Below are 144,179 nucleotides of genomic sequence, written 5' to 3' on the forward strand. Positions count from 1 at the left end.
GCCTTTTGATCCAGTGATTCCACTGCTGGGAATATACCCTAAGAATATTGAAACATCAATTCAAATGAACTTACATACCCCTATATTAATAGCAGCATTATTTACAATAGTCAAGTGCTGGAAACAGCCTAAGTGCTCACCAGTGAACAAGTAGATCAAAAACCTGTGGTACATTTGCAAAATGGAATACCACACAGCAGAAAGAGAGAAGGGGCTCCTATCTTTTGCAACAGCATGGATGGAAATGGAGAATATTATGCTAAGTTTAATAAGCCAGTCAGCAAAAGACAAATTCCATATGATCTCACCTATAAAAGGAACCTAATGAACAAAATAAAGTAATGAGCAAAATAGAACCAGAGACATGGAAACAAGGAATGGACTGACGGTAACCACAGGGAGTGGGGTAAAGGTGGAAAGAAGGGGAAGGGACTAGACAAGGAACATATATGAGTGATTCGTGGACATGGACAATAGGGTGGGGATTGATTGTCGGAGTAGGGGGGTGTTGGATGGAGGAGGAAAAAAGGGGAAAAATTGGAACTGTAAAATAATAACAATAAAATATTTAATGAAAAACTTATGGAATCTGACTGAAGTATGGACTTTAATCAATGTGTTAATATTGGTTCATTAATTGTGGAAAAATATACCATATTAATGTGAGAGCTTAATAATATGAAAACTAGGTATGGGATATATGTAAACTGTCTATACCATTTTGCAATTTTTCTATAAAAACCTCAAATTTTTCTAAAATTAAAAAAAATATTAAAACAAAAAGTTATTGGAAAAATAAGTAATGCTCATTTACATATCTGTTGATTTTGGAGCTTTGTAGTCATGTATTTCTTTAATTTCTTTTCCAAATGTGATAACTTCATTATACAGCATGAAGAAAAAAATTGTTTATTCATTCACTCTTTTTAAAAAGCATATGTTGAATAATATTATTAATAATAAAGTTTTATTAAAAAGTTATTATTTCTCAAACAATATGCTCAAAATTTGGTTAATATGATTTAATTCAGTTTGTACACCAACATTTTGAACTATCTGTTATTATTGTCCTTATTTTACAGATGAGGAAACTGAGGCTTAAAGGAGCTAAGTATCTTGTCAAAGGTTGTTTGGCTAAGTTGTAGAGCCAGGGTGTGACTTTAAGTGGCCTGTCCGTGTTCTTTGTGCTGTATTAGATGATTTATCAAGGAGGGGTACATTCAGCTGTAGGTAACAGAAACCCAACTGTAATTGGTAGGATTTCTTTTTCTCCTGTAAAAAAAGACTAAGGCTTGTGTGGCTAAATTTCAAAATAATCAAGGACTCAGGCTCCCCTATTTCTCCACCTTTATGTTGGGTGTAAGTCTTGTTCTTTTATAATCCAGTCTCATGTATATTTTCTAGGATAAAAGAAGTTACTTATAAAGCAGAAGGGGTATCATGAACATGAGGAAAGCAAAACTACCCCCACATTTCCAGCAGTCTTCTGTTAATATATTACTGTGAGAACATCATCTAGAATGACTAGAGATTTACTTGTGTATGAATATATAGCATATAGTTGGTGAATGAATTGAAGAATGGATATTGGGTGGCAACTGGAATGTTTGCCACAGTCTTGAGCTCGGCTAGTCTGCTGGGATACAAAGGTATTCAGGGCAGAGTTTCTACTCTTAGATCACTTATGGTTAACCAGAGGAGGCAATCTTATAGGTCCTGCTGAATTACAGAGATAGCCACAGGTAGAAAGTAATGGCACTTAAACAGCCTGGAGAGAAGTAGAGAGGTCTTTCTGGAGGAAGGGGGCTCTGAACTTAGAATAAAAACATAAATAAAAAGTAAGCAAAAAGGAGGGAAAATTATTTCATGGGTTGAGTTGAAAACACATGGTGCATAATAGGGACCATAAGTGACTTGGTATTGAGGAAGCTCTGTGTTGCGTGCCTTGATGACATCTCTAGCCTACACTGGTAATTTTTGTCCTTTTTCCACTTCCCTCATTAGTCCTCCTCATCTGTGAGGTGTCAGTGTAAGTGCCTTCTCAGGGAGACTTCCCCCATGGTCCCACATAAAGAACTCCTCTCCACAACAATTAGTCTCTAATTTAGCTGTTGTTTTATCTCTTTCTCATTATTACTATATACCAAGTATATGGTAAGCAATCAACAAATACCCATGAATGGCAGGAATGATAGTTACTTAATTTATTTAATATTAAGGATATGAAAATCAAGTTATTTTCTTCCGGGTATAATTCCAGTCATGTCCCTCAGGTATTTAATCCTTCATTATCCTTAACATTATTATCATTCTTTTTGTTTTTTCTCTCTTGGGAATTTCTTTTACAGTTTCATTGATTAAGAACTAAGGGCATTGAAGTTGGGGTCATGTCTAATATATTATATCCCTAAATTTTTCAAAGGATTTAATAGAAAATTTACCCATAGATGAACAATATTGCTATTGAATGTGCATGTAGTATAAAACTAGGGATTTGTGAAAATATTTTAAATGTAACCCTTTCCATTGTAGAAGTTCATTTCTACCATCATTTAAAACTACTCTAATCTGACTTATTAGTAGGTCAGTTGATGTTTTTTGTAAGTTCACACAAAATATAGCTACTGTGGATTGTTATGACACAGTAGAACAGAATTCATGACATATCATTTTATGATTCAGATTTCTGCATGACTGCAGAGAAATGTTTATGTATACAGTTCTTCCTGCTGAGGACCCATCAACTGCCGAAATGCAATAATAAGAAAAATAAATTCATTTCTTAGAAATTCTGAAACAGTTGAATGTGATCTGTAGAAATTTTTCTCATTGCATACTCCTCATTTATACCGGTGTAGCAAGTTTCCCAGTAGTTTTATTCTTTATTTATGATGCATTTTCTGCCTTTGGCTCATGCCGTGTCACAGCAAGTAATCTTGTTTTGAAATGCAGTATGACAAGAAAGCAAGAGACCGGATCTCTGAAGTAGCCCTTTCTACAGAGGAGTCCAGGACTCCCATGGGGGTCCCAGAACTTCATGTAAAGTTGTCAAAGCTGAAACGTTGTCTGGGGAAAAAATGGTTAAAAAGAGACAGGGGATATAGTCCAGGAAGAACTGTGAATGGTGGAGAGGGGCAGAACAAGGCTATAAATTCTTTATTGGAAAAAAGAAAACATGCAGAGACCCAGAAAAAGGCCTAGACATAAATACGACTAACCATGACGAATGTGCAGCATTGTTTAATGGAGTCTTAGTATGAAATCAGACAGGTACAGAGGTAACCTCTTCAGAATAAAGTAGTTAGTCATTTCTATGGGTCAATGGTGTGTGTGTGTGTGTGTGTGTGTGTGTGTGTGTGTGTGTAGGAAGGGCTACAGATTGAGATTCTGTGAGTAGAAATAAATCCAGGCTAATGAGCTGATGCTGTGTTGAGAGGTTCTCCCTGATTCTCTCCAGCGTCTAGTGTCTAAGGTTCCTCTAGCAAGGACTGGACATGGTACTTCTGTCCAGGGCTGTTACACAGAACTGTTAAAAGGCATGAGGCCTGTCATACCTTCTGCTTCAAGCATCACCCTTTCCTGTCATGTGTTCTCACTGTCTCCATTTCCTCCTCCATGTCATTTAGTTTTAGGTTTGAAAAGAAACTATGAGTTACCATATTTGAATAAAGAGGGGACACTTATGGCTTTGAATGTGAAGGGTATCCCAGAGATCCAAAACTTTTTATGCAACACATATTGCGAACATCTTTTCCCTAAAACAACTCAGAAAGAATCATTCGTCTTCTCCCTACTTCTAATGCATAATGCTTCCTATAGAATTGCTTCACAAGCTTCAATATTCTTGAATTGTAGGCTCCAAAAATAGGAGATAAACTGTCATTCATGGTTGGAAGTCCGGTTCCTTAGACTTCTGTGGGGATATATTACCTAGTGTACATCAGAAGTTGACACAATGGTTGAAGCATGCTAGCTTTTACAGATGTTAACTACCAGTAGAATTTAGTCATGTCCATGGGATGGGGACACGTTGAAGATTAAACTCTTGATGATGGTATTTCAGGAGCATTCAAGGTGCAGGATAGTTTTAGGGATGCTCAGAATACAGGTATTACAGGTGTTACATCTAGGGAAGCAGGATCTGAAGAATATATACTTAAGCTGAAATCTGAAGAACAAAAAGAACTTAACCAGATTAAAGGAACAGTGGGAAATTTGAGATGAATAAAGAACATTTCAGGCAGAGGTGAGAGTGTATTTGCAGGTTGAGAGGTCTGTGGCATATTGGGCAGAACTTCAAGTTATCTGCATGGCTGGATTAGAGCATGCAATTGAGGGAGGACATGCAGATATGAGTAGAGAGACATAAGCAAGGTGGTATTGTGGAAACAACCTATGAAAGGATTTGGAAAGCCCTGTAAAGGGATTTAGAGTGCATTCTGAAAACAGTGGGGACCCGTTCATGGCTGTTAACCCACGAAAGTGGTGTAATCAGAGGGATGTTTGGAAAGACTTCCTCTGCCATTTAGAGAATAGTGTGGAAACCTACAAGGACAAAGGGCAGGAAAGGTGGTTAGGAAGATCTTAGAGAAATCCAGGCTAAAAGAATGGTGACCTGAATTGGATCAGTGTCTTGGTTATCCATTGTTGCATAACATCAACCCCCCCCCCCCCAAAACACACACAAATGAAACAAGATAACTTACTGGATAAAACAGCAGCCATTCTAATGTAGTTTCAGCAAGTAAGGCATTTGCATAGCACACAATAGGGTGAATTGTCTCTGCTGTTTGATGACGGCTCTCAGAGATGCTTACATGGCTCTACTGGGCCCTTTGTCTGGGGTCCTGCTTTTTCTGCTGGGGCAGGAATGTTCAAACTGTCTCCTTATTTGCCTTCCTTATACTTACATGAACAATAAAAAATAAATAAATATCTCCTTTAATCTCTGTCCCCATAATATTTATGCATCCTTTTATTATAGAACTCACAATGTTGACTGCATTTTATACAGTCAAATAAAATATTACCATGTGTAAATCAAATATTACCATGCAATTTCTCTTTCTTTCATTTTCAGTCAAGAACCTAAGAGCTATTCAATATAAACTTTGCCTCAATTGAATCTGATAATTACAAAATAGAGATGCAATATTTTTATGTAAATACTTCAATATCCAACAACTAAATTGGCATCAGTGTTTAGTTTAATTAGGATATCAGTCTAATAAATTACGGAGGTAAAATGTCTCAATCATTTCTCATCAAAAAGTAATGTTCTTTTGATAACTACTGATAAGAAAAGATTGTGAAACATCAACATGCAATTCTAGGATAGTCAAATTTTATGCTTAATTGTCAAAGCAACTGAATTAGCCCTTGTTAATATTTGCTTCTTCTTCGATTGATGATTTTGATTCCAATTTTAAATTTTTTTAATGAGCTGTATGGTCAATCTACCATAACTTAGGTCACTTCTGGAAAGAGGAGGGATATTAGAAGTAAATATATGTATAAAGTCAGATGAATGTTTTTATCATTAGATAGAAGAATATTTATTATGCCTTTTAACATCAAAAAGTTAATATTTTTAGTTAATTAATTAATGGGGAACTATTTGTAGTTCCCTCCCATGCATTTATCTCCATTTAATGACCTAGAATTCAAAGTCTGTTTAGGAAGTATCCAGCCATATCATATGAAAAATAGAGACATTTATTGAAGAAAATACAAGAAACATTGACATAGGACAATGACGCCTCAGACCCCTTCAATGTAGGCACCCTGGGACCTCACATAGTTCTTCCAGCATCTTTTCCACTGTTGAAAACACTCTGCAAAATCCTTTTTTGGAATCACCACCAGCTGTCCTGTTGTATTTTCCTGAGTCTCATTGATGGTCTGAAATCTCTTCCCTTTCAAAGGTGATTTTAGTTTTGGGAAAAGCCAGAAGTCACAGGGCACCAAATCTGGGCTGTGTGGGGTCTGACTCACCTGGGTGATTTAATGTTTCACCAAAAAACCCTGCACAAAACGTGATGCATGAGTGGCTGCATTGTTGTGAGGAAGATGCCAATCACCAGTTGCCCATAGCTGTGGCCATTTTCTTTGTATTGCACCTCTCAACTGATGAAGAATATTGAGGTAGTACTCCCTATTAATTGGCTTGGAGGAGTTTACTCATGATGGACAACACCTTCCCAGTCCAAAAACACAGTTAACCTGGTCCTGATCTTTCTGTGACTTTACCGCACCTTCTTCAGGTATAGAGAACCAGGCAATTTCTATTTGGGTAACTGGGTCTTTGTTTCCAGATCATAGCCATAGACCCATGATTCTTCTCCAGTTATGACCTTCTTGAGGAAACCTGGTTCATTGGTAGTGGTTTGAATCAAGTCATTAGCAACTGCAGCACAATGCTCCTTCTGCTCTGGTAGCAGAAGCCATGGAACGAATTTTGCCATGACATGTACTATGCCAAGATCCTGCATCAAAATCTTGGACACGATAGTTTTTGGAATCCCCCGATCAGCTTCTAGTTCCTGCACTGTCAGTCACTCATCTTTGTTGATTGCAGCCCGTGCATGTTCAACATTCTCAGGTGTTCTGCTTGTTGCAGGCCTTACAGAATGTGGATCACTTTGAACCACCCAAATAGTTTCTGTGGAGGAATGTTCAAGCTTAATGCAAAATTTAATGCAGATTTGTTGCTCTACCCACTCAATCATTTTGAATGCAATGACCACACAGTATATATGCTCACTCAATGGCATCTACCACCCCCTCTGACTGGCACAGTGAAGTTGTCATTGTTTACTCATGTGCATTCCAGTCCACTCTCTTTGGCTGCTAGATAACATGGATGTTGCACAAACCGTTCTCATTATATTAACAATGGTTGGATTTTTTCCAGATAGACCTTGTAGATAGTAATACAGCGCTGAAAACTTTAATGACATAAAATGTTGTAGCTTGACAAGTAACCATAAGATAAAGAAACTACAGGAATGAACCTAAAGAACTTAGGAATCTGAGCAAAAAAGAAAAGTAGATTCAAGCAGGAATTAAATGCAGATTAAGACATCTGGAGAGAGGTATTAAATGCAGACATTCAGGAGGCAGGTAAAATCATAAAGGCTGTGAGAAAGTAATGCTGAGGTAATAGCACAGCAGCTCTTTCATTATGTAGTGGCAGCATAATGACTAATTCACTTTTTGTCTCCAATTTTGAATCCCTCTACAGAAAAGTGATAGATTATGTTTCTCTTGAAAGAACTTTAGTATTCCAGAAGCTTCAGTGGAAATGCCATATAATTACTAGAATGAGAGAACTGTCTGGTATTATATTACAAGATATCCACCTTGCTTCTCCCATCCATTTCACACTAAAAAAGAAAGCATACCATGTTCTCTATCAAGGGAGCCACTAATGTGATGAATAATAAAAGCGTTCATATATAGAGTGGCCCAGAACCTCAACATCCTTCATTAACTTTGGAGTTCTCATGTCCTATGTATTATAAATGGCCTTATGCAAATATCACATTGCAGAGAAAGTACTGGCATCCAGTGTATGACCCACACTCGACTATAAAAGGGAGGACTGACTGTCTCATATTCATTTTATTGAATTTATTATTGAGGAAAATTTAAAACATATATAGAGGTACTCCCAGGTTCTTATTATACTGATTTTTAAGTCATGTTCAAACCCTCTGTATACATTCATACCCATTCAGTTCCCTCCGATTCTGGTTAGGTTGAAGCATACCTCATACATCTAGATAATATGTATATCTGAAAGATTAGTGTATAAACATATATGCATATGTAAACATATATGTGGTATATAAACAAAATATACATATATGTTTATATACGATATACAACCCTAAGGGCATTACAGCTATATCATTACCATTCCTAAAACATTATCAGAACTTTCTTAATAATATTATATTCATTTTTATATACTCAGTACCCAGCCTGGCCCTCACATAGTAGTGTTCAGGAAATGTCAGTATGAATGAATGAGTGAAACTGGACCATTTATTCAACTTACTAATTTGAGAACAAAATATCACTACTTCCAGGTTATTGCTGCTCCTCTTTGTCTCTCAAAACCCATCCCAAGGGTATTTTCTGTGTGAAAACTTACATAATATTCCTAAGTAAAGCCTATTACTCCTAACTTTATTCCAGTGCTGTAAATTTGCAATGTTTTGATCACCGACAATGTGCTGGGAACTGTGCTAAACACTCAGCAAAGATACATACATATGTTTTAGACTCAGTTTAATTCTAGAGTCTTTGCTTTTCATTATTTTTATTTATCTTTGTACTGAACTTACTAACAACGTACTGAATGCATAGTAGAAACTCAAAAAAGTCTTGAAGGAGGGAAGAATGAAAGAAGGGAGTAATGGAGAGAGAGAGATGGAGGAACAAAGGAGAAAGAAGGAGGGAGGAAGGAAAGAAAAGAGATAGAAGAAAAATGAAAGGGGGAGAAGGAAGGAAGGAGAAAGAAAGGAATGTGTTTGTTATTGACACTACAAGAGAAGGAAAAAAGACAATTAATTTTACAGCACTGTATAGTTTTAAAGTATATTTTCATTTATCTTGTTTTCCTTAATAACCTGTAATGTAAATATCATAGCCATCTTTAATATCTAGAGGCGCTGAAACTGGTTGAAACCTGTAGAACTGGCTTTGGGTCCTCAATCTTCTGACTCCACATCCTATTCTTTTCAGAAATTGAAAAGTCAGATTATCTCTCTATTGATATGACTGGGATACTAACAGAAAGAGCTACGTGGCTCTTGTCTAAAATGCAGTACTTTAGATCAGGGGCCTGCAATGCTTTTTTGAAGAGAAGCAAAATGGTTGAGTAATTGAAGCTTCAGAATGACTAAGACTGATGATATGTCAGGGGTGGTGAGAGGGTGCCACAGGCAGGGGAGACCCTACGTGTGAAGTGGAGGGGAGTGTGGATGGGGATACCACCAGGCAGCATTCAGCTGCATCTCTCTCCTCTGGATTCTGTACGCTGCCTAAAACCAGGGCCCTGGAATCAGTCATTCCTGATAAAAACACCCCCAGCAAAAAAATGACCTCTTACAAGGTGATCTCAATTGCAAGGTGGTTCCATGTGGTAATTTATTATGGCTAAGCTACGACCAATCTAAAGTAGCACCCCAGCTTTACCCTGTAAGTCTCTCTAAGAATACTCTTTGATTCTTTATAGCTTTTGTCACACTTGGTCCTTTAGTATTTAAATAGTTTCCATTAATTTTCACCACAATTAGATGATAAACTCCACATGACAGAATCCACATCTGTTTTGTTTATCACCATACATATCATTTATAATAGTCCTGAACATAATAATTAATTATTCAATAAATAAAAAATGAATAAATGGATGGATGAGTGAATGAATGAAGCAATGAATAAAACATGCCAGTTTTTTGTAACAACATAAATATCATTTTCAAAAAGTATGAAAATGTGACTATACAAACATGGTACGCTTACAATTGTCCATTTTTAGTTGAACGACTATTGCATGTTGAATTTTTGTACTATTTTATATTTTGTTTTTATAATTTAGGTACAAATCAATATTAAATATTAATTAAGGAGGAAGAACAGGAATATAAAAGCAGCCCAACAAGCCATTGCACATGAGCAATGTAGATATCTTTTCAGTCATAAAACTTCTGAAGAAATCTTGAAATCTATGTAATCCAATTCTCTTTTCTCCATCATTTTAGAGATTAGGCTAAAAGTTTTACACAAGATCACAGTTAATTAATAGTGAAAGTGGGACCATATCAAAGGCTCTTCCCTTTTAACCTAATAATTTTCCCTTAATTCATCCTAACTCATGTGGTCACAATCAACCCAACTTTAAAATTTCTTGGTTTACGGTGGCTGAAATCTGAAAATTTAACAATGTACTTCCAAATGTAAAATTCAACCTATCCTTCCATTTTCAAACAAGCATTCAATACAAGTTCCAAAGAGGCAAAGGAGGTAAAATGTTTCTTCTAAGTGTCATTTAAACCCACCATTTGAAGTCATGCACAATAAACCATTTATTCATGGGTACAATCCTCCTGGTGTCCAATTTCTCACATATGTGATTCCATTTCAAAAACACAACTTGACCTATTTCCATGGCAATGTAACATTACAATATTGCAAAGTTTTCATAAACAAAGGAAAAGCACCATGTTGGACCATTTGAGGATTCACACGTAAATTTAGGTTGCAGATCTAATTTCTGAAATATTTCTTTATTATGACAGAAATTGCAAATTAGCAAACATTTTTCTTTGGGAGGAAATGAAGGCCATACCAATTAGCGCTAATTTGAAATGAACTCAATATAGCTTGACAATTAGATAATGCGAACGTTATGTAAAAGCCAAATATATTTAAACACTGATTTCCCCCAATAACTCACTATGATTTTCACTTTGTAAAACACCCTAGGAATGATTGAATGGGACTTTGCTCCTATGCCTAATACTTAGGAAGTAAATATTGTGCACACGTAAGGCATAAAAAAGGAATATGTCATTTAATCTAAGAAGTTTAAGTTAATGATCAAAATAAATGTCTTAGACTTTTCTTCATAGGTCCATTCTTTCTTTGTTACTAAATTACGTCCCTTAGGAAAACATAAATTAATCCTTTACATTTACTAGTGGATTAGTACCCCAAGTTCGTGGGTACAGTCAACTTTCACTTGCCTAACCATCCCATAGAAGGTTTGAGTCTTTATTGTAACAAGGCTGATTAAAAGACATGAAGATGAGCTCACTGAAGCATTCTGTTTCAGTAGTCCTTGGGCTTAGCTGAATCTTTTGGAACTTGGGTAAGAGAAGAGCAAAACAAAACAAAAAAAAAAAAAGGGAGGAAGAACAAGAAGTTTTACATGATGTAGATTTCATATATTCCCCTGTTGGAAGTGACCTCAGAAATTCATTCTTCCTGAATCCCTTGACAAATTTGGGACAAATGTTTGTCTCTACTGAAATTCCTTTTGTGAAGACAATTTACCCCCTCATAAGCCTCTTCTAGTGTCTGTTAGCTTTCATTTTTAGGTATTTTTTCCCCTGTACTTTTCAAGTATCAGTTATCGTTCGGTCCTTTGGGACTTGTAGGGTAGGTGGAGGCGGTCTGGCTCCCTCACACAGATGCGCTGGTAACCGGAGGGAGCAGCTCCTCACAACCTTGGAGAAGTCTGATAAAGCAGTGTTCCTCCAGCCTTGAGCCTGGGTCTCACGGCCTTGAGCCCCGGGTGCAATACACTGCCCCGGAGCCTTGAGTAGGCTCACATACGCAGCTTATGATAGTTGCTTCACTTTCTGGCCTGCTGCCAGCTTTGTTTAGGGCTAGTATTTAAGGGATAGGAGCTTTGGACAAGGTGGGGAGTCGGGGTGCTGACTTGGACACGGGCTTGTGGCCTGTGTGACTCTCCTGAATAAAGGCATGTCAAGCATCCCCAAGGCCCCACGCATCTTCTTCCGTCTACCCAAGCCCCGCATGGACCTGCCCAGACTAGAGATGCTGCAACACAGGACTTCACAGAAGAAGCCCACCCCCTTTTTCTGAGACAGCCTGTCATACACATGAGGACTGTTATCACAAGTCTACATGTTTTTACATATGACTTCATAGGTGATTCTTTAAAGGAGTTGCCATTATAGGTAGGGGAGGAGAGGTGAAGGGATTTCACCTGGATTTGATGGTGTTTGTGTACCTGACTGCTATCAGGGCAGAGACAGTGAGAAAGAAGAGAACTGCCGCTGCCAGGCACAGGACCCAGGCACGTCATTGCTCATCTGTGCCCCTGGGTCCTGTCCTTCTGGGGTCTCTCCTGTTCCAGTCACAGGCAAAGTAAATGGGTCCAAATCCCTGAGAATAGAACAGCAAATGCTCCAAGAGCCTCAGAAATGGATTCAAAGGACTGGCAAAAAGGAGGAAGGAGAATGATGAAGGAAGTAAATGGAATTTAGGCAGAGCACCCATTGTATAACAGAACTTAATGAGCACAGATCACTACTGGTTAAATAATTGGAATCTGGATTAACATAAGTGCTTTAGAAAGTGGTATCTTTCGAGTTTCCAATACATGAATATTTCTAAAAGCAAACTTATTAACTTTGCTGCAAACTACAATTTTTGACTGTTACTATATCATTTGTATGTTTCTCAAATTTGTATGACACTCAGAAGAAACATTTTGCCATTGCAGGTGAAAGTGAGGAGACATTTTAAAAACATGAATATACTAGTGCCTTTGCTCTTGAGGAGCTCATACTCTGTTTTAAACAACCAATAGAAATAGGTAAATTGCAGTATTTTGGTGTAATAATACTACAGGGATATGAACGAAGCGCTGTGACAAGTGCAAAGTGTTTTTCCCAACAGCGCCAAAGAAGTTTCACTGAGGACCTAGAACCATAATACTGAACAGAGTATTGAGTAGTGGATTGCAGTTTACAAACTAAGAAAAAGGGGGTGGGAGGGAATGTTTTAGAAATGGGGGAAACTTATGCATAGACTACATTATGAAAGGATCTGCGTGTTCAAAACCCAAGAAAAATTCAGTAAGGCAGGAGAGGGAGAAGATAGAGATGATTTGAAAGGTACTAGTAGAGTCGGCTGGATTGTAAAGAGCTTTATTTGCCCAATCAAAAAGTTGGGGTCTTCATTCAATAACCAACAAGAAATAAGAGCTTTCAGATTTTTAAATTCGGAAGTGAGATGATTAGTGTTATTTTCTAAATTAAAAAAAAATGTTTTAATGTAACTATCTCTGGAATTAGTGTGGTAAATTTAAGTGGAAAAAATCAGGAGACTATTGCAACAGTTCTGGTGTGATGCAGATTTGAATTGAGAAGCAGTGGCAGCAAAGATGGAACAACAGTGTTTTTTTAAGTTATTTCTGAGACATAACTCTGGTATCCATCTAGATATGATGGTGATGAGAAAGAAAGTTGAATGAGCTTGTTTAGGCTTCTCACTAGGAGACTGTGTGGAGGGTTATAGCCTTATCATGGTTATAATTATTGGAAGCTAGAGTTTTTGAAGAAATTACATTTGAGGCATCTGTGTACATCCAGGTGTGTGGGAGGGTGTGCTTCCTTCTGGGTCCATGGGAGAGCTGCATCCCTGGGCAGATCCTTGGGTTGGTAAACCTGACCGCAGGCTGAAGCTGAGAGAGGCTAGACTGAGCCACGGGGCTTCTTCAGGATCTGCAGCTGGACGGAGATTGGTAGACCTCCCTTCAGAGGCACAGATGAGTGTGTCTCCCACCAGATTCCTGGGCAGAAAGGACTGCTCCTGGTCCAAAGCTGAGAGGGGCTGGAATGTCACCGAGCCACTTCAGGATCTGTAGTCACACCGATGTTGGTGGGCCTGCCTCTGGGGGCACTCATGAACAGTTTCTTGCAGATGTATGGGAGGACAGGACCGCTCTGGACCATGGCTTTGAGGGGCAGACTCAGATTATGGAGTTGCTTCAAAATCTGCAGCTGCACCAGTGTTGGTAAACTTGCCTCAGAGGCATGGATGGACGTGACTCCTTCCAGGTGCCTGGGCTGTTAGGACTGGCAGTTAAGAGGGGCTGCTACCAGGTTACACACCACGTCAGGGTCCACAGCCTGGACCGAGATCAGTGGGTGCAGGTGGCTGTGACTCCTCCCGGGTCCTTTGGTGAATGGTGTGCTGGCAGGAACTAGGTGAGACAGGGCTGCAGTTGAGACCAGAGGGGGACAGGGCCATTTCTGGGTCTATAGCCAGGATCACAGTTGGTCAGCCTACCTGGACGCAGACCTTCCTTCTTAAAATGGCCCTTCTTGGGTTCGACCAGGGGTTCACAGTCTCCTACTTGGATCCCTGAACATCCACAAAGGCGCTTTTGTCTGCGGACGGCTCCCAAGTTATTGTTGCTGAGTGGGGATGTGAACAAGGACCTCCTGTTCCGCCAAGGCGTCTTCAGATGACACCCCCCCTTCACACTTCCCTTTGATTAGCACTTCAAAGTTATTCACATCATTATTACAGTTTACATAAAATCAGGATTTTTTGGACCATTTACTAAATTATGGATGGTTTACTGCTAAAGGTCATATCAACTTTTGTAACTATGATTTGATCATAGTTTTTATTGCAATTTTATATTTGTTCTTTTGTGGGTTGCTTGTCTGAAGTAACAGACACAAAGATGGTAGTGACTATGTTGGGCTTGCTTTCTTGTGGTTTGATTAGAGGTTGTATGCAAATGCTGTTTGATAAAATAAATTGAATATAAAATATGCACATTTAAAAATTAGTCTATGATTAATTTCTTCTGACTACCTCTGTTAGAAAAAAAATACATCTCTGAAAATAAAGCCATCCCAAATTTTCTCCTAACATATCTATACTCCTTCAGAAACACATAATTCTTGAACTAGGCATTAAAAATTATAGAAGCTCTACTATTAATATATTATTTCTTACTATTTAGTTTGGATGTAGAAAGACAACTATAATTCAATAAAATCTGAGACAACATGGTGTTAAGTGCTAATGTTTCAAAATACAGGGTCCAGCAGAAGTAACACCTGCTTGAGTATGGTTGGTAGGGTAGTAATATGGGTGTAATAATTTATAGTTTTAATTTGAACATTTCACCTAAAATTTCATATGATGTGCTTAAGTGTGATATTGTTATGTTACAGAATTACATGCTTATGATTTTGTAATAAAAAATGGGCATTATTTGTACCGGACCCTATATTTACCACTGATTAACAATGGACAATTATTGTTTAATTTTGGATCTGGACAGTGGAATACTGCATGAATTTTACTCTTGAGGGATAAACTGTAATCATTTGAAAATATGTACAAAATATGTTCTCCATATACAGTGATATTTTGATCAAGAACAGACCATACGTACAATGTACAATGGTGGCCCTATAACATTATAGTGAAACTGAAAATTCCTATTGCCCAGTGTCATTGTAGCCATGGTAACATAGTAGCTCACATTACTCAATGTTTGTGGTGATGCTGGTGAAAACAAATCTACCGTACTACCAATCACATAAAACTATAACACATGCAATTATGAACAGTATCTAATAATTGATAATGATTATAAAAGACTGGTACTGGTTTACGTGTTTACTGTACTATACTTTCTATTGTTATTGTAGAATGTACTATTTCTACTTAATGAAAAAATTTGCTGTAAATAGTACTCCATGTTATGCTGGCAGCAGCCTCATACATCTTCTGTTTATGGCATCTCTTGATTGCATTGTTTTCTCTTGTGCTTGACTTAATCATATGTTGCTTTATAAATTTAGTGTAACCTAAGTGTACAGTGCTTACAAAGTCTACAGTGGTGCACAGTAATGTCCTGGGCCTTCACGTTCACTCTCTGCTCACTCACTGACTCACCAGAGCAACTTCCAGTCCTGCAATCTCCATTCATGGCAAGTGCCTTATAGAGGGATACCACTTTTTAAATCTTTATACTGTATTTTTACTGTACCTTTTTATGTTGAGATATACAAATACTTATCATTGTGTTATAATTACCTACAGTATTTACTTACAGTAATATGATGTACAGGTTTGTACCCTTGGAGCAATAGGCTATACCACCTAGCCTAGGAATCTAGTAGGCTGTATCATGTAGGTTTGTGTAAATGCACTCTTTGATATCTGCTCAATGATGGACTCACCTAACAACACATTCATAGAACATATTCCTTAATTAAGCAGCACAAGACTATATACATATGATACAGTGTCCTAGTGCACCTATTATATAGCTCCTAAAATACTGCTGTTGATTGACATTGGCTTCAAGAATGTTTATAACAACTTCAATTCTAACCCCTCCCAAATATTCTGCTTTAGGTAACTCATTTAATAGCATGAGTTGCTACACCCAGTAGAACGCTCTGGGGACCTAAGGGGAAAGCAAATGTAAGAAGAAAACCATCAAAGACATTTTTATTTTTAACCTAGAAGCAAAATAGTTACTAAAGGTAAGATTTTGCAAAATCTTACATGGGCATTCATTTTCCACTTGTATGATTTTGTAAAACTTAAAAAAGAAATCAGTTTTATAATATTGCTAGAATTGAACGTAAGGTCATGTAATAAAATTTAATGTACAGCTCAAATAAACATATTTCTTTATAATTGACTTTCAATCTTATTTGCATATCAGAGTCATCTGTGAAGCTTTATATACTTTATACAATTTTGTAAATTATAACTCAATAAAGCTGAACAAATGAATTACCTGTGAAGATTGTTAAAGCTTAGATGCTTCAGTTCTATGCATCTCTGTCACTTAACTTTGGGCAAGTCTCCAAATTTCTGGTGCCTCAGTTACCTCATCTGTTAAATGGGGAAAATAATTATCTTTCTCATAGGTGTGCTTTGAGGATTCAATGAGTTAGCATATGTAAAGCCATGAGAACAGTGCTTGCCACGTGGAAAACATGTCCTCATATAGTTCTTGACACTGTTATTCTGCATTTAGGTAACTGAGATCTTTGTTTCTAGAGATTCTGGTCTGACTCTTGATCCAGGTTTACTCCAAGAAGGAGCTCAATTTACCTAGTCTGGCGTTGTGACTGTGAGGCTAAATGGAAAGAAAAAGTTGTGCGTGTTGCTGCAGCCATTAGGACAGTAGCAGTCATGTGCATGAGGCACCTGTGAAAGGGGGTGAAAGGGAAGGCTTGCAGAGGCCACACATGGGAACTGGGGACCCTATTGGTTCCAGGATGAGATTTAGCTTTGCTGTTTTCCCAGAGATCCACAGTCTGCTAAGAAGTACTTATTTTTTAAAATGAAAATAGATGTGTTTATGCAAAGAAATCCCAGCCTATAAATTTTGTTTACATTTTTTGGAAGCATAGATCCAAAATTTCAAAATATGATAGCAAAATGTGCAACCAATCCTGGACATAGAAGAGAAAGTTTGGCAATAGCAGTACACAGTAAGTACCACCAGAGCTGAATGGCTCTTTAGATAGATGCACAAGACATTTTTCATGGAAACCTATGTTCCCATGACAACTGGGGGATTAGGTGATTTCTTTCCAGTACCTTGGCATCTTGACCTGAGCTTGGAGGGGTTGGGTATACCAAACAAATGGGGTTTGAGTTTCTTGCTAGCCCAGCAGTGGGAGAAGAATGGGTTTAAACAAAATATTTACAATTATAGTAAGTCCACCTGATATGGCTTGAGATGCATGCCTATTCCATAGTGTCACATTGCGGTGATTATCAGTTTGTTACCTCTCGGAGCCCAATCTACCCTTTTATCACTGGCCTTGCAACAAGCATGACGCTAAACTTGTCAGTAGAGGGCGCTGGAGGGACATTGCAGGAGTAAAGAGTTGGCCTTTCTGGTTCCTTTGCGCAGCCAGTTTTTTGGCTCCTGCATTTTCTGCATTATTGCCAGAGGCAGTCTGTTCCATTCGTGCACCCTGCATATGCAGTCGTCTGACAAACGTATAGCCTCAATGTCAGCCTGGTGAGCCATTTCATTGACCGATATTCCTAACGTGGACCCCAGGTGCAGCTGCCTCCTACTGCTCTGCCAGTAGGTGGGATCCCAGCGTAACACCTGAGAGGCTGCTTCTGCTTGTCCTTAGACTGTCAACCAGCTTCGGCCAGGACAATGCAACGAACGTCACCATCCAGAGGGCCTCAAGTATACCATCCACAATGGGTCCGGATCCCAGCTCTAGGAAGCTGACCTATCTCCCAAATTGTTCTTTCCTTGGGTTCTCTACCTCAGCCCTGTTACAGAAAAAAACTCAACCAAGTAAATGTGAAGATCTAATTGGCTATATTAAGCAATTTACGAGTCGGCCGCATCTCATCTAGCAGCTAGAAGGACGCCCAGAGGGGTTACACAAAATGTGAGGTTTTTACAGGAAGTTATTAGCGAAAGAAAAGAAAGGGTTATTTTTAGACCAGACATCTTCTGGGGGGAAAGAAAATGGCAAGGGTTTCTATCATGCAAATTGCCTGTTCTTCCTGTGGGAGGGGGAGAGGACCTCTTTGACAGATTACCTTCTGGTGCTTGACCTGAAAATTCCAGATTATTGATTTAGATTATGTTTCTGAGAGAGGTTGAAACAGCAGTTAGATCAGGTGTTAAATCTAAGTTTGGTATTGTTTCAGAAGGTAGGTAGTTAGATATTAACAAAGGAAGGAAGAAAATGGAATCAGACATTAAACTGGATTAACTAGACAAGGGCAGTTTCACAGTCACTCCAGACGTCTGAATGGACGAGAAAGACAGGCTTTCCAATTTCCCTGCAGAGCAACCAGTTCGTTCGGCTGGATCACCGGGGGGATGGAGGACAAAAAAGGGGAAAATTCCTCTGCATGTACAATAGAAAACAGATGAAGAAGCAAAACTATGAGGCATGCAAAACAGGAGCCAAAATAGCAACCATAAAGGGGAGGAGACTAGCTTGGGAAAATCTGGGAAAAGAATCTGATAGGATATGGGCAGGAAACCCCAGAAGATCCAAGAATGGGACTGGATCAAAAAAGCAACCAGCGTAGTCCCAGAAAGATCCTAGAAAGAGATTGGATAATTTGAAAGAAAGCCTCCTCTCTCGAAAGTCCGAGGAAACAATCAAAGCCCCACACTCGCCTGGGGACTCGCACATTCTCTCTCCAGAGCAGCAGCAGCCCGGGCCTGGGTGTGGCTGTCGTGCAGGCCAAACGAAGGCGATGGGCCAGAGGGAAACAAAGACTAAGCTAGCCTACCAGAGGTTCAGGTGCCGATGCACCGTATCCCTGGGCCCTGGCCCTCCTTTGGGGCTTGGTGAGGACAAGTCGGGGCTTGTGGCCCCAGAGGCTGGGCTGCTTCTGCAGCGAGATGGAGCTAAGCCTCCTGGTCATGGATGAGGCAGTGCAGCAGGCTTTCCTGTGTGCTCTTTCATGTCCAAAAAAAATCTTACTACTGCACCTCACATCCTCCTATGTGTGAAGTCCTGGAAATTCTTGTGACTTTGCAAGGACCCACTTCCAACCGGTCAGGCAGGCCGGCCGTGGTCCTGGTCCACACCTGAAAGCAGTAGCAGGAGCTTTTTAGCACAGGTGATGTCATTTTGTACTTGTGGTTTCCTCTTTAACAGCCCAAGTTATTCTTAGAACAGGGGTCAGCAACTTCGGACTGCTGTTGGCTTTTGTACATAAAGATTTATCAGAACACAGCCATACTCACTTATTTATATTTGTCTGTGGCTGCTTTGACACTGTGATGGCATAACTGAATAGCTGCAAAAGAGACCTACTTGTCCATAGTGCCTAACATATTTACTATCTGGCCTTTTAACAGAAAAAGTTTGCCAATTTCTGCCTTACAGTTCTCGTTCCCTTTTCACAGTTACTCCATTGTTACATTTAATAATTCTTTATATTAAAATGTCCTTGTTCACATTATTATGTGATTTCTGTCTCCTAATTGGACCTTTCTGATACATCCACTACATATCTGTAACCATCTAAGGGTTACAATCCATAGAATTGGCACCGTTTTAATTTGGGAAAGAAGCAGCTACTGCTCTACCCACAACCAACAAAATCCCTAAGGCAAGGAAATACTATGGGTCTGGCTACTCCCTGCAAAGTGGGAAAGAAAAAAAATAGAACAATCATAAATTAATTATATCAGTAAATTACCTTCCTTCATCCATACCTTATTCATTTGTTACACTTGAAAGCAATCCAGATGCCTTGCTCATAGTAACAATTTACTAAATGATTTTGAAAAAATGAAGTGAGCGCAAGAATGATGCAAGAAAAACTGAAAACACACTCTGGGCAGCATTTTTGTTCCAACGCAAAGAAATGACAAATAATATAATGTAGATAAGCTATGGGTTCTTTTTTCTTCAAATACTTGCTCTATGAAAATTATGGAAAATATATAAAGAAAAGAGATGTGCCTGTGAATACATTATTTTAAGCTGTACATGCAAATGGAGTGGAAAACACAAGAAAAATAATTTTCTCCTGAAACATTCTGATAATTGAGACAAGCATTGCGGTTTTGGTTTGAATTAGCTGAGCTGAACCAGTTAGGCATTTGACTTTGCATGTGAGGCCACAGCCATGAGAGGTTCATACGGGGTTCATTTCAACAAACAGCTGTGGACCGGGGTCAATTCTTATTTTATTTAGCATTACCCATTCATTCAGATTCCATATTCAGCTAATTACTTGCAGGAACAGTACTTATTAAGAAGAATAACTCATTTACATGGAAGAAGCCTGTAGTTTGCCTTTTGCTTTTATCTCCCTTCCTTCCCTTTGCATTTATTCTTCTTTCATTTGGGGTAATATGAAGCACACAAACCAAATCAAGGCACTGCGTATTCTGATTCCTTGTTTCCCAAACATTCAAACCTTTTTGTGAGCAGAAATTAGCCTTTGCCAGGTAATTCGAACACAAACGTGCGTTTTATTTTACCCTCTCAGGTGAGTGTGTTGCCATGCTTAGCACATCTTCCTGTCTGCTTGCAGACAACTTTGTCAGGGTTAGCACTGCCTTCCCTGTAGCTGCCGGCAGGGCGTTCAGGGGGAACTTCAGATGCCGGTGATATTTTCTCTACTGTTTACAAAAGCAGAAAAGAATTTCACACTTTTTTGAGCACCGCAGGTGTTTCAGCACCTTCAAATGCCACTTATAAGCCATTCTAAACAAACCAACCTGCAGACCAGGAAACCAAAATACCTGTTAGCACTTTTTTTCTCTTCCCTGAAGGATGAAGAGTTTTCTTTAATGCACCAAATGAATTCAAGGAATGCATTTTCTTTCTGGGCCTTCCTCAAAGACAGAAATGTAGGTAGCACAACATTAAAAAGATACAAGTATTTTCTATTGTTATTAGCAGTCGGGACTTGAGGGATGGGGAGAATGGTAATTTGTTCCTAATAGCAACCTTATAGAAAAATATATCATGCTAATTATCCTGTCATTTTGTTTACTTTTTTAAAGATTTTATTTATATATTTTGGAGAGAAGGGAAGGGAGGGACAAAGAGAGGCAGGGAAACATTGATGTGAGAGGGAAACATTGATGTGAGAGAGAAACATTGATCAGTTGCCTCTCACTCATGCCCTGATTGGGGACTAAACCTGCAACCCAGGCATGTGGCCAGATAGGCATCGAACCGGCAGCCCTGTCACTTTGTTTAAACCAATGCCTAGGTTAGCGGTTCTCAAACTTGTTTGCACACTATAATCACTTGGGGAGCTTGTATTCAACCCAATTGGGACTTAAATGGTCTGAATGTAGCCTGGGCTTTGGAAGGTTGAAAAGTTCCTACAGTGATGGTCATGTGCAGACAAGTTTAGGAACCATTGTCTTAGGTTGACCTTTGGATCCAAGAAATAGTGTAGCCTGGTCCAGTGGAACTTTCTGAGATGAGGGTGATAGTCACTGAAGGGAACACTTACCTGAGAGCAGGAGGAACAGAGGGAAGAGGTTGGTATTTTCACAACCAGAAAGCTTATGAGAGGATCCTATGGAGGACCTGAGGTCCACACCTCTGAAAAGGGTGATTTTCCAGTTGGTGCTAGTACCACTGAGAAGAATGCATCATTCCGGGAGTGAGGAAAGAAGACGGAATCAACGGCTGCTGCCAGGGTGAGGAGTCCAGGTTGGGAAGACTGAGGAACAAGTAGGAAGGAGAATGTCTTTCTTCTATTTTTGCTTTGTAGTCTCCCGGTAGAGACCCCTTAGTCACAGGAGCTAATGAAAAACTGCTCGCCAAGGGGAAAGAGTTTGCAGAGTCCTAGTCCTAGTCAGCATCTCCAAGCTGGGTACTGAAGGGTGGATTTGGAGCTGAAAAACAATATTTAATACCCAAAATATTTGTAACCAGAAAATGCATATTTGCATAAAATAAACATTTTTTTAATAAGAGAAGCTTTATTTTATTTTATATTTTTAGATTTTATTTATTTATTTTTAGAAAGAGGGGAACAGAGGGAAAAAGAGAGGGAGAGAAACATCAATATGTGGTTGCCTTCTGTGTGCCCCTTACTGGGGACCTGGCTTGCAACCCAGGTTTGTGCTCTGACGGGGAATCAAACCAGTGACCCTTTGGTTCATAGGCCCTCACTCAATCCACTGAGCCATGCCAGCCAGGGCAAAATAAACATCTTTACCTATCCAATTAAGATAGATTTTTAAGAATGTATTAGCACTATTAGATACCATTGGTAGATTAATGAATTAACATCCTAGAAATCAAGTCGGCAAGTCCTATAGCATTTCTAACCCTTGACTCAATAGTTTTGTTTTCAGAAATTTATCCAAAAGACACAATGAAAACTATGATCTAAGATTTATGTATAACACTAAGCCAGTGTTCCTCCTGATAAAAACCTTAATAGTCCAAATAGGAAATGGTTAAGTACATTAAAGAGTATAAATTTGTAATTTTATGACATGATTAAAATAGGATTTACATTGCAGTTTATGGAGAAAACATGATTATGATATAATGGTTGAGAAATCTTTTATTTAGTAATTTACCATAAACATTGTTGTTGACTTTCTTCTATGTTGCAGCATTTTATGTTTCCTATAATATACCCAAATTACATTAATAATAAAATAATACAAATAATAAAACAAGTACAAAGAAATAGATCCATTATTTAATAGCATTAAAATTAAAATGTTGTATACAAATAAAACATGTAAACAAAAAATACATTGGGAGAAAACCTGCAGCAAGTATAATACTTTTTTCTTTAATGTATAATGAGTTCATTTAGATTCCTAAGGAAAAGATCAAAAATGCCAAAAGATAAATGAATGAAGAGTCAGAATTATTTATAAAAAGAAAAAGACATGTGACTAATGGACTCATAGGAAAATATTTATTACAATGTTAACAAAGATCACAAAACTTGATGGGAATAATGTTGTCGGTATAGCATAATGTCATAGAGCTATTTTGGCAAAAATACTGGACACATAATTAATAATTAAAATACACATATTATTTAATCTTGTAAAAATAATTCTTAGAATCTATCCTAGGATTATAATTTGAAATACAAGAAAGACTTTATTCCCAAAAGTATTCATAACTTTATTATTTAAAGAAAGCCAAAAACAATCAAATGTCTAAAAGTATATTTTAATAACCCTAATATTATAGAGTGAAATTTAATGTAGCTGTTAAAATTGTGTGTCTAGAGGTTTTTTTAAAAAATTGAACAATGTTCAAGTTTTAATATTAAGTGTGACATCCAGGTTAAATAATTTAATATCCAATATTACCCCAGCAAGGCAGCATTATGCATTTAACAAAGTCAGAAAGAATGCTGTGTTAAATGTAGTTCTACCTGTACTTAGAATTAAACATGATATTTCATTTCTTTACTGACATATGTATATGTCAGTTTTCAAAAATTTCTAAAATTAACATGTATTTTTTCATTGTTTTAAAAATAAACATTACTAAAATTTAAATATCATAATTATAGTAAGAATAAAATTGGCCCTGATTAATTTATTTGACCTATTCCATCCCTAATTCCTCCAATGCTAGGATGAGAGACTGTTTTTGTAGGGCCATGAGTTAGGAAACCCTGTCTGAACTTCAACAACATAATGTGAAAAGACTACAGACAATAGGTAGCTCAGTTCCCACTAAATTTGGTAACTTCTGTTACGCAGATACTTGTGTTCTAGTTCAGAGGTTGATAAATGCTTTCTGTAAAGGTCTGGATAGCATATATTTTAGGATTTGCAGGTCTCTGTCACATATTTGTCTTAGCTTTCTATGACACACAAAAATGCAAAAACCATCCTTAGCTCATGGACCATACAAAAACAGAGCACAGACTGGATTTAGCTTGAGGACCATGGTTTGTTGATCTCCATTGTGGACTGCATATATAGTCAACAGCTAGACATTTTGTGTGATGTTTTTCTTATGGGTTCATATACTAGGATAGCTAACTAAAATCTCCCTCCTTTGTATCTTCTGTGCCTCAATAACCATCCTTGATAACAAAAGAAGGGAAAGAAATTGATTAGTAAATGTGTCTGTTAGTTGTTGCCCTCCTCCTCAAAAAAAATCTGCAAAAGAAACAGCTCAAAACTCAGGCTTATAATAATAATTACTTATTTTCACAAACCTGAGTTAGTCAATTGCTGACCTAGGTCATGCTGAGCTTAGTGACTCTGTGGGCTCATTCATATACCTGAGGGCTGTCTGGGACCAGCAGAACTAGGATGGCCTCAACTAGGGTAGCCTGGCTCTGCTCTCACCCTCCTCCGGGACCAGCGGGCTTTCTGGGCTTCTTTATTCAATGGTAGTGGCAGGAGTACAAGACAGTAAGCTCAGACATTCAAGTGATTTTCAAACCTTTAATCAAGGAGCTGTTCAACCACAGCAGAAGCTAAAACAGAACAGCTGACTGAAGCAGATGAGGTTAAAGGAAGATGTCATGCAAGGTGTTTTCAATACAATCAACACCTTAAACTATTCAGATTCAAAGCCTTTCTACAAAGTTGGGTCCATACTTCCTCTCCTAACACAGATGTCCTCACTCCTCTCTCATTTCAAGATGGGGCCAGTCATAATCTCCTTTAGATTTAAGAAGATTAATGGTGAAATCAACCAGAATTTATATTGTTGCAACTTGCTTTATCTAGGTTGGGTCTTTTGGACCAATTAATGTGGCTAGGGGTGGCTGGCTCTCCTATTTGAAATAGTTTTAGGAGTATGCTGTTTATAGAAGACAAGGGTGTTGTATAACAATAGGAAAATATGCCCAATAAAATAAAAATAGCTACATATATTTATTATGTATATACCAGAAGCTGTTTAGTGACCTATATGAACCTGATAGCATTTCACATTACAATCATGCAATAAAGTAGTTGTTACTAATTTCTGCTTAACATATGAGGAAACTAAAATATAAGAGGTGATTTGCAGGCCTAAGTATGTGGCAGAATCATAATTCAAACTTAGATCTCTCCAATTTCAAAAGCTAGGCTCTTAACCACAATGGCTATACTGCCTTTTGTCCTTGAAGTCATATTTGTTTTCTGTAATTTTTGCTCCAGAGTTTTCTTAGAAATTATCTTTCTTTATCCTCAATGTGCTTATATTTACATTTTTAATGGCTACCCCTTTACCCACTCATCCCCAGGTCTAATAATCCACTAATTTTTTAGCGTTTTGTGATAGTTTGAGTCATTGCTTAGCAAATATTTACTCCCCATGGATGTTGGGTTTGACTGTCTCATGGGCTTTAGCTGCTAGAATGTTAGTGGACATATTAGTGGACACATGCAGATGCCTTAAATGTGCCCGCCAGATTTAGCAAGTCTCTGGTGCTGTGAACTTTATTTTAACCGAGGCCCCAGAATGAAATGCATGAAACAAGTCTACAGGTGGGAGCAGAGCAACCCAGCTGCGTTCACCTAAGATTGGGAGAACCACAGTTGACCTGAAGATTTGAGAGAATAAATGCCGTTGTAAGTCACGGAGTTTCAAAGTGGTTTGTTATGCAGCTCATACCTTTGGTTTCTGAGTTTATTTAAGGACTTCAAACAAGCTAGAGCTGTTCCATTAATAGCAAAACATTACCACAAGATAAAAAAGACGTGGAAGTTCTCTGAATAGTGGTTAGCATGGTAGTCTCAATAAATATTTACTTTTATTGAGCAGTAGCAAATTTGTCATTGTTGGAGCAAATTGCAAAATGGTAGACAACCATTATAAGAGAGTAATTTGTTAACACTGTTTTTAGCAATTCTATCTCATAAGCAACTTAAATTCATAGTTAATAATGTTTATTGTAATCATAATACTTTAATGTAGCAATGCTTGCATTTTCATGCACCTCATTAATTGATTACCTCCTATTTTCTTTTATGTAGCTACTGTTACATAAATCTAACAATGCTACATGTTATAAATAAAGCAACTGAGTCTAGGGAAGGAGGTATTAGAGATCAAAGTGACCTCTTAAGTTGTCATAGATGAGGTGGGTCAAAGCTGGATGCAGAATTATGGGCAGGATTTTGAAAAGAGATGAGGAAGTCACCCCAATTTGGGCAAAAACTATTGGAATAAAGACTGTGGAAGAGTGGGGATTAGCAGTCAGTTGGGATTCCAGGAGACCTGGAATAGGAGATTTGTTTAGGAACTGGTAATAAACATGTAAGAAATGTGCAGTGAGAAATGTTGTCAAAGACGTTGAAAGAATGACAGAGAAGTTTACACTGGATGGAACAGAAAGTGGAGAGTTTTTACAAAATCATTTTGAAAATAATGATTTATTAAGATCTGTCTTACGATGATACTTAAAACCTTTAGAGTTTGAAAAACATGTTTTAACTGGCTACTATATGCTTCACATATGCCAAACAGTGCTTGGTAGTTATAGTAACATAAATGGAAAATTAAGCATTGCGGGGGTTAAAAAATTGAATAAGATATTGTCCCAGTAAAGGAGACAGATATTTTTACAGCTGTTATACCAGTTATATATTAATAACTGTTTCAGTAAATGTAAAAGAATTAAGAGGATATAAGCGAGGCGAAGGAGATGACACATTAGTTTTGTTCTTAGTTCAGTTTGTTTCTGGGCAATGTTTCCAAGAGTCTTGGCGATCCTACCTCTTTCTCCCCCTTTCCCGCCTCCCAGAGGCACGGTAGGCATCAGCAACTGCAATTGTGCTACTTGATGCTCCTCATAGACCGGTCAGGACAAAAAAAAAAAAAAAAAAAAAAAAAATCCAAAGATATTCTGACACTAACAACGTGATCTATAGAAAGAAAGATAAACAGTCCAATTCAACCAATGAGATTTCCAAGGAGGCAGAGAGCCAAGAGAGTGAAAAAGAGAATACATAAAAAAGAGAGAGAGAGAGACTTGTAAATATCATTAAGGGCATGAAAGTTGAATTAAGCACAGTTAAATGTGCAAACCACAAAGCCGCCTAACATAGGCCCACTTAAAGCTGAGAGGCTACAATTGGCAGACTTCAAAATCCTACAGAAGATGCCCCAAAGAAGAGAAGTGAGTCACCGAGTCCTGAGTTGGTGGCCGCTGCATCGACCGTTGCAGTGTCTCTCCCATTTGACAGGCGGAACCAGCTGCTCACACAGCTCCAGCAGCATGAAGAAAACTCAAGGGCACAGGAAGATGAAGAAGGACCTAAAATTAGATTCTGTAACATAACATCAGATATGAAAGCTGCCAAATGTGCCGCAGCTAGGTATAGTACAAGACTGGTTCATCGGATTCAGTTTGATGAAAGATCTGACAATTACGTTGGCCAAGAGAAGACTATTGATCTTAGAAAATGTTTTAGAAAAAATATATTCAGGGTGAAAAGACTTAATGTTTTTCATCTTAAGGCAGCTACTTAAGAGACACCTGAACTAGAAACAGCCCCTTCGCTTTGAGATGTGGAATTGGCTAAGCAGTTAGCTGCAGTAAATGAACAGCCCTATCAAAGTGATTTTGAAGAGATGATCCAGTGAATGGAAGAGGGGGAAACCAAGGGAGCTCCCAATTAACAGCGGAGCAGGTTTTGATGATGATGGTTCAGAATTTCATGAACATATATTTCTGGATAAATACCTGGAGGTTTTTCCAAAAAAAGGACCAGTCCACCACTTCATGGAGCTGGTGACCTGTGGCCTTTCCAAAAACCCATATCTGAGTGTTAAAAAGTGGAACACACTGAGTGGTTTAAAATTATTTTAATGAAAAAAATAGACATTCTAAGAGAAAATGATGTAGAGTTTGATTGAAGACCATGTACATTTTTATTTCAAGCTGGTGGAAATTGATAATAACTGAACAAAATAATTTTACTAGGAAAAAAAGAGAATATAGGTGATGGAGATATTAATTACTATATGGGAGGATTGAAACAGTTTTATATGAAGTTGCAAATGGACTTACTAGAAACTTACTCATAATGGGCAAAAAGGGGGCAGAATCAAAAATGATGTTTTAGTCCAGGAGACTGAAATAATGGTGTTGGCACTGACAGAAATAGGAACCTGGAAATTATGATAATATTAACTTTGCATCAATTTCATAATTGATATAGGTTATGGTAAGCCAAGTGTTTTTGATTCCATTCTAAATTCTGTAGAATGGTTGTAAAACATTTGTTTTTTAAGAGTTAACCTCATTGAACTCAAGATGCTTAACTCAAACAGTGTTTAAATGAGTAAAGAATGAGGAAATATGTCGCCATTTGGTTCTTCTTGGATGTAAATGTTCTGGAAAATGTGAACAAACACTTAGCTTTGCTAAAAATGTATTATCTTACAAGCCATCTGTAGTACTTTACCTTTTGGAAAGTTTTGGAGGTGGTATGGGAATAAAAATTTAACTATAACCTTGAAAATCTTAACTATAGCCCTGAAATTTTGGATAATGACCACAACATACATAAAAACATAGACATATGAAAAGAAGAATCTCATGGTGCTGCAACAAAGCTTCAGCAAACATGAGCTTTGGTCTAAGGAAAGAAAAACCTAAGCTGACTCCAGGAAGTCTTGGAAAATATGTGCAAAGACATTGCCAGTAACATTACATTCCAATCAGTAACACATGGTTTTCTTGAGGTTAAAATTACTATTTTAAATAAATCAGCAAAGACAGTAAAATTTCTGCAGATGCTCTTATTTTTTCAGTTTCTTATTAGTGCTGTAAGTCAAACCTCCCTCCTCCACATAACAGTCTCTGGCCTGAAACCTCTAAAATGCTGTTTTTGTACACTGCATAAGGTACTTTTATCTCTCGGGAGCTGCTTCCCCTCTAAGGAATAAGAGAAGACTTGATTTCCTCTCTCCCACCCTTTTTCCCAAACTCTCTTTCTCCTTCCCTCCTTTCTTCCTTCCTTGAACTTTTAATTGAAGACCTTTGCATCCTACTTTACACTCACACATTTTACGCAGAATACTAGAATCCTTAACAAGTCTTCCTACCTTTAGTATTGTCATTCCCAAGTCATAAAAAACAAAAACAACAAAAAACCCCAGCCTGATTTATGAATCTGACTTTCTTGGGTGACTGTGTCCTTCCTTGGCCTACTATAGATAATTCCACCTGATGTGGCTTCCACCGACGTTTCCACAGCTTCATCTCAGGCCGCTTTCCCCCATTCTCCCACCCAGTTACTGTAGCCGTCTCTGACTGCAGTGAGAGCCCTCTCTGATTCTGTGCACAAGCAAGCTCCTACTCTTCAAACTGTTAGCAAATGTCCTTTCCTCTGAACAGCCTTCAAAAAGAGTCTTTTTCTTCCCTCTCGTCCCCGTGCTTGGTGTTTGCCTCTATGCAGTATACTTATTCCTTAGCTTTACACTTAAAATTTTTTATTATGCCTGTTCCTTTCAGCCCCAGATACAGTGCCTTACACATTATGAATGGTCAATAAGGGCATGCTGAGTTGTCAGTATGTCAGATGTTTTTATTTGGAATTGAACTGCGTAAGTGGCCTCAATTTTCACATCTTTTTGATAAATCCAGAAATCACTGAAAATTATAAGAGCAGGAAAGTATAATTTTGGTATTTCTTAATAAAAAATGTATATCTGAGATGTGATTCTTTATCAATTTCACATATTGATAACTAAATAAAGCAGTAAATTTTGTGATCATTTTTAAGATATGGAGAAATGTCTGGGCTTCTTCTAGGTGTTAAGAACGCTTTGGACAATTGTTCACTTTATGGATTCCTGAGTTGCTTCTGCCCCCTAAAATCAACACATCTGTTTCCTGCCCTGGAGAAAAATTCTTTACTCACCTGTAGTTTGACTTCATGTTATGTCTTCTGACATGTACTTGGAAAGCCTGTGTGACACATTTTCCTATAAATTTGGCTACAGTTTTCATTGAGCCAACTTGACCACTTTGCCTTAAAAAAACACTATAAATTCCAGGGTCTAATTGGCACAGGATTACTTTTCCACAGATGAAGCCAGATGCAGAGCAGATCCCCAGTTATGTTCTCTTAGCTAGCATTTTTCCTGTTTCTTTTCCCCAACGGCATCTCTTTAAACAATATTAGGAAGTTGAGCAAAAATATATATTTTGGGGGGTTAGTTGAGTGAAATACAGAGAAATACAGAGAAAATGTTATCTTTACTCTTTTATAACCCCTGACTAAATTTAAAACTCAGTCAGGGTTTGTAGAAGTTTGACAAAAAATTGACTTTTTAAAATGCAGATTAATGCCTAGTGCTTACTTGACATAGATATAAGTATTAACATCTTAGTACAGAACTTTAAATCTCACATAGCTGTTCAAAGCTATGTGATCTTTCACATATGTCCGAGAGTGAACAGATCTTTTAGCCTGGTGGGAAGTTATTTATTAGTGGCTTTTGCATGAATAATTTTAATAAAGTGATACAAATTTAAACCATTTTATAGTAGATGAAGTAGATAATAGATAGCAAGAAAAACAAGTCCACTGTGGTTAAAACTTATTTTAACCACATTAGAAGAAAAAAGAAAGATACTAACCAAAGGGATAGGGGGGCATCATGATCAAATAAAAGGATTTTTATATATAATAATTTATTTATTAGAAAGTACTGAAGAGCAATTGAAGGCAGGCAAAATCTGGTGGGAATTTGACCCTTGAAATACAGGTTAAATCCATGTTCCTATTTGCATAAGAGTCAGTCTATGATATGAGATGGGTAGAACTCAAGAAGGAAACCACAGTCTTATTAGCTTGTGTTATCAAAGGACAGGGTTTCAGGCTTAGAGTGGCTGGGGATTGAGGAGAAGATTCTGCAAAGGATGAGTCCACAGGTGGGGAACACCCATATCATCATATAAACTGCCCCTGAATTGCAAAAACACTGAGGAGACTCCAATGAGCTAATGGAAAGCAAAAATTACATAGTTGAAAATATTTAGCTGCTCCTAAATTAGATTGGCTAAATACCAAGTGTTTTGGAAGAATTGCAACTTTTGTACAGTTCTGATGAAAATACAAAATGCTAAACCACATTAAAAAAGTACAACAGTTTTTTTTTATAATGTTAAATATCCATCTGACATATGACAGCCATTTCACTCATAGGTATTTGCCAAGACAAAATGAAACATATGTTCACATGAAGACTTAGACGTGAATGTTCATAGAAGTTTTATTTATTTTTTGACTTAATTAGGCACATAACCCATTTTTATTGAAGAAATATACTTACAAGTAAAAAGATCATTTCACTTAACCCTACCCTTCATAGTTAACCAGTTCACACTTAGTATGTATTTTTCCAGATATTTCTATGCATATATATGTACAAATATTTTTAAAAGTTTATGATCATACTATGAATTCCATATACAATGATATCTTGTTGTCAATTTAGATTTGTATCTTATTTGGTATGCATGTAGTTCTGTATCATTAAAAGTACACAGCCTTCCACTTGACAGATAGACCAAAATTTATGTCATTCCATGTTACTGGACGTTTTTGTTTCACTAAGATTTAGACATTGTAAACAATGCCTAAAACACCTCTGTACCTCTCTCTCTGGTATAATTAGTTTCTTAAGATAAGGTCCTAAAAATGGAATTGCAAGGTCTAACATTAGGAGCATATTTGAAGCTTTACAATGTTGTCTTTAAAGTGCATCTGTTACATCCTGCTTCCAAACCAACTCCTCTGTGGAACCAGCGCCCAGGCTGCAGCCTCCAGCACAGGTGAAGACGGCCAGGACGCCCCAATCAACACTCTGGTCCAGTCTGTCCTCTTTAGGTAGCTGAGGAGCTGAGGCACAACCTGGAAAATTCAAATATTATCTCGGCACCACAGGGGCAATCTGGAATATTCTTTTCTTGAGGGATATTTTCTTCAAAGATCCCCATGGGAGCAATTCCTCTGCCATATCTGAGACTCTGTTCTGGTTCCAGGACTATTTTAGTTTTTAACTTCTGGAAAATTTTATCTCTCCTAGATTCATGTTTTGCCATCGAACGCAGTTCTTCCTCAGGTGCTTCACCCATGTGCCCTATAATGTTCGATTTATCTTTCTACAAAATTTTGGGTGTCATTTCATCATCTGTTTCTATTACGATTTTAAATTCTGGAGAGTTGTGGTCTGAAACTGCATGGTGCCAATTATCTGATTGTGTGCAAGCCTGCTTATGCCCCGGTCTCCAGTCAGGCGCCTTGGTGCTCCTTACTGTAGTAATGGACCTTGTGCTATCAGGAGCACATTTTGGAACCTAAACAGGCGCAAACCTTGCAGGGAAGAGCCCCAGACTTGAGCTGGAGACACGTGGCTTCTCTCAGTATCGGGGAGGATTCTGAGAGGGTGGCTCACTTGTGTAAAGGTGATTTGTCCTTGGTTGCTGCTTTATAAAAACGTGCTGGGGAACTGCAGGGGGTGCAGCCGCCCAGTCCCCGCTGATTCCACAAAGCCTGGCTCCGTCTCCAGTGCCTCCCTGAGGGCACTCCACCCCGCTGGAAGGCAGAAGTGGGGCACTTGACAGCTTTAGTTTTATTACGCGAGGATTAAACAAAGTATGGCGTATCCATGACAATGGAACTCTACTTAGCCATAAAAATAAACAATTATTAATATACTCGATAACATAGATGAATCTCAGTGAGTGAAAGATGGAAGCAACAAAACAGTATATACTATATTTCCGCATTTATATAAAATTATACAAATTGCAAATTAATCTATGGTAACGGAGAGTAAATCGGCAGTTGCCCAGTGAGGGACAGAATGTAAGGGTATGAGAAAGGGGCTACAAAAGGCAAGAGGAAACTTGGAAGCAATAGGGATACGTGTTATACTGGTGAGTCAATAGCGTCACAGATGAATTCATACGCCAAATCTTGTCAAGTTGTACTCTAATTATTTGTAGATTATTCTTTAATTATACCTTAACAAGCTTTTGTTTTACTATTTTTATATTTTTTGTTAAAACACATGCTACCTGCTTAACTTAATCTTTTCTTGCAGGAAAATTTCATTTTCCATGGGGGGCCCAAAAGTCTATATTGGTGATTGGTCACCATGGACTATATCAGATTCTACCTTAAACTATTGAGGCATGGGACATTGTTTCCCTGTTTCCATTAATCTGAAGACAGATATGCTGATCTTCATAATTTTTTTTCACCAGATGCATTATTGTCCAGAAGCTCAAAGTGTGAAATGGTAACGCATAAAATGAATTGAAGAGATAATTTAATCGGCATTACTACCTTATTGTTAACCTCCACATATTCACTACCAACATTGAGACACATATTTAAATCAAATTAAAGAGAAAACAATCAGTCTAGTCTAACTCCACCTTTCAGATTACTAACCTGGGATCCTACCTATGAACATAGAGGGATTGAAAAATATGGGCCTGAGATTTTTAAACGGTGTTGGGAACACTGAATCAAACTCCTTTAATAAATATTCTGCCTGTGGTACCTTGAAGGAGATTTTATACCATTTATTTTCAATGGAAAGATTATTAAAAACTTAAATTCTGGCCACATTGTATCTTGAAGTTTATTATATCTTAAAGTTTATGGACTCTCCAAGTGTGAGGATTGATAAAGACTGCCAAAATAAAGTAGCAAAATAGAGGAGCTTTGACAAGTTATAGAAAAAAAAAATGATAAGGAAAGTCAGAAAAGCATACCTGGACCCTTTGCAATGTAAGTATTGTAAAATAATTTCTTTTTTCAAAAATAGATATTAATTCCATATGAGCAGCCCCAATTTTGACTGTCAGTTCTCACAGAATATAAACTCTAGGATACAGTCACACAAAGAGTAATTTGGTCAGAGGAGTTTTCACAAACTCACCAAAAGGGATTCCTGCTCCAGCCTTACAGGTAGTAGACAGGCCACCTCACCTGCACGACAAAACCACAACGGTCTAAGTCTTCAAGAAGCCCCCTCCTTGGGTACAGCTGATTGAAGAGTTCAAACTCTCTCAAGCACTTAAAAAATGTGTTTCTAGCACTAGAGTTTTTAAAAGTCTTCTTTCAGCAATGAATTCATTCCCATGTATTTCCTTTTTGTCAACACTAAGCATATGGATAATGCATTTATTTGCAAGTAATATATGCTTTTTGTCTAGAATGAGCTAGCTTTCATTGTCATCTAGTAAATATTGTATTTCAGTACTAACTTTAAAATATTATTTTCACAACACTAATAATGAGAGAGGTACATAGCACTCATTTTTTAGATGAAAAATTATTTAAAAAAATATGCTTTCCTTAAAGAGGCAATATTAGAATCCATTTAAAAACTCAAAAATCCTTAAATGATCAGATCATTAATATCACTCTGTCTTTGGGCGGGGGCGGGGAGAAATGGTTTCACATATAGAACCAGGGACTAGTGCATAAATGTAATGGGGCAAAAATTTTACCAGCTTCACAAAAATTACGCATAAGAATTTGGTTAGCATTCTCAGTTCAGATAGTTCTTATATTTTATATGATGGTATTTCCTTAGTTTGCTTAAAGTGTTTTTATATAATTTATACAACTTAATCCTAATAAATACTCTATAAAATGTAGAGTGAGAAACATTATGATTAATCTTTTATAGTTAAAAAATAAAGCTTGAAAATGCTTGGGTTTTACATCAGTTTATAACATATTTATTTAATAACAAAGCTTCAAGTATATATATATATATACCATAAGATTTCAGTTTTCCAAGCATTGTTTGTTTTACTTTGAAGAAAAACGTTGACATATATTGTTAATATGTAAGGAGCAAGGACTTGGAAGCCGTTATTACTGTAACCTTTATGCATATGCTACTTGCCTCCAAAGATCTTGGAACTATTGACAAATTTACTCTCTTCTTGCAATTTCACAAAGTAGGTTAAATGAAGGGACAAGGCTCATTTTAAAGTGTGGAGATTTAAAGTCTAAGGAGGTAATTTGCAATTTTGTTCCAATCTGAGATTTGGCCTGCTAATATCTTGAGGGTCCTAAGGACCTTCACAGCTGTACCTGTGTGCACAGCTATACCTGTGTGCACAGACAGCTACGTGTACCTGTGTGCACGGGACTGGGAGCACAGTGGTGGTGGGGAGGGTCCATTAGGTAGTAGACTCTGCTGATAGGAGTCTTCTGTTAACAGCACAAGGTGGTCCACGCAATCCCTTTAAGGATCAGTTCGTTTAGCTTGGCTTTCTAATTTAGTGAAATTCAAACAAGTATTTTTTAATATGCCTATTTTTAAATTAACACTTTCTCCTTTCGCTAGAATCCAAATATAAAAACTTGCATAAAATTTCTTTTACCTTAGTAAAACTACGTATAGGTTTTGCTAACATCTAAAGAAGAAATCTATATAGAATTTTTAAAAAATGCCCAACAATACAAAAATGATAAAAATGAAGAGGGTAGTATATTAATCTGGGGTGAGGGGCATATTAGACAGAATTAGACATTAGAAAAGAAGTTAATATGCCATTATTTCAAATTATTTTTATTTTTTTCCTCTGGAGTAGATTCTATATTTTTAGAGTGAGCAAATATAGAGGAGAAAATTACTTACCTGTAATTTTTCTATTACATTAAAAAAACTAGATCATTAAGTTTGTACATCTCACATTTAGTGGGAAAACAGATAGGTAGTTGCAGAGGGTAGCTGGCTTGAATTGGCCTCGTTTGATTTTGCAGGTAGAACCTTGTGAGCTTAGATTTACTAAAATTAAGAAAGTTTAAAATGGAAGAAAAGGAAGAAGGGGAAAATCAGTGAATTTTTAATTTTTATTATAAACAGATTTTAACATAAACTAAAATGATATTTCAGATTATATTTGGAGACAGTCCTGCCATTTCCATGTGTAAAACATCAACCTCTTATTAATTAGATCATTTAAATGATTTCTTAAGGAAGGAGTTGGGGAGAGAAAGAAGAGTTGATATTTTGCACCACGTAGTTGTTGATTCTCAAAGATGTCTGTCCGTTGACGGTGCACTGAAAGTGCCAAAGTTTATGCTGATTGTATATTATGTGAATGTTTTCCTCTGAAACTGCCATTTTCACGTGCAAAGATAAACTTCCTAATTTAGCATTTAAATTGACTAGATTAAAATTGTGTCTCCCAAAAACCTGTGTGTGTGTGTGTGTGTGTGTGTGTTTCTGGATCATTCTAAGGCTGAACTTCAGTGTAAGAGTGAGATTTTTCTTCCTACTCTCATTTTAATACAGTTCACACAAATTAGGCAGGAAACACCAACTTTTTGGTTTATAATTCTCTCTTTGTGCTGTTAGAGGGGCAAGAGGGAAACAACGTGCCCTTTCTTATCTCCTTTACCACTGAATAAACTAGAAGAAAGATAAATAGAAAGAGCAAAGGGAAAAAGAAGAGAAAGGGAGAGAAGGAGGGGAAGAGAGAGAGAAGTAGAGAGAGAAAGAGGGGGAGAGAGGGAGAGAGATATCGAGATCTTTTCATTTAACAGTTAACACCTGAGAAAACACCAACTGGATTGAATTTTTTTCATGCTTCTGGCAAACCTGCATATGGTCTTTGTTTTGGTTAGCCTCAGATAGGGCTTTATTTATGTGTGCTAACTGGCCACCTCAACTGTGACAATTTAAAATTAGGTCACTATTTATAATTCAAGGTATATGTGCAAAACAAACAGAGAAGATTGTTCTAAAGGTAAAGACATTTAGTAAAGAAAAGATAGAGATAGCTTTTTTTTAATAAAACAACATTTTTAGTTATTTTTTTATGTCTTGAACTTTTTCCCCAGGGGTACTTTTTGGGTCACCAGTGAAGAGAAACTGAAAGAATTCTAAACATCCTCATGGGTCTCTTTATTCCCCAGATGCATCTTTTCAAGTAGTTTGTTTCTTGTAGGAGGGACAACAATACCTTAATTATTAAATAACTACTTACATTTTACCCAAACTATGTTCAAAAAAGTAATTTATCCTTGCTTTACTCATATGTAGCCTTCATTTGAGTATAAAGTCTACCAAAGGTTGATTGCTCAACTTTTAATTTTAAATATTAAATGGTTGTCTCCTTACCTTACTCTATTATATTGTCTGTTATTCTTCACACCATAGAACAATGATTATCCTTAAAGACTATGCATTCGCCTCCTTTATTTTCAGATGCTCTATCATCTATATCTATGGGGACCCACATTCTTATAACTTGGGATACAAACCTCTCATAAAATATAAACTCCAGACATAGCAGTATGATAGATTTTCCCTAAAAGTCAGATTTGTACCCTCAATCTACCATGGAATTTAAGCACAGATAGATCCCTTATTTCTCCTGTTTTAAAATAAGAAATTATAGTCTCTTGAGTTCTAGAGTTTCTGTAAGAACAGCAGAAGGAACACTCAGCTAATGTTTAGTATCCATATGCTTCAATAAAGTGACCAGATGTCCTGCATTTGTCAAGAGGGACAGATAATTGTTTTTTCCCTCTCTCTCCCTCTCTCTCTCCTGATTATTTCCTTCACAAAGTCTATCATGGATACATTTTGTGCCTTTACTGGCTCTCCTTGCAATTCTTATTCATGCCTTGCTCTAAGAATATCATAACTGATAACCTAGTGCTTTGTACTTGGGACTTGAGGAAAATAAAAGTTAGTCACTCCTTTGGGGTTCTGTAGTTTATGGTATAAACACTTGTAGCAGAATTCTCATCCTGCCTATGAAGTCATATAAAGTAAATTAATAATTTAAAGCAGGCAGGATCCTGGTTTTTTAAAGGCTGAGTTTTGACACACATTTTAAATCTTTTAAGTATTAAATTTAAATAATAAAATGTGATCTCATTATACAGTCAATACTGTCAGGAAAAGTTGTCCAAGAATTGGAAATGGGAGGAAGAGATTACTGGATGTCTTTCAAATAGAGTGCTGGGTGTTGTCCATCAGACTCTTCAACAATGATCACATTCTTAAGGGGTATGCACTTTTGAGTAACTTTTTATTGATTAGGTCAGGTATTTGTAAACAGTTTAGTCTCAGAATCTCATGATGTTCTTAAGAGGAAATTATCAAAAAAATGAAAAGACAACCCACAGAATGGGGACATATTTGTTGTTACCTCTGATATAAGGTTCATATCCAAAATTTATAAATAACTTCTAAAACTCAACACCAAAATAACAAACAAGCCAATTAAAAAATGGGAACAGGGCCTTGGCTGGTGTGGCTCAGTGGACTGAGTGCTGGCCTCTAAACCAAAGGGTCGCCGGTTCAATTCCCAGTCAGAGCATATGCCTGGGTTGCAGGTCAGGTCTCCAGTAGGGGGTGCATGAGAGGCAGCCACACATTGATGTTTCTCTCTGCTTCTTTCTCCTTCCCTCCCTGTCTCTCTAAAAATAAATAAATAAAATCTTTAAAAAAAAACTGGGCAAAGGACCTGAATGGACACTTTTCTGGAGAGGAAATACACATGATCAATAGACATATGAAAAGATGTTCACCATCCTTAATCATCTGAGAATTGTAAATTAAAACCACAGTGAGATATCATTTAACACCTGTCAGAATGACTATCATCAATAAATCAAATAACAAGTGCTAGTGAGGATTTTGAGAAAAGAGAGCCCTTTTGCATGTTGCTGGGAATGCAGACTGGTACAGCCACTGTGGAAAGCAGTATGGAGATACCTCAAAAAATTAAAAATGGATCTGCCTTTTGACCTAGCGATCCCGCTTCTGAGAATATAGCTAAAGAAACCCAAAACACTAATTAGAAAGAACATAAGCACCCCTATGTTCATTGTAGCATTATTTACAATCACCAAGATATGGAAGCAGCCCAAATGTCCATCAGTAGATGAGTGGGTTAAACAACCATGGGGTATTTATACAATGGAATACTACTTGGCTGTAAAAAAGAAAATTTTACCCTTTGTGATAGCATGGATGGACCTGGAGAACATTATGTTAAGTGAAATAAACTAGTCAGAGAAAGACAAATAGCATATGATTTCACTCTAATGAACAACCTAAACTACAAGGAAAATGGGGACAGACTCAGAGATGGAGAGCAGGATGACAGCTGGTAGAGGCGGAGGAGGTTGGGGATGGAAGGACTGAGCAAAAAGGAAAAATGGACATGGACAATAGTGTGGTGAGTGCTGGGGGGCTGTGGGTATACAGGGACTAAGTAGTAATGGAAAAAGATACAATAAAGATTAAATTTAAAAAATTGAGGACCCTATAGTTTTGTTTATATTGATATTTAACATATACATCAAAACTAAGAAATTAAAGTATATATTTGTTAATTTATTTTAAATAACAATAATAAATCCATCACCTGTTAGCATAGGTGCCTGTTTTCATTTTTAAAACAGCACCCGAGGAAATTTTTAATTTATTTTAAAGAGAGAGGAAATGTGTGTGTGTGTGTGTGTGGTGGGGGTTGAGAGAAACATTGATCAGTTGCCTCCCACATGCCTCCGGACTAGAAATTGAACCCACAACCTAGGTTTGTGTCCTAACCAGAAATTGAGCCTGCCACCTTTTGGTGTATGGGACAGCACTCCAGCCAACTGATCTACCTGGCCAGGGCAGTCAGTACCTGCTTACTTTTATGAAAATGATTATATTTTCCAAAATAAAATGTTTAGGGAAAAGCAACATTATTTTACAGTTTTGCAAATTTCTTTAATGTCTGGCTTAATAGAAGACAGCTGGATTCGCATGCCTGCTGCTGCTTTCAATTCACTGCAGTCTGTTTTTTTGGTTGGAGTACATAAAAAAAAATCTAACCCCACACAGATATGTAGTTAGAAAAGGGAGGAGTATTTTAGGAGACCTTTCATATAATTTTGCATGTTCCTCTTTGATATGACACGTTGGTGGATGAATGGTAGTTTCTTGAAGGTCAGTGGCAATGTGGAATCTGAAAACATAGCAATGAGTTTTTCAAATTGTTCCTTTTAAATTTATGTATCTTGTACTTTAAATGGATCATTTATGTATTTTTGATAATATAACATTGTGAATTGGTCATTTAGAAAATATAAGCACAAAGGTATTCATGACAGCAATGTTTGTAATAGAGAAGGATTGGAAATAACTTAATAGAAAACTTGTTAAAATGTGGGAATACAAAAAAAACCCACAAAGATTATTTTATACCCATTAAAACACTGTTTGTGTGCATCTAATGTCAGAAATAGATGCTTTATCGTAGAGTGAAAACATTTGTTATAAAGCTGTATTACAGTATAGTCACATTCATAGAATTTGGTATATGCATGTTGGCATAGATAGGTAGATAAAGTTTTGAAGGAAATTTTCCAAAATGTTAATCACAACTATTTCTGGGTTGAGAGATTTGGGGACTTTTGTAATATTTTAATTATTTAATTTTTGTTAACAGATGTAATGCATAACACATATGTAAGCATATATACATTTTTACTGTTAGAGGAAACAATAAAGCTATTTTCTTTTTGAAAAATGAAAATCAGTTTTGTTTTCAAAAACAAAATAAAAATAAAAAATAAAAACTTTTATTTTGATAGTAAGTGTTGGCAAGAGTTCAAAGCAAGATGTTGCTTATGTGCCACTAGTAGAAGTATCAGTGCAATCTTCCTGATCAGAAATTTGGCTGAAAATTCTTAACATTTATACTTGCAAATTTAACCAGTTTACTTCTATTAATTAATTTTATAGAAACACTCAGAAATATACTCAAAGACTTATATATTGGGTTGGCCAAAGAGTTCATTTAGTTTTTTTGTATAATGGTTCTTTTTTCTTCAACTTCATTAAAAACAATTTTGTTGGATTGTATTGTGACAGCTGCCATATTATAAATGCATTTTTTTTAATATGCATTAAAAAAAATCAAAATTAGTGAATTTTTGTGAAGCCATTTTAATATTGAAGATGAAATAATATATGTGATATTTTCAGTGTATTATGCTTTATTATTTCAAGAAAGGGAAAAATGCAACTAAAATGCAAAAAAAGATTTGTGCAGTGTATGGAGAAGATGCTGTGACTGATTAAATGTGTCAGAAATGGTTTGTGAAGTTTCTTGGTACTATTGAGATTTTGACCAAGTAATTCTTTGATGTGGGGTTGTCTCATGCATTGGAAAATGCTTAGCAGCATCCCTGGCCTCTACCTACTAGAAGCCAATGGCAGGAGATGGCCAATGTGCTCAAATATCTGTAGTTGCAAGCACTGTGATTTAGGAAAGGAAACTATAAGAAGTTGTGAAATAGGGGCCATAGCCATCTCTTTCTCTATTTAGTTAGTTCTATGGGATTCGTTGCCTTGCTATTCCTTTCTTTGATCCTACTTGGACCTCTAGTCTCTGTTCTTTGTCTTTAGTTGCCACCATTCTGGTTCATTAGTGGCTCATAATTCCAAGTGTTACTTAAAGTTACAGATCCACATTCTTATACCTTTCTTATTGTTGGGAACCATCCTGTCTGGTTTCAGGGACTGTAGCCTCACCTACAGGCGAGAGGGCCCAAGGCTGGACCTGAGCAAGGAGGCCTTGGGAAAACGGGCCACTGAGGAGATGAAACTGTCTCCCTGGCAAGGGGCACAGTCCCTGCCTCCCTCACAGCACCCTGCTTGGCTCTGTGATGGCTGGTACTCAATGACAGGAAAAATTCCTCATGAGGAGGGACGACCTAAGACAGACATGGCCAATATGGGCAGCAGACATGGACTTGGAGGACATGGAGAAAGGGCAAAAGGCCCACACCCCTCAGCTCAGCTTGAATGTGGCCGGAGTCCTCATTCTATCTGAAAGGAGTTTCCTTATCTCTTGGTGGCTACACCCTACCTGCTTGGCTTAGGCCTGAAACAATACTAAAGGCAGGTACAGCCCTAAACTAGATTGAGTGGTTCCCAGGGGGAAATCAGGCCTAGAAGTAAATTCCTTGAAGCATGCTTTGTTCTTTCCTCAAAAGCTATTAAAACCTGCTCAATTGTGAAGGAGATTTACATTACTCTTAGACCCTGGCCTGAGGCAGATCTCTTTTGTTCCTTCCATTGCTATCTATGATCTCTATCTGTTTTCTGTAAACATAGCTTTTTGACATTGATTGATGAGCTTTGTTCCATACTGCTGTGCATCTGGTTCTCAATAAAAGCCTTTGGACATGGGGGCTCAGAGCCTTCTGCACTAGAGGGAAAAGAGCCATGTCCCCCCTCCTGGCAAACAGAGAAGTGTTTGCGACGACTTGTGTTCATTCCCCGAATCCGTGAGAACCTCGGTACAGGCTCTGCAGGATTCAAAGCCCTACACCCTCCTCAGCTGGCTCTGGACAGTAACCCTCAGATCCAGGAGCACCCGCATGGCGCTCCACTGCCACACTTATATTTTATTTCTGAGATTCTGAAATACTATTTCAAAAACCAATGATAGCAAAAAAGAAATAGTTTTTGTTTTTATTTTTAAATGTATTTTTAAGTTACATTTGAGATGCAGTATTATATTAGTTTCAAATGTAGAACATAGTGATTAGACATTTATATACCTTATAAAGTGATCACCCTGATATGTCTATACCCATCTGACACTATACATAGTTATTACAATATTATTGATGATATTCCTTATGTTGTACTTTACATCCCCATCACTATTTTTATAATTGGCAATTTGTACTTCTTAATCTCTTTTCCCTTTCTCATCTATCCTGCCCCCTCCTGTCTGGCAACCATCAATTCTCTGTATCTATGAATTTGTTTCTGTTTTGTTTGTTCATTTATTTTGTTTTGTTTCGTTTTTCCACATTTAAGTGAATTTGCATGGTATTTGTCTTTCTTTAACTTATTTCATTGAGCATAATATCTTTTAGGTCTTGTTGTTACAAATAGCAAGATTTTGCTCTTTTTTATAGCTGAGAAATATTCCATTGTATATATTCTATTTTATATAGGTATATATTCCACATGTTCTTTATCAAGTTGTCTATTGATGAGCACTTAGATAGCTTCCATATCTTGGCTATTGTAAATAATTCTGCAATGAACATAGTGAGGGAGTATAGAACAAATTTAGGGAAAGCTCCCAACAAATGGAATGAGAAAATAGGTACAGACATCACAGGCCAATAGGTCACTAGGTCTTCTCACCCCCACATATGATCAAAGGGAAACAGTTTATGTCAGGAAAACTCTGGTGTCAACAACAGTAAGAACCAGCTAAAATCAGATCAGTCCAAGATAGAGGAAAAATTGACCAGAGAACCATCCCAAAGCTCATTTTATCATCATTATAGTGAAAACTGACATTACAAGTAGAAGAGGTACCAAGGGGGTTGAATACCATGACACTCTGAAAGGGACCATATTAGGAACAAGAACCTCTGTCAACCATAAGGTGGAGTCAGAATTTGGAGCCACCAAGTTCAGAAACAACCCGCCCTTGGGAACACAGGAAATCCCAAGAGCTGACTGCCTGTGGCACACAACTCACTTGCTGATTGGCCCGTGTCCATTCGGGCTTTCCTTTCTTGCATGGGGAGGTGGCTGCGAGACTTGCAACAAGGGAGACAGCAGATGGCGGCCGCCAGTCCTGGGATCAACCCCTGATCCTGCCTCCAAGAACTCGTGTCCTACCCATTTTTTTCTCTACCTAGATAAAATGTGCTTTAGCTCTCAATCAGACTTGCTCTTGAATTCTTTCTTGCGTGAGTCAAGAGCCTGGAGGTCCCAGATGGTGCCGATGCAGGGCTCTCTGGGCTTGGAACCAGGTGGGTGACACCGGGAGTGCATACATCTTCTCAAATTATTGCTCCTGGCAACACCACTACAGGAGGAGAAAGAACAAAAGACATAACATTTAAAAAGCCAAGTAGAAAATAATTTTTTATCTTACTCATAATTTTTCATCTTAATTATAAACGGTTTTTACTGTCCAAAAATATTTCTATATGTCCATTATAAAAAGAAAATTTCACTACTTCCAGACAATGTCAGGTTTATTTTCATGTATTATCATTTTGTTACTATGTTTAGTGATTAAATCTCAAGAAAATTTAAATAGATCTCTCACTAAAAGCAAACAGGAAAATCAACAGCAAAGAAAAAAAGACAAAAAAACAAAACAAAACCCAAAAATAAAATAACAGTCTCTCACTAAAAGAACTAGTAAAATACTGTTTTAATTTCTTGGCATCTACGATAATTTGTTGTTGTTGTTGCTTAAGTCATGTGCACATAAGGAAGGTTTACAGTGATATAAATTTGGGAAGAAAATTCACAGGATTTGGGGTTTTGGTTCATGTGGATTCACCCACTCTAGTTTTATTTAGGCTAGGTTTCAAATGAATCCAAAATTTCTAAACAAGGCCTGCTATTGCTGCCAATATTTGCATGGTTTAGAGTATAAACTATTATTATTCCTAATGATAACAAAAGCAAGCATTATGCCTAAGTACTCACTGCACAAAAAATGCCTAATGACATTTTTCAACTTTGAAACAGATACATTTATGGTATATGAATTTGAACATACTGAGCTAGAAAGGTTGATTTTATGAAATTTTAGCATTAGTAAGATGGAAACAAATAATTTTAGCACTATTGAAAAAATATTACCACTTATTATTATGGATAAGTTAAAACATTATACATTTTTATTATGTGTTAAACATACATGTTTTTATATGCCATAAAAAATTTGAATACTATTGAGGAAATGATTTTTTTTAAGAAGTGCTTTGTTTTATGTTAATACATGTACATTGGAGCATTTTTTTCTCTCCAATACATTTGCTTTTATATTTTAACAACAAACTACTTTGCTTTCCAGCTATATCTCTTATAACGTCTTGCTAAAGAAGAGTTCATGCAACCTATATATAGAGTATGATGGGATGAAGTCAGAGGGAGTATTCACAATGAATTCATTGTATTTATACAGTACTTTATATTTATAAAGTTATTTATATATAGTGCATCATTGCTCATCAAAACGACTTGATTGTGCAAATATTATCTACAGTGACCAGATAATCACACTGTGGCCCAGATTAACAGTTGTTAGCTAAATGGTGTATATGAAAAAAGCATTCCACTCTCCTGACCTCCTATTGAAATTTCTTTTCACCACCATGCTGAGGGAAGGGATCATTAACTCAAATACTGGAGGCTATCTTGAAATGAATCCTTGATCATAACGGACCTAAAGTATTCTGTTCTACAACTGTTTAAATTAAAATTCAACAAATAATTGCTCAATTTCATTTTATGCTGACTATAGAGACCTGGTCTCGGAGGGCCTAAAAAGGGAACCTATTACTCAGAAAATAAAGAAAATCTCTTATTGAATTGAATTAAAGTAATTCATTTATTTTTTTTCTTCTTTAAAGATCTTTTCATTGATTGTTATTTTAAAAATTCCCTTAGGAAATTATTTATAAATGAATAAGTTTGATTTTGTGATAAAACTAAGTTCTACTACTTACTTTTCTTCTCCCTTGGAGTGCTTGGAACTTTTTCCTTCTTCACGTCTACTTTTACTTCATTTATACATCTACAAGTAGCTTTTCCTCATTTTTTCCACCTTTAATCTCTTTTCTGCTCACCTAAGATAGGCTTACTGCAAATATGGATTTCAACCTTGTAGTAGGGTATTTAAAAGTAAAAATGTAAAAAAACAGAGTAATGTATTTAATATTATTCCAGTATTGATTCTGCCTTTATAAGCATATATTGAACTGAAAAAAATTTTATTTCAGTGAAATTTTTGATCAGTTCCTCATGCTCTTGACCAAAATCTTTTGAGATTTTACTAAGCACAGGGTTTTTCCCTATGTACTAGGAATTAAAAAATTAGTAAGACCCAGTCCATGATCTTGAGAAATCTTGAGTTGAGTAAAATGATCTAATTTAGTATTTTGGCATGTTTATTTTTGGCCTATTTACAGATTTTTACCAGAATTTTTAATAGGTCCTTGATTCAGCCATGACTCTGTGACTGACTCTCCACATAATGGAATTTCGTTGGTAGCATTAACTGGGAGTGGAAGGTTGAGTTAGATAGATAAATCACTAGGTCTTCATTGGTAATAAAAGCTACTTTAATAAAAAATGGATTACTTATACAGATTCAGTAATGTCAAATGTGGAAGAGTTAGAGTTTGAAGAACCATGATTAGCTATGTATTAAAGAAAAATTACAACTCATTTTCTGACATTTTGTCTGGTTTAATTCCTATTTTTTCTCTTTTTAAAAACTGGTTTGAATTTCCTAGCTTCTATCACTACAAAACCTCTTCTTACTTAAGACAGATAATATTTTGAAGGGCTTTATATAAAGCATTTCAGACATGTATCAATTCTAAGGTTTTTTTCATAATCATTATTTTAGATGAGTTGATCAAATATAAAAATTTTGTATAGACGTGAAGTAGGATTTTTCCCCAAGATTTCCAAAATGGTTACTGAAAACAGTGAAACCCTATATTTTATTGGCAACGAGCTATAAGGATTTGAACCTTTAATCAAGAATCACTAAATGTTTCAGTTTATAAATTGTTTATGAATTCACTAGGGCTCTCCACCCAAGTCTGTTCCACTTGAATGTAAAGGCTGGTTCTCTGCTTACAGCATCCTAGGCAGTGCAGGCGTCTATGGTTCACATGGGACTGAATTCAAGATGAGATGAGAGTGAGTCGATCGTGTATAGACATGCTTAAACATTGTTGGTATGGATCCACTCAAAGTTACTGAGTTTTCACTTGAGACGGAACCTGAAAGTGTGTTTTAAATGACATTCTATCTCCTCTTCTGCTTGTCTCTTAAAACCCTGGCCTGTTTCTTTTAGCCAATATAACACATAAACTCTTCCAGGAGGACAGGCAGACAAGCACAGGGCTTGATTTACAGCCAGCTTTGTTCCAACACAGTTGTATGAGTGCCACATTCATGGAGCTAATGCTCTTTTTCTGGCCCCTCTACAGGATTCCAAGTTTTCTTTCCAGATGGCTGTGTGGCTTCAGCTCCACCGGCAGGCTGCCGCTTTTATGTACCCAACAAAAGGCACATCTGCTTGACTATGGAGTATTAGCATAGCATTTCCAATAACAATACCAAGAAGCATGCAACTAGAGATATATATCTTGTTAGGTTAATAGTATGTGTGGAATTTTTTTTTTCTTGGCCATCCATCCTAACAGATGATATACCCTATCTTTAATGTCAGGAGAATACATTCTTTCATTTAAGCATTCAATCAGTTATTAAAAAATCATTTGCTGAGAACCATTCACTGTGTTTGTCTCTGTGCTAGTTGCTGGATATACAGAAACAAATGAGACGTTTCATTTCAATAGGCTGTAGATTTGAAAACAAGTATGAGACAGATGAGGAGAGTAACAGAAGAGCCAAAAATAACCAGCATTGTTCTGAGGAGAGAAAACTGCTGAAGCAGGTAAGGAAGGTCCACAGAGGAGAAACGTTTGGGCTGAGCATGTGCTGCTTTTTGTTTATTTATTTGTTCCTGTTTCTCATTGTCTCTGAAAGTGAAGGAAATTTACCTTACTCAATTTAACTTCCATAGTTTTAACTTCACATAAATGATCTCTTTTAATCCCTACAACGAATATCTGGTATGTGTGTGTTATTCCTTTTTACATATGAGAAAATTGACCCTCAGAGATTCAATGACTTACTCAAGGTCACATAGTTAGTAATTGGAGAAACTGTAGCTAAAAATACTTGTTTGGCACCAATTCTTCTGCTTTTTTTCACCAACCTGCTGCCTCTACTTAATGGTATTTTGGCTTCATAGCCATAATATTTTGTGACTTAAAGTCAGTTCACAACTGATGATCTAATTTGATTTTAGTTGACCTGAATGCTAAGGAATTTGCCCTTGTTTTTCATTGCAAGTATTAAAAAAACAAAGGAAATTATATAAGTAATGTTTATTATGTAATTATTAAACACCAGGTGCAGTATTTGTATTGCACTTGAGTGGCTGAGCTCACCCTAATTTTATAACGCAGCTACTTCACTTCCATTTTACAGGTAAGCAAACTGAGTGAATCTTAGAGTAACGAAGTAACTTGCCCCACAGTGCACACTGAGCATGTAGAAGAGCTTGGATTTAGTCCTAGCAGTCTGATTCCAGAGCTCCGAATCTTTACCACTATGTTCTAATATCTGATAAGACACAACTTTAGTCCATTCTATGATAGTTCAAGAATTAATGAAATAGATGATTCAGGCTATTTGGAGACCCTTTCTACACTTTTAAAAAAATATGATTATTTGACTGTGTAAACCTGAAAGGAAACTAGAAAAGATGTGGTATTGGGAAACCTACATTGTGCTTTCTCTCCATTCACCACTTTATATCCCCCATCACTTGTATCTGTTTGAAAACATAAGATGTAACAGCTTCAAATTTATGTATAACACATTTGCATATTAGTGATGGCTTTTTAGACAGCAAAGCAAGTATACGTAGGGTATGTTGGGTGCTCTCATATCCATCCGTCCTGTTCACATTGTCTGATAAGTGTTTTCCCGTAAATATAGTAGTAATACTTTGATCTGTCACTTTGGCTCACCTTCTAGATTTGGTTAAGAACTAAGAAGATCTGTCTCTTCAATATTTCAAATTTGTTCAAATTTGTCTAGAATTTCAAAATTCTAGATTTGGTTAAGAACTAGGAAGATCTGTCTCTTCAATATTTCAAATTTGTTTGTATTTCTCTATCCTCAAAGGGCTTCCGGATTTTTCTTTGCAGAGCATGTAAAAGAAAGAGGAGAAAAGTTGGGAAAAAGAAGAGAAGTAAGAGAGAATATAAGTTCCAGAAGCCAGAGAATCAGGGTGCTTTCTTTGATTCATGGCTCTGAATTGGGTTTCATCAAGTGCTACATCAGAGTGTGGTCATCTGGTAAAGTTGGAGACATCTGAATTCTCCGAGGAACATTACAGTTGGTATGATATTTTACACAATATTAGAAATATTAATGATGAAAAGAATTTGTGGAGAGGTCAGCCATTTAGTGAAGCAAATGCTCTGGTTCTTGTTCATTAAAATCAAACAAACAAACCAACAACAACAACACCCCAAAATATGAACACCCACAATGACACTTAGAATGGAGTTCTAGAATATCTGTTTTAAAATTATTTTTATAGTAATAGAGTCTAAATTTTTTTTATTTAATGTTGTCTTTTCTTAGCATCATACTGATGTAAAATATCCAAGGGACAATTAGAGAAGCTGGTAGGAGGGTGAAGGATGTAGGTGCTCTGTGAAGATTCTTCAACCAACTACTGAGTTGTCTCTCTTTATCCACATAATGAAGGTCAGGGATCTAACTATAACTGAAAAACTAAAGGGGGACCTTTTGTCCCAATTAGAAGGCCAGATTTTGTAGCAATTATAGTACATGGATTAAATAGAAGTTGAAGGGTAGAGGAAATACCCCAGAGCCCAATTACCTTACAGATGAGTGAGGCAGGTATGAGAGGTATTCCATGATTCAAGGTCAAAGGACAAAACTTAAACCTAACAAGACCATCATTGGCTGGGGCGGCACTTGATTTAATCAGACATTCAGGAGTACTGAGGATATATATTTATGTTGAAAATAATTGAATATTGAAGCTTTTTCTGAATATTAAAGTTATTTCCTGCAAGCTTGATTTTCCTAATAGTCAAATTAATAACATCTAGTTTCCTGATGAGGTAATTCAGGGTAGTATGTTAGTGTAAAATGAAAATGCTTCCCAAATTTTCTTGATAGTGGTAAATACCCACATTCTTAATTTCTTATTATGAAAACTAGTTCTACAATTTTCAGTTGTAGTTTCTGTTCTTACAGGATATGGCATGAATCACATTTAACAGGGGAGTGCCTTTTATCCCTATTCATTCAATATTTTTCTGCTCATCTGGACTGGTTAACAGCTTCATTTGCTGGGACTAGTTGGTTCTGGAAGAATGCTTTCAGAGGGTGCATGGAATATAACATTGTAGCTTGCTCCTCCACAACAAAAATGTGTATATATTAAAATGAACTTGAACAGGTGGCAAATACCTGCTTAGAAGGAGCTTTCATTTTAAAATAAGACATGAGAGTAACTGAATTACTGTTGATTTCAGTTTAGTTCTTTTGGAATTGCAGAATTATATTTTTTTTTTCTGCCGTTATATGAAAATAATTTTTAAAGTGTTATCTTGAAATAGAAATATATATTTTAACTGCTAGTGCAAAATAAAAGAGCATTTTTCACACCATCAGAGAGAAAGAGTGAGAGAGAAAGGATACAGGGGGAAAGTGATACAAAATGACAATAAGATAACTGATAAGTAAAGGGAAATCATGTATATAGATCTGATTTCTGAATTATTCTGCTTTGTTCTTCCACAGAAACAGAAAGTGCTGTGTCAAAGGAAATCACTAAAATCATAAATTCTCCTATCTTCTTGAGGAAAAATTATGTAGAATCTGATTAAAAAATAATGTGCTGATCAAAACAGGAGATTAGCAGAGAACATCATTACCTTTGATCGTTCTTCAATATCACCTCTGATTCTAAGGTTATTAGTCACTCATTTGTAATGAGATATCTCATCTCCTATGTCAATTACTATGTTAAAATCCCACAAGAATCTATACTGCTTCCCAGGACACCAACATAACACAAAGATCAACATGCCCTTGTGATCAAGTTGTGTACAAAATATATAATATATTCACTTAAAATGAAGTCATTTTATAGCTCTGTCTCTAGACTTAGCTGGGTAGTTAGGTGACTGAACGAGAAAGTTTTCTTTTGATGTATTTAAGGTAAAGTTAAACTTACTGAGATTCCTCCTACTTGGAGTAAGATTGTAAAAAGACAAAGCTTTACACAGGAAACAACCTACTAATCATTTCCAGAATCTGTTTCTCTTTTTTCGGGTATTGCTATTGGGTTAAGTCTGATTTCTCTTGCCTTATCCTAAAGTAGAATACTAGTTGTGCTGGTGACATACTAATTCACAGGAGAGAAATTCTCCCACTCTTCCCAGATCCAAAGCACAGACACTAAGGTCGTTCTTGTGCTAATTAGCTATTACATACCCAAGATACAACAATAACAATAAAGTCAACATGATTATGCACAGATTCAGTTGTAACCATGTAATACCAAAAGTAGTAATAACAAATAGTTCAAAAATGAAAATTCTGAGGAAAAGAGAAAAAATACCAAGGTATCAATTGAACTCCTGAAAACCGTGTGTCTAAATGGGTTTTTTCTAATTTAACTATCTTCTGTTGTCCTTTTGTTAGTGTTGGGCCAGAAGAATATTTTCTATCTTAAAATACCAAATTAGTGATGTTAAACAATAATAAATTTATGGAATTTTAAAGTGAAAAATTGGAAAAAGAAAATTTAGTCATCATTTAGCTTGTTTAGAATAATGACAAATTACAATGACAGATCATCAGAATTACCTAGAATTGAACACACATACATGTGTATATACCAGGTCTGGCTGAAGTAACGCCTGCTTGAGTGTGGTTGCTATGGTAATAATATGGGTGTAATAATTTATATTTTTGATTTGAACATTTCACCTAAAATTTCATATGGTATACTTCGATGTGATATTGTTATGTTACAGAATTATATGCTTATGATTTTGTAATAAAAGATTTTGTAATAAAAAAGGGGCTTTATTTGTGCCGGACCCCCTGTGTGTGTGTGTGTGTGTGTGTGTGTGTGTGTGTGTCTGTGTGTGTGTGTATAATTGCACAACTATAACGTGCGTGTATATATACATGTATATTATGTATATAATATACATATGATTCAGCTTTAGTTCAGTAGGTCTGGAGACTGGCGAATTGAGGTCTCCAATGACCAGCCAGCTCTGGAAATCACTTATGTCACAACTTCCATAATGTTGCATTTGAAGCAACTGAAGGCTTCCACAGGTTGGCCAACCTACCAATTGTCACACAGCCAACAGATAATAGTTAGGGACAAAACCCAGGCTTCCTGATTCTTGACTTTTTCCATTAACCCAGAATTCTTCTTCTTGATGTTTTATGAGAAATGGCTAATCCCATCTGTCACTTCACTTACAGCTTTCTCTAGTTTTTGTTTCGTGAAGAATTATTTATGCTGCTGATTCACTACTTAGCCTTTAAAAGTAACCTGATATTGTGTTTGTACATAAAAATAAAGCTGTTAACACTTGGTCTCTTTGATTGGAAATGATTTTCATATGTTTTCTCATTTCCCTTTGTTAAGATTTATCTTCTAACTTGTGTTTTTTTTTCACTTCAAAGTTAAACTATTTAAATCTAGAGACAAGCAAATTGTTTATTAAACTCACTTGCTTAACAGTTTCAGAAGTCTGCCAATGAATTGTTTATTGAGAGGGTTGTGTTCTTTCTTCCTTTCTTTCTCTTTCTCCTCCCTCTTATAATCCCCAAAGGGAATGGCAGATGTGAATAGCTGAAATATAATATACTGACTTGTTTGCCTGGTATGTATGTGACTGCCCTCTGTTGGATAAAATTAGATCTGCTCTAATATGTTAGATTGGCTTGCCCTCTAGCGGTCTGGGCAGAGGATAGTAATGAGGATACTGGAAAACTGCATGAAGGATCAGGGAATTTTTTCTTTTCTTTAAATAACAAAACTCAACCAAAAGACTGATTTAATAATAACTATAATTTAAGAAGCAAGAAATAACCATGATTTTACCATAAATTTTATTTATGGATAAATCAATATAATCATTAAGTTACATTAAATGAAGGTGTTTTATATGGAATGTGAATTTATGGTTACTTTTTATACACAATTCAATTTATCACTTCTTTAATTGTAAACTCTTAATAGGTCATTTCATTTTTTAAAAAATGGAATTTCTTGAACTAGAATGAATTTTATTCACTATAACTTAGATTCTGTAAACTGAAGAAACAACATGACAAAAAAGATTTTAAATGAAAAAACCCTCTCATTTTTAAAGAAAAAATATTTGTGACTTAAAATATAAAAATTAAATTGCCTTTATTTAGTGCCCTTTAACCTTAGTTTAAATATAAACTTCATCATCACTCATGTAATTAATTAATTCAAAATTAATTAAGCATAACCCATTTTTCCAGCTCTTATGTGAATAAGAAATAGATAAGACTCAACCATCAGGAACCTACCATAATCAGATTTGAAGATTCTGGCAGGGTTGAGTCTTATTTTTAAAGATAATTATTTTTCCATTTGTTTTATTGCCCCTCTCTTGGCTCTTATAAAGTAATTTTTTTCTTCTTGTTTATCATCTCAGTAATTCATCTTTGACTCCCCAGGGTAAAGTACAGAACCTGAGCCATGATGAGCCTTTAATACATCTTTGTTTCTAGCACCTGCGCTAACCCTTACTTCTTCTCTTGTTTCTTCTGGCATCTAAGAAACCCTTAAATCATAGCATCAAAACCTCTACTGAAAGGTAAATCAGGGATCTGTTGCCTTAAGATACAGTCAATGATTTCTTTACCCTTATATATATTTATGTATGTACACACACACACACACACACACACACACACACATATATATATATGCACACATACATAGATAAAAGGTAAATATTCTGGAAGACATAGGGCAGCTATTTCTAACCCAGTCAAAGAGATTACCCTACAAGTATTTATATTCTTTCTTGAAAAAATTTGGTCTTCTCACTTCATAAAACCATATGCTTTAATACAGATTAGCTACCTTATTTATTTTCCCTGTATTATTCATTATTTTCATTTTTCCAAAATCATATTGTCTCATTTAAAAAACTAGTCTGGACACCAAACCTGAACTTTCCAATTAAGCCAAAGAACTTGTCCTCCTTCACTGTGGGTACCAACAGGAATGACACCCCGCCAGGTGTGGTCATACGGGTTGTGTAGAGATGGTATCTGTCCTAGTTGACCACTGCATCTGTTCTAATGAGCTGGCACTTACTAAATATTTGAATGATCAGGATAGGCAACAGGAAGTTTTCATCTGCCCTCACCAGAGCTTTCCTTGTGCTGCTCCCTCTTTCTGGAATCGTTCACCTTTCAGCCATATTAGACATAGTAGTGTACATGTGTGTTATTTGGTGACTTCTAAAAACTCCATGATAGAGTTGATCACAACTTCATTTGTGTAGTTTGTAAAAACACTGTTAAGTTACTTACTATTGTCCAGCCTAATCCTGAGCACTGGAAAACTTTAGTTATGAACATCATTTTTTTTTTAATTGAAAAAATTGTTAAACTTGGCTTGTACTTAAAATTTTTACCATTCATTCTTTTGGGGGATCACTTTTGAAAATCAATGTTGCCAATTCCAACTAGGTCCTTTTGCATATTATCTTTTATATGTTCTATCTTTCTATACTTTCTAGAAAGTTTTTTAAAAATATTATATCTTTCAGTTAATTAAATAATTTTCCAATCAGATTTAAAAATTTTTAATTCATTGGTTGTTTATTTTTCATAACATGCCACTCTTATTTTATGGACACTATATTTTCTTTAGTCTTTCTGGAAAAAAATTGATTTTAAACAAGTTCTTGTCATCATGATATACAAATTATATATTACTGTTGGCTTTCCTCTATCATGTTGCAGATATCTTCCAAACTATGTTGAATACTGGTTTTCTGCTCATATTTAAGAAGGAATAAATACAAAGCTCTGTGCGTGTTCAGTTCAGCAGACTTCATGTTAGAGTGAGTGGATGGGAGTAGCCATTAAACTAGAAAGCTTCCAGAATAAGGGGAATTTGCTCTATATGTTTTCACTCTACATGTTATGATGGTTACCCAAGATAGATGGTGCAATTTCTAAAGAGAAGAACCCTGTGATTTTTTTCCCCATAGCTAAGTACCTGATAACAGGGTTCTACATGTGGTGGTAGGCAATTTCTACCCTCGCTGACCTTCAGGTCAAATAAAGACAAAGAAAGGGAACACCAAATACTTGTATTGTCTTTGTGATGAGAAAATAGAGTGACAGAGAATAGTACAGCAGTACTATTTCAATTCCCTTTATGTTTTTAAAGCCACCTATTGAACTAAATGCACTATCTTTATTTGAATCCAATGATGAAAATCTTAAAGTGTTCTTTGAGGTCCTCTTGTCAAACTTCAGTTTGGAGGTTGGAATTGTTTCTATACCATTTTACTTGTTCTACTTTCAGAATATACTTAATCATCCTCACTTAGTTCTTAATGAAGTACAAATCATTGGAAAATTCTGCTTGTTAGCAAACTCTCCTAATTTAGGACTAAATCCAGCTTCTCTTTTAGTTTCACCTACTAATTTTAATTTATCCATTAAAAACACGCATTTCAGGGAACTCTGTGAACACCTGAAATTGTATATGAAAGTAATTTTATATGTGCATAGAACAATTTTCTGGGGAGAGATGCCATAGAGTTTATTATACATTTTCTCAACTTAATCTATAAACAAAGAAAAGGTCAAAAGTCACTGGTCTGAAAACAGTGCAGAGAAAGGTGGCTGCCTTTAATGTCTGGCAATTCTCCAAATATCTAAGAATAACTATAATCCATTTTTGTTTTTCATATTTATACAATGAAAATCTCAAAGTCATTAAATAGTATGATACTGTGGCTATTTGAATAGGATTTAGATTTTAAAAAGCTCAATCTAAAATTATTATAAATCTTGTTCATGTCCATTACCCATAAATAAAAAGGGTCATTAGTAAAACAAAAGCAGTAAGTTAAGCACACTCTAAATGATAGTAACTAGAAGTTCATTGTCTTTCTGAAGAAGTGGAATGATCAAAAGAATACAGGACATTTTCTTTATGCTCCAGTGTTAAATCACCACACTTGTAACCTTTTCAGTAACAAAGGATGGGATCAAATCAGTGGGATTTTTGCTCTCACTGACAAATATATCAGTACTGTTTATAAAAACCACTGTAAAATCTGGAGTAATTTTTAGAAAGCATATTATTTTGTATAAAATTATGATGGCTTTGTGAAAAGTATCACCATTATCAGGACTTTATGAAAAATTCAGGTTTATTTTTATAGGGTATAATTTTTCTTTGTTAAATTATTTAAAAAATAAATGATAATTTTTAATATAAATTAGAAAAATTAGATAAAAGAAAAGTTACATAAATAGCACTACCCAGTGTATCAATGTTAAGATTTGGGTATATATACTTTCAGAATAAAATATATTCTTTGACCTTTTTAATTATCAACATATTATGAGTATCCTTTCAGGAGAGTAAATACAGACCTAACTTTTTCTTTTAAATTAAAGCATGGTATTCCATTGTTTAGAAGTGCTACAGTTAACTTAATCTGTCTAAATAAACATTTTGTTTCCATTCTTTGTTTTCATAAACAACAGTATGATAAAAACCTTATGCATATACATATTGTGATTATATTATACATATTGCCAAAATTCCTTTGAGGCAAATTTATACCCCTACCCATAGAACCTTCCCCCATTTGACACACTCAGGCTATATCAGGGTATCCTAGGGCATTTTAGTTTTTGCAGATGTTAGGCAAACTATGATATCTGTCCTTGTTTATGATGCTTTCTTGTTTTTTGGCGGAGAAGCAGCTTGTTGCCAAAGATCACTGTTTATATCTAGAGGTAATAACAGGGTCAATGTGAGTTCTCCTGGTTTTGAAGCTTGTGATGCCATGAATAACAAAAGTTATTATAAGAAGTCTGTGAAGATCCTACAGTTTTGAAATAGCCCTTCCTTAATAATTTTAAAAGATTATTTCAATCCCTCCCTACAAAGAGAAAATATATCCTGATACTCCTATAAAGGTAGAAAATGCTGTATAAACATCAATACCTATAATAGTAAATTCCCAATTTCAGGGTATGAGGGTGAAAGTAAGGAAAATAATGCAGAAAAAGAAAGGACTGCTGGATTCAGAGATAATACAAAATCTTTCTTTTGACAAATAGCTTATATGAATTTATAATATGTGATATTTCACTTAAAAACTAACAATAAATTATTTCAAATAAAAGTAAAGTAAAAAATTAAAATTTAATTTAAATTAAATTGTTTAAAAATATATTTTTATAACATTCTAGTTTGAAATAGTTATTAATGAGCAAAAAGTACTTTGAAAAAAGGGTAGTAAGAATAGAGAGACCCAAGTTTACATAAACTGATAATGAATCATTTCCTGAAAAATTACATTATTATTATTGAATTACCTTAATTATAATGCATTTTAGAAATTATTCTATTTTATTCCAGATTTTTTCACATATAAAAAATGGTGCCAATGAAGTAATATACAATGGAGTTGTTTAAACTTGTACTATTATAGAAGGATATTACTCTTTATTACTTTAATACAATAACTAAATTTCAGTGTATTAAAAACTGAGGTTGGTCTTAAATGGGCTTTTTGGACTTTTTAAGCCAAAGCTTAACAAAAAAGACAATTATGTACCTGGCATATCCTGAAATTAACCTGATTTAGATTGATATTTTCAGAATATGGTAATGGTAAGTCCATTTTTCCAATTTCTACACCCTTATTTAGCTACAAGATTTGTAATATATATTTAATGTTTTAAAATATATGCCACTCCCAAACATATTAATGACTGAGGACATGGCACCTAGTGCGTTGAGAAACCACTATGAGACACGGTGGCAAATCCATTTGTTCCCATCTGAGCTGCCTGCATCACAGTGACCAGGCCCCTGTGGCAGTCTCGCTGGGCACACCCTCACTGGGTGCACAATGAGAGGTGAATTTCCTGTTAGGCCCGTTCTAACTGGCTGCTCCCTCAGCCTGCGATACCACTGGCATCTTGGTGCTCCTGTTCAGTACCATCTTCTTTGCTTTTTGTACCATCCCCTTGATGTTTCTCCAGTGTTGAGTGCTCCAGCCCCCTTTTTTTCGACCCCAGGCTTGGTTTGCTCCCTTATTTTGCTGGGGCACATTCTCCCATGGATTTCTTTCCCTGTGAAGCAGGTTTTTAAAAATATACTTTTGAGCTCTTGAGTGTTTGAAATTTATCATTCCACCCTCATTTATGAATGAATTATATCAGAGTATAAAACTCTTAAGTTAGAAAAAATTCTTAAGATTTTGATATCATTGTACCATTGTCTTCTAATCTCCAAGGTTTAGGCTGTAAAATCCGATACCATTTTGATTCCTAATGTTTCATATAGTGTATCCTTGGCTCCTATTTCTTTTAACTGTCTGGAAGCATTTGAAATATCTTTGTCTAAATATTTTTAAAATTTCATGATTATATCTTTTGTTTTAGGCTTTTTTTCCCCCCACTTATATTTTGCTGGTTGGTTTCTCAGCCCAGCATTTCAGTTCTGAGAAAAAACAGTTCTTTTTAATGTGTTCCCTACCTCTTTCTTTCTTTCTTTCTTTCTTTCTTTCTTTCTTTCTTTCTTTCTTTCTTTCTTCTTTCTTCTTTCCTTCTTTCATCTATCTATCATTTATCTAATATATCTAATCTATCTACCTTTCTTTGTTTTTCTCCAAAAATTTTTCTTAGTTAGATGTTGGGCCTTGGGTACTTAAAATCTTTTTTTTATATCTTTTGTCCTTTGTTCTATTTTATAAATCATTTCCTGAACATGTTTTTGATGTTTAAAATGTATCTAAATCATTTTTTAATAATCTGATTATTACCTTAAAGTATCCTGTTCTCATTTCATAGATGCATAATTTTCTCTTATCCAAAAGCTGTATTTTTTAAAAAAATGTCTTCTCTCTACTTCCCTCATTTTTCCAGAGTTTCTTTAATTTTCTGAAGTTCATTTCAGTTGTTTGAATTGCATAACAAACTGTTCATTGGCATTGGAAACATCATTAACTTACCTGAAGATGCTTCACTCTTCAGCCATTTCTAAGAATGAGACATTAAGAAATGAAGGGTAACCTTTGTTGGTTTATGGACCCCTGTAAAGCTTCACATTAGGATTACTGGGTTTGGGACCTGACCATGAGACCCAAAATATCAAAGTCTGGAGGTCTTTTCTTTGGGCAGGCAGTAAATCCAAGTAAAAACCTTAAACCTGGGGTTAAACCGCTTTGCAGCCTCCTAGGGCACAGCACTGAATAACCGAGCACTGCAGAATCCTGGAAAAGCACTGGGGCCACTGCATTCAGCACTCAGACGTTCACTTTCTTTTTTTTTTCTTTCACTTTCTAAGCACAGGACTTACACTTGCCCTCCTCCTCCTTCCGGGAGCCTGAGGCCCTCTGGTTCAATTTCTCCAAAGAAAAACTTTCTTTTTTTTGCCAACGTAGGGACGGAGGTTATTTAAACTATGAAGGCAGGGGAGGGAAGGCCGTCTCTACTTACTCCTATGCACTTTCTGCTGATTTTTTCATTTTTATCTCCATTCTTACTAACTACTATTGTAAACTGACCTGATACAATTTGGTTATGAACAACTGCTAAGCTCCTTTTGGTAAATAATAGATACCCACTGAAGCAATTCTGATGTGAACGCTATTACTACCTCAAATCATTACCTTTCTACCAGGTTGTAAAAAAGTTAAATCTTAAGCCAAGTTTTGCCCCATCTACAGACATAAAAGAAACAGTTCATATGATCTTTCTCAATCAAGGAAATCCCAGCTCTTAGTTCCTTTAAGTTTTTTATCACCATTTTGCTTGAGTTGAGGATTTGGGCCAACCCCGGCATTTCAGGGCAGGGTTCCGTAACCCAAGTGGACCGCCGCTCACCGTGCTGTCTCAGGGGCTCCTTTTCGCAGCTGCCACAGCGCCCCCTACGCCCGCCTCTGCCTTTGAAGAACGCAGCCTTCCCCGGCCCAGCGGTTTTGCGCAACAAGGATCTTGCACCCTGGGCCGCGAGGTCTTGCGCCTGTACCACCTCCTCTGGAATGTGAACGAAAACTTCGTCACGGGCTAGTTCCTGGAGTAAGGGCTTCCTTACAATTCTATGTGATTACAACTTAATTACACATTCTCTTGTTTGTTTGTCTGTTTGCCTTATAAGCTATGTTAATTTTAATACTCAGGCTGAATGCTGTACTTGAAATAAACAAAATTGAAATGATTTTATCTAGGAACCAAGATGAAATTCTTAAAAATATTTTTTAAAATGCAAGCAAATAAAAGTAGTGACCTACATTGAACACATTTCATTATAATATGCAGTCCCTCCCCCCCTTTTTCTTTTCACTTTTATTATAGAAAATTTGAAACACATGCTGAACTTAGGGGCAAATTTTGTTTTATCCACACCCAACCCACTTCCCGTCATCCCCATTCTGCACTGATTTATTTTGCAGCAAATCTCAGACATAGCACATGAACATGTTCATATTGTAAAATATATCTTGGAAGGACGGCTCATCCTTAGTAATAGCTATATTTGCAAAAACACATTGACAAAGGGGACAACTATATTGACAAAATAGTCTTAAAAATATTTCAGAATATTATATCAAACAGACTGGAAAAACATGGTCAAACTATTTGTAATTCTCAAACAAGTTTATAATTAAATTATGAATAACAACTCGTAAACATGCTATTAAATGATGTATAGTTTATAGTTCTTTCCTTATTTAGATTTACTACCCAGATTTTTAAAAATGTATCTGTGTTTCATTTAAAAGAAAAAATTTCAAAAAAGAATATACCAATTTAGCATTTCTAATTTTAAAAGATGACACTAAACAGGGAAATTCCACCAGGGAAAACTTCTCCCACTACATTGTTTGGCAGCATTTGTCCCCATTGTATTTTTTACCTGAGTTTGTTTAGCAACCCACTTTATACCTGATATACAAAGGTTTTTGGTGAGTTGTCAGTTATTATAGTTTTTGAAAGATCTTCAAAGGATATTGAAATCCAGTATATGTGCTAAGTAGCACATATATCATATCACACTATCTTCAACTTTTCAAAAAAGCTTTGGGTTGGCCAAAAAGTCCATTTAGTTTTTTCCATAAAAGACATACTTTTCATTTTCACCAATAACTTTATTGAATCTGTAATTTTGAGTATGTAGGCTATCTCCCACTCTTGGCTTCTAGTGGGTAGAGGCCAGGGGTGCTGCCAAACATCTTCCAATGTTTGAGATAGCTCCACAGCAAGGAATTGTTTGGCCAAAATGAATAGTACCAAGAAACTTTGCAAACTGCTTTTGACATGTTTGATCAGTCACAGCATCTTCTCCATACACTGCACAAATCTTTGTTTTTGCATTTCAGTTACATTTTTACTTTTCTTAAAATAATAATGCATAATATGCTTAAAATGTGTGTTTTCTTCCATTATTAAGTATTAAAATGACTGCACAAAAATTAATCAATTTTGGTACTTTTATTAAAAATGCATGCTGATATGATAACTGTCACAAGACAAAATTGTTTTAAATGAAGTTGAAGACAACTAAGCACTGCTAGATCCATTGTATGAAAAAACTAAAAAAATCTTTTTGGCCAACCCAATACAAAAAGACTGTAACATTTGTCTTCAAAGGAAATTGTGCTTCTAGGAACCAATCCAGGCCTCTTCATTCTTTATTGGCTTCCTTATATTGGTTTAAATTTTTTGAGCTCTCTCTACTCTTTCTTATTCTACTTTCTTATTGACAAAAAATTGCTGACATCTATCTTCTACTATCACATATTCTCATTTTCCTTGTCCTTCTGGATTTATACACCTTTAAAAAATACTTACTTTCATATTGGTGGGGTTAAAAAAATAGCAGAGATAAACTTAAACTAAGCCTCACCTCAACAAACACTTCATTAAATATATTTTCCTAAAAGTGAAAACATTTTCATATCAGATTATTCAGGTATCATTGGTAAAAGCATACATTCCTTACCAATGTTTTCTATAAAATCACGGAAAAGCTATGGAATTAATTGCGCTTAACATCATCTACATTCTCAATGCAGAGTGTGGGGATTCTCTACAAACAGAAGAAATGGCTTAGAAGAAACAGTAAGAACAGCTCATTAGTTGACTAGCGTTGTTTTAGATCTGTCTTATTATTTAAATCTTTGTTCAGCAGCAACTCCAAATATTCATGTAAATAATAAAAATTTTCAATAAATCCTTTGATGGTACTCTAAATAATGAACATGGATGCTGACAAAATACAATATAGCTATTATTATGATATTGATGAGGAGATTATTGAAGGATGTCATCGTGCCTGTAAAAATGACCAGAAGGGTTGCTGGCAGTAGCAAATAAACTGTTAGAGTTGATTATAATGGAAAGTCCCAGAAAGAAGCTTCTATGGTAGTACTGAGGATTGCCTTAATTATAAACACACTTAATTGCCTTAAGGTGTGTTTATAAAAAAAAATAACAAAATGTTATGTTTTATTATAACTACACTTTTGTGCTTAAAATCATTGTAAACATTGAGTTTTAAAAAATCTGATGTCCATGTGGCTATGTCATAATTGTTGAGACTGTTTCTTCTGTCTGCCTCAATCTGGGTCATACTGATTCAAAAAACTGAAGTCTAATTCCACCAATTATAATCAAAATGATAAAATATAACCATGGTGTTAGTTAGATTTTTAATGGGCTACATTTTACAATAATATCAGAATATTTTTGAAAATTTTGACTCTGAAAAGCTAAAACTATATTTTCACAATGGGTATTTTTACTATGACTTAACTATTCAATTTCTATTACTATTTGGAATAAACTTACTTAAAACCTCTGGCTTTGAATAACATGCCTTCTATATTTAAGCTGTAAGTATAAATATATAAAAAACATTTCATCTTTTTCTAGAAATAGTTTTAAGTTGAAAAATTAATATTTCTAAATTTTCTTTGCCAAAGAAAGATATGTGGAATATAAAATCTTTCCACCAGTCTATTTTTCGTTTCACAGATAATCTATACCCAATCTGTGTCATTATTGGAGAACAAATGAACAAGTGAAGAACTAAATTATTTCTTTAAAATAGTTTGTGAGATGAAGCAAATAAGCAAAGGGAAGATAAGTTTGCAGACAATTTCTTGCAACTAGATTATTTATGCCACATCACTATGGGCTTTGACAATGGCCACTATTATTAAACATTTATAAATTACTGAAGATGATACCATTTTTCTGATTTAATTATGAAGTTATAGATCAGAACTCTATATAGACAAATCATATCATATCCAGTTTTTAGTCTAGCAGTTTTATTTCATGGTGTGTTATCTCATCGGTGGATATAAAAATACAGCAATGTTCTACTATATAACACATGGGGGTTGATCTTTCTGGAACAATAATAACTTAAGATGATCATTTATTACTGAGTCCTTATCTGTATATTATTTTAGAATAATCTTATGAAGCTTATTTCACATTTTACATATCATATTTTATTGAGTTAAAGAGATGTATAGTCCATTTGAGCACAGACTAAGTAGGGAGGAAATTGACATTTGTTGAGTACCTTACCTATAAGCTAGAAAAATTATTGAATATTCTATATATACTTTTGTTTAATAGCTGTAAAAGTTTAAAGAGGATATTTTATTATTCCTCTTTGACAAGGAATAGACTCAGAGATATTAAATAAATTAATTGTGATTGCACAGCTAAAGTGTGACAGGTTCCAAAACCAACTCCAAATATTCTGTTTGCAGGCCAATGTATGTAAAAAGTTATGTAAGACATGAAATATAACTTCCATAAAAGCATGTAAAAGCATGATTTATATTTATGCTAATAAGATACATGAAAACTTACAATGACTTAAAAATATACAACTCTATATTGACTTCACTTAAAACCATTAAACCATTGTGTAAGCATTTTATGAATAAGGTACACTAGTTTTATGATGTATAAAATTATTTATCTTTAGTGTCATTCACTGGAAGATAAAATGAATAAAAATCCACCTTATAAGTATTACTTGAATAACTTCTACAGAGCTGTTTTTATTATTGAGATATGGAAGGAAGTATAAGTTTTATGTGAACTAAGAATGGCAGTGCCATAGACTCAACTTCAGAGCACTGCAATCATAACTGAAGTATTGTAACTAGGACATTTAATTAGTTTCAAAATAAATGAGTCTTCAGTACTTGTACCATTCTTTGGATCCAGCCCTATAGATCTAGCTAAGTTTGTATGCTTTTACTATTAATATGTGTATCATGTTGTGAACTAATATAGAAAGTAGAAGGACCCTCTTCATATTGGTAATGTATTAAAATAGAACCATATTTGTCTTTCAAATATATTGTTTTTTAACATACACAGTAAAAATTGTTCAGAAATATAATTTTCACATTTACAAGTTCATCACTTGGTTAGGACATCTATGTTAAGAAGTCTACAAACTAAAAATAGTTCTACCATATGACTCAGCGATTTCACGTCTGAGTGTTTATCCAGAGAAAATTAAAACACTAATTTGAAAAGATATATGCACCCTAGTGTTCTTTGCATTATTATTTACAATAGCCAAGATAAAGAAGCAACCTAGGTGTCCATTGATAGATGAATGGATAAAGGTGTAATACACACACACACACACACATACACACACACAGGAATATTACACAACAATAAAAAAGAATGAAATTTTGCCATTTGAGACAACATAGAGAGGATTATGTTGAGTGAAGTAAGTCAGACAGGAAGAGACTAATACTTTAGGGTTTCACTTATATGTGGAATCTAAGTAAACAAAATAAACCAAACAAACTCATTCAGAGACCAAAGGGATGGTTGCCAGAGGAGAGAAGTGTTGGCAGATGGGTGAGAAAGGTGAAGGAGAATATAGTCAGCAATACTGTGAAACTAATAATACTAGAATTAGTGGGTGGTCACATCATAAGGTATAAAAATATAAAGTCATTATACTGTACACCTGGAACTAATATAACTAGTATAATATCATATACCAACTATATTTAAATTAAAAAAAAAGGAAATTCTGTGCCTAGGTTAAAGCCTAAGCTAAGTAACACATATAAATACTGTACTCAGCTGTTCCAAATCTGCGTAGCCCACAGCCAAAAAAAGATGAACATGGTGCATAACCGTCTCAGAAACTTGGGGAAAGGACAACTGGCAACTGGGAAAGAGATTTGCACTAATCATCTCCATGCAAACAGTGATCAAAGCCACTGATAATCAGTAGTAGAAATTCAATAAATGTGTTACATCTAAATTTTATAATACCTCCTGAATACTCTCTGTAAGTGATGAAACATGCTTAAAATAGCCCCTCTGAATTTTATGGTTTAATTCACTTCTATAATGATAGTAAAACAGAAGTAGAGAGAAGTGTAGTAATCTGGAGCCAGGCCAGATGAAGATCCAAATACTCAGAGAGATTATTTTTTCAAAACTAATGGGGCACCTCAATGGCAGAGTCAAGACTAGAATTAGACACTAATTACCAAAAGTGCCAAAAATGAAAAAGAGAATATTAAATTAAATAACATCATTTGTGAATTATTTAAAAAAAAACTGAACTGGAAACCTCTTTACAGGGATGGAATTCCTTCCTACACATTTGAAGCTAGACTGCTATCTATAGGAGACCGTAGTTTTCTATTTATAGAGCCTGTGATCGTACATGTAATAAGCCATGTGAAGACTGAGTATAGATGGTAAAAATGAAAGATTTCTAATAATAATAATTCTCAATACCAAAGTTACAGAAAGGCAATTTTTTAAGTTAAACCAGACAGAAGAATCCTGTTTATCAGTAAAAACTTAGTGAGAAATGCAATAACACAATCGGAAGGGCAGCTTGTTCTAGGTCTCAATAATAATAATAACATCAATTTTCTTCCAATCTTTAGGATGTGGCTTTACACATACAGTTTTATTTTTATAGACATCTTTATCTGAACTTACTGAGTAATTTAAGATCTTGAACTGGAATCAAGAAATGTTCCTCTGTCAATGCAACATGACCCACAGTGTATGGCCATTGGTCTATCAATAGAGTAAATTCCTGTTCATTCCATCTCCTCTCCTGTCTTCCCCCAGCAACCACTTGGGGCCAGTATGGGTACGAGTAAGATGAGGTGTGGTAAAATTAACATGAAGCATACATATTTACTCATTCAATTTTTTTAGAAAACATAGATGTAGGCCCACTTTTAAAACTGGATTGTTTGGATGGAGGGGGCAAAGGGGAAAAAATTGGGATGAGTGTCTGTAATAGCATAAACAATAAAATATTTCAAAGATAGTTGTAGGGATGAACTATAAAAAAGTTAAAAGTATAGGACTTTACTGTTACCAGGAAAATTTTGGAGCTAATAAAACTGGAAATACTAGAAATGTCAGTTACTGAAGCAGTGAAGTCAATTTCTATATATATTATGGGAGTATATGTTAGAAGGTTTATGTGGCATAATGGTAAAGGCGAAATTTGATTTAATTAACTCATTAACTTGCTTAATCATTAAATAAGCATTGTGTGAATACCTATCATGTGTAAGTCTTGTGCTGGACCTTGCCAGTAGAATAAAGATGATAACACGTCTCTTGCCTGGGGGCATTCGCAGTCATGGTCTAATGAACGAGAATAAAAATAACTAAGTTCACAAAGAGAAGGATTTGTGGGATCAATGTGCTGGGATTAAAGTCTGGTAGGCCATCTATCCACAATGGTTGATATATTGATTTTTACCTTATCTTATTACAGAAAGAATGTTTTAGGAATGAGATAGACACAATGAAACAAATATGAAATCTGAGGTGTTAAGGGGAAAAAAAATAACCCTTACAAAGGTGGAAATAAATATGCACTTCTCCTTCCAAGTGTAAACTACAACCCAACCCAGTCTGAAGTGGAAAAAAACAAAGGAGAATACTAAGAAAGAAAAGGATGAGTAGACTATTGACTTTTCTGAAGAAAAAAAAAGGTACATATTTCAAATACTATTAAATTTACTCATGAAGGCTTTGAAAAATTAAATATCTCTCAGCATGGGATGGTATCCATAAATGTGCTTTAAACTCTTTTAGAGACAGTATGTGGCACTCTCTTTTCTATCTGTTTATATTTTTTATCATTTGCTGCTTATTGCAAAATCTCCATGATATTAAAATTGAAAAGAGATTAAAAGCTTAAATCACTGTTATTTTCTTAAAGCTTCAGCAGAGATTTGAATAAAAAATTTATAGTTTGGTATCATTTTGACTCTTGAACTTATTCTCAGATAGGCTGCAAATTTATCCTAGGGCCTGAGGCACTGAAACACCACAGAGCTCTGCAATAATTTCCTGTCAGATCAGACAACCCAGTTATTCCATTTCCCAGGTGTCCCAGTGACCTATATTATTGGCAACAACAGGAGTGCTGCAGCTTACCATTTAGCTGAAAATGTACAGTGCATTTTAGAGTGATAGGGTTTGCTCTGCTCATTCATCCATCTTTACGTTCTTTGTATTTGGTTCTTAGAGCAAAAGAAAGAGTGCCACCTACTGGGTGTGGGATATGAAAAGCATATTATAATAAAAATGTAAGATTGTATCAAAGTTGGATTCCAAGTCACTGTGTAAGAAGAAAAAAAATCCAAAGAATGTCTTCTTTTTACTAATAATTATTGTATATATGTTCTTAAATGTTTTATTATCAATAAACACTGGGAATTATTTCAAGTTTTCATCTAAATATTTAAAAATAAAGATTCCTTCTATCTTTTGTCTTATACTTTGTTTTTTAAAATAAATTTATTATTTTATAGCAGTTTTAGGCTCATGGCAAAATTCAAAGGAAGGTACAATGATATCCAATACACAATAGCCCCATATATATATAACCTCCCCTATCAGCATTTCCATAGTGGTACTTTGGTTACGACTGATGAAGCTACATTTGACAAATCACAACCAACCAAACTTTACAGCTTACACTAGGGTTCACTCTTGGCATCCTACATTCTACGGACTTGGACAAATGTGTAATGACAATGTATCTATAATTATAATATGATACAGGGCATTTTCAGTGCCCTAAAAAACCCTTTGGGCTTTGCTTATTCATTCTTCTCCCTCTCCCCCATGGCAACCACTGATCTTTTCACTGTCTTCATCTTTTGCCTTTTCAGAATGTCATATACTTGGAATCATACACTATATATTCTTTTCATACTGGCTTCTTTTCACTTAGTAATATTTAAGTTTCCTTTTAAGATTGCTGGATAGTATTGTAAGAGTATGTTTAGTTTTGAAAAACTGTCTCCAAAGTGGAAGTACTTATACTTAGGTATAAATCTAACAAAATAGGTATAATGTCTATATGAGGAAAATTATAGGTCTTTGATGGATGAAATTAAAGAACTAAATAAATGAAGAGATATTCCATGTTCATGGATAAGAAAACTCAATATTTTCAAGACATCAGTTCTTCACAATTTGATCTATAGAGCCAACATAATCCCAATAAAAATCCCAGCAAGTTATTTTGTGGATATTGAAAAACTGATTCTAAAGTTGAATGGAGGGACAAAAGACCAAGAATAACCAACACAATATTGAGGGAGAAGTACAAAATTAAAGAATTGATACTATCTACTTTCAAAACTTTTTATAAAGCTACAGTGATAAAGACAGTGTTAAATCAATGAACCAATAGACAAATAGATCTATAGAACAGAATGGGGAGCCCAGAAATAGATCCACATAAAAATAGTCAGTTAATCTTTGATAAAGGAGCAAAGGCAATGCAATAGAACAGCAAATAGCCCTTTGAACAAATGGTGCTGTAACAATTGGACATTCACATGAAAAAAAAATAGATCTAGGCTTTATACCCATTACAAACATTAATTCAAAATAGATTTCAGACCTGAATGTGAAAACTATAACATCCCTTTCAGATAACATAGGAGAAAACCTAGATGACCTTTGTTATGCTCCTCTTTATCACTGATAACTTTTGTTTCTTGTACATCATCTGTGTATTGCATTGTATGCTTACCACCCAAAGTCAAATCTTCCATCATCATACATTTGACCCTCTTTACCCTTTACCATCTGCCCCCCACCTCTCTTACCCTCTGGTGAATATCAAACTGCTGTCTGTGTGTATGATCACTGAGCATTTTAAATAATTCCATTTTCTCTCCTCTCTTAGCATATCAGTTATACGTTTTCTTTGTTTTTTTTCTTTAGTGGTTACCTCGAATTTGCAGTACATATTTCTAATACAAGTCTACTTTAAATAACACAACACAATATCACTTCACTGGCCGTATGAATACCTTATAATAACAAAATAAACATTCCTAATTCTTCCTGCCCATCCCTGGTATCATTGCTGTCACCCATTTCACTTACATATTAGCATAAATAAACATGTATATGCATATATGACATATGCATAAGCATACACAACTAAATTCATTGTTACTATTATTATTTTGAACTCTTATATAGACCAATTCAGAATAAGATACATAAAAGCTTTTATCATCACTTAATCTTTCTTTGATGTTCTTCCTTTCTTCATGTAGATTGAGTTTCTGATCTATTTTATTTTTCTTTTCTCTAAAGAACTTCTTTGAACATCATCAACATCATCATCATCACATTTGCAAGGCAGATCTACTGGCAAAAAATTCCTTCAATTTTTTGTTTGTCTAAGAAAATCATTATTTCTTCTTTACTTTTGAAGAATAATTTTTAGTATAGAGTTCTAGGTTGGTGGTTTTTACTTTCTCAGTGCTTTAAATATTTGACTCCATTCTCTTCTTTCTTACATGGTTTATGAAGAGAATTTGGATGTAATTCTTACCTTTGTTCCTGTGTGGGTAAGAATTTTTTCCCTGTTTGGTTTATTTCAAGGTTTTTTCTTGATCTTTGATTTCTTATAATTTAAAAATGATATGCCTAGTTGTAGGCATTTTTTTTGTGTGTGTCTGCATTTATTCTGCCTGTTGTTCCCTGTGCTTCTCAAATCTGCAGTTTGGTGTCTGACATGAATTTGGAGAAATTTCCACTGATTCTTGTTTCAATTTTTTTAGTTTTTAATTTTTTGTTTTGTTTTTATTTTTCTATTGTTGTTGAAGTACAGTTGTCTCTATTTCCCTGCCACCACTTTCCTCCACCCTACCCACACCTACCTTCCATCCTCAATCCTACCCCTCTTTGCCTTTGTCCATGGGTCCTTTATATGTGTTCCTTGATGACCCTTCCCCTTCTTTCCCCCATTATTCCCCTCCCCACTCACGTCTGGTTACTGTCAGTTTGTTCTTTATTTCAGTGTCTCTGGTTATATTTTGCTTGCTTGTTTGTTTCATTGATTAGGTTCCATTTGTAAGTGAGATCATACGGTATTTATCTTTTACCTCCTAGCTTATTTCACTTAGCATAATGCTCAAATATTTTTTCTATTTATTCTTTCTTTCTTCCTTTCCTTTTTTTCTTTCCTTTTTTTCTTTTTTCCCCCTGCTATTCCTATTAAATATATGTTATATCACTTTATATTGTTCCATAGTCCTTGAATATTATGTGTTTTTTGTTGTTGTTGTTTTTAGTTTTTGTTCTCTTCGCTTTTCAGTTTTGGAGGTTTTTATTCAGAAAGGTTCAAGTTCAGAGATTCTTTTTTCAGCTGTGTCCAGTCTACCAGTAAGCCTATCAAAGGCATTCTTCGTTTTTTGTCAGTTTTTTTTTTTTTTATTTCTAGCATTTTTGGGAGGTTCTTAGGATTTCCATCTCTCTGCTTACATTACCCTCATTCTATTTTCTTCATTAGAGGCCTTAGCATATAAATCACAATTGTTTTATATCCCCAATCTGATGATTTCAACATCCCTACCATGCATGATTCTGATGCTTGCTCTGTCTTTTCAAATTGTATGTGTCTTCCTTTTGGTATGCCTTGTAATTTTTCCATCATAGCCAGACATGATGTACTGGTTAAAAGGGACTCCTGTAAATAGGCCTTTAGGAATGTGGTTGTGAGTTGAGTGGAAAGGAAGGGAAGCGTTCTAGAGTCCTGTGCTTCAGTCTCAGCCTCTGGACTTCAAACTTCACAAGTGTTTTAAATTTTTTTATCCCCTCTTAGATGGGAGGGGATGGCTGGTTTGGGCTGGAGTTGGGTATAGGTGAGCTAGGCTCTGATAAAACCCCAGCAGGTTAGGCTTTTGTTAGTTAGTCCCATGAGGTCAAGAAGAACAGATTGCTCTAGGGTATTTTAAAATGACTCCTTGCCCTTCCCCTGCAGGAAGAATGAGGGGATCTTTCTCCAAAATACTATTGGAACCCGGTTGAACTCCTGGAGGTAAATCTCACAAAATTGTGGTGCCTCTCTGGGACAGGTAGAGCCTCTCCCCTGCCCCCGAGGTTTTAGCTCTCAGAGTCATACACACTGAGCCTCCAGCAACTTGTCAATTGCAGTTCTGGTTTTCCTATGCTAACACTGGTGTTCCTTGTGGTCTTAGCTCTTCACTCTTTGTTCTAATAATTTATTTTCTATACTGTCACATGGGTCTCTCCAGTTTTGTGGGCAGTGATTTGCTCTGTGTTTTTGTCTCTTTTATGGATTCTAAAAGGATCATTGATTTTTAAGTAAATCAGGTTTTTACTTGTTTGGTAGAGTGATAGCTTACAAGATCCTTGTGTGCAGAACCAGAAACTGGAAGTCTATTTTTCATGTTTTGTATTAAATTTCATCTATCTTTTCCCTAATAATATAGAATAATTCAATATCCTCTTAACATTGTCTCTGTAAGAAGATTAAAGATCTTGACAGCCTAATCCTATTTCATAATATTAAAAAAAAACCCTCAGGTTACAGAAATACTAAAAACGGTATACCCTGGACCAATCTGAAGTCATCATTTAAATCTTAAATGGCTGGTTCTCTACTTGTTATATTGCTTTCTTTAAGTCTCTGCTTATTTACTTCATAGAATACTAGTTATCTTTTAAAAATACTCATTAGACCCCTTTGCTTTCAGATGCTCTAATATTTATGCTTATTGGGGACCTATTCCCAAACAACCTGGAATACAGCTTGTCATAAATTCTAAGCATATAAATATGGTACACTTTTCCTAAAAGTCAGATTCATGCCTTAATCTACTACAGAATGTATAATATCATAAATTCCCTTTTCTCCTCTTTGTGTTAAAGAGTTGTAGTCTCTTGAGGTCTAGTTTTATAATTGATTATTTAGAATTTATTTGTTTAGCAAATATTGTGTCTGTTTTATGGTAGTGCTTAGAATCAAGAATAAACATACAGAATGATCTTTCCTAATGGAATTTACAGTTTAGTGGAGACCTTTAAGGACATTGTTCAAAACTTATTACAACATACTATGAAATATTATGTTATATATCCATAATAATGGAGGCCACACTTAGGGACATCAGATATAAGAGGCATATTTTTTGGATTGTCTCATTCAGTACTTAGTCATAACTCTAAACTTTCTGTTCTATAATGTGTCCAAAGCTAAAATCAATTTTCAGTCTTCTTAGACCTGGGGCTCCCCTCATAAACTAGATTTTACTTGAAGAAGCACCCATTTCATATTAGAAAGGCAAAAGTGGGCAACCTGTGGTAACATCTGAGAAAATCATAGCTTTGGTAGTTGTGGTACAAGTTCAAGTGCTCCTAGAAACACAGGAATTGAGCAGCGGACATTGAGCAGCGGGCAGTGGGCTTTACATGGGACCATTCCTGTGGGTTGGCTGTGTATTTCTCCAAAATGTATGCTTCTGCCTTGACTATATAGCAATCAACCTTGTTTTCCTGGCCTGGAAGAAACTCTTTGTTACCTTAATACCCTTTAATGATGCCCTTTCTTATTAACCTAGCTAAAGGAGATTCTATGTTCTATAACAAAGACCTTGACAATAGAGTATGCTTTTTAAGTTCCATTGAAGGGTTTTCTTCAGGATCCTACATTCTCAATGATCTTAAGTCTGATTGTATATGTTATTTTTATGAGTTTGAGGTGCCCATAACCCATAGTTGCATTCATTTGTAATCTTCACCAATCTGTGCTGAGAACCTGGAATCTGATTTCTCTAGGTGGTTTCTGTTTTTTGATCTTTAAATTGGACTCAAGAATCCAGACTAATGGCAATCTCTCTTGAAGCATAAATTTTATTCTGTCCCATTTTTGCAGACCATAGAGGTTTTTCAAAAACCCTGATTTAGGAAGCTCCTCTGCCAAATACTGGATTTAAAATCCTAGCCCACTGCACTTAAAAACCTCATGTCAGGGTCTGAAGTCTTAAGTGTTCTGAGTATCACCTCTCACTTATCACCCTCCTTTTTTTTTCATTCTTCATTTCTAACACATGTGGAATTCACTTTTATTGTTTTAAGTTTATAAAATATTAAAATTTTGTTTAAAATATTTTTTGACATGGAGTTAGTGAGGTCATGATTTATGTCAATTTATTCTTTCATCTTGCTATAAGTCTGTATCTACAAATGTCCAGGAGCATTAATCAAAATGATTAGAGTATATTATTATTAAATTGTAACTTTTATGAGCTGATAATTTTCTACAAAAAGGGCAATTGTTTGCACATAGTTTTATGGGGAGGAGAAGATACTCAAGGAGAAAAGCTTTTTGTGCATTACAGCACCATCTAAGGTAGAAGATATTTTGTTTTGGGGCACCAGAACTAATTATGAAGAGCTGTGCTACACATTATGATAGCTATGAGCTACACGTGACTATTGAAATTTAAATTAATTAAATAAACTAAAAATTTAGTTCTTCATTTATACTATCCATATTTCGAGTGCTCGAACATGTACTAATGGCTGCTGTGTTGGACACCTACTCTGTGTCTGACACTCTTGTAATCATTGGCATTAATGGGACAGAGGCCCTACCTGAAGGAGTGATGCTTTAGTTACGGAAAAGAGAGAGTAAACATGTAATTAAGTAAACTACATTTTAGGTATTGGCATGCAATGACAAAGATAAAATAGGTTAATATTATAGTGACTAGAGGCTGCTTTACGTGTAGATTGATTAGCAAAGGCTTTCTAAGTTATCTGTTGAATGGTAACAAGATGAAAAAGCACAACAAATTTTAAGAGTGCATGAGCCGATAAAGCAGTAAGTGCAAAAGCCCAAGCAAAAGAAACTTGACATGTATCAGGTGCAGACAAAGGCCAATGTGACTGAAGATTAGTGAAAACGTTAAGAATGGAGGGAGATGAAACCAGAGAAGTTAGCCTAATAGTTTGGATTTTCTTCTGGCTTTAGTGAAAAGTCACTAGGAATTTCAAATAAAATAATAACATAATCTAGTACATAGTAAAAACAATGAATAAAATGAGAGACAGCAGAACAAATTTAACAGAAGTGACTCTAAGTTTTGAAATCATTGTTACTTCTTCGTCATCTATTATTATGCACATTTCCAGGGTATGAGAAAAGGAAGCTCTCCTTATAGTCTTCACTGATAGACTTCCCTGCCCTACAGTTCACTTAGTGGACTTTTGGGGGGCAGGGATCTTGATTTATGGAAGGAATAGATTTGTGGGGGGAGGAGGATGGAATCTGGTAGTAACTTAGGGTGGAGGAGCAGGCTGCATTTATTGGAAAGGAGTCATGTATGATGCCAATTTAACCAAAGTTAGAAAAAGAAAATATAAATTATTGCATGTAAAAATTTTTTGCAAGTAAATTAAATGTGCCTCATTTATTCCTCATCTTATCTCACTAATACAATGAAAACTAAGGATTGATATCTTCTTTTAAGGATATCAGTTAGCCACAACGAGATATCACCTCATGCCTGTCAGCATTGCAATCATCAATAAATCAGCAAACAACAGGTTGGCAAGGATGTGGAGAAAAGGGAACTGTTGCACATTGTTGGTGGGAATGCAGACTGATGCAGCCACTGTGGAAAGCAGAATGGAGTTTTCTCAAAAATTAAAAATGAAACTGCCTTATGACCTAGCTATTCCACTTCTGGGAATATATCCAAAGAAACCAAAACACTGACTCAAAAGAATATATGCACCCTTATGTTCATTGCAGCGTTATTTACAATAGCCAAGATTTGGAAGCAGCCCAAGCAGATAAGTAGATCAAAAAACTATGGTACATTTACACAACGGAATACAATGCAGCAGAAATAAAAAAAGGAACCCCTACCCTTCACAACAGCATGGATGGAACTGGAGAGTATTGTGCTAAGTGAAATAAGCCAGTCAGGGAAAAACAAGTACCATATTATTCCACTCATAATGTGGAATCTAATGAACAAAATAAACTAAACAAAACAAAATAGAAAGAAACTCATAGATAGAGGAAAGACAGCTGTCAGAGGGGAGAGGGGTTTGGGGGCTGGGTAAAAAAGGTGAAGGGATTAAGCAAACAAAGTAAAACAACTCATAGACACAGACAATATAATGATGATCGCCAGAGGGAAAGGGGGTTGGGGGGGTAGAAGAGGGTATAGGAGGGATAAATGGTGATGGAAGGAAACCTGACTTGGGATGGTGAACACACAGTACAGTGTACGAATGAAGTATTATAGAATTGTACAGCTGAAACCTGTATAATTTTATTAACCAATGTTGCCCCAATACATTCAATAAAAGAAAAAAAAAGAATATCAACTAGCTACCTGCATATGACTCTTTTGAAGCCCCATTAATGCAACTATAATGGGGCATATGTAAGTTCAAAGCACTGGAGGATAATATTTTCAACCCTGTCTGCTTTGTTTAACGAGACAATGAATTCAGTAGACTTAAAATGCGTCGTGTCTTGTAAATCACTGGGTTATTAACTTTAATAGGGTGAATGAAGGTGCTGCTCCCATCTCCATTTTACTGCATTAGGAGTCTAGAAATAGCTGAGGAACACAGGGTAGGGTAATAATCACCGCATTATTGGCTCATAAGAGTGACCCCCTTATGTGTGAGGGATTTAGAAGGAAGGTGCATTTATGGGCATGAGAAAAAAAGAAAAAAAATTGAGATAAAAACAATCTTACATTTTCTCTATTTTCTCTGTTCAGTCAGGGCATTAATTGAGTGGCAAATTAGAACTAGTGTTTACAGGCACAAGTTATTGTTCAATTTTGCTTATTTCCCTAATCTTTGGTGGTTTTATGAGTTTTAATTTTAGTATAGTAGTGAAAAACAGTATAATTGTTGTACTTCTCTGTTTTACTTAGAGAGAGTCTCCCAGAATGCGCTTAACCCATCTCCTGGTGAGCGGGATGCAACTGAATGTGCCATGGTGCGCCGTAACATTTCTCCAGTGGTCCCGAAGAATTTAGGCTATGCTAGTGCCTTAGTGATTAGCGTCTGCAGACTTGGGTAATATCAATTTTTTCTATATAGCTCAGTATATTTTGAACTGATTTGACATTGATAATAGCTGGGCTGGTTAGGGATATGAGCAAATTCTGCATTTCAGGGACTAATTGATATATCAAGAGAGTGCAGTTGTCATAATTAGGAAGTAAGGTCATTTAAGCCACCATAGACACAAGCTACTGCTGTAATAAATTGAACCTACAAAATGTGGAGTGGCTCAGTTATGCATATGCAATCTTATTTTATTTAATATCTCTTCCTTGTTAGAATGTGACTCTGGCCTTAGGCACTGGGCTGAGGAAGCATTACTCCATTGCCAAATGGCAAGGGTATATGGTTCTCTTCCACTCCTAGGTTTGTGAGTTTTATCAAGCAGAACATTATGCATAGGTAAAGAAACACTTTTGCTTTGTCTCTTATCTAAATTAATGAAATGACAGAGGCCCTTCTTCTGAGTCACATTTGTCATTGTGCAGTTAAAATCATGTGAATTTTCTACCTATCCTCTAAAAAATGTTAATTTCTGTACTATTATTTGAATCAGAGAAAAAATGGAATGTAAAGTAAAATGTGATTCAAATTTTCTGGTTTTTACTGGATGAACCAACCTCGGTAACTTTGCTCTATGAATTCTTACTTATCTATGCTAATTGTATCGAGAAGGGAAAGAAAAGTTTCCTGCCCTTTTGTTCTTCCTGGATTTAAAATCAGCGAACAGATGCAGTAATATAAACCTGCATTTAAGTCCCTTATATTTGTCTTTATAGACACAATTGTGAATTGTGTTCTTCCTACATTTGTAATTAGAGGGTGAAACAGATGGCAAAGGCTCAGTGTAAAGAGATGTCCATTAAAATAACTTCTGCTGCCAAGTGACTGCTCACTCCAAGAGGAGAACTCAATTTCCTCCATGCAAAACGGAGCAGCAGCACATACCATTCTGAGCAAACTTCGTTATGCAGGACAACTGACACAGTAGCTGGAGCATACATTGAAAATACTAAAGCTAAAAATGTACAAATAACATAATCTTTTTTTTTTGATGAGCATTGTTGGAGGCAGGAGTTGAGGGTCAGATGGAAGCCCATCAAAGTACCATTTAATATGCTAACCATATCTGCTGTGGGCCTGCTGTGGGGTGTACAGCAAATGTGTTGAATAATATGTTTTTTTCTTTCTGAATTTTTAGCCATTCTTCTGGAAGCAAATGCAGCACCACATGTCATGATTTTTTTTGGGGGGGGATGGGGGCTGTAGTGATTAGAGATATATCCCTCTATGCATTAAATATATATTTAGGAAGGAAACATAAGACATTTTAACTATCATATGAGGCAACAAATGTAGTGATTAAGAATGAGGATTCTGGAGTCAGTCCCTCTGGGTTTGAATCATATCTGCCATTTGCCTGGTGAGTGGCCCTGGGGAAGTTACCTAAGAACTCGGGGCTTCAGGGTCTTCCTATGTTAAGTTGGGACGACTGAAAATGCTCATCTCAGGGGCTCCTTGTGCTCAACAGATATTATTGAAATTTTATTACTAAATAAATAGAATGTCATCACCAGAATTTTATTTAATGTCATCCTAATATTTTGTATTTACTTAATTTTTTTTCTCTTAACAAAAACAACTTTAGGAAGTCTTTAGTTTCGAGAGGAGGCAACTATAGGTTTTCTGTAAAAGACAAAAATAAGTGGAAGTGAACTCCCTAACATGCGAGGCAGATCTGTATATGACTACAAGTCTCAAGTTCTAATCTTGGAAAAGTTCCTTGCCTGGTGCCTGTGTTTTTGACAGCTTTCTTGTCTACACAGAGATGAAGAACTTAAAATAGGAAACTGTTATACAACATGAGAATTACACAGATATTCTTTCAGAAAGGAAACTATATGGATATTTTGGTAACTCAGTATGGGAGCATCTTCCATTTTAGTGGCACAAACATATGCGTCCGTATCAATCAATGTAAAAATATCTTTGATACTTTACATTTTGTACTATTCTGGACACTGCATTTGGAAACCAACTCCAGTTGTGTTTGCAGGGAGCCCATGTTTTAACAGGATGAACAGCTCTGTCTTTTCAGCTTTGTTTTCTCTGCAGTACACCCAGGAAAGGAGAAAAAATATCCACAGACCTCTGGGGTCATCTGTCAGGTTACTAGAACCCTCCAGGGTTTACTGTCAGTAGAACTGCAACCAGAATTTAAATATTGTGTCAACTTCATGTATGACCTTGGTCGTTTCTTTATCTTCACTTTAAAGAGATTGGAATTCATTATCTTAAAGAGTTGTTATGAAGAATAATGGCATTAGTCTAGTATAGTGCCTGGAACACATTTGATATTTAATAAACAGAATGATTATTTTTCTCTTTCTTTTTAGATTTCTACCCCAATGCACTCTACTTCAATGCACTCTACTTCAATGCACATAATTCAATGCATTTTATTTAAGGTACTATTTAAAGCCTAATGCTCATAATACTATGCAGTTCTTTTTGTTAATAATTAGTAATGGATGGTTCAAATTCCAGATATGTGTCTATACCTGAGGGCATCAACTTTTACATCAAACATCATATTTAATGTGAAAATAGGAATAATAATAGCTAACATTTACATAGCACTTACTGTACACCAGACACTGTTTTAAACACTGTTCATATATTCATTCACTTAATCCTCACAACAACCCTAGGAAATAAATATTACTATTTTTTTTTTTTTGCCACAAGGAGGTAAAAGCTTGCTCAAGGTCACACAGTTAGTGATTGGAGAAGTCGATATTTAAACTCAGCATTTGTCACAAAGTAAATGTATACAAGCACTATGCCTCAAGTTAGAGAAGTCTCATAGTCAGGAACAAGAAAAGCAGCGCATTTTACAATATTTGACTCATGGTCCTAACTCTGCAATATAAACAAGAAAAAATGAAATTAAATATTGAAGAGAAAAAAAAAGCATTTTTCTATGAGAACAATATTATCATCTATAGAGAAATTCCAAATGATCAATTGACAAATTGTGAGTAATAGTAAAATAGATCAGTAAAGTGACCTTGTACAAAAATCAAAGTACAGATCATTTTTAATAAATAGCAATTAAAATATAAAATTACTTCTATTCAAAATAAGAATATAAATTATAAAGTGATAAGGATAAATCTTGTAAGCTTTATGCTAAAAATATAAAATTCTAAAGCTAGACTTAAAAAAAATCTAAAAAAATGAAGAAATATATCATGTTCATGGATGTAAAATCTCAATAGTCTAAAATTTTAATTTTCAAAATAATACTTAAAGTTGATACAATTGTCAGAGAATTTTCAACAGGATTTTTAGTGAAACCTGAGAATCAACTCTAAAATTTATATGGGAAAAACATACAGAAAAAGAGTAAAAACAGTTTTGAAAAACAATAGTAACTGTCTTATCAGATATCAAAATATAATTGAAAAAATGTAGTAAATAATACATTGAGATATTTAATGGAACATAAAAGAGTATCAAGAAATGGACTAATAGAAGTTTAATATGCCAAAAATGTCTTTTTTGCTCTTTTTTATATTTATTTATTTTATTTTATTTTTTATTGTTCAAATACATTTGTCTCCATTTTCCTGCCACCACTTTCCTCTACCCCACCCACTCCCACCTTCCACCCTCAATCCTTCCCCATTTTGGCTTTGTTCATGGATCCTTTATACATGTTCCTTGATTTGACCCTTCACCTTCGTTTCCTCGTTATACCCCTCTCTCCTTCCTCTTGTTATGTTGGTTTGTTTTTTCTTTCAATGTTGCTGGTTATATTTTCCTTACTTGTTTATTTTGTTGATTAGGTTCCATTATAGGTGAGATCATATGGTATTTGTCTTTTACCCCCTGGCTTATTTCACTTAGCATAATGCTCTCCAGTTCCATTCATGTTGTTGTGAAGAGTAGTAGCTCTTTTCTTTCTACTGTATAGTATTCCATTGTGTAAATATACCATAGTTTTTTGATCCACTCATTTATTGATGGGCACTTAGGTTGCTTCCAGCACTTGGCTACTGTAAATTGCGCTGCTATGAACATTGGGGTGCATAGGTTCTTTTGAATTGGTGTTTTGGGATTCTTAAGGTATAATCCCAGCAGTGGAATTGCTGGGTCAAAAGGCAGTTCCATTTTTAGCTTTTTGAGGAACTTCTAAACTGTTTTCCACAGTGGCTGCACCAGTCTGCATTCCCACCAACAGTGTAGTAGGGTTCCCTTTTCTCCATAACCTTGCTAGCACTTGTTGTTTGTTGATTTGTTTATGGTGGCCATTCTGACTGGTGTGCAGTTGTATCTCATTGTGGTTTTAATTTGCATTTCTCTGATAGCTAGTGATGCTGAGCATCCTTTTAGATGTCTGTGGGTCCTGTGTATGCCCACCTTGGAGAAGTGTCTGTTCAGGTCCTTTGCCCATTTTTTTAATTGGATTGTTTGTCTTCCTAGAGTAGAGTCATATGAGTTCTTCATGTATTTTGGAGATCAAATCCATGCCGGAGGTATCATTGCCAACTTTATTTTCCCATACAGTTGGTTCCCTTTTAATTTTGCTGATGTTTTCTTTAGCCGTGCAGAAGCTTCTTATTTTGATGAAGTCCTACTTGTTTATTCTTTCTTTTATGTCCCTTGCTCTAGGGGACATATTGGTGAAAATTTTGCTGTGTGGAATATCTGAGAGTTTCCTGCCTATGATCACCTCTAGGACTTTTCAGATAAGTTAATAGAATGGAGTTGGGATAATATTCTCTCTACCTAGGTGAACAAAACTGGAATTCCTCCTTTTGAATATTCACAAAAATGTGTTCAAGATGGACCTAGGACCAATACGAAAAAACAACAAAAATGAAAAGTACGCAAATATAAAAAATGAAAAGTCTGCAAATATAAAAAAAGAGGAAAACACTCTGTGACATTAAGGGAGGGAAGATATTCTTGTTAAAAAATGTACAAGAAAACACATAAATAAAAGCTTTACATTTGGTCCTGATATTGAAATAACTGTAAAAATTAGATTATATCATGTCCTTACTTACTTGTCCTTAAGAAGACAAGTATTGAGGCAGTTTAGAGAAGAATTCTATTATCTTGTTGCTTTTGCTATTATTTCAAATATTTCTCAAACTCAAAATATTGAGGTTTAATAGTTTAAAAAATTATGAAATGAATATATTTATTTTTTAAAAAAGCCATTTCTAATTAATTAAAAAATTCTGTTGTAAAATAATCTTGTCAATTTGCACATTTTAAGGCTGTGGCAAAGTTATTTTGTTAAAATATAAAAGTATTTACATTTGGGAGCAATGTTATTTACATAAGAAGAATTTTTGCTTCTACTAAAATATTGTCAAAAAAGAGATCCAAAAGCTATCATATTTCTTTTCCAAAAAGAAGACAATCTTCCTCAGCACTGCTCTGGCTTCTTAGCTTCACCTCCAAATTACACTGTGTTTTAATGTTGAATTAGCTTTGGAATCAACCCAAAAAGACACAGCTGCTCCCAGTGCAGCGCTGCTCTGAGGCTCCAGTATCTGATCCGGCAGCGAGGATACACAAGGAGCGTGAGAAGCATTAGTAAATAAATAGAAGCATCTTTGAGACTTTAAGTCTTTTCTTTCTTAAAAAAAATCTTTATCCAAACCTTTTTAGAAGAGCATGTTGGTGAACTAACAACATAAACTTTGCAATCAGACAAATCTCAGTTGAATTCAGACTCCATCTCTATGAGCTGCTGGATCAGACATTTTCCTCTAGCTCTTCCAGCTAGACCTGTAAAATGGTGATAACAATACCTACATAAATGTTATCATGATAATTACATGAGACATTGCATGTAAAACACTTAGTACCTGATATGTAATAGATGCACAAAAATAATGCATTCCATCAGCTTTAAGGCACCATCATTGTAAAATCATTTTATGCACCACAGGTAAAGAAAAAGACTGCAAATTATGATACCACTGAGAGGCATCTCCATTTCAGAAATGCTAATACATGAGAAATATGTGATTTAGAAGAGATGAAATACAGTGATGGTCTCTTTTATCAAGCTGTTGTTCTATCCAAAAAATGTAACCATTTTAAGTTATATTTGTCATTTGAATTGAGTCCTTAAGAGGTATTTATTTTCTTAAACACTACATTTATATGGGAATATATAAAAATAAGGAGACATGCTCCTTTCTTCAAAAGAATTTATAATGTATTTGGAGAGGCAAATGTGTATTAGTCTTTAAGTAGGTCAGGTTTCTCAAGCAGACATAGCTTCTGTAATCTCTCTGACCAAGCAAGAGTCAGTTAGCCTGTGCTTGGACACATTCCGATGTAACTCTGGCTCAATAACCCTGTCCTGCTTTTTCATATCTGAATAGACCTAGTTTTTAGAATGTTATCACTTCTTATGTTGTATTCAAACTGTCTCAAAAAGCCATCATGTGATTCTAATTCTTTTCTTTCACATATAATGCGAACTAAACGCCCTGCACAAGAGTTTGACAAGTAGGAGATGAGAGCTGTTTTGTCAATCTCTCCTTTCAAAAGCTGTCTTTTCTTTGTGTATTTGTAATATTTAATATCTTCCAAGAGCTCACTAGAAATACTGCCTTACATAGCATAGGTGGTTTACTTCACATAATCTTCAAGTGATCCTCCATGTTTCACACAGTCTATTCATGCCCTAATTTTACAGTGGAAGAAGTAAGTACAGAGAAGTTAAGTAGCCCTCCTCAGCGTCCTGTGTGGACAGGAGGTGGAGCCCCCATCCAGCCCCAGGCCCCTCATTGTTGAGGGAAGGTTATTCGTTAGAGTGGAGGGCTGCTTTTAAAAATAGTCTCATTCCTTCCCAGGCTTCTCAAGACTAGCATTACATTTCTTGGGATATATTACAGTTAATAAAAGTCCTACTTAAAATATAGTATCCCAGACTAGACTTTGGGTGATGAGCATGAAATGCAATATACAGATGATGTATTTTAGAATTGTACATTTGAAACTTATATATTAGCTAATGTTACCCCAATATACTTAATTCAATTAAAAAAGAATAAATGTGAATTCTCTCTCTCTCTCTCTCTCTCTCTCTCTCTCTCTCTCTCACACACACACACACACACACACACACACACACACACAGCATTCCAGACAGGAAACAGTTCTTCAGAAGTGAGCTGATTCTATAAGGGCGAAGGAAACCTATTGCCAGCCTTGGCATTGATACAGTTGTGTTCTGCTGGCGACCTTACACTTGCTTCGCAGGCATATACAGCATGCAGGAGGGTATTTGTGAGAGGGTGTTCAAGTGAAAACCTGAGGATCTCGTTCTGTAAGCTTGTGTCAAAATTTGTAGCTTTCATCTCTTGAGCTTGTGCTAGTGTTTGAGAATTTTTTCAATCTACGTTTTGAAGCGATATAGAAATTGACATTTGTGTTTATTAAAGTCATGGTGCATGTAGAGGATTATTGAGATATTTTAAATTTAAAGTTTATTCCCCAACGTGTTTGTATATTAACCATTCCCAGGAGGAATAACTACACTTAATGATGCACTAATTTTTTTATTTCATTTCTATATCTATTCATTATATGAATTTAGGTCATCTTCAAAAGAACTCTGCCTCTGAGCAGCCAGTAGTCACTGTGGGTGAGTAAAATTTCTGCTACATAATTTCTGCATGTATCTACTTGTCTACATCAGAAAGCCATGTGGCCATTTTTGGGGGGAAACATTTGTTGTACCTGACATATTGTAATTGTTATGAAGACTAGGTGATCCTTGCAGTTATGTGAGAAAGATTCTGACAATCCCTAGAGCCTGATGATAATCTTTATCATTTATTTTTGAATTTCTGGCTTACATCATTTTTGGTGATTACAACCATTTAAAGTCCAATCACTATACATTAATAGTAAAACTGCTTCTCTATTGGATACTTTTTACTTCTAAGATCTGGGACTTGGTTAAAAAGTTTACCTTCTGCAAAGCAATACACTTGTGATTTAATAAATGGCATCTTATCATTCAGTTTTCGTTGCTTGCATTTAAAATCCATCTATTCCTCTGATAACTTAAAGTTAATATTCCAAACAGATGTAGACTGTTTACTTTGCTAAGAAAGGGGAACAAAATTTCAAATAGTCAGCACAGGTGTCCCCAGGGGGTTTGCCTCTAAAGAGCTAGAATTTCCTGCAGCTTTGTTTTGTTTTTTTGTCTTGATAAAACCTAGCGTTTGAACTTTAGCAGCACATGCATCTCATGGCTTCAGAGAATAGTTTACAATGAATTTTTTACTATGGAATGTAACTGATGGTACAAAACCAATCCTCCAATTCTTTGGGTCAATTTCCAAAAAGGTATTATTTTAGTTTTGCCCAAAGCAGAATTCTCCTGCTCTCCTGGCTTCCTGCATTTCCTTGCTGCTTCACATTTTACCTATGGAAGGGCTTGATATGAATCTGAAAACATAGATTTCTCTGTGTAATTTCTTTGTAGATAATAATAAGTTTAAGTAAATTTATTGGTTGAGGTCTCCCATCATTGCCTTTTTCACTGTTCAGAAAAGTACCCATTTGTTCTCATTTCTTGTCATTTTTTCAGATGTAAACAAATGTTTCTCCAAGAATACACATTTTTCCCAAAATGGGGCCAGTTGATCTTAGGATCTTAGAATTCATTTGTTTCAGCACCTGATCAATGGTTGAATTCAACTGAAATATAAGGAAACCTTAAAGCCTTCTCTCCAAGGCAGGCCATTTTGGACAGTATTATCTGCTAGCTGGTATTACCAAAGGAGACTTTACCAAAGAGTTAGCCATAGATTTTCTTTAGTTAATTTTTTTCCTACAATATGGGAAAAGCGTAGAAACTTAATTTGCTTACAGTCATATGAGTCTTAAATGATGTTATCTATTGTTATGTGGTTTGTGAGAAAATCTCATTTTTTTGCAGATATATAATAAATATCTATTCAGGTATCTTGTTATATCCAAGTTATTCTTTAGAACAATTGACCCTCCCTCCCTATTTAGTTGGCTAAAAACATCATGACAGGGTATAAAGAATAAAGAGTCAACAATAAAAACTAATTTTATATTTCAACTTTGCCAGTTCTGGAAACTCAACTAACCACTCTGAGCCTCAATTTATTCTTATGTAAATTATAATAGCAATAATATTTATATGTGTGTGTGTATATATATATATATATCACACAGATATATATACACACATGTATATCTGCATGTGTGTGTCTGATGATAATTACATGGACCTTGTATGTGAAAATCCTTTGGAAAATACAAAACATTTTATTTAACTATATTTAACAAAAAATATCAATATATTTTTAAAGTGCATGCTATAGAATTGGTTCACATGAGCCAAAAGAGCATGGTTATTTTAGTCAGTATCTTACTTATTTCACATGAGAACATTGTAGCACATCTTAAAATTTTATTGTATTTTTAAAAATCAGTATTACCTGGGTGACCTAGCTGTTGCATAAATCATAATATATGATACATTAAAAACGACCCTCTGGTCTGGCACTATTTTCCCAGGAGTTCATTTTGGAAAATATGAAGACTAGACAATAGCCAATTATAAAACCACGTCAATTAATTAGTTTTATTTCTGATGGGAAGTGCTGGACATTGGGGTTGGTCACTTTAGGAAAACAGGAAATGTCACAATTTTCAGGATGAGCGAATGGAAACCCAAGGGAACAGTTACTTAAAGAGCTCTATTTTATCCTCAGTTCCTTAGAAATAGAGTTCATAATATGCTAAATTATACTGGGGGCTGCTATCCTAGGAAAGCAGAAGTGAAGGAAAGGGAAATGAGGCAAGAAAGAAGGAACATCAAAGACACAGTGGGACATTGTCAAGCTGACCACAGCTTCTCAAGAAAACACATGGCTCACACGTGACCTCTCAGAAGAAAAAGGAGTGAAATTTACTAGCTGATTCCTCCTAGCTTCCTGTCTCTTGTTTCTCACCAAGCCAAGTCTGACCCACTGAGTGTTCACACCTCTGCAGATTTAGGTTATTTTACATGGACTCTCAGGGCAGCTGTTGGGGAAACCAGAGACAGTGGTGGAGATGATCAGACCTCACCTCTAAAGAAGCTGAGGCTGCAGTGTTGTCAGTTGATGAAGTGGCTGTGGTCGCCAGGGCTGTACCACGACGGCGAGAACAGGTGGAGCAGTCACTGGGGCCCTCCAGCCAAGCAGGAGACCCGAGGCCTACGGCAGAGCCCTGAAGGCGAGGGGGGCGTATATGCCGATTTGGGGTAAGTCTTCCCCGCCCCCAAGACTCCAAAAAGAATTACATAACTTGCTTTATTAAATAGGAAAATGCAAGAAACTTTTCCAGAGCCATAGAACGAATCTCATCTACTCAGAAGATTGTAACCTAGGAAAAAAGTATCTTTGGATCCCCTATCAACTCCAAGCCATACTTACAAAAAGTCATTTATGCGAATGACTCTGCATGTTGTAAATGACCAAGATCATTATCATCTAATTGCAATCATTATCATTACCTAATGGTATTTCTGAAAGAGACCACCTGCCCATTTCTAAGCAGATGCACCAAGTGATGGATTGACAAGCAGACCATTACATTAGGGTACATTAAAATAGGTGAAGAATTTAATTTGGAGTTAGACCAAGATAAACTTGCCTTTACCTTCCTGAATAGAAAACATATTTAGAAGAAGGGTGTTTTTTTTTTTTTTAGGGTTGTTGAAATTTTTAAATAGTTTATTTTTTCATTTTGTTTGTTATCCAGAGAACAAAAGAAAGTATACTGCAGTTAAAAAGAAAAAAAAAATTATGTTCATTCTGACTGTGAAAAGTAGTATACATAGAGATTGGAAAATAAATAAATAGAGCTGATTAGCAAATATATTAAAAGTGAAGATTTACCATTTGAAAACATTTGCTATTAACACATAGTCTCCCCCTGAAAGAGATAAAGATACATTAAATTGAAAGACAGAGGAAAATAAAGGCTGCTTGGTGGGATCATTATTGGAAAGTCAATAAGCCAATCATCTGAGGGCCAGCTTGGTGACATAACTGATGACTTGTAAAAAATTAATCCTTTAAAACAAGATTTGATTAAATTGTACAAATGAGATTTCAACTTAATCAAACCAAATAAATGCTTTCTTGAGCAGTATAAATTATGCTTGTCTGCATTGGCATATGACGTTCTCAGGATACAGACCACCCGTTTTATTTTTTGTTATTGTTTTATTTATTAGTTAGTTTCTTAATAGCTCTATTTATATATTTTTAAATCATTATTTATTGTTATTCTATTACAGTTGTCCCAATTTTTCCCCCTTTGCCCTCCACCACCCAGCCCACCACCCACTCCCACAGCCGATCCCACACTGTTGTCCATGTCCGTGGGTAATTTGTCCATGTTCTTTGTCTAGTCCCTTCCTGTTCTTTCCACATAATCCCCCTCCCCACTTCCCTCTGGTCACTTTCAGTCTGTTCCATGTTTCTGTGCCTGTGGTTCTATTTTGTTCGTTACTTTATTGTTCATTAGATTTAGACTTCCCATTTTAGAGTGAAGTACTCTATTTAACTGCTTGTATCATGCCTAATAGAAAATGTACTGAACATGATGGTTATTCCATTGAATTTTGGAAGCACTTAGAAACACTAATGGTCTCATTTTTCAAACATGTTTAGTGATATAATAAATATAAAATAATTCCCTCTGCAAATCAACATGACCTTTTTATAACAAAAGAGGGACAAAGAGAATCATTACTTTACAGAAATTGTCACCTATAGCAGATACTCGATTGAATTCTATCCTCAGGATTTTATTAAAAGCAGAGACTGTGAGGTGAAAAAAGACATTTTTCTCTCTCACACATAATAGTGTTAGATGAGATCATGAAGAATAGATGATTCCAACAATTTCCATGGCGGATATTTCCATAATGAAAACTTCTAACTCTGTGAGTATAGAAACATAATAGTGAGTCAAATTTTAACATTTATTGTAAGACTAGTTTTATTAGTAATTTAAAAACAAAAATTATTTTTAATATAAATTAATAATTTATCCTCTGAGGTTAGAGAATTGCCTTTTATAATCTGCTAGATAATCGAAAAGCATAGTTAGACAAATTAAAGAAATCTGTCACAAAAAATTCTTCAACATTTGAGAAAAAGTAATGTTTTGCATGGAAGTGAACGGAAAGTTACCATATCAAATGTATAGATGGCATTTAACATAAATTTTCATGTGAAAAAATCTTTAGACATGCAGTATAACAAATAATCACAATTTACAAAGACAATATAACATGATTATTATATAAAGCAAAAGATCAACACTATAGAAACAGATTATGCAATCAACCAAGAATTTGGAATAAAAAATAACAAGATTAGTTGATCCAAATAAAAGTTACAATAATGACTTTTTGGGTTAAGGTGATCCTTATGTTGTTGCTTGAGACATGTCTACCTCTTTTCCCACCCCCTGACTTCTTCCATTCAATACCCTGGAGCATACTAGGCTTTAAGTCCTCTTTGAGTATAAGTGATGCGGTCTTTTTATGATCTGAAAATCTCTCAAATTTCCCCTGACCTGTACAGAGAGTAATATTTCTCCAGGAGAACAAACACATAATGTGATTTTAGGAGGGAGAGAGGGTAAGAGGAAGAATAAAAAAGCAAGTGAATAACATTGATTGAAATAATGCACATAAAAAAAAAATGAGCTCTTTACATAACACATTGGATTTCTCAGAAACATAATTATTATTATTCAGATTAGATTAAAGAATTCATACCTAGGAACTTCATTAACATATGTTCTAAGAAGCCATTGAAATAATATTAAATTAAATCGTATGAATATTTATTAGAGGAATTTACATTTGAATATACATGTTTGACTTAAAGTACTTTCAGTAAATCACTTTTATTTTTATGCCATCAACTAAGAGTCCTCCACAAAAGTACTGCTCCAAATACCTCCACTCCTCCTGAGGGATTACATTTTACACATCCACTCATAGAAAAAATATTGCTATGCTGTTTTTTTCTTTTAAATCACAAGCTTAAAATGCCTAAAGCAAATAAACAAAAACCACCACACACACATACACACACACACACAAAATTATTAGTAAGGAAATCAGAGTGGCTTCTACTGATTTTCATAAATGTATACATGCCAAAGTCAGAGCCTATGTGAGTGAAAGAGAAGAAAATCTATCTGTAAGCCACTAAAGAATAACAGTAACAAAAATTAAATGGAAGCCAGTGAGGAAGTATATATATATATATGTATATGTATATGTATATGTATATGTATATGTATATGTATGCCCCAGCAGAGCAATGTGGGCATGGAGAGTACCCCACGGCGGGTGTGGGGAGGGTTAAGAAGTGTGATTGCAGTCGTCATAACACGGAAAATAAAAGGGAGGCTGTCGTCTCATCAGCAGACCAAGCAAATACACAAGTACTGTAGTCATTCCTTGTCTCTACATGCAAACTGCTATGATAAAATACACACAAAATAAAATTTACCTAAGTGTAACATGTGTTTTGTTAACCTCTACTGGAGTTAGTATAACAGAATTTCACTCTCTCCTTTAAAAAATACATTTTAAAAATTTAAGTGGTAAATTCATTCTAAATGTCTGTTATCTTTAGTATACAGAAAAGTAGATAGGAAAAAGGTAAAGTTTTTGAGATACAAATTTCCTGAAAGAGATTGTTTTCACATTTTCAGCTACTCAGGTGGTAACAATGTCAAGTAGAGATTGTCAGTGTTTGGGGAAGATCATTTTGCAAGTGTGGCTGCTCCAGTTCTTTAACTTGTCATAACTGACTGATATGCAAGATAGATTTTTGCATTTGCTTAAGTGTTGTTAGACAAATCCTCAAAATGATGGGCTGATATAACCTCAGTTCAAGAACTTGAGTGTTCCCGTTCTTCATTGTTTTTTATCTTTGTGAAAATACTCTATTTCTTCAGAAACCAAAGTGACTTTTTTTTTTATCTTTTGCTTCCCTCACTCTCATTACAGCATAAAACTCTTACATTGCAATTTACTTCAAGGACTTTGCTTCTAGCCTCACTGGTATTTTGCCTGTGCATGTATGTTAATTTTCCAGGGTGGAGAAGGAGTAGAATTATGTAGTTTATTCTGAGATGAGTTATAATTCACCAGTGTTGTCGGATGTGTGGGAAAATAAATAACTTACAAACTAAGTGACCTGTTTAATCCACACAATATCTTTCATATGAACACATGAGGGAAGGGATTTGAACAGATAAAAGGCTCATCCTGAATCTAGTAAAGCAAGAAACTGTAGGGCATACAGCCAACATCTGACTGATACAGCTCTCCATGCCTTTTATCTGGCTAAATAAAGTTTATTCTCCTCAGTCAGGCTGTAAATATTTTTTTCAAATCCCGGTAAACCAACAGTAAAACCCAACTCTCAATTTTATGCCATATCCTCAAAGGCACACTAAAGTTTCAGTTTCCTCTTAACAAAATGATGGTAATTTTTGAAAGTGACTAGTTGAGCAACGTTTGGCAATGAAACCCTAGGGAAGATGACTTTTTTTGTTTAATTTGAGATTTTCGGAACAGAGATTTTTTTTTTTAATATTTAAAAAGATTCACAGGAAGGCAAGTTTGCAAGACTTTAGCCAACTCTTTCCCATATAAACAAAATTCTGTAAAAAAAAAAAAAAAGGCTTGGGATACTTTCGTTTATATTTCTGTGTTTGGATTCATTTAGAATTGGTATGATTGAAAGAGAAAGTTGCATATCATGCGATATAAAGAGACTGCACTTCCAGGACAACTAGCATTCAACTCTAAGTCTAGAATCCAATGCAAGTTAGGAGTGGGTTGTAAACCTTGCTAATGCACTTCCCATGCCCAATTCCAATTTCCTATTATATCTCCTGAACGTAGTTTTAAAGGTAATCCCTATTTTAAAAGAGGAACCTGAAGCAGCTTTTACCTGAACAAATACCCTCTATTGTTTTAAACACACAGTTAAATAAAGACATGACTCAGCTTACCCTCATTCAGTTAGTATATTATTCAATAGTTTTAAAAAATAAAATAGGAAATAAAAAAAGAAGATTGTCACCTGAATTTAATTGGGAACAGAAGAGTGGAGAAAGGGTGGATAATCAATCCTGGACAAAAAAGCGAGGGTGAAGAATAGGAAGGAAAAACATTTTATTTTTCTACTTTAAGATTAATTACAAATAGAAAACTATAGTTCAAATCAGGACTCTCTGATATCACTGTACAAAAGGTACCTGCCTCTCTAAGCAATTAGAAATATATGCAATAGAAATATATGCAATAGAAATATTTGTTTCCTCCAGCTCCTTGTTCTTCCCTCTCACCTCACTCACTGAAAATGGAAGACAAACTAGGTAGAGAAGCTGCAACACGAGTCGTCAAAGTTCTGATCATCTAACCTGGCACAGATTGGGGTTATGGGAAGGTTAAGTAGTAAAATGGGAGAAAATTAACTTGTCACGATAAGATTGTGAGGCTGGCAGGCACAAGTTGTTAGGTCCCTCTGTGTGGCTGTGGCACCTGCCTCTGAGGGTGCCAGGCCAGGAGGAGGTCACACCCTGGAGGCTGGATGACAATCACTGATTTAGCCACCAGCCCAGGGCCAACCTAGTTTTACTAAGTAATATCTCAGACTTGGAGATGTCTGACAAGGTATGCGTAGGAGGATAAATTCTTGTTCAATGTACCCCAAAAACAAGTATGGTTTTATTTTCCTGTTCTATTAACTGCAGAAGACCATGGGCACGTATTTAACTAGATAACAATCAATGAACCACAAGAAAATACTTGCTGAGGAATGGTTATGGGAAGCAGAAACAGATTATTTCTTTTTTAAAATACACAATATTGAATTCCCTTAGTTAATATGGTAACTTATTTTCATGTTTGATATTTAAAGGTGCTTCTTTGAAACACGGGGCAGTTTAAATAAAACCTATCAGATTTGCAAAAATGCACAAGTTTGACAACATAATTTGTTGGTAAGGTGGTGAGAAATAAGCAGTCTCATGTATTACTGGTAGCTGGGCAAAATTTTCATCACCTATGGTGGTGAATTTGGAAAAATTACATATGAATGTTAGCTTTCACTTTTAGAGATCTATCCTTAAAAACACTGACAAAAATGCCAAAAAAATGCCATAATTAATAGACTATTCACTGCAGTTTTATTTGTAACAGCAAAAGACTAGAAATAACCTAAATGTCCTCAGTGGATTTCCAGTTGAATAAATAGTGCAGTTAAGCAAAGGGGTATGCAGATGGAAAAAAAAGGAGATAGATATATATAATCTCCATATAACCATATATCCTCATGCGAGGGTATCTTTATTGATTTTAGAGGGAAAGAGAAAGAAACATTGATGTGAGAGAGAAACATTGATCAGTTGTCTCTTGTAGGTCCCTGGCCAGGGATCAAATCTGCAGCCTTTTGGTGTATGGAATGATGTTTCAATCAACTGGGCTACTCAGGGCGGAAAGGAATATTTTCACATATTGCTGTGTAATGATCTGTGAATTAAGTTAAAAAAAAAAGGAGAAAGTGTGTATTCTGTGCATCTATTTAAGAAAGAGGAGGATGTAATAAAAATACATGTGCATTTCAAAAGTTGTCAGCAGAAGGAACAGGAATAAAAGTTAGTTTTTCCTCAATACAACATCTTTTGCAGACTTGATAATGTTACTATGTGAATGTTTTATACACCTGATTAAATTAAACTTTAAAAATGCAATCCCTAAAAGGAGAAAGTACATGGCCCTAAGTCTGTACTGAGGCGCTGACATAATCACACAAAAAAGAGTCATTCAAGTGACTTTAAAACACAAGAATTTGATTATACATCTATTATGAGACATATCTCCCAAATAAAATTTTGAATATAAAAAATTTGGGTATTTAAATTATTTCCAGTAATTTTTTTCTTGGTATTTATTCTGAAATTGATGCATTTTGGAATACAACATATACCTAATTATGTTGGTATTATTGGGAATTAGGATTTTTGGCATGGGAGAGAGAAGATTGAGATAGAAGATAAAAGAGATTAATAAAAACTTTGTAGTTCTGAACCTAGAATAACCAGAAGTTTCTGATAAATGGCTGATTCTAATTCTGGGATGAGAAATATTTGAGATAAGCCTGGAATATCATTCTATACCTGAAAACAAAGAGACTTTAAAAAAATTAGTGGAATTGTGTCAAAAGAACTAGGGAAAAGCATTAGAGAGTGCATTTAAAGAAGCTCTCAGTTGCTAAAGATTAATGAATTTATATACAAATGAAAACAAAACTGCAATGAATTAGAACACATCAAATGTATTTACTTCCATAAATTCATAAGAATAATAGTAATAACTGGATTAACTTTGGTGGATGCTGTAACAATTAGTAATAGCAAAAAGGATAAATAAAGTGTAGCAAGTTGTATTTTCCAAGATGATGGCAACAGCACCTATCATCCCATGTGATCTTCTTACAATGACAGGGACATTCCTCCCATTGAAATGTGGGATCCGTATTCCCTCCCCTCATCCTGATGCGCCTGTGACTGTGGTCTACGATTTCCAAGGCTAACTGATAGACACGATACAGCTCTTGATTTTAGAAATCAACTGCTGTGCTAGGGAAGCTGTAGCAGGGGTGTCCACGCCGCTGCACTCTGGGGCTGCATGTGGCCCGGGATGTCTGCGAATGAGGCCCAACACAAAATCGTAAATTTATTTAAAACCTCTTTTTTGCTCATCAGTTTTCGTTAGTGTTTGTGTATTTAATGTGTGGCCCGAGACCACTCTTCTTCCAGTGTGGCCCAGAGATGCCAAAAGGTTGGACACCCCTGCCTACGCCATGTGGAGTGGACTTACGTAGGTGTGTTGCTGAACAGAGTGGGATTTGGCCACCTGCCGCCGAACACAGGCATAACACCAAGATTGATGGAGAAGAGTAAAGGTCTCTCTTAAAATATTGCCCAGTTTTGGGGTTCCGGAGACTCCCTAACTCCAGGCCAATCTGTTCTACAAAACACAGAAAGAATCCAGCCACCCTCAGAACCAGAGCCTTTGTCCAGAAGCTCCGCTCCATTCGAATCTGCTCTGGGGCTCAAGGCTATTATTACGTGAATGGGTCTCCAGCTTCAAGCTGTCTCTTTAGAGTATGACTTGTGGGGCCAAAGTTGCCAGTGCCTCGTTGCAGCTTCTTTCCTCTGCTGGAGCCCAGGTCTGCAGCCAGACCATTCCGCTGGTTGTGCATGGGGGCTCCAACACGCGGCCACCGGCGCCCAAGGCTGCTCATGCTCCTGGGGCCAATGAGCACTCTGGACCGCACTTCGTGTGCTGATCTCAGAGGAAAGAAGGGGTACAGTCCCGGACCCACATGGTATGGAGCCGCAGTGTCTCACGGGCCGCCCCCAGTGAGGCACTATCCGCAGGGCGCGGCCTGGCGCCCCATGGGACTTGGTCTCTGTGAGCCAGCTCCTGACCAGCTGTGTGGTGGGCACAGAAAGGGAAAATGGGGTGAGCAGGGCCTGGTAACCACCAGTCCTGCCAGCACTCTGGCGCTCTAACTGGGCAAGTAAGGGGGAAGAAGGAAAAAAAGAGCGCGTTTTGGCACACCTATGCGTAAAAGTCTGGGCGCAAAATTTCATTTGCAGTGGAAGTGTCTAAATTCATATCCAGTCCAGGTTAGCATCCATCATGCTGGTCAGCCTGTGTAGGGACTCTGCGCCTTCTCCTGCCACCATGATAACCTCTGGGATAGGTGTGTTGTGACATTTTCAGCCTCATCATACTCTGTGCAAGTTTATTTCTGCTGTTTTTGAGCTGCGCTTATTAATTATGGGATACATTCTGCAAATTCCAGACTATAATAAATGCTACAGAACAAATGATCTGACCTTTCAAATAAACGTATTTCAACGGGATGGGGGAGAGGTTGGGACCCGTGGTTTAGAAGAGAGAGAACCAATTGCTATAGATCTTATTTTGATCTTGATTGAACTAAACAAACCATTAAAAATCTATGAGACAATAAAAAATTATTTAAAACAATTATTATTAATATTATAAGTGTGATAATACATTGTGATTGTGTTTTCAAAAACGAAGTCCTTTTTTATTTTTGTTATTTAGAGATATGTACTAAATTGCTTTGATAGCCAAGATTTGATTGAAAGCAACCTGGAGCAGGGACATCGATGAAATAAGATCAGATTGTATATGTTTAAACTTTTCCATTATGTAAAATCTTTACAAAATGCCTCTGAACTGCTGAGTGCTAGTCCTTGGATCTCTTAGCTCTTGAGCAGTATCTTCTTTCCTCATATTGTGGCGCCCCCTATTGGTGAACCAGAGCAGCTGAATATGGCTATACAAATTCCTAACCAGATTTTCTACGTGGAGTGAGGAAAATCAAATTTTTATTTTCAGGAAAAAGACTCTTAATCTTACAGTTTTTCTTTCTTTCCTAATTTCTATCATAAAACTAAGTGAAGATGAAGACTCTAGACATAAAAACAAACTAAAACTAGCAACAAACAAAGGAAAACATTGCTTCAAAACTCAGCAAATTATCAGAAGCAGAATAGAGGGAAGAATGTTGCTGAAGTCAGTGAATCAGTATTCCTTCTCCAGGTCTTTACCAATAAGGGGAGGGACTTTTTATTATCTGTTCAGGTAGACCATCATGTGATATCATTTCCCTGGAATCTAACCCAGTCCAATCTTACTCAAGTTCTGTGCAGTTCAGTTCTGCTATATTCTATTTTCTTCTACAAACTATTTGTTTAAAAATACAAATCACAATAAACAGATGAATCTTTCTTGCTTAGAAATGATGTTTGCTGGCAGGAATAGGAAAGAGATTCTTTTTCTAAATAAAAATCTCATTTACTATGTCAACAATTAGGCTAAGAGCTATTTCATTATATTTAAATATCCTCCTCTGTAATTAGATTAGACATGAAGTAATGCAACAGTATTTTATGAAAAAATATAAGAATTTAAAGGAAATTCACATTGACACTATACAGGATGGGATAAACGTAGGTTTACAGTTGTGAGCATGTGAAACAGAGTTTATTCTTATATTATTTATTAATTATTATCTTATTTTCCATACAGACAACTGTAAACCTATTTTTGCACCCCCTCTCCTCCCGTATTTTCTTTTATTTAGTGTGACTGAAAAGTTCTAATCTTTTCATATGACAGCCAGGAAATTTTCACAGGATGAATATAATTCTGAATCTTTCTAGCAGAAATGTTTCAAACATTTGTATGGAGTAGTCTTTAGAAAGCATTTTATTGTAGTTAATATATGCATACTGTGTCTATATATTGTCGAGGGTGATGTTTAACCTCTTTTCCTCTTTCCATCTGAAAGAATTCCATTAGAATAACACTCTGGCCCCTTGTACTGCTCATGACCCCCCCCTCACTCCTCCAGGAAGGAATGAAGCTCTTCCTTGGCTGGTGGGTTTACAAGAAGATGGGCCTGGCTTGGTTGACCCTTTATCCTCTTCCCTATGGTCAGCCAGCTTGGCTACAGAGTCAATTCTGAGTCTCTTTCATCCTTTATGGGGAGACCTGAAAATGACCAAATCTGCCTGAGACTGGATTAATCTGTGATTTTGTTTTTGTGGTGATACGTTAGCAAGCGCATTTGCCCACAGATCTACAATCATGCCATGACTAGTGATCCCTTATATTTTGTTTAATACTTACTACCCACTCTGTGAAATAGATTTTCTAGTGTTAATTTTACAGATGAACAAACTATGTTTCTGAGACATGACCAGATCACATTATTAGCAAATTATAGAAGCTAGTCCCCATCCTTTTGGAAGTCTTCAAGGGAGTCAATTAAAGAATATCATACCCCTTTTCCTGAGCCCAGGTCTGAGAAATTAAGAAATAAATCAAGAAGTGGAAGTTAGAGGACAATGATCAACTATATTTATATTAAGTTGGAACTCATTTGCTTGCTAATAGCAAATCTCAAAATAAGGCAGATTTTCCTACATAGGACTGAAACAGATCTCCTACCCCCACTCCTCTTCGTTCCTCTTCACCTTCGTTCCTTCTCCCTTTCTTTCCTTCTCCCCGCTCCCCCACTCCCTCAGCAAGGATAGAGCCTATTAATTAAACTAGATTCTAGAAAAAGTAAGGAGAATACTTGCTCCCTACAAGTGGCTAACTCTCACAGTTAGGATCTCAGAGAGGAGATGAACACGCTAAGTTTAGTCTATACCAGTTTGCCAATCAGATAAATTACCTAGTTTCCCTTGGGGTGGAATGAGTGAAAGTCAGAGAGCAGCTATAGGATAACTAACAGTTTTCTATCCACATGGTAGGAAACATCCTGAGCAGAGGATAATCATTTATCCCCAAATTCCCCAGGTTAATTTTTCTCTTAACATAATGCATTGAAATAATATTGCCATGCCTAGCCCTCAGAGGAGAAAATGTACAAACTATCAGGACAATTTCATTCTCCTCTTCATGACATTGTTCTCCAAATTATTCCTGCCTGTCTTTTGGCTTCTTCTGGGTCCCCTGGACCACTATAAAAATTTCCTCCAGAATGCTCTGAAATGGATTTAAGTTGGTCAACTTTAAGGCCAGTTTCATTCCAAAGTTGAAAATTCATTCTCCATTCTATTTCCATTTCCAAGTCATGTCCAGCTGCATTTTCCCACAGCATGTCAGAGGTTCTTCAATGATATTTAATGACAACAAAAACATAGAAACCATAAAATTTCTCTAGCAAAGAGATGCCAACCCTATAAAAATACCCCAAATCTGAACATTAAGATCCCTGCTATTATTAAAGTCCCAGGGCAAAACTGAAGTTCAAAGATTAAATCTTCTTTCAAGTTCAAGTCCAAATATATTAAAGTCCAAATGAATTAAAGTCTGATATCATATTATTTCCCCCTGTGGAATTAAGTATTTGAAGTTTAAAATGTCTAAGTTGTAATTAAGACTCAAACTATCCACCCAAATTTATCATTCAGCTCAGTCACAACAGAGGGATGCCTGGGTAGGGTTGCTCTTTCAGTAGCTGTCTCCTGAGATACACTCAGAGGACTAGGTCCAGTTCATTTGATGTTGGGCAGCACTGGGGGAGACTACGGGAGGACTCAACCTAGTCCAGGCCTTTGTCACAAAACAAGAAGGAATTCAAGAGCATGACAGAAAGCTTTAGCAAAGTACAATAAATTTATTAAAGCTATAGTACACACTTGAGAGGTGGGGACAGGGGGACAACCTCAGAGAATGAGCTACGCTGAAAGGGTCTGGGTGGAAGGTTTTTATTAAACGTGGGCAAGGGAGAGATAGGGTGGTCTTCTCCTTCTGACACTGGATACAGCTCATCCTTGTATGCCCTCGCCGAAGAGCGATTTCTTTTTGTTCCTCCCAATTACAGGAAATCAGGTAGGAGGAAGCTAGGGAACGGGTGATCAGTGAAGGTCATACCTACGGTGTTCCAGACAAGATGGAGAAGGGGAGGGATCCAGCTTGAGGCCTTTGTTCCCAAGTCTAATTTTCTTGCCTCACCTTCACGTAGGCTTTCAGAATTTGTCATGTCATGTCTCTGATACACAACACCTTAAAGAATCCAAAAGATTAATGAGAAACAAGAGATTATTACAGCATTGGCTTCATGTCCACTAAATTTAGAAAACACACTGATCTCTAGTCCTTAGAGGTATTATCCCATGCAGAATTATGTTGCCAGAAGTCAGTGTTACCAAGACCATGGCAGAGACTCAGTGTTCTGGAAAAAGGGGTAGATGAATCAGTTTATTCCAGTTGTCTGCAATCTTCTACCTATAAATTTAAACTCCATTGAGATACATGTTCCAGTGAGAGTCTAATTTAGGCACTAAAATTTGCATATCTGGCCATAGGGAGGATTGATTATCCTGTGAATACTGCTTTCTCAGAAAGTAACATAAGAGCCATTGCTATCTTTGTACACGTTGAGAAATTTGCATTGTTGACAGTCTCAAACATCAGGATTTAGCACAGTGGGTACAGACTCTTAATGGCATATTCAAAACCTTAATCTCTGCCAATTCCAGTACTGAGCGTGGGCTCTATCAAGTGCCATAGCATCTTTCTTTTGTAAGCAGGCATTAGTTCCTGGCCACCATTATTGCTGTTATGCCTTTTTCTTTAGTCATGTTTGGGTCCCCCAAAATTGTACCCCTGAGAATATTTGTCATTTTAATTATAATCAGCCAGTCTAGAATAGAAATGAATTTCTATACAAGCCTTATAAATCCAAGGCTAATCTCAATGTTTCCTTTTTGGGACCCTGATGACAATTGAAAACAACCAAAAAAGGATAATTTGGGAAGACTTCCCAGGCCTGGCACTAAAAATGTAAAGCCAGACTCTCATGACTGCCCTTGGCAACATTGGAAGAATTCAGCTCCTTTGACTCTAAAGCAGCAAATATTCTGTCCAACAATTTTTATAAGACCTGTAAGACCTTTAACAATGGAATGTTGCCTCAGCCAGTACTTTAGAAAAATTGTGCCTGCTTTTTACAGTGAGCTGGGGCCTCCTACAACTTGCCGGGAGCCTCATACAGGGCCTCTGTTGCTAGGGCCCGCGCCGCCAGAGATTTCACTGAGGGCAGATCCTCAACAAGGCCAGGTGTGGGCTGAAGGCCCAGTCTTTGTAAAACCGAAACAACACAACACTCATTTGCCTATGGACAAAGCTGTTATAACCTATTTAAATCCACCAAGGTTGAAATATAATGTTCCTTAAGGTTTAACATCTCTTTCTCATGTCCCAGTAGTCAAATCTAGCCTCATATGTATGTCAAAAAAGTAAAAAAAAAAGAAAAATAAAAAGAAAATACAAGTTCAAAATGCCCACCCAAATGGTAAAGCCCTAGCCTCATATCACATGTCCGGGCCCTTCCCAAAGCCTCTCCACGAATACTTTTAGTTTTCCATTTCACTATTCTGTCTCATTTCTTATAGTTTCTGGCCCATGTGTGAAATGTTGGGAATCTTTGGGCAAGAGGGAGCGATACCTCCATTGTTCAAACTCAAAAATAAAACACAGATATCAGGGTGTTAAATATATATCAGCTTCTTTTTGGCAAACATCAAGTTGAAGTATATATCTTACCCATATGAGCAGGTAAGTGTCCTATTACTGCATCTCAGAGTTAGAACTTGTCATGTGGTTACAGGTAGCGCGGGACCAGTGGGCCTCTTACTACAGGTGTTAGAGTGACTGAGAGGAAGAAGAGCAAAGCTCAGCTGACAATACCCAACTTATTGTTTACAAACTTATCCATTGTGTAAGTCTTTCCCCCTCCCCAGGCATGAGCCGGGGAGTGGATGGGGAGTTAATGCTCATGAACTCTGTGCCAAAAGATGCACCTGAGAGAAACATCCCACCCCCTTCCCTGCCGCTCTAAACAGATCTGAAAACTTGTGACTCTCCTTTCTATCAGACAGCACCTGTTTTCCTACCTTTTCCTACTGGTAAAAGGCCCTTTTGTGCTATTGTTCAGATGCTTATCTCTCTCTCTCTCTCTCACACACACACACACACACACACACACACACACACGCAGTTATCTTTAAACAAACTGTTACCTCTACTTTTTTCTGGTCTACCTGAAAACTATCTACAGGTCTGGCAAAACTTGTCCTGTCATAAGTCTCAGCTGACACCACTAAAGTGGTGGTGAAATTAGACAAAATTAAACTGTCCTATGGCAAAGCGCCTTTAGGTTAGCTCCAGAGTGCCAAGGTATTAATGGAGCCCACAGTGACCAATGACATTATCCTGTTTTCCTTGCCACAGCCTCTGGAATTAGAATAGGAAACAAAGTCCGTGAGAGACCATTTATGTGAAACCACTGCCATACAATTGAAGTGCAGTGCATGTTAATTCCCTCTCCTTTCCTCTGGAAGAGACACATTCTTAACACATTTGAGAATTATGTGTTATTCTCAATGAGTGGAACTTTAATCTTTATGCTGAAATGACATTATTTATTTAAATGGTTCATGACACTTGGTGGAGCATGATGATTATAATTGTAGCTGGGAATAAGCTATTTTGAACCTTTCTTCTTCTCTGTTTCTTAGCAGAGAAAGAAATCATGAGAAATACGTCAGAACTGGGTATGCAATTCTTATTTGACTATGCCTGTTGATTATGATTTAGGCCCCAGAAGTTTTCTTCCTTATTGTGAAAGAAAAGGAACATGCTGGAATTATCAGCACTGGGGAGTAGGAGAGCAAATAATGATAAAGGAATAAGTAATACATTTATTCAAACTGTTCTTTAGGGATTTATACCAAATCACTTTACCAGCCTCAAAGCGCAATATTTAGCAAGCTCTAACAAGTTTCGGGGAGAGATATTACTTTGTAACTCAACAAGGACTCTTGATATACTGCCTAAATTAGATAGCATATTGAAAAATAATGGCTGGCCAACATCCTACAATTATACTTTTATCTGGGGAACAGACTACCTGGTTTGCATGATATTAGTATCTTTTGGCTGTGCATCTTTACAATTTTAGCCGACTGAGTTTTGTCAACATAAGAAACATTCAAACCTGAAGAAAATTTTTGGCGAGTTTATTTAACCAAACTGATGACAATTGCTGGGAAGCAAAATATCAGCGGATTAGAAATGCTTCAGAGAATGGCAGCTTAGCATCTTTTTCTCTACTTTACAATCAAAAGAGGAGGCATAAGGGGTTTACAGGAAATCCATTGGTGATAGATTAGGGAAGTGGGAGAAAGCAAAAGGGAGAAAACTCTAGGATTGGATAAAAAGTAAACTAATAGACACTTTTATACAGGTGAGTACAGAATAGTTAATAGTCAGCAATGGACATGTTAACAATAACAATGAGGGGATTTGCGGTCTCCCCCTGGTGGGGCTCCTGTGCTTCGCGTGGTAGGGAAAAAGGAGATCAGACAGTCCAGAGGTCTGTTACCATAGATGCAAAAAGATGGCAGACAGGCTCAGATAAGTTAAAGGCTGGCCTTTTAGGGAAACTACTGGCCTGCAACGTGACTACCTGCTATAAGTTGCTTTTGGTTAGAAAGTTTTAATTTCACACCATTCTGTGTGGTTACTTTAGGTCCCTGAGTTGGTAAGGATACCACGCAGGCCTCCCCTGAACTTCTTAGGTTTTACATGTGGCCCCTTTTCTCCACAGTTTATCAATGATTCTTTTTCACACGTGATCATGTCAATAAGCAGACACTCTAAAAGGGGTGTGGAATATAAGATAGAGCTGAGGCAGGCTAGTGAGGAACTAGGAAAACTTCCCTGGCAAATGAAATGAGGAAACTGAAACAAATGGCTAACAATTAGCCATAAAGGCTAAGCAACAAAAAGACAGCTAGTAAATCACAAGACCCTACCTTCCCTAAGCACAGTTGCCTAAGAGCCGATGGTTTAAATCACCATAGTCAAGGAGGCAGATAACAGAAATTAGTCAGAACTGCACTAATCCAAAATAGAGATGAAACTGAGCAGAAAAGGACCCCAAACTCCATTATACACCCATTTTAATACATCAGCATACTAAACAACACCCTCCCTGCCATGATTGGAAGCTGAAGATCCATTTAAGGTCACAAGAAGGCTGACCAATGTTTTCCAAGAATTCTCCACCCCTTTCTTGGAAACTGAATTAACATTCTGTTAAGATGGTCCCCTGGGATCTCCCCTAAAAACCCTGCCTATAGAAAAATAGAAAGAGAATATCAGGAAAAATAATGCATGCTCTTATTTGGGTATACCTGTGCTTGTTCCTCAGGCATGTATCTTTGCTTCCTCTGCTTTCTCTATCCTAAGCTCAAAGGGTTCCAACAAGGCCGGAAACCAGGGAAGCAATGAGCAGCGGCAGCTCATCCAGGGCCTACCTTCCTGCTCCTGTCACGAAGGACTCTTCCTTTGTCTCACTGTCCTGAGCTTCAGTTAACTTTTACTTTCACCCAGACTCCTTCCTAAATTCTCTCCTGCAAGAGTCAAGAACCTTGTTGTCAAGAGCCTGGTTGTCATGAACCATGTCATAGCAGGACTTACCTGGGCTCCTACCTGGTCTGGTGGCAGGACACTTTTTAGAATGAAATCAATTTATCTGTCAATGGTAGTAATTGAAGATAGTGGCTGGGTGCTGGATGCTGGGATGCACTGCCCAGACTCCCTTTCAGGAAAGAAGGACTAATTCCCACAGCTGCTGACAGTGATGCTGGAATTCCATCCTTAGCTGTCAGCTCTTTGACATGATGACCTTTAAAGGAGAAAGTTGCCTTACCCATGTGACATCTCCTTCCAGAAGCAGCCTGCATCTGATGGCTGATTAATGTAGGGATATGAAGACTGAGCCCCTGGTCCCCAGGTCAGGATGATTTTTAAGGGCCATTTAGATCTACAACTCCCAAAAGGCTCAACTGAGAACTTGATTAGGGTTGAATCACAGGTCATCTTCTTTTTGCCCAACCCTTCTTCCTTGTGCTAATGTCTATATCAATTTCTGCTTTTGGGGGAACCTGACCTGCAATAGGCTGTCAATACAAAATTATATTTAGAATCAAATTTTTAAACACACACACACACACACACACACACATCTCCTCTCTTAATACATACTAATCTTTTACATCCATCTGCTGGCCCATACAGAATACAACAGAGAGCTAGCCCTATGTTCTTCTACCTACTACTGTACCTGTGAGTAAAGGCAGTGTTGCTATAGGTTATCAAATACAGAGATATTTTATTGGACACAATCCCAGGGGCTATATACCCATAGATGTGACAACTTAAAGTTTTAAATGATACAAAACACCAAATATGGCAGAAGAATAATTAGAAAACTGAATAGGTCTATACTTATTACAGATATTACATTCCTAACTAATTCATCTCCACAGAGGGTATCTAGATCCAGATGGCTTTCCTGGTAAATTCCACCAAATATTTGAGAACAAAACAATTCCAACCCTACTCAAAATCCTGGAAAAAGTAGTATAGCAGAGAACATTTGCCAAAACATTTTGTGAAGCTAACATTATACTGATAGTAAAATTATACAACATTATAAGGAAAGAAAACTGCCAAAATAATAGGTACAAAAAATACTCTTAAAAAACATAGGTACAAAAATATTTATATAAATATCAAAGAATTAAACATATATATGTATAGATATACTTAAATAATATATACTTAATTAATTAAAACAAATATATGTTTTATGTATATATACACATATATATATTTATTTCCAATTACCAAACAAATAATTTGTCATGACATAGTGCCATTTATTGCAGGGTAGCAAGGCTGGTTAACATTGGGAAAGCAATCAGTGTATTCACCATATTCACAGAATAAAAGAGAAATATATATAATATGTCAATAGATCTTAAAAAAGTATATTTGATTATATTCAAACCCATTTATGGTAAAACCTCTATAAAACAGGGAATAACAGAATATCTCAAAATTATTAAGGGCACCGACAGGAACCCAAGGACTACCATTATGCTAAATGCTTTTGCATGAGATTGGGAATGAGGCAAGGTGTCTGCTCTTACCACTTTCCTTCAGCATTATTCTTGATGTACTGCACAGTGTAGTATGGCAGTAAAGAAAAAGAGAAAGACAGACATGAAAGCTTGCTTTTTCACAGTCTGGAAAATTTGTCTTGTGATTGTTTTGAATATGTTTGTTATTTGGTTTTTAATCTGGGTAGTCAAATCATGCTATTTGGATCTTCTGTGCCTGTCTTTCCTTTTCATCTTTTTTTTCTTCTGAGCATTTTTACCTCATTCTGTATCCTATTTTTGTTTATTTGGTTGATTTCAGGCCTTTCTTCAACTTCTCTTATTAAATTATAAAAATTTTAGTTGAATCTCATATAACATGCAACTGGGCATTTGTAATTTAGTTTCTATAAGATCATTTTGTCTTTTCCTTCAATTTCTTTCTGAGTTTGATCAAAATCTTTTTATACCTTTCTGGGCTTTTTTTTTAACCTATTTATATTCTGAGTTTTTAAATTTCTCAGTTTTAGGTGTTTCACTGAATATCTGCAAATGCTTTATAGGTATCTGTAGTTCAGGCTGGAGTGCTATTTTAAAATTTAATTTTCTTTTGCTTTGTCCTTGTTTATCTTTGTTGGGGGAGATTTTTTATCTACTGGATTACTTTGATTTTAGTTTTCTGGGGTTTTTTAGAGGTTTTTTGTTGTTTTTTTTTCAGGCAAGAAGACTGGATTTTTTTCTGTTTTTACTTGGATCCACATTAGATTCTGTGCACAGGAATAACGGGCTGGGGGACACATAGGAATCAAAGTTTATTTTGAGGGATATGGACTTCCATGTCTTTGGATTTTGTTATTCTCTTTTGTTTTGTTGAAATTCTTAAATTCTCCCCTTACTTTATTCTCGCCTTTATCACCAGATCTGCAGGAGATGCTCCCCACCAGCCCTGTTCACTTCATTCATTTCCAGATCGTGTCTACTTCTGTCAGGGCCTGGGATAGGCCACATCAAAATATCCTACAGTGGCATGTTGATTAGTACTTTGAATTAAAGTTAGTTGATAAAAAATTGGTGCACGAAGGGTGCATTGACTCTTCCTTGCCTTTTTCAATGCAGAAAAGAATTCTTACCTCTGAAAGTAACTCTTCTTGCTCCAAGGGCGAAATAGTTAAGGAATCCAGAACTGAAAGCTTACATAAACACACCTTGTTAACTCTTTACTAATTTACTCCTTGAGCCCAAACCTTGCTTTGAGTCCTTACAAACGTTATTGTTTTTTGTTTTTTGTTTTTTTGTTTTTTTGTTTTTTGTCCTGGCCATTCTTCACAAATTCATTGTTTCTTTATCTAAAATGTATAAAAAGCTGGCTGGTTTAACATTTCTCATTAGATCATGATCTTGAGCATCATCTATGATCTCATGTGTATACATATTAAATTGATTTTTCTTCTGTTAACCTTGTGTAAATTTTGTTGTTAGTAGTCCAATCATAATGTAACAGAGTGCAGAGCAAGGGTCCCCTGAAAGTAGGAGAACAGCTCCCACAGTCCTTGATTAGGGGAAGGGAAGAGAGGATGATACGGCATTTAAGATACGTTACATAAAAATGGCAAGTTAATAGCCATGCCTTCCTGAAGGGAAAGGGGCTGCCACTCAGGGCAAATTGTGTATGTGTCTGGAAAATGTTCAGGGACTTTTCACGTAGCCAGGACACAGCACCTGCATAAGAGTCAGGTGGCAGATGCCCACCCTGGATGCCTGTCATTGCTGCCCTGATTAAAAATGGCAGCCAAAAGAAGGTAAAAGATATGGGGGAGCTGGCAAAAAGGGTGGATACTAAATACCACAGGAGGAGCTGGATACGAGGTCACACAGGAAGTTCCAGGCTAAGCATTTAAATAAGGGTGGGATGTAGAAGGGGGGGTCCACCATGAAGTGTGGAGTAAAAGAAGAGAGAAGTCATTTGGTCTGGAATGAGAGAAGAGGTACTTCCGTTTCTCTGAAGGACATATGGAAAAGGCACTCTCTTGGGATGTGCGCCTCCCTGGAGTCTACCATGACCCAGCGTAACACGGCACATGTTTTCCTGAACCACTACATAGAGGCTGAGAACAGTGCACCAGATCCTGAAAGAGGGAGCTGCCGTGAGAGGATGGCGGCTCTGAAATCCATGAGTGCACATTCCAGAGGCGATGGATATCTGTTTACAGCAATGGCCTAAGGACAGATAAGGAAATGGGGGACTTCTGGGCATGGTTTTGGCTTGTAGCCTTTTGTGAAGCCTGAGAGGCCCTGGGTCTTGTGGGAAAAGAGGGCACGTAGAGCAGGAATGCTCTTGGCCCCCTAAAGTTGGAACCCTGATAATAGTAACCTGTTTCCTATAACACTAAGTTGGGTTATATGTCAAGGCACCAAGTGGCCAAGGCCCAGTTTGCTCAGTAACAATAAGAACTCAGGAAGGATAAGGGGGTTGAAATTCTCCCCATTCTAACACTTTCAAGTACCTTTATTGTAGCCAGGGTCTAGGACTACCAGGTCTCAGATTACTTCTAGAATTTCTCTAGTTGTATTGGGCCTTGGCATTCTGGAAAGGTCTTTTGTCTGAGCCCTGTTATCCTCTTTCTACCCAGTCTCTTCAGACACCACCTTATTTCCACAAAGGCCATGGTGTGAGGTCACAGTTATGTCTGCTGGAGCTTGCTGTTAATTTCTTTCCTTATATTTAGTTTGAAGATTGTGGAACTCTCTGTGTTGAAGTTATGCCAATGAAGGCAGTTTTGTGTGGTTTTATTTTCTCTTCTTGTTTGCTTTTTGGAGGAAGTACTAACAATTTTAATGTAAGAAGCTGACATTATCCTAGAGCAATCCAATGTACATCCCATAGACAGCAAATAATTTTCTATTACTTATATTGGTGTGATTGTTACCTAGTTGAGATAATCATGTATGAAATTGCTGGAAAAGGCAAAATCTATAGAGACAGAAAGCAGATTTGCTTTTGTCAAGACCCAAGGGGCAGAAGGATCAGGACTTTCTACTGATGGATATAGGATTTCTTTTCTTTTGAAATAGACTTTATTTTTTAAATCACTGTCAGCTTCACAGCAAAATTGAGCATAAGATACAGAGACTCCCCATACACTCCCTACCGCCACATGCATACTACACTATGTTACCTCCTGCTGCACTATGGACACTGTGGACCTCCTTCACCAGAATGGAATGGTACATTCGTTACAACTGCTGAGTTTTCATACATTATTATCACCCAAAGTCCATAGTTTGCATTAGAGTTAACTCTTTGTGTTCTATATTATATTGGTCTGACAACCATTATAGTATCAAAACAGAGTAGTTTCATGGCCCTAAAAACACTTTGTGCTCTGCCTACTGGATTTTTTCCTAGGATGAGAAAAGTGTTGACAATTAGATTGTGGTGATGGTCGAACATCTGTGAATATACAAAAAATACATTGAATCAAACACTCTAATGGGTTTACTGTAAAATACGTGAATTCCAAATTAATAAAGCTGTTAAGTATTTTGTGATGAGCTTCATTGGATGTTTTCTTGTTCAGATTTCTGGGTAAGTATAGACTTGTAGAATCTGGAATTTTTAAAATTATTAATATGAGAATATTTCTAATCTTTCCTCCTTCCATCAGTAAAACAGGCCCTTGTTTGCTCGAAATTATATTCCTTCAGCCTCTTCCTCTGTGGGTTAAACTGTTAGAAAAAAATTCTTCCTCTTTTATCTCTCAGGCACATTTAAAAAATAAATGGGAGTGCTATAAAAATAAGGCATGCATGTTCTAATGTTTCACTGGGATTTTTTTTCTGATAATTTGAAGAGGCATTTATCTTACTATAGGAAATGGATGGAAAAGAGCTATTACTAAGTTATGCTGTGATCTAAGTATCATTTTCATATTACTTGAGAAATTCAATAATAAAATTGCTTATTTTCAAGTTTTATTTTGGTTGTGAAACTGTTTCTTTAATGATTACTGGACCATTTGGATCATGGCTTCAATATATTTATAATTTGGAGGAACATAAGATTTGGCCCTTAGCTGAATCCCAGAAAAAACCCCCCTCTAGACTTTAATCATTTGTTTATTTTTGTCTATTTTTATCAACGGGTAAGAACTAGAGTGCAAAAGAGCAGAAGATTGTGAAGGTGCAGCCAGAAGGTTATCAGTGTATCATCAGAACAAAGGGATATGGTAGACACAGTGCTGATGTCAGAAATAAAGATCGTGGGAACATTTGCTTTTATGGACTGGATGTACCAGCCAGAGAACTATGTTCATACTGTGCTTTGTGCCACAAATTAAAAATAAAACAAAATTAAAAACATGCCCTGGAAGTAGCAAACTGGAATTATTTTTTATTCCAAAATCTAATCATGTGCTCTCTTTTCAGATGCCCACAGGTGGTTAATGCTAGGCATAAAAGAGCTAGGTGTGAACTGCATGATCTTAGAGACTTTTCTTCATCTCACCAAGCCTCAGGGTTTTTATTTGTAAACTAGGGATTATACTAGACATGTCATGCAGTTACTGTGAGATTTACATGGGATAATATATCAAAAGTAGCTGGCATATAATAGTTGTTTAATAAATGTTAATTTCATTTGTTTTCTTTTTTATTCTTTATGCAGATTTTCCACTAATCTCAAAAGGAGCCACATGTTTACATACAGATCATCGCTGGTTGAAAACCACAGGAAGGATAATTAAGTTTCATCAATGAGCACATATAAACACACATTAACAAGCGCCCTATTTTATGATGGCAAGGGCTGACTGCTTTACAAATGCTTGTTATAAAACACAACACTAATCCAGAAGACTAGTTTTGATGCTGATGTGATCTGAAGTGTTTCCACTCAAACTGCACCTAGAGAAAGCAATCTATGCACAAATAGTAGCAATTGTGACAAATCCCTATTGCTGATCTTACTTATATTAGCTTTCTGCCTATGGGAATATGATTAATTTCAAAGTGTAACAAAGTGAATAGGATACTGAGAGAACTTGAAATTTAATTTCTTGATTAGTTAATGTTTCAGCTTTTGGGATATTACTTTATTTATCAAGTAATATCCCAAATTACAGTTTATATGAGCTGATATAGAACACTCAAATACAGGAAAGCAGATAGACATCATATTTTTAGCACATAGTCTATTAATCCATGTGATAATAAAACTTAGTTTTAAATATTACAACACTTACCTATTTTATTACAATGCCTATTGCATTTTGATAGTTACTTGTATGTCTTGATATCCAAACATTGCAAGAGGAGGCAATCTGCTTAAATTGCTCAGTACAGTTTCCCCATTGTCTAGAATCATGCCTGGCACATGTGGGTGGCATATGTGGAGCTGTAGTTGTTTAATACAACACAAATTGAACCACAGTTGCTCCATGAGATTGTTTGGAAAAATACTTAGTGTTTTTTTAAAATTTATTTTTGTATTCTTCAAGTACAGTTGTCTCCATTTACCCACCACCACTTCCCCCTGTCCTACCCACCCTCACCTCCCACCCTCCATCCTCTCCCACTTTGGCTTTGTCCATGGGTCCTTTATGTGTTCCTTGCCTTGACCTTTCCCCTGCTTTTCCTGTTACTCCCCTCTCTCCTCCCCTCTGGTCACTGTCGGTTTGTTTTGCTTTCTATGTTGCTGGTTATATTTTTCTTGTTTCTTTTTGTTGATTAAGTTCCACTTATAGGTGAGATCATATGGTGTTTGTCTTTCACTGCCAGGCTTATTTCATTTAGCATAATGCTCTCCAGTTCCATCCATGCTGTCGCAAAGGGTAGGAGCTCTTTTTCTCTTTCTGCTGTGTAGTATTCCATTGTGTAAATGTACCACAGTTTTTGATCTACTCATTTACTGATGGACACTTAGGTTGCTTCCCACACTTGGCTATTGTAAATTGTGCTGCTATGAACAGTGGGGTGGACAGGTTCTTTTGAATTGGTGTTTTGGGATTCTTAGGGTACTATTTTGACAGTGTAATTGCTGGGTCAAAAAGCAGTTCCATTTCTAGCTTTTTGAGGAATTTCCAAACTGTTTTCCACAGTGGCTGCACCAGTCTGCATTCCCACCAACAGTGCACCAGGGTTCCCTTTTCTCCAAAACTTCACCAGCAGTTGTTTGTTGATTTGTTTATGATGGCTATTCTGACTGGTGTTAAGTGGTATCTCATTGTGGTTTTAATTTGCATCTCTCAGGTGGCTACTGCTGCTGAGCAACCTTTCATATGTCTCTGGGCCCTGTGTTTTTCCACCTTGGAGAAGTGTCTGTTCAGGTCCTTTGCCCGTTTTTTAACTGGATTGTTTGTCTTCCGGGAGTGGAGTCATGTGAGTTCTTCATGTATTTTGAAGATCAAACCCTTGTCTGAGGTGTCATTGCCACCTATATTTTCCCATACGGCTGGCTCCTTTTCATTTTGCTGATGCTTTCTCTAGCCATGCAGAAGCTTCTTATTTTGATGAAGTCTGATTTGTTTATTCTTTCATGTCCCTTGCCCTAGGGGACATATTGGTGAAAGTATTGCTGTTTGGAATATCTGAGATTTCCCTGCCTATGTTCTCCTCTAGTACTTTTATGGTGTCCCGACTCATATTTAAGTCTTTTATTCATCTTGAGTTTAGTTTTGTGTATGGTTCTTGAATTTCTTTTTTGTGTGTGTGTGTAGCTGTCCATGTCTCCCAACACCATTTATTGAAGAGGCTCTTTTTCCTCCAGTTTATGCTTCTGCCCCATTTATTGAATATTGATTGACCACAGAGACATGGGTTTATTTCTGGGCTCTTTATTTCTGTTCCATTGATCTATATGTCTGTTCTTATGCCAGTATCAGACTGTTTTGATTACAGTGGCCTTATAATATAGTTTGATGCCAGGTATTACGATCCCTCCTAGTTTGATCTTCTTTCTCAAAATTGCTGTGATTATTCAGGGTCATTTATGGTTCCATATACATTTTTGAAATATTTGTTCTACATTTGTGAAATATGTCATCAATATTCTGATAGGGATTGTCTTAAATCTATAAATTGTTTTGGGCATATGGACATTTTGATTATATTAATTCTTCTAATCCACAAACACAGTATATGCTCCCATTTATTTGTGTCTTCCTTAAGTTATTTCTTCAGTGTTGTGTAGTTTTCTGAGTACAGGTCTATTACCTCCTTGGTTAAGTTTATTCCTAGGTACTTTATTTTACTTGTTGCTATAGCAAATGGGATTTTTTTTCTGATTTATGATTCTGATATTTCATTGTTGGTGTACAAAAATGCCTTTGGTTCCTGAATATTGACTTTGTTTCTTGCTGTTTTGCCAAATTCACTTATTAGGTCAAGCAGTTTTTTGGTGGCATCTATAGGATTTTCTATGTATGCTATCATGTCATCTGCAAACAATGACAGTTTTACTTCCTCCTTTACAATTGTGATGCCTTCTTTTTCTTTTTATTGTCTGATCACTTTGTTTAGGACTTCCAATACTATGTTAAATAGAAGTGGTGAAAGTGGACAACCTTGTCTTGTTCCTGATTTTAGTGGGAAAGCTTTTAGTTTTTGCCCGTTGGGTATGATGTTGGCATTAGGTTTTTCATATATGGCCTTTATTATGTTGAGGTATGCCTCCTTTACGCCCACTTTGCTGAGTGTTTTTATTATAAATGGGTGCTGTATCTTATGAAATGCTTTTTCCACACTTATTGATATGATCATGTGATTTTTGTGTTTCCTTTTGTTTATGTAATGTATTACATTTATTGATTTGCAAATATTGAACCATCCTTGCATCCCTGGGATCAATCTCACTTGATCATGGTGGATGATCTTTTTAATGTATTGCTGGACATGATTTGCCAACATTTCGTTGAAGATTTTAGTATCTATGTTCATCAGAGATATTGGCTTGTGGTTTTCTTGGGAAGACAAAGGAATAACCCCCACTCAAAAGAGAAGGAGGAATCCTCTAAAAGAGCACTAAATGAAATAGAGGCAAGTAAACTATCAGATATTGAGTTCAAAACAATGGTTCTAAAGAAGCTCAATGAGCTCAGTAAGAATTATTAAAAACTACAGGGAAGCTATGAGGAACTTACTGCAAATTATATCAGCATGAAAAAGGACATAGAAACTATCAAGAAGAGGCAAGAGGAAATGAAGAATACAATTTCTGAATTGAAGAACACAGTAGAAGGAATCAAAAGCAGACTAGATGAAGCAGAGGTTTGAATCAGTGAGCTGGATGACAAGGTAGAAAAAAACTCCCAGAAAGAGCAAGAAATGAAAGAAGACTCAAAAAGAATGAAGGGGCATTTAGGGAAATGCAGGACAACCCAAAATGTAATAATATCCATATAATAAGAATACCAAAAGGAGGAGAAGATGAGCAAGGGACAGAAAACCTCTTTGAAAAAATGATGATGGAAAACTTCCCTAAATGGAGGAGAGAAAAAGTCACACAAGTCCAGGAAGCACAGAGGATCCCATTCAAGAGGAACTCAGTGAGGTCCACTCTAAGACATATCATAATTAAAATGGTGAATATCAAAGACAAAGAGAGAATCTTGAAGGTAGCAAGGGAGAAACACAAAGTAACATATAAAGGAGCCCCAATATGGCTATCATCTGACTTCTCAACAGAAATACTACAAGCCAGGAAGAAATGGCAAGAAATATTCCAAGTCATGAAAAGGAAAGGCCTGCAACCAAGACTGCTTTACCCTGCAAGGCTCCCAATTAAAATGGAAGGTGAAATAAAGAGTTTTCCAGACAAAAGAAGGCTAAAAGACTACATCTCCACCAAACCAGCTTTGCAAGATATGCTAAAGGGACTGCTTTAAGAACATGAAGTAAAAGAGTGAGAAAGAGAAGAACATAGGAACAAAGGGAAAAAATGAATAAGTATCTATCAATAATAACTTTAAATGTAAATGGATTAAATGCTTCAATGAAAAGACATAGGGTACCTGAATGGACAAGAAAATATGACCTGCACATATGCTGCCTATAAGAGACCCACCTAAGGAGAAAAGACCTACATAGACTGAAAGTAGAGGGTTGGAAAAATACTTAAAGTTTTATTTGCTATTGATTCATACCACAAACAGTTAAGTGTCATGTACTGAAGCAAGCATAGAGAATACGATAGGAGAGATTTACTGTCATAAAGATTGCATTGTAGCTGTGCGGGAAGAACAGTATAATGTTAATAGCATAGACTCCAGAGCCTGCCTGTTTAGATTTGAAACCCACTTCTCCTGTTTTACAGCAATATGATCTTGGTCAGGTTGCCCAACTTCTATGTGCCTCTATTTTTCTCATTTGAAAAATGAACAGAAGGATAGTATCCTTCTAAAAAGGTAGGACAGTAGCTAGTACATAATAAATGCTAAATAGGGCCTACTAAATATAAGAAAAAAGCAAGCAATTACAATTAACTATGGGTAATAGAAACTGTATGAAGTCTGTAGTAGACAGAATTCTAAGAATGACCTTCAATGATCCTAATTCTTGTATAATCTCCTCCCCTTAAGTATGAATGGAGCCTGTGAATATGATATCAGTCTCCTTGTGATTATGTTATGGTAAAAGGAATTCTTGCATCTTTAATTAAGGTTTCTAATCAGTTGCTTTTGGGTTAATTAAAAGAGAGACTATCTAGCAGTCTCAATCTAATCACAGACTCTTTAAAAATAGAGTTTTCTCTGGAGGTAGCAACAGAGGAAGTCAGAGAGACTGAAACATTAAAGGATTTGACGTACCACTGTTGATTTAAAGATGGAGAAGGCCACAGGTGGGAGGCCTCTGGCAGGTGAGAGTGGCCCCTGGTTGACAGCCATCAAGAAAATAGGGATTTAGTCTCAAAAGCACAATACTGAATTCTGCCAATAACCTGAATGAACTTGGAAGCTGATTTTACCCCAGAGTCTCCAGGGAAATACCAAGCCAGGTTGGCCCGCCACCATGGCTCAGCCGCGGGAGTCCCTAAACTGGGAATGCAGTCAAACCGCTGAGATTTCTGCCCCACAGAGTGTAAGACAATAAATAGATGTTATATTGAGACAGGAGAGTGAGAAGCTAGGAAAATTCCTTGGCAAGTGGAATAAGGAAAGTGAGACAAATAGCTGAACACAAAGGCCAAGCAAGGTACAGCCAGGTGCAGATGGTCACCAGGGCGGAAGGCCCCCAGTGCTGGCAGGGGGCAAAACTGGGAAAACGAAAACTTCAGCCCCAGGGCAACCTTTCCTCTCCTGGCCTTTCCTCCCTGGAGATAACATCCAGGCCTTAGTTGTATTTCAGCTCCAGGCCCAGAAGAGCAGCAAAACCAGGTGGGCAACTTCAGGACTAACTGCAATGACTAAAAGTCCCCTGCTCTGGCACCGACCAGTCAGAGGAGACCATGACCTCGAAAGGGCGCACTTGGAGAACTGATGTGTATTCTGCTGAAACCCTCCCCTGAGACCTCTCCTAAGGTTTCTGCCTACGAGAAAGACATAAAAGCCTCAAAACAAAGAACGCAGCACAAGCTCTCTTTCAGGAGAGCAGCCGGTGCCATCTACCTGTTTTTCTTCCCCCACTTCTTTCCTCACAGGCACATGTCTCCTAAACCCTAACGCAGTGGGCAGCTGGCAGCTTACTCCAGGCTAATTCCTTGAACCTGTGCCTAAGGCCCCTTTTTCTCTGACCTCCCAGTGAGCTAAGGCAGCCCAGCGTAGGCTCTGCTGTTGCTTCTTCTATGCTAAGCCGTCACTTGTTTTACTGTCCCCAGCTTTCGTAAACGTACCTTGCTACCTTCGTAGTCACCCGGACTCATGTTGTGAAATCTTTCTTATACAAAGTCAAGAACCCATGCGCTGCAACTGGTCCTAGGCAGACCCATTCAGGACCAGGCCCTTATCTAGTAACAAAGTTACTAAGTTTGTGATAACTGGTTACATGTCAATAGAAAAGTAAAATCATACAGAGCTCGATGGAAGTATATAGCAGGCTCATCCAACTTAGTCTAGAAAGATTCTCAAGGCTTCCTAGAGGCAATAATGTGAAGCTGAGACCTGAAATGGTGAGGAAGAGTTAGCAAGGAGAAAACAGTGGGAAGAGGAACTCAGGCTGAGTGATATACAAAGGACTTAAGATGAGAAAAATAAATATACTTGGAATGGAAATAATTATCATAGACTATCAGGGTGAGAAAAGTGACAGATAAGCTTGCATAATTAGCAATATCTCACCAACCAGGCCAGGATGGGACTTTTAAATCACATTATTGCACTTACATATTATCATTTATATATGTGTGTGATGTCACCTACATTACACACACGCGCGCACACACACACATGTTTGGGATGCTGTGTGGCTAGAGTGATGTAGTTAGAATTTTCTCACCTCCTTTCCCTGATAAGGATAGCCTATTCATGTTTTAAATGCGGTTTTTTGTAAAGCTTTTTGTTACCCCCCCACAGCTAACTCAATGACTTCTTTCTATGTTCTTCAACACTTCTGAAGTTTCACATTCACTGAGTGTAGATTGTTACAGGGCAGTTTACACATTTAATATATATTAACTCAGATATTCATTACTCTGACCCCATGAAATAGGCATGTGTACGTCTCCTCATTTTACCTATAAGCTAGGCTGGATGTGGCAGATATTACAGGTCATGCAAGACTTCATGGACTTATTTTGTAGGTGATAGCCACTTCATTTATTCATGGTTATGACAGATCAATCAACAAATAATTATTGAAGGCTATTTCACAGTTTATTCAGGGCTAATTTTAAGAAGCCTTTGATAAGGCAATCTAAAATGAATCATTGGTGAGAATATGTTTCTGCTAAGTACATAAATTTAATTTTAAGGATACAGATTAATCTTTTTAATTTTAATCATGGTATTGAACACATGTGACTTTTAGCTAAACATTCTCCTTAAATGAACTAGATCTTTCCATCTGTCTTCTAAAATGGAAGATATAATAGCTTATCATTTTAGAGTTTTATTTATTTCCATACTTTCCCTGAAGCTCTTTTGTTTGTTTTCTACTCTAAGAATATTGGAGAGTTCTGCTAGATAGTTCTAATCAAGCCTTCATTGTGCACATTATATAGTTGGAAAATCCATACCTGATTATGCCAAAGTAAATTGAGGGATGGTTTTCATTTCATTCAGATGTGGCATTTTTATTGGGTCCCAGATTGCTTAATTTGCCTTAGACATTTCCTATGTTAATTAAACTGATGATGGTTCCACCACTTAAATTCTTCCCTTTTAAAGAGTTGAATAAATGGGAGAATGCCTTGGAGTATTTTTTTCAAACTTTTGTGTTTTAATTGCAACATAAATGTGTAATTTAATTTTTTCTCCTTGTAACCATTGAAATTCCAGGGGGATAAATATTTGAAATCTAATTTATAGATTCATGATTGACAATGGAAAAATTTCTCTGTGTCAAATAAAAGGACCTCTCTTTGAGATGTCAACAAAATTAAGCATAAGATGCAAACTGTTTTCTGAATATTTTTAAATTTTTAAATTTATTTATTTTTAGACAGAGCGGAAGGGAGGGAGTGAGGGAGAGAAATATCAGTGTGTGATTGCTTCTCATGCACTCCCTACTGGGGATCTGGTCTGCAACCCAGGCATGCGTCCTGATTGGGAATCAAACCAATGACCCTTTGGTTTGCAGGTTGGTGTTCGATCCACTGAGCCACACCAGCCAGGGCTGTTTTCTGAATATTTTAAGATAATTTTTTAGAAAATGGTTTTCAAAAAGGAGCTAGTATTATGTAATGTTGTAACACTTTCAACAAAATTTTGCATTTACCTGTACTTAAAGTGGAGTTTTAGGCTCTGCAATAATTTTTCTATATTTGAAAGTAAACACTGAGGGTTAAAAAAAATCTTAAAGTTTTTCTTAAAATCTTTGACATCAATTACAAAACTATTTCTTTCAGATGATAGTGACATTTGTGTTAGTGTCCTGACCTCAGGTTTGGCAAATGTGGAGCAAGAGCCATTAAAGACTGGTCTCAATACCTGCTGGCTTAACGCACAATTTTGAAGTCAAGGCAAGCATTGACATTCGTGTTAGACCAGTCAAAAAATTTTATCCCATTAGGTCATTTGGTAAAACTGTACACAGTGTGAAACCGCCTTTTAAATATTGAGTGAGTCTTCAGATTAACAATTATATGATGTTTTTGAAATGCAAACACTATGTGAAAGTTGATTATCATCAAGTCCTTTTCCTCCTGTTCATTTTTGCTCTGCTGAAATCTCTTTGGATAAGTAAACACTTCCCCTACCTGCAACTGCTTGCAGGTTTATCCCTTTCTTTCATCTGCTAAGGTAAATGCTCTTTTCTTAAAAGCATGTTTCACTTTTACAGGAAATAAATACATTTTTAAAAGGAAAGTAAGTGCAGTAGGAAGCAGTTTTTGGTTTCACAGGCTACAGAGGAAGAGATTTTCTTGTTCACTGAATACTGTCTTTAAAAGTCATCTTGAAAATGCATCTCAGTCAGTAGCAATTCTGCCTGACTTGGTAGCAATACATAAACAAATGGAGTATGATTGTATGTAAAAAACCTGAAAGTAACAAAACTTCTGCAGAATGACTCAGAATTCAAGATAAGTTTTCATCACAACCTTTATTATTCATCAAATCTACCTGATTCCTATTTTGCTTTGAAAGTAGCAAATAGGGTTGCAAGTCTTCTGTGAAAAGAATGTACTTTTAGAAATTGAGCATCAAAAGATAGCCTAAAATTCCATTTGTGCCCATGGCAAGGATTTAAACCCTTAATTGTATTTGTGTGAAATTGACATTTGTTTTGTTCCAATATTTACTGAACGTGATTATGACCAGGAACACTGTTAAGAGCTGGGAAAACATTGTTTTCATAGTCTTTGCATTTAAAGAGTTTGGAATTTGAATTTGTTATCTATGCTTAACAGTTTACATATGCTTAGTTGCTTAAAACAACCACCATTTATAATCCCTAAACTGAGTTTGGACATGACTTAGGTGGGCCCTCAGTTTAGAGCCTTCACAGGTGAAAATCCAGGTAATCAGACTGGGCTGGGTTCTTATCTGAAGAGTCAATTGAAGAAGAACCTTCTTCAAACTCACACCATGTTGGTAACATTGAGTTCTGTGACAATTGCCAGATTGAGGAGCTCCCCTTTTTCCTGGCCATTGGCCAGAGGCTGCCATCAGTTCTCTGTCCTGGGAAATTCTCCGACATGTCCAATATCTGTATACATATCTATTGCTTATTTAAAACTATGTAAGCTTTAATTTTATAATTTTTATTCTCATGTTTATTTTTCTTTCAGATACACGTACACACATACGCAGTTCCCTGTTTCCTTTTATTTGTCTTTTATCAAGTATGTCTTCTCTAAGAATTCTGCAGCCTACAGCATTTCACATTTGTGTTTTCAAGTATTTTCTACCAAATGAGATTTATGTATCTATATCTTGTGGCAAAATATGGAAACTTGGATATCTCAGTATAACTAGTTGTCTGAAATTTTTATTTCTATTTTATTCTATAAGTGTGCACTGTAGATAATCAGTTACTACTGGTTTTCATGCTTAAGTAAGACATGTCAGCTGAGTATGAGGCACCATGCCTGATTTTGTCAATTAGTGAAGACCTCTATTCACTAATTAGAGCCATGCAGTTCCTGAGCATATTATCACAGCAGAGAAAAGAACCATGAGCCTTAAAGACCAAAACCCTCAATGTGCCAGAAAGAAATGCCCTCAGGTTATCTGACATTAGCTTGTGTCAGCTAGAAGGCTCTTTTGGTGTTTTACAATTTACATTATCTCACAAAAAACCCCCCAAAATTCCTACTGAATAAAGTTTTGATTTGATAAATAATTCAAGCAAAATTAAGAAATGAGCTGTACCTACTAAATGTGCACAATTGATATGTCAATTATCTTCACTTTATCAACCATCATTTTGGTGTCTGATATATCTTAACATGCCTCCTTCAAGCCAATTATAATAAAGGTTTTTTCACAATAAACTATCTTTTTTTAAAAAAAAGTTTATTCATTTATTTTCAGAGAGGGGAAGAGAGGAAGAAAGAGAAGGAAACATCAATGTGTGGTTGCATCTTGCGTGCCCCCTGCTGGGAACCTGGCCTGCAACCCAGGCATGGGCCCTACACTGGGAATCGAACAGATGACCCTTTGGTTCACAAGCCAGCACTCAATCCACTGAGCCACACCAGCAAGGGCTAAACTATCATTTTTCTACCACATCAACATCAAGATATAACAGTCAAGTTGGAAAAGTTCTATATGACACCAAAACTGGTAAAACTTTCAATTAGCAATTCAAATATTTAGTTAACAATAAGTAATTCAAATATTCAGTTGAAATGGTACAAAGTGGGGATCCCTGAAAATATTCCCCACAGCCCATGGTTGGGTGATGGGAGAAGTGAATGATGCTGTGCTTGAGATACTTTGCATAATTATGGCTAGTTGATAGCTAGTTGAGGGCTGTGCCGCTGCCCCAGGCAAAAGGCCTTCAACTTTCAGAGCAATCAGTGACTCTTGACATAGCCAGAGGAGGTAGCTCACCCTAGCTGTTTGTGTGCAATGAAAAACTCTTGCCATGACTAAAGATGGCAGCTGAAAGAAGGTAAAAGATATGGCGGTAACTGGCAAAAGCAGCACATTGTAGGAAGGACTGGATATGAGGTCCTGTAGGAAGCTCTGAGTCAGGATTTAAAATAAGGATGGACAGCCATGGGGAGCATCCATATGGTTTGAAAGGGTATGGAAAGGCCACCCTGTTAACCATGAGGATGGCAGCCATGAGGAAGGATCCATAAAGTAGGGGGATTCAGTCATGAAGTCTGGTGGGGAAGGAGGTGTCATATAGCTTGGAGTAAGAAGATGTCATGAGGTTTTGAATTAAGAACTGGAGTAAGAAAGAGGAGACTCACTGGGAAACCTGACTGGAGAATATGGCAGCAGAGCAGTTGGAGTTGTGTGGGTACCTGTCTAACCAAGTGTGGACTAGCAGGAGATGGCTGGAATGCTGAACTGTGACTAGGGATGCTGAGCCGTGGACTTCTGTTTTTCTGTACCTCTGACTGGTATATTCTGAGGCTGGCCTGGGTTGGCAGAGGGAGGCAGGATTATGCATTTTGGGGTGTTTTAAAGGGAGTGGAGCTTAATGGCAGAGATTTGCCATTATACTGAATTTGTAAAACCTGTAAATAAACAACCCCTTTCCTTTTTCACCAAACTCTTGCCCTGGGAGTCATGCTTCTTGGTCGTGGGCAATTGAACCCCACAGCTGTCCCAGAACACTATAGGTGGGGTTCTGTAACAACACCAAACATCTGGACACTGGGAAACTCCCAGATGACTGGTAGAAGTGTTTATATTTTACCCACATGCTTTGCTGTTTTGACGATATACTGATGAACTTTCTTCCCAGCCTATACATATTTTTTCCTTTGTCCTAAAGCAGAACTGAAATAATAGATGAGAAAAATTGAACAGATTTTATTTCTTCAATCCATCATAAATTAAGAAATGTGAGAGGTATTGGAAGTTAACAATGTGTGGTTTCTAGCATAGCAGATGGGCTCAGGTTTGGTAAAGTATTTGGTTAGCTTTAACCTGATTCCCTGAACACACATTTTGTTTAAATTTTCCAAATCATTAAGAGATTTCTGTAGTTTATCAATTCTGGCTCTCCTGTACAAAAGTACATTTCTGTCAGATGATAATTCATCATTACTTTTTTTATGTTGTGGAGAAAGAAAAAGGAAAAAAGCCAATAAATCATTAGAATAAGAACCTAAATATAATTATAAAGCTTTTCATTACTGTTTAAAAAAAGTTAGAACAGAAAAGTAATGAGAACTATTTAGTGGCCTGATTCCTTATAGGTGCATTTAAATATTGAGTGTTAGAGATACAAATCTAAATTTCTGCAGCTTATCTTAAAGGCATAGATGCAGACTTCTTAAAAAATATGAAGCCAAAATTTCTATAAATATATAATAATATTATTTACTCTTAGAACACTTCTAGTAAGCATAGGATAATATCTAGAAAAAATTATAGACCATGAACTCTATGAACAATAGGTTAAAATAAATCCAATGTCTGCATTTTGTTCCCATTTGTCTTTATGGTAAATGGTATAAGGTTTCATATAAGAAGTTATTCTTCTTATATTATATTCTATTTATATTTTCTGATGTTAAGAAACATCGGAAAAGTTAAAGTTTATATATTTTGTTGCTATACTGAGCTTTCTAAGGTATAATGAATTCTTATACTATTTTAAAAGATGCTGTTAAAATAATACATTTTAAAAGAGTTATTTATATAGGAAGCATTATGCGTAATTTCTATGCATTGGCTAGCTTCTGTTTTCTGACCCTTTGCTCATAATTCTGTTTTTGTGGGCTGCAGTCGGCCATTTTTTTTCATTTCTTGCTAAGTCTGTCACATACTTCATTCAGTTTAACACTCTTTTACCAAAGCCTGCTGCAGAGATTACGCCACAAGGATGTATTGCTACTTTTTCAAGTTTCAGACTTAAATGTTACTTTTGCCCCAATTTTGTACAATCAGAAGAGTCATTTTTATGTCATAGACTATCTTACAATTGGAAAGCACTTTTGTATTTTTTGCCCAACTTAATATTGCAACAATAAATTTAACTTTGTTTTAAAAATTAAACAGAATATTAATTCCTTTGAATACTGAAACTATTTTAAATCTGACTTTTTTAAGATTATTTTAGAATTGGTGCTCAAAACTCTTTTTCTTTTATCTATATAGTTAATAATTTGATTTTAACCTACATATATAAATATCTCTTAACATAACTAAGGGAAATTAAAAAGTGATATCAATAATTAATTTCCAGAATAATAAATGCTGCTAATTGACAGTAAATACCTTGTAACTCAATCTTCTTTAATATTAAAGAAATATAAACTAAAATAAGGCATCTTTCTTTCCATGTCTTATTAGCAAAATTTTTTAAAAAATTACTAAAGAGAAATGTCCATGTAATTTTAGTGGGAATGTAAATTAATACTATATTTTTGGGACCAATAGCTAGCTATTAAAATTACAATCTTTAAACATAAATTGAAGTTAAATTTTCTCAAATACTTTTTCTGCCTCTCCTGAGATGATCATATGATTTTTACCCTACACTTTGTTAATATGGTTTATCACTTGATTGATTGGCAGATGTTGAACCATCTTTCCATCCTGGGATAAATTCCTCTTAATCATGGTGTATGATTCTTTTAATGTATTATTAAATTAGGTTTGCTAATATTTTGTTGGATTTTTGCATCTATGTTCATTAGGTGTATTGACCTGTAAGTATCTTTTTTTCTGGTATCATTTTCTGGTATTGACATCAGAGTAATGCTATCTTTGTATAGTAAGTTTGGAAGAAGTCTCTCCTCAAGTTTTTGGAAGAGTTTGAGGATATGTTTCAAGTATTCTTTGAACATTTGGTAGAATTCACCATTGAAACTGTCTGGTCTTGAACTTTTGTTTTTTGAAAGGCTTTTTTTTTTTTTTTTAATTACTGATTTAATCTCCTTACTAGTAATTGACCTAGTCAGATTTTCCATTTCTTCTTGATTCAATCTTGGAAGATTGTATGTTTTGTTTGTTCATTTGTTCTATTTTATAGAGTCTACATATAAATGAAATTAAATGGTATTTCTCTTTCTTCATCTGACTTATTTCATTTAGCATAATACTCCCAGAATCCACCCATGCTGCAAATGGCAAGATTTCATAATTCTTGTGTGTGTGTATACATGCTACATATACACATATCTGTGTGTGTGTATATATGTAGCATATATATGCGCTACTATTTCTTTATCAATTCATCCAAATGACCCTTATGTTGTTTCTATATCTTGGCTATTGTAAATAATGCTGCAGTGAACATCAGTGTGTATATTGATTTAAGTTAGAGGTTTTTTAGTGTATTCTTCAGATAAATATCCAGAATAGAATGGCTGGATCATATGGCACTTCTGTTTTTAATTTTTTGGGGAATCCTCATATTCTTCTTCATAGTGGCTGTACAAATTTACATTCTCACCAACATTGTACAAGTGTTCTTTTTTGCACAGCCCCGGCAATGTGTCTTGTCTTTTTGATGATAGCTATTCTAATGTGTGTGAGGTGATATCTCATTGCTGTTTTAAATTGCATTTTTCTAATAATTAAGAATATTGAACATCTTTTCATTTGTCTGTTGACCATGTGTATGTCTTCTTTAGAAAAATATCTATTCAGATACACTGCCCATTTTTAAACCCCATAGATGCAGAGGACCAATTGGTGGTTACTAATGGAGACGAGAATTGAAAATGTAGGCAAAATAGGAGAAGGGAGTCAATTGTATGGTAATAGATGGTTACTAGACTGATGATAATGCTGTATATACAAATATTGAATTATAATGTTATATACCTGAAACTTATGCAATGTTTTATATACCAGTTTTATCTCAATAAAAAAGTTTTTTAACTGAAAAAATGTAAATATTAGTAAAAGACTCTTACTTTCTCATAGAAGCTTGCTCTACACTTCTAGAAATATATTTACTTTTGCAGCTAAAAATCAGGATTCAACATTAAATTGACTAGCACAGCAGATAAAAGTGGTAAAATTGAAATATTCTATAGGATGGAGAATCACAGAAGTGAGATAGATATGTTACTACCTGTATATTTAATATTTGTTAAATTCTCTCACTAAGCAAAATGTAGCATAGACTTCAACACTTTTTTAATCTACTTCTATTATGCTATCTCATCACAGGATACCACATTTGAATAGCATACATAATGAAAACACTAAGAAAGAGCTAAGAAGTCATTAAAATACATGTAAAAATAGGAACTAGGCCACAAAAATTTATTTAAATATCTGTATTCAGAACTGTGAGCTTCTCTGTTATGTAGTATTTTAGTTTATGCAGGTGTTTTCATTTGACAGACTTTTTCAGGTAATAAACATATATCTTAGGCATGGTGCTAAGAGTTTTAAATACTTAAAAAATGGAAAAAAGATCTGGATAGACTTCTTTTGTCAAAAAAGGCATACAAATGGCTGACAAATATATGAAAAGAGTTCAACATCCGTAATTATCAGGGAAAAGCAAATTGACACCACAATGAGATATCACCTCATACTTTTTTAGGATGGCTAGTATAAAAAAAGAAAACAGGAGATAGCAACTGTTGGTGAGGTTGTGGAAGAAGGGAACCCTTGTAAACTATTGGTGAGAATGCAAATTGGCACAGCTTTTGCATTCTTTATTTGTTGAATGCAAATTAGAAAATAGTATGGAAGTTCCTTGGAAAAAGTAAGAATAGAACTACCTATATCTAATAATTCCAATTCTGGGTTTATATCCACAGGAAACTAAACAAGTATCCCAAAGAGACATCTGCACATCTATTTTCATTCATTACAGCATTACATACAATAGCTGTGATATGGAGAAAACCTAAGTGTTCATCAACAGATGAATGATAAAGAAGATGTGGTATGTATGTATGTATCTATCTATCATCTATCTTCTATCTATCATTTATCTATCTATCTATCTATCTATCATCATCATCTATCTATCATCTATAATGCAATATTATTCAGCCATACGAAAGAGGGAAATTCATTTGTAAAAATGTGAGTGAACCATGAGGATGTTATGTGAAGAGAAATACTGTATGCTTTTACTTACAGGTGGAATCTAAAAATATCAAACTCATAAAATCAGAGAGTAAAATGGTGGTTGCCCAAGGGATGGAGGGTGGCAGAAATGGGGAGATGTTGCTCAAAGGTACAAACTTTCAGTTATAAGATGAATACTTTCTGGAGATGTAATCTACAAATTATGGCATAGCTGATGCTACTGTATTGTATGCCTGAAATTTGCTAAGAGAGTAGATCTTAAGTGTTCTTTAAAAAAGTTAAGAATGTGACCTGTTGGATGTGTAAATTAACTTGTAGTAATCATTTCACAATGTATACATATATAAAATCATCACATTTTCCATATTAAATATATATAATTTTATTTGTTAATTATACTTAAAGTTGAAATAAAAAGGAATTAGAGTTTTATTCACAGAAATACCCCAAAATTATGTGCAGCAAGATATTGAATCCAGTAACAGAAGCCAGTACAAGCCATTTGAGCTTCTATTCATAGAGAAATGGCTAAGATATTATATATGAGAATCCTATGCAACTGTGCAGTGTATAGCAGTTTGAAGATGTTTTATAGATTTGTATAACACATTGGAACTGTTGCCCATTTTTAGAGATTAAAAAATAATAAATGGAAAATTCACAATAATGTGTCTAATAAGACACATATTTTCATAACAGAAACATTGAACATCATAGTGTAATTTGAGAAAGATATCTAAATTGCAGGGCAAAGTTTTAGTGAGTTTATAATTTTCTTGAAAATTTAAAAGGTAAACTAAATTTATCAAGCAACAAATCCTTGCTCAGTAAAGCCTTCCCCCCAAAAGAAGAGTAGGTAACCTCTTTATTTCTTTATTACAAATAAGCTACACATGCCTGAGTTTCAAAGAAAACACATGATTGTTTTATATTTCTTGCCCTGTGCTTGAAGCAGTGGACTTGAAACAGGCCAGTTAGCAGAAGTACTGGAGAAATAACAGGTTATTTGATTTTATGACAGCAGGTCCATTCTCATGGGAAGTGATTTTATGTTAATGAGATCATTAGAGATTAATTTTACTGTATCAAAGGTGAAAGGAACACAGAATACTAAGAATGTATTTTGCAAATGCTTTCTTTCACCAAAGCCTATGCAAAGCAGTAGGGCCGGGGGAAGGGAGATGATGAACTCTTAGCTGAACTCGTCTCTGTCTCTCTCTCACTATTTTTAAGAGAGGAAATATTTAAAAATGCAAATGAGAGTGATATATCTGCTGAAACAGCAGCAGGTCATGTTGGATCAGATGATTTATGGAATTGCTAGTAACCCTACATGATTAGGGTTGGCCCTACCTTTTTTCTTACTGCCTTTTTATGCTGTGCTCTCTCCAGTGACTCTTTTTTAAAAACTCCACACAGGAAAAGTGGACTGATGTACCTAGTACCAGGAAAATTAAAGAGCATATATCAACATAAAATGAGTATTTCTTTTTTTATTTAATGTGAATTATTAGATTTGAAGCTAGATAAACACTCCCACTGAAGTATTCAAGTACTTCTCTCATTTTTGTTTTAATTTATTGAGTAACTGTGCTGTAATCAGCTGGTTACTTTTGATATATTCTCCAACAATTCTAAAGCCCACTATTGTTGCCATTGTTGTTTGTAAAAGCTTTTTAAATATCCACTTCTTTATGTCTTGTGTAAAAATGGTAAGGTCAGATAGAGAAATGGACATTTTAAAATGGTTGCAGTAAACAATCAAAATCTTTATAAAGCACAAATGAAACAGTAGAAATGGTCAGGAAGGAGAACATTGCTAGATATTCTATTTCTCCCAAATAGTACCAGCAGGGAAGACATTTCTTTTGAAATAACTTTAAGTGTTTTCAGTTTCACTGGCTCTTAAAAAATGTAACTTTTTCTAAAGTGACAGAGACAAAATTAAATTTGTATTTTAATCTTAACCGTGGCCTAATCCTAACATTTCATTTAATATCTCCATATAGTAGGATCTGTTATTGGCAATTACATACTACTAACTCAAACTGACATTGTATCCATTGGATTCTATTGTTTTTTCTCTTTTTTCTACTGTTGTTCAGTTACAGTGTCCCACCTTTTGTCCCCTTGCTCACCCCAACCCTAGTCCCTCCCTGTTCCCACAGTCAGTCCCTGCCTCCTGTTGGCTGTGCCCGAGTCCCCAGTTAGGGCTCTTTGTTTACCCCTTTCCCCCTTTTTCCCCTCCCCGTCCTCCCCTCTGGTCACTGTCAGTTTGTTCTTTATTTCTAATGCACCCCAATGTTCATAGCAGCATTATTTACAATGATTAAATCTTGGAAACAACCTAAGTGCCCATCAATAAATGAGCGGATCAAAAAACTATGGTACATTTACACAGTGGAATAGTACACAGCAGAAAGAAAGAGGGAGTTCCTATCCTGGGTAAGAGCATGGATGGAACTGGAGAGTATAATGCTAAGTAAAATAAGTCAGGCGGGGAAAGACAAATACCATATGATCTCACCTATATGTGGATTCTCTTTTTAAAGACACTATTATATAACATTTATGCATATGTTGTCAAGATCAGCACTTGATAAGATTCTACCCACTCTGGAAGTCATGGTCAAAGTCAACTATTTTAGCTCATATTGATTTTATTATTTTTTGTTGTGCCAAACCCTTTATTAGCTGTATTGTAAATTTTGATACTCAATTATATGTCAGGGTTTATTTTTTATTGATTGAAAACACAATCAATTTGGAATTAATCTCTTTAGTAATCACATAGCATTTTTATTCTCACAATTACTGTCACAATTTGGAAACTCAGCAAATACTTCATTTAGACAACAGAAAATATAAAGGCAGTTCCCCCTTCAACAGGCATCAAAAAGAAGATTGTTTTATACTAAGCTTTAATATTTATTTTTGTATCATCTTGAGAAATCTTTCTCCCAATTTTCGTAGAAACAAATCCCCATGTTGGAAATGTCATAGGTTTATACAGTCTAATTTATCTAATTTGCAGCATAAGTCAGAAGCGGTTGGCCAATCTCTAGTGAGAGGGAATTTACCACTTCAGGGTGTAGATGCTTATTCAGGCAGCTCTAACAGTAAATTTTATATTAAGCTGAAATTCATCTCCTTTTGACTTCAGTAACAATGATATCATCCTCTACAGCTAACCTCTTGAAACAGCTTTTGTATTCACATTTGTCTTTTCTAGTTTCTTTAATAATTCCCCATATTTCTTCATATATTGGTTAGTATGCTCTCAGATAAAACAATATGAAAAATTATCATCTCACATAAGAGTAGGAGGTAGGATGGATTCCAGTGTTGGTTAATTTAGCTATTCAAGAATAATACCAAAGACTCAGATTTTCTCCTTCCCCCTTTCCCCTTTTTCTCATCCACTATCCTTGTTGGTGTCTTCATCATTAGGCTGGTAGGAAGATGGCTTCTTTTTACATATCAAATGAGATAAGGGTGAGAGATGATCTTTTCTTAATACATCTCTCTTAAGAACACGATAACATTTTTTTTTCAGACCCCTCAGCAGTTTCCATTTCTCATTAGCAAATACTGGGCAACAAAGCCATGCTTGAAGCAGTTTCTGGCAAAGGTGATGAGGTTACCATAATTGCCTTAAAAAATTATCTGCTTTGAAATAGAGTCAACAATATTTTTGCTACACAAAATTTTCATTTGTTTTTTGTTTTATGCATTCCCTCCATCTCTATTGAGATACAATTAACATGCAACATTGTGTAAATTTGAAATGTATGTGTTAATTTGATATATTTATATATTGCAGAATAATTATCACCACAGAGTAAGCTAATGACTCCATCATGTCACGTAAGTACCTTTTCTTTTTTTGTGGTGAGAACATTTAAGATAATCTATTTGTCTTCTTTATCCAGGTAATTACAAATTTATGGATTTTAATCCCTTAGGTATTAAACGTCATGAATAAGTCACTACTTTATATTAACATCAAACTGTATCTTACAGAAAGTCTTCTGACAGCACTTTGACAGAGATCAGGGAAATAAATGAAAACTTCACTTTTTTATTAAGTAAAAAATAGGGTCAAGTCAAAAAAGAAGGGGAGAAAATTGTTGGAAAAAATTGTTGATTTGTTTGTATATAATCTATATATATCCTAATAGTGTTTTGTGTTTTTTATACTTTACAAAAATTATTTTAGATTTACATTCCACTTAGTATGTGAAAACACCCACACACACGCAAAACAACCATTTCCTGTGATGAAATACGTCATGAGCTTATCTAAAAGTGCAGCTGGTTGTTTTCAAGCAAAAATGGTATTTTTTGTCTCTGATGACAAATTTTTATTCTTTTCAAGGTATGAAATAATAAACTGAGGTTTTTTCAAAAAATTATTTTCTTTCTTTCTACCATGCTCATTTGGGAAGTAATTTAATGTATAACTGGTGAAGTAAATGAGCAGTTATATTCTTATGAACACAATGATTATAATGAAATTTATACAATTGTCAAGATAAAAGAATAAAATCAAACAGAAACAAAGCAAGCCATAGATGTTTAAAGTCTTTCCTCAGACAGAACTGAATGTTGAGAGAAACTGATTCAATAAGATGCACTAGCTGAAGCTTTACAATAATGGAAAATTTCTGATAATACTAAGAATTCATGAAATACATATTCACTGGCAATAATAAAAGCTAGGTAAGAAAAATTTATTGAGGTTTATCTTTATTGCATACATAATTACTTAACTGTCACATAAATATTTGGTGGGGTATATCATTTCAATGGTACACAATATATAATTCAAGAAGCATGTTTTATTCTTAAATTAACTGTTTAGAAGAGTGTTTTTTGTTTCATTTGTTATTTAATTCATCTATAATATAGCCTGGAACAAAGTACTTTACTGGGTATATACGGCAGGGTAAGAATCAGTTCCCAGTCTCCTGATTAACCTATTTATAAAGCTAAGTCTTTTGAATTCTTACAATATATGGTAAATAGATATAAAAATATATAGTCCCATAAACGCAAATAAAACAGAAGGCTAGATGGCCACTGCCTTGGTTTTCTTCTATTTTGCTCTGTCAAGAGCGTGCAGAAAGGAAAACCCAACAAAAAACAACATGCAGAACTCTGGAAAGGGATGGGAAGGTGCTTCAGGAAGGAAAGGCCCCCTGCGCAGAGGTGGGAAGTGGACTGGATGCAAGTGTTGTGACGAGCTGTTAGAGTGGGGCTCGTTTCCTGCTACGGTCTCAACAGACCGAGAAAAATCATAAGGTGGAAAGAAATCTCGCATTCCCAGAGATAAAGTGAACAATAACAATGATGACAAAAATGGTTTAGCAAAGCCCCCATCTAATAGGCACAAAAGTATTAAGTATGAAGAGATCAGGACACAACTTTTTGTTAAAAAAAAAAAAAACTATAAGAACTTCAGAGAGAGAATTTTATAATGTTTTTCTTCTTTAGCTGTTCTTGAGGCTGAATTTGAACTGAGAACTCAAATTTGGTCCCAGGTGCATGTGCACTAGGATTTGGCCCGTTCCAGAGGAATTTAAAACACTGCACTGGGAGCAATGGTAGAGTGGAGTTTCTTTCCTGTGGTCTAGATGTGGCTTACGGGGTGAGCAGGATCTGACCTGGGTCATTTTCAGGGAACCTCAGTCAAGATTGTTTCTTGCTATGGAGACTAGAACCTCAGTACAAAGAGGATGGATCTGTACCCACAGATGTAGAAGCTGAAGATTTTGTTTGCTTTTGTAATCTTTCCTTTGTTTGTATTTTCAAATGTCCATCCAGTGGAAATGTGCTGTCTCATTCAGGCAGCTGTAGTCTGGAGTTCCTACGGGGGAACCTCACAAGAACTAACCTCAAGACAGAAAGAGTTAACTTGAAGCATGCTCCAAGCCCAAAGAACGTAAAAGCCTAGTGGCCATTCCTATTAAGTAAGACCTTTCCCCTCTGCCCCTCATTTTTAATTCTATCATCCCCAACTGGGAGGAATCAAGAACAAAGGGCAAGTGGCTGCTGGGAGGGAGCAGAAGGAGTTGCGCAAGCCTGGGGTGGAGAGAACGTAAGCAGATCCCTCTTCCCTATACTAAGCTTGCTGGAGTCTAATAGCAAAAGGGTTCAGAGCTGGGGAAAGGAACACTAAACTTGGAAGTCAGACAAAAATCTTTGATTATTAAACTTAACAAACATTTTTATTCTACATTGATAGGTCTTGGGTTTAAAGGTGACTAAATGATATTCTTCCCAATTGTGAAATATTCTACATGTCAGAAAAGTGCATAAACCATACATGACATAGCTGTGAAGTTAATAACTGTAAAGCAATTGCTAAGTAACTACCACCCAATTTAAGAAATTTAATGTTCTCAGACCTTAGAAGTCATCCTTTTGTGTGTGTCATTGCTATCACCTCTCCCTCCTACACTATCCCCCTTGACATTTGTGGCAAAAATTCTTCTAATTTTCTTTTTAGTTTTATCATGATTCATTCATACTTTTTTACTCTTTGTGGAAACCCAAGTTGTTTCCAGTCTTTCTTTTTCTTTTCTTTGTGATTTTAGGATTGATGTTGCTATGACATTCTTGTGTGACTCTTAAATGGACAAGTACATTACTTTCTCTATTGAATGTATGGAAATTCAGTCATATAGAGTATATTTCTTTATTAGAAGTTTAACAGCTTCAATCCTCTCCCCACAGTTGGTGGTATTTCTTGTTCCATGTGCTCACCAACACTGCTTATTACCCACTTTTTCAATTTTGCCAATGCCCTAGGTACAAAATGTTATTATACTGTGCTGTATAAAAACATTTCTTTGATCAGCAATGGAATTGATCACATTTTCTTATGTTTATTAACTATTTAGATTTCCATTTTTTCCAATATGCTTATTCAAATATTTTGCCCATTTTTGCTTTAGGGTTTTTTTTTTGTTTTTCTTACAGACTTAAAAAAATTCAATACAAATTATAAATATTAGTCTTTTGTTGATTGTATGTTTTACAAAAATCTCCCGAACATATATGTATATATAATTTTTAATTTATTCAATTATAATTTACATTCAATATAATTTTGTATCAGTTTCAGGTGAACAGCATAGTGGTTAGACATTCATATACTTCATGAAGTGGTCCCTCTGATATTTCCAGTACCCACCTGGCACCATACGTAGTTATTACAATATTATTGACTGTATTTCCTATGCTGTACTTTACAAACCCATGGCTATTTTGTAACCACCAGTTGGTACTTCTCAATCCCTTAACCTTTTTCACTGAATCCTCCATCCACTCTCCCCTCTGGCAATCATCAGTCTGTTCTCTGTATTTATGAATCTGTTTCTGTTTTGTTTGTTTGTTTATATTGCTCTTCAGATTCCACATATATATGGTATTTGTCTTTCTCTGACTGGTTTATTTCACTTAGCATAACACCTTTTAGGTCCATCCATGCTGTCAACAATGGTAAGATTTTAATCTTTTTTATGGCTTAGTAATATTTCATTCTCTATATGTACCACTGCTTTTTTTATCCATTCATTTATTAATAGGCACTTGGGTTGCTTCCATAGCTTAGCTCCTGTAAATAATACTTCATTGAACATAGAAGTACATAAATTCTTCTAAATTTATGTCTTGTATCTCTTTAGATATATACCCTGAGGTGGAATTGCTGGGTCATGAGGCAGTTCCATTTTTAATTTTTTTGAGAAACTGTCATACTGTTTTCCATAGCAGCCACAGCAATCTGCATTCTCACCAACAGTGCATGAGGGTTCCCTTTTCTCCACATCTTCGTCTTCACTTGCTCTTCGTTGATTTATTGATAGTAGGCATTCTGACAGGAATGAGGTGATATCTCATTGTGTTTTTAATTTGCATTAAATTTATCTCTAGGGCAGCAAAGTATAACTAGAAGTATCCATGTTAGAGGAGCTGCCTCCATTAGGAGAAAGAGAAAAATTGAAGAACAGAGAAATAAGGAGACACTTGTAGATGACACAGGTATGGATGTACTTAACAGAATGAATATCAGAATTCTTTCCATACTCCAAGCTCACAAGGAGTTCTTTTCGAAGTTCTCCTTTGTCTTCCAGGTCAAATATATACTCCACCTAATCTATCAAACCCTTCTTTTCCCCCTAACTAACTACTAACTCTGCTGTTAAAAAAAAAAAAATCCACCCTCAATTGTGCTTTCTCTTCCACATGACAATATGGACTACATTTACTAAAAAAATCGTTCAAACAAGAAATACCTTTCTTTTGCAAAAATAACATCTTTGGGGTATAATGTATACTTAATGAATGGTATCTAAAGGTAGATGTGATTTCAGGAGAATAACAGAAATGAAATCATCAAAGAGATACTGAAATGAATTTCAAAAAAGGTAAGATTTCAAAATATAGGCTTGGGGAGGCACAAGGTATTCCATTAGCCAGAGGAGAGGATATGTATAGATATCAGCAGATGACAAAGCCTGGGAATCAACTTAGTAATAGATTTTAGAGAATGTTGAGGTCAAGCAAAGAAGTAAGGGTGTGTGCAAGAGAAGGGTAAAGTTCTTTAAGATTTTTGGATGGTAAAGTGACACATACAAAATTAAATCTGGGCATGCTGTACAGAAAAAAATGAGGGAAAGAAAGAATTGGAATTGAGGAAACTATTTAGCAAATTATAACTTAGTCAGGAAACAAAAGCATCCAAAGTAAAATATCAGTTAAATTAGAAGAAGAGAATGTGTTTAGAGAAAGCTCTAAAATTTTTGTCAGCATAAAAGTTGGCTCTGGGAAGGGGAGGAAGTGCTGTCAGGTCTTACTTAACACACCTATTTCAAGGGAGTCTCAGGTACTAAAATATTCTACAGCATCAGGATACTAATCAAGAAAGTGCTCTTCTTTAGAAAGATTAGGAAAGAAACAACCAAAGATTTCTGAAATATATTGTCCTTTGTGGAAAATGTCAGGCCCTCGTTTGTATTCAAGAGGAGTCATTTCAGCAGAATTCACTGCTGTAGACTTCTAACATTTTGTCAGGGTGACAATACCTTGTTTATCCCCTGATTAATGTACTACTTTTAAAGAACAGCCGAGGAGATCTGATGTGTCAGTTCATTTAAATGCTGCCATTCTGCTTTTGTTGGAGGAGCACAGCAATTGCCTGCACACCACGGTAAATAAGGCCTTGGCAGGAGCTGCTGTGAATGTCTGATCCATCTTCATGCCTTTGGCTGACAGATGGGGAGGAGGAAGGAGGAAGAGGAGGAGCTTCTTTATATCCATATTTTCCTGAACTCTGCTGACAGCCTGTGCCCTTTGTGATTTATGTTGTGTGGAAAGTGAGCTAGAGAATGGCTCACTTCATTTGCAGCTTAACTTCTTTGAAAACGAAAACTACAGAAGCTTGAGCTGTCAACAAGTCAGGCATATGGCTGTAACTTTTATGTGGAATGATCAATTGTTTGAATATTAGCAAAAAAGAAACTGTAGAATTTCTTATGTTGGCATTTGGTTACTTTATACATGCGATTTGATTTGGCATATGGTCTTGAGGGATTTGTTTTTTCTCTGGCATCTCTTACCTGGGTCAGCGTCACCCCCACCTATTCGTTCAGGTTTATAAAAGAATATGTTGTCATTCTTGACTTTTCTGCCTACTCAAAACACCTGTACTGTATATCCCAAGTGTTTCCTGAATCTTGTCCATTCCCGTAGCCTCTGCTCGACTTTGCTTTCTCTGCTCTAGTCTAAATAATTTCATTAACCTTTTAACACTTGGTCTTCAGTCCAGTTTCCCCACCGAAACCAATTCTGCACACTGCTGTAGAGGTTACATCCAAAGATAAACTGCTTTATTTCATTTGCGTCTTTGTTTAGCATCTCCCCTTCTCCACCCTAACCTCCAGAATTTCATGTAGGAAAAGTACCTATACAAGGTCCTTCAAAATAGGACTTCAGGCTGTTTTTCTGACCAAGTGATTCTCACAGTCATCTCCACATGCTGCTACCCTTTTATAAACCAGAAAAAAACATTGGATGAGACTCAATATAAATGGTTCCTACTCCATGTAACTTTCCTGTTTTCTCTACATTTAGGTATAGTGAACACTCACTGTCAGTTTTTGTAGCATTTTCACATATTTCCATTAGAGATTTTTATTTCTTTGTAGTGATTTTATGATGTGGCATCTTGTCCATGTGGAAGACAGATTGTGCTTTATTCAAACCTTCCATATCTAATTACCACTAATCACTCTAAGAAATCTGGTACTATCAAAACAAAAACAATAAAAACTGCTTTAAATTTTCTTTTTATTTCCCTAGAAAGGACTAAAATATGCCTGTAGGCCATTTGTGAATCCTTCAGCGATTTAAAAAAGTTAAATTTATTGGGGTGACACTGGTTAGCAAGATTACATAGGTTTTAACTGCACATTTGTATGATACATGGTCTGTACGTTGTACCCACCACCGAAAGTCAAGTCACCTTTCATCACCATATATTTGGTCCCTTTTACCCTTTACTACCTTCCTACCCTCCTGTCCTCTGGTAATCACCATACTGTCGTCTGTGTCTATGAGTTTTATTTCATTTTTCTTGTTTGTTCATTTGTTGCTTTCAGTTTTATATCCTACATATCAGTGAAATTACATGGTTCTTAACTCATCTGTCTGATTTAGTTCACTTAGTATGATATTCTCAAGGTCCACCCATGTTGCTGCAAAAGGCAGGCCGTATCTCCTCTTTTCTTATGGTCATGTGGTGATGGACATTCTTCCCTTGACTAGTGTCACAGATTGTAAACTACTGAATGATCCTTATTATAATCTGAGTCCTTAGCACAGTTCCCAGTAAAGAGTAAGCACCAAAGGACTTGTTAAATAGTGGACTCAAAGTATACTTTTTAATTTAGTTGTTTCTTATAGGTCTATCTTATCTCCTCCTTGTCTCCCAGATCTGATCAGGCTTGAGGTCTGTTTACTTTCCACAGTTCCCATCCATGTTGTCTTTGATTAAAGCATTACTGTTTTCTCCTGAACTGTTTCAATATTCTTCTTACCTAACACTGTCCAATATTACTTTCTACAATGATGCAAATATATATTTTTTTTAATGTGGCTTTTTTTTTTACTCTGGAAATGTGGCTAATGTACTTGAGAAACTGAAGTTTTACTCTTATTTAATTTTAACTATTTCAAATTTAATTTTGAAAACTCACATGTGGCTAGTGGCTGCCATGTTGAACCTCACAGTTCTGATCCCTTACCATTTAAACTGTGGTCCATGGAGCAGCAAAACCAGTATTACTTCAGAACTTGCTAGAAATGAAGAGTGGTAAGTCCCACTTCAGGACTGAATTATAATCTGCATTTTTACAAGGTCACCACATGACTCGTAGGCATATTCAAGTTTAAAAAGGCTTAATTCAATTGAACCATTTCTTCACCTCGTCCTGTACAAAATTCTCCCATCCATTTCCATAGCCTTCCCAAGAGCATCCTGATTTCTCAGCCTGGTATTCTACGATAGCCAGTTACCCATGCCTTGGCTCTTATCCAGCTTCATGTTTTCTCATGTTCCTTCTCATTTCTCTATGCTGGGTATTTTACACAAGAGATTTAATTTCTCATTAACTCAATTTATCCAACTATGACTTGAAAATAATAGTAATATCTACAACATAGAGTTAAAAGGATTCAATGAATAAACATTTGTAACAGGTAACATGTAAGTTTTTGAGGCACAGCAATAAAAAAATGTTACCTCGTGTTATTATTTAAACATTTCTGTACACGAATGTTTTTTGGAAAGCAGTATATGGATAACCTTCAGCAGAAACATTTAGCTGAAGTTTTTTCTTTTTTCTTTTTGTAAAGGAGAAGCAGATTTCTGACCCCTTATAGATCTATAGAATCATAGTCTCTGCGTTTTAAAATCTTGATTTTTAGCTACTATCTAATGTTATATACTTTTTAAATGCAATGTATTTTTTAAGAAAAGGTATAAGTATCTTTGGGGCACATAAAGATTTTTCAAAGAAGTGTGAGAGCTCAAATAATTCTAAGAGAATCGGTTTCTAAATTTTGAGTTTCCAAATGTATTATTTCTAAAATGGATAGGTCTGGGAATGTACTTGGTATCCTGATTTTTATTTATCATATCTCTTATTATACTGGACCCTCTTCTAGTATCCAAAACTAGACTTCCTGTAACAATGGCACAGCATCTCTGGTACATAAAATCCTATAGGATGCCAGATAACGTAAAATATTGATGTTGACGTCGAGAAGGTAAATGTCACTAATGACTAAATAAACCTTTCTGCAAGAACAGTGGTTTCTAATTATTTCTCTCCAACAAAATTGAGATAATCCAATTGGTTGTCAACTAGTTGACCATTAAACATAACTTTTGACAATGGATTACAGGAATTTTTGACATGTAACACAAAAGGAATTCAAAGGGTCATGTTATATTGTTATTTAAAAACTCCTTCTAATCCCATCTAGTTCTTTATGTGAACAAAGTTTCTCAGTGATTTTCTTTAAATTATGAATATATTGGTGTTAAAATCTTTCTCATTCTGGTCAAAAATAATATTTACCTTGGGTACATAATCTAAATCAAGAGGGGATATTTATCATCTCATTAAAGAATAAAGTTAAAATTTTATTTTTATGTTATTTTTGTTATACAAATTTGAACTGCATTTGCATTTTTTGGTTAAAAATATTCTCTTAATAATCATGATAACTCCCTACAGAAGAAAAAATTAAGACATAGAACTGTATGGTCACAGGCTATTTTTTTAAGATTAATTAATTTATTTATTAGAAAAAGGGAAAGGGAAGAAGAAAGAGAAGGAGAGGAACATTCATGTGCCAGAGAAACATTGATTGGTTGCCTCTTACATGTCCCCCACAGGGGACCTGGCCTGTAACCCAGGTATGTGCCCTCATTGGGAATCTAACCAGTGATGTTTTGGTATGCAGGATGATGGCCAACCCACTGAGCCACACCAGTCAGGGCTAAAGGCTATTTTTAATATTAATTTAATCTTATAAGTTTTAATTTATATAATTTTTAATGATAATTTAATCACTTAAACTGTTCATAAGATACTTGAATTAAGATTACATTTTCTGGTAAAAATGAAATGAACAGGTGAGTTAAAAGAGAAAAATGAATACTATTAATTTTTCGACTACAGAATATAAGTTTTTCATATTTTAAATGTTGACTATCAAGTCACAGGCATATTTTTATTTTCTTGGTGTATTAAAAACAATGATTAAACATACTTTCTTAAAATTCTTATATTTACAATATTCCAGAGGTCGCACCCCTTACAACTATTTAAAATTATGATCAATGCCCTGGCTGGTGTGGCTCAGTGGATTGAGTGCTGGCCTGCAAACTGAGCAGTTGCTGGTTGGATTCCCAGTCAGGCACTTGTCTGGGTTGCAGGCCAGGTCCCCAGTAGGGAACATGTGAGAAGCAACCACACATTGATGTTTTTCTCCCTCTCTTTTTTCCTCCCTTCTTCTCTGTCTAAAAATAAGTAAATAAAAATAAATACAATCTTTAAAAAAAGAATTTCCTCTTTAAAATTATAATGGAAATGTTTAGATAACAGGTAAAAGTTTGTGAAAGGAAGTTTTTCAAAATTATTTCTGATATACAAACAAATAAAAATCACTGAAGAACTCTGAAAAAAAAAACGGCTCTTCTGGGTATGAATCATTCAGAATGAGTACTCCATGATGTAATCTGCTGTTATAAGTGGTATAAAAACCTAGGAGCATAATATCACAGTAACAAATTACTTTGAGTAGGGTCCCCAAAGAGCATTAAATGCAGTAAAGAAAATGACATTATGAGAAACTTTTGTTAATTAGTATTATGCTAATTACCTTGAGAATACCATACTTTTCCTTTATCAGCTAATCCATTTATTAATTTCTTCATTTAACTAATATTTGTTAATCACCAAAAGTTTTCAAGAACCTGATCTACTTGTGAAGAATACAGAAGTGAGTAAACTGGGATTTGTAAATTCAGTATCTCAGAAGTTAGTGAGATACACACACATACAGATAACTAAATATAATGAAATAAATAGCCATAATAAAAATAACTACAACTCCATCATGCTTTGAGATGGTGGTAAAAACATTGTTGCCTTTCATGGCTCAGTTTTATTTTCATATTTTCTCTTAGGTTGTGGGCTACAGTAAAACAGAATCATCTATTTGCAGGCAAACACACTTAGTTCTGAATGTTAACTGTTCCAAATACTAACTGTACAGCAAGTAAACCTTATTTTCCTCATCTATAAATTAAGGGTAATAACAGATTTCCCATAAGGTCATTGTGATAAAGGATAAATGAGAGAAATATAAAGTGCTCCAGAGGGTGATGCGGAAACCAGTCGTTATGACTGTCTACTTGTCTCTTTTCTCATCTCTGATTCTCTTATCAGGGTCCCCTTTTCCTCCTCCAGTCTCATTTCATCTAATCTCCCTTATTATGTACCTCTCATATGTTATCTTTCTACTAATAGTTTCCCTATCTCAGAAGTTTTACATAGTGTATTTTCACATTCAAATTTGTTGCTTCTAGAACATCTAGCTTCCTCTGATCTTTTAAGCTCAAACAGCGTAAGCCCTCCAAAGAGTCTTTCTCGAATCTTTATGTAGCTCCTCTACCATCACTGGCTATCACACTTTCTGAGTCTTCAGACTCTCAATTTATCAATTTATTATCAATTGAATTTCTCTGTGGGTGTATCCTATTCCTCTAGATTTGAGTTCCATGAGGGCATGGATTGCACCTACTTCTGAAATAAAACAGGTACTCAAAAAACGTCTTGATTAAATGAATAAATGCATAAAGGCCCTTTCATCTCTCTCAAAGTCTATCATAAGGCCTGAAACATAAAGTCATCGACATAAATTGGACTGTGCACCAAGGACAAAACAAACCAAGTTTTGAATTTAAATAGTTATTTAACTAGGTTTTCAATATACACATTTGCTTTTTTAAAATGTTTATGTAAAAACAATGAAAGTTTATGTAAAGAGACTAACTAGATATGCAAATGAAGCTCCTTTAATAAGAAGCATGTTGACTCTACTGAAGGAAAGCAGATCATGTCTGTTGCCAATAAAAGTGGATTTTTTTAAATTAGAAAATATTTCCAATAGACTTATTTATGAACTATTGGAATCTAGTAGATTTTTGTCTACTAGACAAAATTAATTGCTTATCAATATTCATGATAAACTTTACCTTCATATCAATTTTTACATAGGTATCAAGAAAAAAATAAAAGTAATCATCAGAAATATCACACATTACTTAACTAGAGGTACAAGAGCTTAGACATTTGCTTTGATGGAGGTACACAGAAAGCAGTTGCCTATGCATTATAGAACAGTAAATTATAGAAATAGAGAAGAGATAAGAAAAGGTTTTGAAAGCCCTGAAGACTGTTTTCTTAAGTTGTATAAAAAATATTATTTCCAAATGTAATGACTTACTGCATTAAGATGCAACTTAAATTTTCATAGTATCTTGAGTTCAAGTGTTTCTTTAGTTCAGAAGAAAGTGGACATTTATATTTGGCCTTTTGCAATGATATGTTCCCTGAATTTAGATGATAAATTCATTTATATAAATTATTCTCAAGTTGTCATACAGTTTAGAAAGGACACCAAAATAAGTAAACAACTCAAAAGTCAGATTTTGCCACTAGGATATTACATAGAAAATCAGTGTCAGAGTAAAATAATTAATCAAACAAGTGAAAAGTGCAGCTGTAAAATATATTTTATTTTATTTTTTAATTAATTAATTAATTCTTTCAAATACATTTGACTCTGCCTACCCCCCACCACTTTCCCTTACCCCCCCTCAACTCTTCCCCTTTGGTTTTGTCCATGAGTCCTTGCTATATGTTCCTTGACTTTCCCCTTCCCTTCCTTTTCCCCCGCCCCTCCCCTTCCCTCTTGTCTCTCTTGGTTTCTTTTCCTTTCAGCATTGCTGGTCTTATTTTCCTTGCATCTTTGTATTGTTGGTTAGGTTCCACTTATAGGTGAGATCATATGGTATTTGTCTTTCATCCCCTGGCTTATTTCGCTTAGCATAATGCTCTCGAGTTCCATCCATGCTGTCGTGAAGTTTAGTAGTTCTTTTTTTCTTTCTGCTGCATAGTGTTCCATTGTATAAATGTACCATGACTTTTTGATCCAATCATGTACTGATGGGCATTTAGGTTGCTTCCAACAGTTGGCTATTGTAAATTGTGCTGCTATGAACATTGGGGTGCATAGGTTCTTTTGTATTGGGGTTTTGGTGTTCTCAGGGTATAGTCCCAGCAGTGGAATCGCTGGATCAAAAGGCAGTTCCATTTTCAGCTTTTTGAGGAAATTCCACACTGCTTTCCACTGTGGCTGCACCAGTCTGCATTCCCACCAACAGTGTACTAGGGTTCCCTTTTCTCCACAGCCTCGCCAGCACCTGTTGTTTGTTTTTCTGTTTATGATGGCCATTCTGACCGGTGTGAGGTGGTACCTCATGGTGGTTTTGATCTGCATTTCTCTGATGGCTAGTGATGCTGAGCATCCTTTCAAATGCCTCTGGGCCCTCTGTATATCCTCCTTGGAAAAGCATCTGCTCAGGTCCTTTGCCCATCTTTTGATTGGATCATTTGTCTTCTTGGAATGGAGTTGAGTGAGTTCTTTATATATCTTAGAGATCAAACCTCTATCTGATGTATCATTAGCAAATATATTTTCCCATAGAGTTGGCTCCCTTTTCATTTTGCTGATGTTTTCTTTAGCTGTGCAGAAGTTTCTTATTTTGATGAGGTCCTACTTGTTTATTCTTTCCTTTATGCCCCTTGCTTTAGGAGACATATCGGTGAAAAAATTGCTGCGTGGGATATCTGAGAGTTTCCTGCCAATGTTTTCCTCTAGGACTTTGATGGTGTTGCAACTTATATTTAAGTCTTTTATCCATCTTGAGTTTAATTTTGTGTATGGTGTCAGCTGATGATCCAATTTCAATTTTTTGCATGTAGCCATCCAGCTCTCCCAACACCATTTGTTGAAGAGGCTATTATTGCTCCATTTTATGCTTCTGCCCCCTTTGTCAAATATTAGATGCCCATATAGGCCTGGGCTTATTTCTGGGCTTTCTATTCTGTTCCACTGGTCTATGAGTCTGTTCTTGTGCCAGTACCAGATTGTTTTGAGTATAGTGGCTTTGTAGTAGAGTTTGATGTCCGGTATTGTGATCCCTCCTACTTGGTTTTTCTTTCTCAAAATTGCTGTGGCTATTCAGGGTCGTTTATGGTTCCATATAAATTTTGAAATGTCTGTTCTATTTCTGTGAAATATGTCATTGGTATCCTAATAGGGACTGCATTGAATCTATAAATTGCTTTGGGTAGTATGGACATTTTGATGATATTAATTCTTCCAATCCATGAGCACGGTATATGCTTCCATTTATTTGTGTCTTCCTTAATTTCTTTTTTCAATGTTGTATAGTTTTCTGCATACAGGTCTTTTACGTTTTTGGTTAAATTTATGCCTAGGTACTTTATTTTTCTTCTTGCTATATCGAATGGTAGTTTTTTCCCTCATTTCTTCTTCTTCTATTGCATTGCTGGTGTACAAAAATGCCTTTGATTTCTGAATATTGACTTTGTATCCTGCTGTTTTGCCAAATTCACTTATTAGGTTGAGGAGTTTTTTAGTAGAGTCTACACGGTTCTCTCTGTACACTATCATGTCATCTGCAAACAATGCTAGTTTTACTTCCTCCTTTCCTATTTGGATGCCTTTTATCTCTTTCTCTTGTCTGACCGCTGTGGCTAGGACTTCCAATACGATGTTGAAAAGAAGCGGTGAGAGCGGACATCCTTGTCGTGTTCCCGATCTTAGTGGGAAAGCTTTCAGTTTTTGCCCGTTGAGTATAATGTTGGCTGTAGGTTTTTCATATATGGCCTTTATTACGTTGAGGAATGCCCCATTTATTCCCATTTTGCTGAGTGTTTTGATCATAAATGGGTGCTGTACCTTATCGAATGCTTTTTCTGCACCTATTGAGATGATCATGTGGTTTTTGTCTTGTCTTTTTTTATGTGATGTATTACATTTTTTGACTTGCATATATTGAACCATCCCTGCATCCCTGGGATGAATCCCACTTGATCATGGTGGATAATCTTTTTAATGTATTGCTGGATGCGGTTTGCCAATATTTTGTTAAGGATTTTAGCATCTATGTTCATCAGCGAAATTGGCCTGTAGTTTTCTT

At 35.8% G+C, this 144,179-nt stretch overlaps 2 pseudogenes; one reads left to right on the forward strand and one right to left on the reverse strand.

Moving 5' to 3' along the window:
• The first annotated feature begins 26,689 nt into the window (after positions 1-26,689).
• LOC129076035 (28S ribosomal protein S31, mitochondrial-like) lies at positions 26,690-27,860 on the forward strand (annotated as a pseudogene).
• Positions 27,861-31,712: 3,852 nt separating this feature from the next.
• LOC129075979 (programmed cell death protein 2-like) lies at positions 31,713-89,828 on the reverse strand (annotated as a pseudogene).
• Between the last annotated feature and the right edge of the window lie 54,351 nt (positions 89,829-144,179).

Source organism: Pteronotus mesoamericanus, unplaced genomic scaffold, assembly GCF_021234165.1.
Source record: "Pteronotus mesoamericanus isolate MK-2021 breed Mesoamerican mustached bat unplaced genomic scaffold, CSHL_Meso_final contig_56, whole genome shotgun sequence".
Classification (NCBI taxonomy): domain Eukaryota; kingdom Metazoa; phylum Chordata; class Mammalia; order Chiroptera; family Mormoopidae; genus Pteronotus; species Pteronotus mesoamericanus.